Consider the following 144,179-nt stretch of genomic DNA (forward strand, 5'->3'; position numbering starts at 1 on the left):
CCTGATGTCCAATGACAAGAGACAATTGTTGTTTCATTTTTTTCCCCACTCGTTCAGTTGTTTTAAGAAAGAGGATGAAATCTAGTAACTATAATTCCATTTCAGCTGAAGGTAGCAGTAAAATGCATTTGTTTATTCAATGATGGAACTATGTTGACTATGCCAGTTTGTATCCTTTTTATCTTTATAAAATTTCTTTAAAGCTAAATCATATTTGTTGATTTTTTTGTGATTTTAAAAATAAACTCTTTCTAGTACTTTAGAAAATAGACTAAAAATTGCACAAAGTAAGTCTTTCAGTATGCATAGTATCTAGGAATAAACAAAAACAAATGTTAAAAACAAACCTAGGAAAAGGTCAGTGGATGAACTTTTTGCTTTAGTTGACTGAGACACTTCTGAGAGCCACTATGATCAGTAAGTTAACACCTTTTTAGTTTTCACATTCTTTCTATGATCAGAAATTTGGCATTAAAAGCATAGTATTCCTTTAATAATAGGACAAAAGCAGTTTGGCACACCTATGATTAGGATGTAAGTATTTGGAATTCCATAGACTAGAGATTGAAAAAACATCATAGTCTGCTAACATACACTTTGAGTTCATATCAACGAAGGAAATGCTTCAGTTTATTAGCACTTCTTCCACTGCATTAATAACTATTCAGCATGTCAGAGCAGTAAAGATTGTTGATCATGAAACCTCCATTCCAAATGCCAGTAGTATAAGAATTGTTACATTACAGAGGAGCTCCCTCCACAGCTGTGTGCCAAAACACATTCTAGGGAGCTGCCAGTGGGGCTTATTTAGAGATTTTGCCTGGAATAGGTAAGACCTTGGGTTTGAGCCCCACTACAATTAAATAAAAACAAATAAATACAAAAAGACACATTATGTATCTATAGCACATATTAATGATAGTTTCAAAGGCATAAAAAGTCAGTCATTTTATATGGTAAAATATTTACAAGTCATCCATTGATCCATCTATCATCTATTTTCTAACTATTTTCTGTGTTTTATGTCTCACTTTCTGACTTTGTAGCTCATTTATATTACTTATTATTTTTATGTTATACCTTAAGGGCAGTGACTTAACTTCTTTGTGCTTCTATTTCCTCATTTTAGAACATGAGGAAAACAATCATTCCTCTCTGTAGAGTATTTGGGAAAAAAAACCCATAACTACTTTTTTCCCCTCTTTTTCAGTGAATGTTAGCTACCAATTTCTGTTTCTGCTGAAATCTTCATCTTAAGCATTTTTATTTATCTTTTTTTTTTTACTACTCTATCAATCCGGAGTTGAATCACATGTGTCTTCTTTGTTTTATTTTCACTTACCCCACTTAACATGAAATTTAACGTAAGCATATTCTACAGACCTAAGGAAACCAGAAAGCATTACATTACAGGAATGCCCAGCAAACATTTTTAAAAATTGAAATATGACTGATTGTAAAAGTCCATAACTCATTCTATCTTCTGAGAATTTTTCCAAGGTAGATATTTCAGAGCAGTATTCAGATCCTCTTTCCTACCTCAGGACTTACTGTACCTACATACAAATTATGCTAATTTCTTCACACAAAACAGTCTAGCCCCCCCCACCCCCCCCACCCCCGCCTATTCAGTAAACAGTGAAAAGAGAACAAAGTCTTAAGTCAGTCCACTTAAATGTCAACTAGGACATTTTAAGGAAACATGTTCATTTAATACAACATAAATAATATTCCCTCTTGCAAAAGGCACCTAGCTCCAAATGATCCTTTCCACTGATTGAATAATTTTGTCAGGAACTTGCTACATGGATTGATCAAAGTGCTCACATGCCCAACTTCTGGCCAAAATACCAATTGCATGTGAGTTCGCAACAAACTGATCTTTATAATGGTGCTTTGCCCAATAGCTCATTAGGGCATAGCTGGATTATCTGACCTCTAATGTTCTTTCCAATCCTGAGATTTTAAAAGGCTGCGATTTCCTCATGTATATACAAACCTTGCAAAAAAAAAAAAAAATGTGTAAGGATTTTATTAGATCCTATTCAAATTCATGGCAATGGTTAAATGCTGAGGTCTGAACATTTCATTCCAATGGATTTATATGCAAATATTAGCAGAGATGTAGCCAGTCTGTATTTATTGGCTTGATGACTATTATCTACGTAGATTTCTCTAAAATATTCATTACCATATTATCTAAACAGCTCAAAGTGTGAAGGCCATTTAGGTACAGAATTATATCTGGATGTGTTTGTCCCCTGAGTTTAGAAAATGATCATTTGAAGGCTTAACATCCTTCTTAGAACACAGTGTCTCTCCTTGAATTCACCTCTGGAACATTCAAAAAAAGATACAGTGACCTGGTTGATCTTGCCCTGGTTAGGCTCCACCAGCACTGCAGTATTCGGGTCTACTACATTTATTTATGTCTTTTCCTGGGGCTTCTTTCACTAACTGTTCATATTTTTCTTCCTTTGTTATTTTGGGCCCTGTGGCATAGCTCAATCAATTATTGCAGTCAGAGCTGATGTTGCAAGACTCAAACAAAAGCCCAGTAGCAACAAAGAAAAACAATGGCAAGAGCAAGCTGTAGTCCCTGTCACTGGATCAGCTGATCAATCCAAGATAGAATTGTTTTTAAATGCATGTCAATTGAAGAACAGAGCTCAGAGATATATATTTGAGGCAGGACAGAAAGGAGAGGTGTGATTTCAAAACAGTTTCCTTCATAACAGAGCAGAGCTGACCTTGCATTTAAAGAAAGAGGATGGGGGTAAAGCTATATGAAAGTGTGAGCAGTGTGAATAAGTACTGTTTATAGGAAGCTGTTTTAATACCTTTGCTAAAGCTGAACAATAGGAAGAGACAAAGCTCTGAAAAATGCATGCCTTTGCCTGTGATTGATCCTTTTATCTCTCCGTTCCTGCCAGATGATAAAAAGCATTTACAGGGCAAACAAGCATCCTGCCTTTATTTTCCCCTAATATGAGAAATCTTCCTTTTTTTTTTTTTTTTTTTTTTTTTTAGAATTTTGCTATTAAAGCATTCACCACAGTATGGTTGTTTTATTCTCCCTCTCATTTAAAAATGAAAAAAGGATTTAGGGTGGTGAAGCGAAAAGCTGGAAGTCTTTATAGAAACCTTTTGTTTTGTTTTTGCAATTAATGAACTCATTCTTGGCACAAAGGTAACTGAAGCGGTGCTAAAAATAAAACAGACTTTGAAGTGATGCAGGCTTCTTTAAAATTTTGATGACACTAGATGACAATACTCAGGACCACAGCCAAGTGAAAATAAAGGCTCAGTCTATGAAGATTCCCATCACCCACGTTTTTTACTCAGCTGTTTCTAGGCTTCTCCATGAGACCATAATTCCATAAGAGTAACACATTGTGAGCGAAGTAGGAATTTAGCCTTTGTTTAATAGTGACATTAATTCAGGAAGTGAGTTAAATGCTTTTACCTACTGTATCACTCTGTTCTCATACTAATTCCTCCGGGTCATCCCCTCTCCCTTGCCTCAGGAAGCTGCATTCTGGAGTTACTAGTAACATACTGACTGCCTTTGACTTATACTTGACCAAAGCAAAGTGTGAAAAAATATATGGTTAAATTCCAGGGTCTTCTTATTTCTTTGTCAGTGTTTCTCAAATGTTGGACAAATCAGAATTCCTTCTAGGGCTTACAAATACACAGGCTACTGAGCCCCAGGTCCAAAGTTGGCCTTCAGTGGGCCTGGGTGAGGCCAAAGGATATGCATTTCAGCAATGTCCCCCCAGGATGTGGATGCTGCTGATTTGGGGACCACACTGAGCACCTCTGCTCTGTGCTTTGTACTATGCTGCCTCTCAACAGAGAGATAAACTGGGGAGATTTTACGTTTTATTGCTGACAAGATTCAATGTTCAGGACAAAATGTTTGAGAATCACTTGAAAGATGAAATGCTACATAGTGAGGAATAAAATTTTATTAAAGTGCTTTATTTATGCATCTAGAAATGACATGCAATGGAAATAAAATAATGAATAAAATGGAATCCTTGACTTCCAGTAGCTCTTCATTTCATTGAGGTTACAGTCATAGCTAAGTACTTGTATTTACCATTAATATAGCAAAAGCAGTAAATGCCTCAGCAGTGACTTTCTAGAAATGTGGTTTAGGAATATGAGGCAGGAAATTCTGTCCTATAAAAGAACAACAAGAGTCCTTGCATTCAACTTCTTTTGTCTTCAATGTCACTTTCCTCTGTGTCTTACTTTCAGATTAAAGTTCATTCATTCTATTTACTGTGGCCATTATTCCAGTCCTACTGCTATCCTAATCACAAAATGAAACGTATACATCAAATACCTTAATGAAACTAAAGTTGGAAAGTTCACCATAAACTCCTATTGCTTTTTGGTTTATTCTGAGACACTGGGTGCTAGTGGGCACCTTCTGTCCTTTTCTCCCCAACCTTGGCCCCATGGACCCCTCTTTGTCTTGTTGTACACCTCGACCTTTGCAACAGCCTCTTGCTTTCTGTCACAAAACCACTTCTGCATCCATCGAAGTCTTTACATTTTGTATTTCTTTGGCTATTAAGTAGTTCTTTAGCAAGACCTTTTCCACCCCAAGGAGTGATTTTTATTAAAATAAAAGTCTGTTCATCTTAGTCCTCAGCAAAAACCACCCACTAAATTCTAGACAATTCTCTTCACCTGGCCTGACCAATGTTCTCTGTTATCTTTCTGTTCTCTCTACTTTCTCTTACAAAATCAGCACCTGAGCTCAAATCACACTCATTGAGAGAAAATACCCACAGGTCCTGCCATGGGGCACACCAATCTCACATTCTTTACCTTTTATCATACTTGTCCTCCCTTGTGTGTCTCATCCAAAAAAAAAAAAAAAAATGCTCAACTCCAACATCTCCTTCCATAGAAAGCTTTTTCTAAGAAATTGCCATTTACTAGCTGAATGATCTTGAAGAATTATTTAACCTTTCTATTTGGTCATGAACAAAATGAGGATAATTGTACTTCCTTTAAGAAATTCCTATGCCCTGGTTCGTAAAGGTGTCTGGTAAAGCTTGTGATCCACAGATGGTAGCTCGTCTAATGGAACTCCAGGTCACTAGCCTCCTTACCTGTAGAGAGGGCATCTCTGGATATCCCATCTCCTCCCCCACAGAGTTTGCAGGATTTCCTTCTCCTCCATCTAACATATGTCTGGGAGGACATTATGGACCATCTGGGATACAAACCTTATAGGATTCAATTCAAAATAAAAGTTCAAGACCCCACCAGGGGCAGAGAAATCAATCTACCTTCCCACTGGTGGCCCCCAGTAGATTGCAACCTTGCTGTGGGGATATAGTATCCTGGGAATTTGCAGAGTAAGAGCCATATCTCCTGTGATGCTGCCAGGCTGGTTTGGAGGGTCGCCTTCTTGCCCTATCTCCAAAAGTGCAAAGGCAGAGCTTCATTACCTTTTTTTACTCTTGACACCCCTGTCCCTGGGCTTCCCCCAGGAGTGGAGGGCTCTGATGGCAGGTGAGCATACCCCTAATTCTTGTCTGGGAAAGAGAGAAGCTGGGAAAGGTAGATTAGATCAGGTGGACACAAAAGCAAGACAGTGCATCACAGAAAGTCTTTCCCAGGGAGGTGCAAGGAGGTGAAAAATCAGGAGAGATGAGTCTCCAAGGTCCTTGCTCAGGCTTCACTGTCTTAGTGAACCTCACTTTCAAAAAACAAATTCAAGGATGAGATTATAAAGAATATGGTAATAGCACTGCAAGCCCGGTGCCCTTGTGAGTGCAGACCTATGGAGGATACACTGTTCCTGTGGTGCCAAGTAGCCCTGAAGAACTGCCTCCTGGATTGATGACATGTGTCTGTCCTCACACTGGACTGAACCATGGGGAATGGATGACTGCTACTTCTGTTCCTTCTATTCGGTGATGAATGTTCAAAATATTGCCATCTGTGAATTGCAAACTTCTCCCCGCAAAACCCTGATGACTTATAACCTCACTGCAGAGAGGAATACCACAGGGGATAGCGGGCCTCAAGGTCAAACAGCACCTCCAGTGGGTGAACTGTGGATCTCATTTGAATGAAAGCGTTTTTTTTTTTTTTTTTTTCCTTCTGTGTGTCTCCTGCTTGGGGAATGAAGATGACCACTAAATCAAGAGTCTGGAAGCCTCAGGACGATTATGCGGTATCTTTATATATCCATACAATTTTTTTTTTAATTTTAGTAAAGTATAATTAACAAATGACAATTGTATATATTTATGGTGTACATTGTACTGTCTTGATAAACATATATGTTGTGAAATGATTGCCACAACCAAGCCAATTAACATATCCACGTTACATATTTATCTTTTTTGTGGCATAAACACACAATCTGTGCTCCTAGCAAATCTCAAATATACAATCCATTATTAACTACAGTAGCCATGTTAGTACATTAGGCCTTCAGAATTTATTCATTTCTCAGCTACAAATTTTTACCCTTTGACCAACATTGCTTTATCTCCCCCTAGCACACATATACCCTGGTAACCACTCTTCTATTTTTTGTGTCAGTCTGACATTTTTAGATACCACAAATAAATGATATTATGCAGTGTATTTCTTCTTGTGTCTGGCTAATTTAACTTATCATGATATCCTCCAGTTTTATTATTTTGTTATAAAAGGCAGGGTATATATATATATATATATATATATATATATATATATATATATATAAATATTTATATATAAACACACACATATATACATGTACACATTTACTTTATCCATTTGTCTTTTAGCAGACACTAAAATTATTTCTATATCTTGGCTATTACAAATAATGCTGCAATGAATATGGGAGTGCAAATATCTTTTCAATATAGTGGTTTTATTTCCTTTGGATGTCTACCTAAATATAGAATTGCTAGATAATACAATAAAATGTTTTTTAAATTTAAATTTTTGTTGTTGTTGTAGGTGGACACAGTAGCTTTATTTGTTTATTTGTTGCTGAGGATGGAACCCAGTGCCTCGCATGTGCAAGGCAAGCGCTCTACCACTGAGCCACAACAGCAGCTCCTAGTTTTTCTGAATTTTTTGAGGAACCTCCTACTGCTCTCCACAACGGTGGTGCCAATTCATTACATTCCCACTGTAAGGTTTGCCTTTCCTGTGTATCCTTGCCCACACCTGTTGTCTACTGACATTTTGTCAGTAGCCATTCTAATAGGTGTTACATGATATAATTGTGTTGATTTGCATTTTCTTGATGATTAGTGATGCTGAACACCCTCCCATAGACCTGTTGGTATTTTGTAAGTTCTCTTTGGAAAAATGCCTGCTCAGATCCTTCGCTCATTTTTTAGGTGCTTTTCTAAATTTTCCACTCTTGAGTTACATGAGTTCCTTACATACATTTCTATCATCCCCTAAAAAATATGTAACACTTAATTGGCAAGATACTATGGTAGGCAAAGAGATGATAGACAATCAAAAATATCCAAACAACATCAATAATAACCAACTTTAAAATTTCAAAGTTGGCATGATATTTGTTATAGTTTTATTTTTTGATAACTATTATCAATTTATTTAAAAAATGTTTTCTTCAAACCTTATTTTTCTTAAGAGATGTTACTATGGTTGGAATGTATAGGGCAGTCCTGTGTGGCCAGTGCTATAGCATCCTACATCATGGTGGTACAATATCAAATCCTAGAAATTAACAATGGTACAATCTATATGCACTCAGGTATTCTGTTATGACAATGGAAAAATCATCCAATATACACTGTTCATTCCTGCACCTCAGCCTTCCCTGTGTTGGTCATGTCTTCCTGCTAAAATAGTTTAATATTGCTAATTTCAAAAACAAAACATTTATGACAAAATTTCTAAAGCCTTTTCATTCAAAGAATATTTATTTCACTCATATTTACTTGAAGTTTTGTGTAGGTAATAAGAGCAACATATATTTAATTTTTCTTGAAAAGTTGAAAGTATTACTCTACTTTCTTCATTTTAATTATTCCTGAAATATATTAAATCTAGGTTTCAACGTTTTATATTATATAATATATATGTGTATATATATAATATATCTGTGTGTCTATATATATATACACACACTCAGTATACATTATATACTCAAGGAGATTTGTAAGGAATGTTTAGAATGAAAGGAATACAAGTGGAGTAAACATTAATATATTCCACAGCCAAAAAAAAAATGAAATTTGTATGTGATTAAACTCCTTCCCTTCCCACTCAAGGAAAATACCATACTGACTTTTATGATTTTCATTCCTCTTATTTTTACTTTGTGGAATTTGCATGTCCTTTTATTCAGTAATGTATTTCATTTTCTACTTCTTTGAGATTTATGTAAATGGTACTAGCTAAATGTGCTAAGGATTTTGCTATGCATTATATTCCTGGGAGTCACCCATCTTGACATCTATATATACCTGTCACTTATTTTCATTACAGTGTAACATTTATTATAGATTTACTGTAAAATGTATTTATCTATCCCCTGTTGATGACATATTTTTCAAGTTTGCTCTTTTGTTCTATTTTCTTTTGACAGTCAAAGCTGCCATGAATCTTCTCACGCAGGTCCTCTGGTGCACATGTAGAAGGTTTTTCCAGAGCAAAGGTCTGGGATCAGTTGCTGGACCGTAGCACAGATACAGCTTCACCTTTGCTAGATGGTGTTAGCATATTTTTCAAAGTGATTGTATTAATTTATTTTCCTACCAACAGGGTTTTTGTTGCTTCCCATCCTCAGCATTATTTTATATTTCTCATCAGTATATTTTATTCTTGCCAATCTGATGATGAAATTCTATTTTGCAGTGTTTAGTTTTTACCTTTCCAGTTAAACATATTTTACTTTTTTTGTGTGTGTGGGGAGAGCATTCATACATCCTTTTCTTACATCCTCTGAAAACTGAGATTTTTTTCCCTTTATTTTCCATGTAAATTTTTCTAGTTTTACTGTGCGGATTAGATATCTATTTTTCATGTATTTTTCAATAATATGATTTTTTAAATTTCACCATTATACATAATTTATATTATAGACTTTTGCGAATTTCCTTGATCAAATTAGGTGAGATTCTTTCTAATCATATTTGCTGATCTTTTAAAATCATAAAGGAATATTAATTTCTATTGAATGACAGTTTTTGCATCTCTTGAGATGATTTAGGATCTATAAATAGAGCCCCACATAAATGGTCCAATGATTTTTGATAAAGAAGCAAAGGTATTCTAATAAGACAAGGTAGTTTTTCTTCCTTCCTTCCTTCCTTCCTTCCTTCCTTCCTTGTACTGAGGATTGAACCCAGGGGTACCTAACCATTGAGCACATTTTTTTTTATATTATTTATACCTCCATCCCAATTTCTTATTTTATTTAGAGACAGGGTTTCACTAAGTTGTTTAGGGCCTCGTGAAGTTGCTGAGGCTAGCTTTAAACTTACAGTCTTCCTGCCTCAGCTTCCTGAGCCACTTAGATTATAGGCGTGCACCACTGTGGCCAGCAAGGTAGACTTTTCAACAAATGCTGCTGGAAAAATTGAAAATCCAGATTCCCCAATATTTAGAAAAATTGACTAATGTAAATCTTACTCCCAATAAAACATAATTATATCATTGTTTATTGGAACAAAGATTTTGTTATGGTTTAGGTATGAATTGTCCCTCATGTGTGAGAAAATGCAAGAATTTTCAGAGGTGAAATTATTAGATCACGAGAGATATAACCTAGTCAGTGGATTATTCACTAAGTGGTAACCATATGCAGGTAGGGTGTAGCTGGAGAAGGTGGGTCAGCTGCAATATCACATCTCATGCCTTTGTGGTTTATATTTTGTACTCAGTGAGTAGAGTTCTTTCTGCTTCCTGGCTGCCAAGTCCTGAGCTGTTTTCCTCTGCCACACCTTTCCCCTGTGAGGTCCCCCCTCACCTTAGGCCCAGAGCTATAGAATCTGCCATCCATGGGCTAAACCTTTGAAATCATGAGCCAAAATAAACTCTTCATTTTCTATGTTGTTCTCCTCAGGATTTTTTGGTCACAGCAACAGAAAAGCTGACTAAAAATAGATATCTTTGATATGACACCAAGAAAAACAATATGCAAAGCAACAAGATGAGTTGTAATTCATTAGGAACTTCTGCTCTTCAAAAGTGACTGTTAAAATAGTTAAATATACAAGCCACAAAATGGGGAACATGTTTGCAAATTACACATGTGGTTAAAGACATGGAGGAGCTCAGAAAAAGCAATAGTAGGGAAATTAACATTGTTTTTAAAAATGGGCAAAAGATCTTACAATTTACCAAAGACAACACGTGAGTGAAAATTAGCATATGAAAAGTTTGACAGTACTAGTCATTAAAGAAATATGAATTCATAACCCTATGTACCACTGGTGCACATCTATTAAAACCACTGAGATTTGCAGTGATCTTAGGATGCTGGCAAGATGTGAAGCAAATGGAATTCTTATACATTGCAAATGGGAAATAAAATGTGTAACCACTTTGGAAAAATATTTGGGGACTTTTTAACAAGTTCAATAAATAACTAATTTATGGCTTAACCATTTAACTACCAGACATTTGTTTAAGAGAAATGAAAGCAAAAATACACACAAAACCTACACATGAATATTCATAGCAGTTTTATTATAATCAGAAACCGGAAATCACTCATATAGCCATCAAAATGTAAGTTAATAAATGAAAAAAGTTATAAAACTAAACAATGGAATATCACTCAGCCACAAAACAGTTTGAACTATTAATTCATGCAATGTGTGAAATGTTCTATGAATTATTATGTTGAGTGGCAGAAGCCAGATAATAAAGAACACATGTAGGATTATTCTATTTATGTTAAATTCCAGGAAGGGTGGTAAACAAACTAATCTGCAGTGGTGGTTGGTGCTTGGAAATAAAAGGCAGGAGGGCTAGGAAGAATGGAACACACAGAGAAATGTTTGAGGGAGATAGATGTTTACCAGTTTGATTGGGGTGAGGACTTTACACATGTACACATGTCAAAATTTATCAGTTGTACATTTTATTGTGTGTACTTTAATGTATACCATTAACTAAAGCTATAAAAAGAAAACACTTATTTGTCAAATATGGAAAACATTTACAATAAGATTGGGGTCAGAGAAGCACATCTGGTTCCATGACTGCTTTTCAACATTGCATGGCCTCTTATAGCCAATGATAATAAGGGAAGAAAATGAATTAAAATGACTCAATGCAACTCAGTGGAAAAGGGAAATCTTTTTATTATAGAGTTCTGGGTCAATTAGAAAGCAATGTTGGGGAAAAACTAACTTTGACCATTACTTAGTCTATACACAAACAGTAATTTGAGGTGGATTAATTAATTTAATTATAAGTAATACTAAAATTTAAATATTTAAAAATTGGAAATCATTAATATCAAAAAAAGGTTAGTTCCTCAAAAGAAAGTAAAGAAACTGAAAAATTAGACACAGAATAGGAAAGAACACTTGCAATACATTTACCTGACAGTGGATCTATATAAGGATAGATTCCTGTAAACTGATAATTTAAGATAACCATTTTTTTTTAAATTGGGTGACAGGTTTGAGAAGGCACTTCACAAACTGCATCATATCAATAATCAATAAACACGTAAAAAGATGTTTTAATATTATTGGTTTCAGTCAACTGCAAATCAAAGCCACCACAACTACTATAAACAGTAAGCATGACTACATTTTTAAAAACTGTAGTATCTAATGCTTGAGATGATATGGGGTGTCTAGAAAATGCCTATTATTTTTGTGAGAGTGTTAAATGATACAACCAGTTGGGAAACTGCTTGGCAATTTCTAACAAAATTATACTTGCACTGGCCATAAAATCCAGCAATCCAACTCTGTTACCAGCTCTGGTTCAATCAGAGCTGAGAAACAGTGAGCAAATTTGGACAGGTGAAGTTTAATATAAACATGATTAAGTACAGCAAGGATTTAGAGATTTAAAAGTCAAGTGAACTCTAACGGATAAATGAACAGCACATACAAGATGCCACAACTACCCCTTTAGGTGGAGATAGGGAATCAGAATGTTGGAGAAAGTGATTCTTGGAAAGATGCCTTATCAAAGACACTGTCTCACAAAACTTCCCAGGTAACTGGGCTACCAAGGAAAGATGGTGGTGACTGGGTGCTGCTGTTTGCCATACCAGGCAGAACTCATGGGTTGAAGAAGTTTCAAGTGTTGCTGAAGCCAGAGAGGCTAACGAGGTCCATCATGTACAAGCCTGTGGAGAGGCATGCAGCAACCTGCAAGCGACCCCCAGTCTCCTGCAATATGTCTCTGGCGCCCTCTATTGACAAAGTTTAAAATGGTGTCAATTGATAAAGAAAACATCTAAATGACCCAGATCTATTTTGACAGAGCAGGTCACATTTGTGATTTGGAACTAGAGATGTTATAAATCAGTAGGGAGCTCACGTCCCCAGTTATTTAATTTCCAAACCAGACTTATATTTACTGTAAAAACATTTCACAAGGATGTAGTATTTGTAGTGGGAGGAACAAGGGGGAAGAGAGAGAGAGAAAGAGAGAGACAGAGGGAGAGAAACAATACAAATTTGTATTAACATAGGATTGAGTAACATAATGTGATATACTTACTCAAAGTTATGCTATACAACATGGGAGATACTATACGATATATGTGAAAATCTCAAAAACATATTGAGCTAATGAAAGAGGACACAAAACAATGCATGTTACATAATTCCATTTATTGGAATTATAGAACAGGCAAAACTAATCTTTGAAGCAAGAAAACAGAATAATGGCTGAGTCCATGGAATGAATGTGGATGAGAACTGGAAAGGGGAAGAAAGGAATTTTAAGTGTGTAACAAAATTCAATATTATGATTGCATTTTGGTTAAATACTTTTGTCTAAATTTATACTATACACTTAATATGTGTGTATTTTATTATATGTAATTGTATGACAATTTTAAAAATCTATACAGAAGAAAATATAACCTGAGCAGTTTGTAGAAAAGTAGGTGAATAAGATTATAAGAAATAAACAAAAAATATAAACAAATTCTATTTTTTTTTATGGAAAAACTCAGGCACACGAAAAAATTAAGTATAATTTAGTTCAATTTTAGTTTTAGGTCACACAGTTTCTTAAGTCAAACTGAAGGATAAACAATTTTTTTCAGTATAATCAAAAGAAATAATGATATGTTATAAACCTACTGTTTTGTGGCTTCTTATTTGCTAATTTGTAATAGTTGATATATCACTAGAATCAAAGCAAATGAAAGTATTCATGTAAAACAATTTTATTTCTGTTGAAAGACTTCTGCCTTAGCCTTCAAACAATAGACAGTAACAAGACTTGCTGATGAATACAAACTTCTTTAAAATACTAGGCAAAGCAGAACACGGACCTCGTTTTTCTTTTTTTCTTTTTTTTTTTCCTTTTTGCTTATGTGAGATACATTAAAATGAATCAGAAAAGGTTATCCAGTTATTGTGACCTACATAACATACCATTGCCAGGGGGAATAAAAATGAGTTTAATCTATTTGAAGGTATTTTCAATGAAGAGTTCTTTTTAGAAAAAAAAATAACTGCTAGGCTGATAGCTTTGAATAATTATTCAGTTAATATATCAGAGACAGAGTCAGCATAATTTTTACAATATAATGATATGGCCATTAGAATTACAAAAATATGGCCAGCATACATATTTAAAAGAAAATTCAACACATTTGTTAAACTCCTTTGCTCTGCTCAGTGCCATTTATTGTGCACAAATTGCCAAGACACCCATTTTATGGAGCAAAACAAGAATCAAGATGTACTACCTGAGATGTGATGCAAATAAGGCAGTCAAAACAAGTGAAGGTCGGACTTTGTGTCCAAACAAAACAAGAATTAAATAGTGGAGCTGAAAGTCTTAATGTCTTTGTATTTCGTATTTTTACAGAAACATATGACCATGATCTGGGTTTCTGTGGCAACAAGCAGGAATGTTATCAGAGTCATGCTATAGATAAATGGCCCCTCATCTATCTTATTTTTTATAACCATAGAAAGATACATATGAGAAATGATATTGTAGTCATAATTAAAGATCAAAGCAGGAACCGTATCACCAGTAGACCTGCAGTCTCATCAGGACAGAAAATACTCATTAGAGCACTCGTGTTCTGTAAAAATAACCTGGATATTTATGGCTATTATTTCCATATTCTATTTTGGTTGTTTTCATTGATTTCTGTACCAGTGTCTTTCAGAAACACTAGCAAAATTTGATGATGCCCATATTGAACCCCTATAATGGAATTAGAATTTATTTAAATATGTTGTAGATAGAGTAAGATTGAACCCCTATAATGGAATTAGAATTTATTTAAATATGTTGTAGATAGAGTAAGATTCTCACTTTGCTTTTCATTTTCAAATTTAAGAATAACTAAGCAAAAGCTATTATATAAAAAAAGACATAACTTTAGGTTGTTATCATTATAATATTTGCTGGGATTTTTGCATTTTTTTAAAGTATTGTGTTCAACTACAATTTTTTAAAATATTTATTTATTTATTTTTTTAGGTGTAGATGGAAACAACACAATGTCTTTATTTTTATGTGGTGCTGAGGATCCAACCTGGGTCCTGCCCATGCTAGGCATGCGCTCTACCGCTGAGCCACAATCTCAGCCCTGGATTTTTGCATTTTTATTCTTAATGACATGTACTCTAAGTTTTGTATTTTTATTCTTAGTAAAGTATGCTATAAAATTTATATTTTCAATAATATCAAATTATTTCCTCTTTTTAATTTAAGTTTTTCAAGCACAATTTAATTTGAAAAATTAATAATAATTATTATAGTAAAATATGAATTTACTATACAATGATTCTTTATTATAAAAAGTAATCATAGTAAACTCTGTATATAATAGTGTATATTGCTATTTTAATATTCTTCTTATCATCTTATTACATCAGGGAAGCCCAAAGATGATACTGTGAATTTTGAAACAGAATAATTCCAAATGGTATCAAAATGTTAGTATAATAATTAAGAAATTAAATATTTCAGGATTCACATTAACCTATTATAAAAGAATCTATATAAAAATTATTCACCTATTACAAATTCTAATATCATTATCTTTAGAAATTAGGAAGGTGGTATAAAATTAAATGGAAATTATTTTCAGCAAGGTGCTTGTAAATAGAGTATAAAACCTCAAAAACTGTGACTATTCACCAAATAGCCATTATATCATAGGGATCTTTTTCAATGTTATTTTTAATCTTACCTTGAGAACAACTAAACAATATAACATAAAATGGGAAGCTGAATTGTCTTTCTTGACCTAAAGTACTAATGTCATTAATATTTCTAATATAACACTATTTATTATATCCATATCAATTTTCTGTATTCAAGAACTGGGACATTATTGAAATGTATAACCTCAGATACCGAATTATTTGTGTGTGAACAAATATATTTAATAATATGTTAAATTATATCTAATAATAACTAACTATTATTAAAAATTGAAGTTAGTATTAAACAACTTGTTCTGGGTGGAAGCATACTGACAAAGATCCTTGTACCTGTTTTTCTAAAACCATTTACAAATAATCACTTCAATGTACTTTATTCTCAAATTGGTCAGCCTTTTGCAAAGATCACCTTCCCCCCAGTTCCAGAATCTTAGTTACTTCTTTTAGCTAACAGCTTCACGTTGTCAATTTTTAAAAATTGTTTTTTTTTTTATCTTCTTCTACTTCCTTTCCCCAAAATAGTCTCCAGGATTAAGAATGTGAGATTTCCAGTTGTATTTTTAAATTATTTCAAGTCTATTTTGATCTATTGTATCTGAGACTGAAAATGAAATTATTTTAAACTTTTAAATATTATCTTATTATTTCATATACTTAAATATTCTATTTTCTCCTAAAGTTGCTTATTTTATCCTTCAGAGGATTGTCTTTGGGACAAAAATGAAATAAAAAAGGAAGGAACTCAGCATTTCTACATTTTGGTGTGTGTGTGATAATTCTTCAACCTTCCTTTATACCAACACCTGAATAAATGAATTCTACCTTCTTCATGCTTCTTCCTGTGATAGCATGCATTCAGTCATTTTCTTTATTAATCTCACTTAGGAATAATTTGAATGAAACTAATGGGAGATGAGTAGAGGAAGGAGACAGAGGAAGGGAGGAGGGCAGAAAAAGAGGTTCTGGGGAATTAAATGGACTGAATTCTGTTATGTGCATGTATGAATGTGTAACAATGAATCCCATGATAGTGAATAATTATAATATGCCAAGAAAAAGTTAATAAAAATTTTTAAACTAATGACACAACTTCATCAGGCTTGTAAACTGTATACAGTTGTAAAATCATCACCATAAACAAGATATAGAACATTTCCACACTCCAGAAGAATTCTTCATACCCCTTTAAAATGCAAAGCTCCTTACACATCATTGGTGTGCAACATGTATCAACAAAATCAAATAACATGTACTTATTTTATAGATAGATACACCATTTTTTTGTTAATCAACTATATCTATTATTTGTTGATAGGCATTTTAAGTATATTAAGTTTTGTACTATACTGAATAAAATTCTATGAAAGTCCTTGTGACTTTTATATATTCTCATTTCTTTTTGATAGTATTAAGGAATGGCAAGTTGAATCATACCATAAGCAAATGCATTTTAAAAAAACAGTCAAATAGTATCCCAAAGTGGTTATACATCATTTTACATTGCTACCAGCAGCATATGCAATCCAGTCATTTCAAATCTTAGCCTTACGTGCTAATGTAAGCTATTTTAACTTGATTCATTCTAATAGGTAGATATCAGCATTTAATTTGGTTTTAATTTGCATTTTCCTGAAGATTAATAACACTGAATATCTTTGCATGTGCCTACTGGCCATTTTCATATATTCTTTTGTGAAAAACATGTTAAACTCATTTGCCCACATTTTTTGAAGAGGAACTTTTTCTTTTTATCTTTGAATTGTCAGAATTCCTTAAATATACTACATACAAGTCGTTTTTCATATATGAAATATTTTCTCTACAAAACTCCTGTTTTCATTTTGAGAATCTCTGATGAAAGGGATTTTATTTTTTAATCTTGAAAAGTCAAATTTCTGTTTTATCATGAATCATGCTTTTATTATTGGATCTAATATTTTTTGTGTATTCCAAGATAATCTAAATTTTTCTTTCTATTCTTTTCTCAAAGAGTTTTATATTTTAGGTGTTCTGCTTAGAATTAAGGCTAATGTAGAGTCAGTTCTTCTGTATGATAAGAAACAAGATATGAAATTCCTGTTTCCCCTTATGAATAGCCAGCTTTTCTGATTTTCTATTCCTTCATGTATAACCTTAGCATTTTTTGAAAAGCAATTTATAATATGTATGTGGATCTAGTTCTAAACTATGATCTCTTTCACTTATATGGCTCTTCCTTTTCTACTATATTATACATGATTCTATTTCTGTTCTTCATTTCAAAAATCACTTCAGTGATTCTAAATTCTACGGAAGTTTATAATTAGGTTGTTGATTTCTACCAAAAATACTGTTCAATTTTTTATTGGTTTTGCAACAGTCAATTGAGGGAGAATTGACATCTAAAAAATATTGAGTCCTTCCACTCATGTCTGCAGTATGTATCTCTATGTATTGTTTCATTTCTCACATCAATATTTTATATATGTCATCAAAAGAAACTTTTACACTTATTTTGTTAGACTTACCTCTAAGTATCTCATAATTTTTGGTTCTAATGTAAATAACACTAAGGAGGAAGAGATCTCCAAGGTCATCCCCAGGTTCAATGATTGGTAAGGAAGATTCACAGGACAGAACATATAGCTGTACTCATGACTAAGATTTATTACAACAAAAAGATATAAAGAAAATCAACATGTAATGGTTTGAATATGAGGTGTCTCCTAAAAGCTCATATTAGACATTGTAGGAATATTCAGGAATAAAATCATTAGATTTTGAGAGCAGTAACCTAATCAGTGGATCTATCCATTTGATGGATTGCTATTTTGAAAACACTACTGTACTGAGTAGTCACCATAGGTAGGTAGGATGTGGCTGAAGGAAGTAGGTCACTGAGGATATGTCTTTGTGGATTTTGAATCTTTTATCTGGCTCCTTTCTTTTCTCTTCTCTTCTCTTCTCTTCTCTTCTCTTCTCTTCTCTTCTCTTCTCTTCTCTCTCTTTTTCCTTTCATCCCTCCTTCCCTTCCTCCCTCCTTCCTGGATTCCATGATTTAAGTAGTTTTCTTCCTCTATGTCCTCTACCATGAGGTACTGTCTCACCTTGGGCCCAGAGCAATGGGGTCAGTTGACCTGGCACTGAACCTCAGAAACAGTGATCCCAAGATAAACTTTTACTCTTGTAAGTTGTTCTTGTCAGGTATTTTGTTCATAATGACAGAAAGCTTACTAAGATGTAGGCTTCCTTTAGGGTAAATCTAAAGAAAACCAGGTATACGTTTTTGAAAAGTCTTCTCCTGATGGACTCACACAGAATATGCTTAATCCTTCCACCAAGAAGTTGTGAGACCAGGTATGAAATGTTCTTTCAGGAAAGCTTAGTAGAGATCAATACCTAAGGCTCTTATTGGGAATGGGTCTTGTAGGCACTCTGCCTAGTGTGTACCAAAGTCATGCAGGTATTCACCACAAATCATATTGTTTTCATGAAGAGTTTTGGCTCTTTGACCCATTTTTATCAAAGCCTGAGGGGAATCTTCCTGAAATTCAGCTCTCCAAAATCTAAATAAAGGCCAGACTTGCAAGCGGACTTTTCCAAGGATAAGTATCAAAATTGTTTGCTTTATTCTTTTGTGCACATGTACTTAATTTTTGTATTTTAATTGTTCACAACTAGTATGTAGAAATATAATGAATTTTTATTTACTATTGATATCTTGCAACTGTGTTTGACTCACCTGTGAGTTCTGATAGATTGTTTTATAGATTTCCTTCGGATTTTCCCTGTGAACATGCATGTCATGTGTGGATAATGACAACCATATTTCTTCCATTCAGATCTATTTACCACTTTAATTCTTTGTCTTACAACATCATATTGACTAGGACTCAGGGTGAAATTCAATAGGAATAGTAAAAACAAATAATCTTGCCTCGTTGCTCATCTTAGAGTAACAGATTCTCTTGTCACTATTAAATGTAATGCCAGATATAGAGTTTTTGTAGATGTAATTTTTCAGTTGAGGAAGTTTACCTCTATCTCCAGTTTACTGAGAATTTTATTCAGTAATATGCATTGGATTTTATCAATAATTTGTCTTTATCTATCACGATAATATCTGTAGTTTTTTTTTCTTCTTCTTTCATCAGTTGATAGGTTGAATTTACATTTGAATGTTGAGCCAGTCCTACTTTCTCATGTTAATTCTATTTGATTACTGTTGACCAGTTTTCAGGTGCTATGACAAAATACCTAAAAAAAAAAAAAAAAAAAAAAAAAAAACCTTAAAGGAAGAAAGATTTATTTGCTTATGGCTTCGGAGGTTTCAGTCCATAATCAGTTGGCTCTATTGTTTTAAGGCCTATGGTGAGGCAGAAAAACATGGCAGAGACTGAGCCGCAGAATGATCCCAATATCTGCTTAGAGCATACCTCCAATGACCCAATGTCCATTCAGTAGACCCCACCTCCTCAAAGTTCCACCACCTTCCAGTAAGGCAACCAAATCTTTAACTCATGAGCTTTTTTTTTTTTTGGGGGGGGGGAGGGTCTGTTGAGACCCAATGTATAGTAGTCAAAATATATTACCTTTTCAAATATTGCTGGATTAGATTGGCTAATATTTTGTTAAATGTTCTGCATCTGTATGTATGAAATTTAATGGCATATAGTTAATTAAGACCAGAAGTAACATTTGTTCTGTTGCTGTTTATGTCCCACTATTGAAGCCAAACACTTCTGAGGACCATACCCAGTGACCAATAAGTTATGAGGTTTTTCAATCTGGCTGGTGGCAATACTCATTTTCCCCAGCTCTCTCAGAAACAGATGCTATTATCTCTAAGCATTTTAAGTGATTCTTTCCCTAGTGTCTGGTAGTTTTCTTACACATATACACTGATCAGTACATAGCTATGTACTTAAGGCAGATCCTCCACAGATCTCTGGAGTTTTCTCCCTGCAACTTTCTCTTCTCAGTGCTCTCTCTTGCAAACTCTAGTCTCTTTGATCTTCTGACTCACAGCTTTATCTCCTTAACTCAGGGAGCCCACTAGACTCTGCTTGGCTAAACTCTCCTTGCATATTTCCCAGAAATTTAGGACAATCAGCTGTGGCAATCAGAGAACTCCAATTAGAGGGCTCAACTTGGCTGGATCCAATCTCTCAAGGATCACCATTTAGTGCCTCATGTTGAGTGTCTAAATAAACATTATTTTACATATTGTGTGCCATTTTCTTAGTTGCTCTGGTGTGCAGATATATCCTAACTGTGTTTCTATACCTTGGCCTAAAGCAGAAGTCACAGTGTATTTTTTATGTCTGTTTTCAAATCAACCTAAATCATGCTTTCCTTTTCACAAGATTCAATATTGAGAGTGCATTTCAGAGCTTAAATTCCTACAATTAAGTGAAGTTCTCTTTTTCAAATAAAAAATATCTATGTAGATGCAAAATATATGATTTCACTGCTTCACCTGCTCTCATTTTCTATTTGATAGAAAGTAGTCTTTTATTTTTCTAGCTTCAACATAAATATTGAGTTAATTGTTCTCCCAGGCCAGTTCAGATTAAGTATTTAAGAAACTCTTGAATTATATAAAAGATGTCTAATTCAAGTGGGTTGATATATATCTTTGATGAAAGCACCAATTTTTTTTTTTTACTATAAGTGGGTGTCCTCATTAGGATGTGATGATCTGCATGAAATACTTCAACTAAATTAGTAGAAAGTTATTATCTATAGTTCTATATGTGCTATTCATGCTAGTTAATTATATTTTTGAGGAAAATTATATTTCCACTATTATATAGACATTTCCCCTAGAATTCTTAGTAAGATAAAATCTGGAAACATTGTATAAGGAGAAAGAAACATTAGCCAGATAAAGAAACATTAACCAGATCATAAGTTTCATTTAGAAGAAGATAATATTGGCAGTATATACTTTTCCTAAATTAAACAGCAAAACATAGAAAGGCTCAAAGAGTACTTGTGGGCACCAAAATGGACTTTTTGAATGCTCTGACCAAAAAAAAAAATAGATGAATGTGTAATATAAAATAAAATTTTGTGGAAAGGGTCCTAAATGTCATTTTCAGACCAAATCAGTAGCTCTGCCCTAAACCTTGGTTTACGCCTGTAACTAGTCAATATTACTTAGCCACTTTAAAAATGCATAACTCACTTCTACTTGTGCAATTTACACATCAACTCATTGCCATACTTCTTTGATGAAACACAAATATCAAGATTTTCATCTCCAATAGTATGGCAGACTACTTCAGAAGATATCTTAAAATGTTTCACGAAATATTTTTCTTGCATTGGATATGCACCTCTGGCTCAGAATAATAAATAAGGTGTCTAAATAATTTTTGTGTGCTTTCCTCATAGAGCAGAGATCATTAAATTATGAAAAGAATCCATTTTTATAATCTAGAGAGTTATATGGCTTACCCAACCTTCTACAGGAATCTGTGCTCTACAGTTTCTGAAGCTAATTAATCTTTTAACTAAGAATATACTCCTAACAGCATTCATGGATCAGGTCTCTTCCTTGGAGAATATATCATTCAACCATTTACTTAAGTGTCTGTTGACAAGGGGGTTAACTGGGTCACTTTCTTTCTCTCCTGTCCCTGGCAGTACTGCTCATTCCTCATCAAGAAAGCAAAAAGAATCACAGGGCAGCTGTTTACTTACTAAAATGCAGGTACAGTAGAGGAAATATGCAAAAGAGTTTTCAATCTTTGAAGTAGGTACAGCAGAGCATTTTAAAGTGTGTTTATACTTGTAATTTTAATGAATAAATAGACTGTTCCATGTGCCTATACAACTAATTCTTGGAAAAGGCTGATGTCAGGTAAAGGGTGTCCTCCACTTCTCTGTGGCTCTAAACATGGTGTACTCAACTCTTCCACAAAGGTACAAAAAACTTTCCCAAATTCTCAAACACTTAAAAGTATTTAAATCCTCTTCCAGATATTTTTGTATGAAAGGAGATCAGCATACACCTGACTAATAACAAATGAATATCATATTTTAACCTGAGATCTCAGTTGAGTTCCCCAACACCCTACACCTCAATCTGCACCTGGGATTTGTTTTTCCCAATATCTGATTCTTATCTAATTATGACTGTTGAAATTTATTCTGATAATTTTCAATTCTTTGAAGCTTATTTTCCATGACTAAATTCAGAAAATTTTAGTTAAGAAACTATTAGGTACATGGTAGGAAGAGGTGTGGCATTATATTCTAGAAGTGCAGGCAGAATCTAAATAAAAAATGAAGGTTTTCCCCAAATCCAGGTTTTATAAGGATCTAGGAATTGCAATAACAATCTAGAGATTAAAGAAAACCTTACAGAAAAGGAAAACATAAGGTAAACTTTAACGAGTAAGTGATATTTTGACAGGAAGAGGACAACAGAATTTCAGTCAGATCTAGGCACACCTCTGAATGGATAACCCTGCAAGTGCTGGATGTAATGAGGGGTTTTGGTGTGGGAAACAAAGTTTTAAAAGGTTGAGTTAATGGTGAATCATGAGTGTCAGCCTAAGAGTTTGGGCTTTATTTGATTGGTTTACATATATTCACTAATGTATCCTGGGTAAGATAAGTTTTCATCAGACATTACAATTTTTGTATAAAGAAGGGGAAAAAAATGTTAAAATAGCATTTGTTGAGTGCCAATTGTTTTCATTGGCATTTCCACTTGTTCTGACACATTTACTTCTGGCCCTTATTCTATGTTGGATGTAGGATGTATGATTTACATTTGTGGGAATAATACTCATAAATGTTTTATACTGTGCTCCAAGTCACACAAGCAGTAGGTAGATGGTGGTGAAATTGGAACCTACAGCCATGAAAATTTTGAGGAAACTCTGATGGCAATTTAGGGAAGAAATGAGGAGAGTTACAACCAGGGCAACTGTGGTGGGAAATTTAAGAAGGTGAAAGATATTCAAGAGTTTCATTGATAATATTTGGGAAACAAGGACCAATGATTAGGCACTAAAATATCACTCATGTCTTTATTGTGGTTGTTCCAAGTAATACAGAAACCCAGGCTTGTTCTGGAAAGCCAGCTATGACAAGTCCCCATTGTTGTTAACCACGTTATGTAACTTCTTTGAATCGATCTGGCATAGTCATGAGGACAGGGCAATATTCACAGTCTGGAGCACTGTGTCTTTCTAACAGTTGACACTTGGTATGCTAAATTGTTACAAAAGAATGCAGGATCACTTATTTATTTTCCATCACCCATACAGGGGAAGATGAATTGCAGCAATGCAACCACAAGTCTAGTTAGCCACTCACATCAGTTCCATGACAACACCAAAACCCACAGATAATACATCATGCCTTCGTCTATTTATTGATTGTTTGAACTTACATTGTAGATAATCTGAAAAAAAATACCATGTAGGAATGGGAAAGGAAATTATAAATCTCAAAGTAGAGGAAGGTCTGATAAATGTTGGATCCAAGATTGTGGGTGGGAACTGAAGCTAAAATGAGAGTCTCCTACTTTCTACCTAAATTTATATTTGTCCGTGAGGTACCCACTCACACCTATTAGAATGTCTTTTAACAAGAAGATGAAAGAAAGAAAATGTTGGAAAGCATGTGGAGAAAGGGGAATGCTTACACACAGTGGCAATGTACATTACTGTAATCATTATTGAAAATGCTTTCAACATTTCTCAAAATATTAAAATTAAGAAACTACCTTGTGACTCAGTAAACCCATACTGGATATATATCCAAAGGGTAAAACGTTTCAGTTGAGTCAGGAAAAAAAATTCGAAAATCTATTGTTTGTTATGGTGAGACAAGAATAATAATATTAATGTATACTTAAAAATTACTTGGAAAATAGACTTTAAATATTCTCTCCATGAAAAAGAAATATGTGAGTTGATGGATATATTTATTATCTTGATTTAATCATTTCACTATGTAGTCAAGCATCAAAAATCACATTGTATTCCATAAATACATACATATTAATTTGTCAATTAAAAATAAATTTAAAAAATTTTGCATACATCTGTGTGTAGAGTTGTGTGCACAGAACAGACTTTCATACACCAAGCTCACTGTAAGTCCATTTGTTAAAAAATTATAGAGAGAAGGAGAGAAATGGTAAATATCCTTTCTCACCTAATAGACCTTGCCCATGAAATGTCACCACATAAATGCAGAGACAGAATCAAACCTATTCAGCCTGAGCCAAGAGAGGGTAAGAGAAATACAGCATGATACGCATGAGTAAAAGCTCAATGTGCTCCACAAACTGATGTGTCTCTAGAAATGTCTATTATTAATACTATACATGACATCAACCACCTCCTCTAAGTCCCCTAATAAGAGGCCTATGAAGTCAGTAGTCAGGTGGGCTCTGGAGTTATACCTCCATAAGGTTTTCATGTCACAAGAATGTAACCAATTTCCTTATCTACATTCAGATTTTATGGATTTCTTTTTCTTATAGCTATCTTCTTTTGTAGTAGCAACATAGCCACCAAAACTCTGAGTTAGTTGAGTTCTTATCTATAGTCTGAGAGTATAAAAGGAATAGAGAGATGGCAGAAAAAGATTTGGATACAGATGTAGAGATCACACAACAGGATGTATCTCACAATGCCATATTATTCTCAGAGAATAAATTTCCATACCCATCACTAAATTAATCACTGTGGTTATGAGGAAACTATTGTTTAGATCTGATTATCATCTCCAACCTTTGGCTAAAAACTGGGAAAGTGAGATTTAATAGTGGTCCACCTTTGAAATTAGGTGATTCCCATCTAAACATCAAGATAGGAAAATGCAAGTTTTATTTTTTATTTTTATAAGAGAAAGTGGAATTGAATGCCAAGAATGTCAATAAGCATGCTTTGCAGCTAATAAACTTGAATTAATGATGTCGCACTTAAATAAAGGGACCCAGAATGCTCCTTTGAAAATTTCTCACTTGTGGAGAGAAAAACAGAAACTTCAGAAACATGATAAGGGGTTATGGGGTTTTCTTTCCTAACATACCATACAGCTAATTTTTTTTGGTCTTAAGGTATTCATAAATATAATGTCCTATAATTTTATTTAGGAAAAGGGTATTTGGGGTAATGGTTATATATTAATATTGGACAGCTCTATGCATGTTTCACCTTTTGATTTATAGTTAGAAAGAATAAAAATTAAAAATTTAGAATACAGAGCAAAACGCACTACAATGGCTAAGTACATAAGTATTTTTCATTATTCAAAGTAATATAAGTTTGTTAATCTTTGAAGCACTTCTACATATCTTCATTAAAATTTCATTGCAATCTATGTAACATTTATGTTTTATAAATGTCAAAAAAAGGTCTTGTTTCAATTTGTGCTTGAACTTTCTACAGCCAACAGTTTTCTCTATCAACACCTGCTAGAAATAACTTCACCCCTAAGCTTTTCCCTTTGGTTTGTATTTTTGTTTTATGACCCAATTAACTTTAAATTAAGTAGGCTTTATGATGAAAGAGCACCATCAAGTTGACATATAAATAATGTTATAAATAGACTCCCAAAGGAGGAACAATGAAATCTGTTACTGCAACCCATTTAAAAACCAACTCTTATGAATATGATGTAAAACGGTTTTGTTTCTAACTAAAGACTGCATTCCATTTGTAACTCTCCAGCTTGTGATGAAAAATTAATTTTGCTTTCTCCTGAAAAACAATATTTTTTTCATGATGTGTCATGTATATTTACCAAGTCTAACATACACCTTTGGGGTTTGTGGTACGAGTCTTCAGAATGTTCTACATCATATACTTACATCTGGATTGGCTGGATTTGGAATACTTATTTTGGAAGAAACAGTTTCCTTTGAGAATAAAACTGTTTTGTGACATTTTTTTGTGTGTACAATCATATAAATATATGTACATAGGTATATATATTTACATATACATAATGAGGTTCACATATATTGCAATTTTTTTTTAGAACAATTTTAGATATACAGTAAACCATGTAAAGATAGCACACAGGATTCATATATATTCTGCATCAATCCTTCTATTGATATCTTACTTTACCAGGGTACACTTGTCTCAATTAATGAACCAATATTGATACACTATTACTAATGTAAATCCATAGTTTATCAGGATTTCTTTACTTTTGACATAATTTTATAAAATTTGTTCTGGGGTCCCTTAGACTGGGCTGCATCACTTTTTTCTGATTTTCCTTGTTTTAAATAAGCTAACAATTTGTGGGAATTTTTGTAGAATGCCTCTCCACTGGAATTTGATAATTTCTTCATGATCAAAACAAAGATAAAATTTTTGCAGAGGATACATCTGTTAAAAGACCACAGAAGATACGTCCCATTTTTTATCACATTAAATCAATAGTACATGGAGAACATACTATTTATGAGTATTGATATTGACCTTGATTATCTGGCTGAGGTTGTGCTTGCCAAATTTTTGCATGATAAAGTTAGACTCTATGTTCCTGCTTTCCATACTGTACTATTTGGGAGAAAGTCACCATACACATAAAATAAAATTTCATTTCTATTCATTTAATATATATCTTTCTACCTCTTTATTTATTGGCATTATTTTTTCAGCTATGGCCTTGAGCAAACAGAAGTATTTTGAGTGGTTACAAAAATATCAAGTAGAAAGTTTTCAAAGTTGCATCATTAAATTTCATGAGTTAATTTTTTGAACATACTCCAAGTTTTATTATTATAATTATGTGTAATTTTTTATCTTATGTACATTTTAATTTATTATTTATTATAATGTGTGTATTTGTTATTATTTGTTATTCTTATATGCTTTATAAGTTAAGAGACCACCAGCAAGTGTCAGGTAATTTTAAATTACAAATCATGTTGGATAATTATCAAAATTTTGTTCTGTATCTAGGAATATATGTAAATGAATTTTCTCTTTGTTCCAAATTTGTGGTGAATTAAACTAATTTTTTAATTATTAAAATGCCCTGCCTTCTTAATATAATTTCACCTCAGTCTGATTTCTGATTTTCATATATATTGCTGAATGTTATTTCCTAAGAATTTGATATTAGGATTATCCTTTCTGTTCATGAAAATTCTCATTCAATATTAAAAATAGGTAACCTTGAAATATAAGGTGGGTAATACTTCATCTTTTTTCATTCTCTGGACAAGTTTGTATAATATTGTTTTATATATTCCATAAATGCTTGTAAAACGTTACTTCAGCCATCAGCTAGGCCTAAGATTTTGTTGGGGGATATTTTTCAATTATAGATTCAATGTCTTTAATAGTTAAAACAAAATTTTTTAAGTATTCTGTCTTTGCAGGCAATCTTGGATAACTTTTGTTCTAAGAATTTGTCCATTAATGCCTAAATTGTCAAATCTATGTCATGTTATATATTTTTATGTCTTTCATGTTTTTAATGGTCTCTCTTTTGTCATTTCTTGTTTGGTAATATTTGCTAATATTTTTTTCTTCTTTCTTTGTCATATTTTCAATGTGTTCATCAATTTTTATTAGGCATGTCAATGAATCTTTGTTTGACTCTGTCGATTTCCTGCATTTTATATTATGTTTTGTATTTCAAAGATTTGTGATACATTATAATGATTAAAAATAACTTCTTAATGTGCATATCATAGATTTGCAATCTTCCTGGTTTCTAACATCCGCATCTATTGTTATACAACTCTACCAAAGTCTGCTTTCCCTGCATCTCACACACTTTGACATATAACATTTTTATCACCATTCACTTTAATATATTTAAAAAGTTCATTGTGATTTCTTTCTTGGTTTATAGCTTAGGCATAAATATATTTATTAATCATAAATATTTAGAATATTTATTTTATGTATTGATTAATACTTAATTTCACTCTAGTAAGAACACATATCTGATTCTAATTCTTTGATACTATGACTTGCTTAGTGAAGCATACTAACGATTTTGACAAAAAGTTCTTCTGTACTTATACATAATATGTATTTTGTAAATGTTGCATGTAAAAATTTATACATACAAATTATGTGAAAACTTTTGATTTCATCATTCATCTATTGGTGTTTTATTTAATCCAGAAAATGACAGAACTGTATTAATATCTCCCATATTGTAGATTTGTTAGTTTCTCTTTTATCTCTTCCATTTGTGCTTTATATATTTCACAATGTGTTATTAGTTGCATATAAATTTTTAATGATTATAGTTTCCTGTTTTAATCATCATTTTATTATTATAGATATTACTATTTATTTATTTTAAATATTTTGCCTTTATGTATATTTTACAATTAGTCTAGTGTTTGTTTAAATATGCCAGCTTTCTTTAACAAGTGTTTTCATGGCATAACTTTCATTCTGATTCCTTTTCTGATAATCTCTTTGCTTTTTAAATTATGTCATAATATATTTCTAGTTTATTTTTATTCTTGTTAGATAGTCTTCAACTTTTAACTATAGTTTTTAGTCCTTGTGTGTTTTGTTATTATTGTTTATTTGTATTTAGTTTTCATATCTTATTACTTTTTAAAATTTTTTCTCCTCTTGTCATTTAGTAGATTATTCAAGTACTTTATTATTCTATTTCATATTCAATTTTACATATAAAACATTAAAACATATGTCATATTTTTCAGATAAGAAATTTTTTTTCCTCCAGTTTTATAATGAAATTCCCTTTCTTGATGTAGTGACAGTGAAAGAGAATTAAGGTGACTGAACCCTTGATTTCAGACTTCATAAGTCTCATTCTATGTAGTGAATATCTACATTCCAGGACTCCAAGTGAGTTTGGGAAATTTACTTCATCCACTTTCCCTTGGTAGGTCTTGAACTCTAATGTTAATACCTCCCATATGGTATACAACAGCTAAACACAGATTTCCAATCTCTTTTCATTTGGCCCTTTTTGATATAAGAATTTGCAAGTGCCTTGAAAGACCAACTCAGAATACTTATTGCTATGAATAGGCATTTATTTTGTTTGATATGATGTACTGAGAAGGATTCAATACCACTTCTGCATGCTAAAATTAATTATATAAATCTAATCTTGCCGAAGCATTGTACAACTCAATATGAGTGTATTTTATAAATAAATGGAAGTGCCCTTTCAAAATAACAGTTACTTAAGATAAAGAAAAGTTGAAGATCTCATACAGTTTAAGAGGAAACTAAAACTAAATGATGAATAAAGACAATGCTTGGTCTTTAATTGAATGCTAAACCAGGAAAGAGGAAATCTATCAAGGACTGTAGAGAGAACTTGACAAAATCTGAATATGAGCTACAGAATAGATAATAGTATTAAATGAAATTTAAAACAATTTGAATCATCAATTTAAAGTTTTAAATTCCCTCATTTTGATAATTCTGCCAGAACTGTGCAATTAAAAACCCCTTTTTATTATGTAGTGGTATAGTTAAGGATTGAATAGGATAAAATGGATAAATATTTATAACACACAGACACACACACGTACACACACAGAGGGAGAGAGATACAGTAAAGCCTAAGGCAATGTACAATTAATTGATTCATTTTTTTTAAATGGGTATATGTGTTCTTTTTATAGTATTATTTCAACTTTTCAGTAAATTTGAAATTTAAAAAAGTTCAGAAAACATAAAATGCATCCCCCTCAAAAATAAGCAATAATTGTTTTATTTGAGTATATTTTCTAAATTGCAACTATGATTTAGATCCTTTACTGAGCATGTAGATATGAAAGTTAAAAACCAGATTTATTCTCTTCCTTAATGTGGCTATCCATCATCTTATGGATGAGCCAGAAAAAGTGATTGATAGATAAACAAATACATAAAGTAAAATATACATTCATAGAAAGTGGAGGTGGTAAAACCAGCAGAGATGAGATGGTTGCTACTTTATAAGAACAGTGAGGTCCCTGGTGTTGCAGACTTGGGCTAAGGAATAGCAGCTCCTATGAAAAAAGGAACAAACCTTTCTTCTTTCTCCTCAGAGAATAAAAGCCTTGGAGCTTCTGGTAAAAGAGCAGCAAATACCATTTCTCCTAGCGCCCAGGGGAAGATGCACAGCTGGAGATGAGAAAGAGAAAAATAAAACAGCATGTCTGAGAAGAGAAGGAAAACAAACCGGCCCATACCCTAAGAAAGCCTCATCTGCAAGACCTGGGATTGTAGGCTGCAACTTCAACAGAACAACAAAACAACCCAGTCCTCCCTACACCTCTGCACATGTCCCTGAGTGGAGAAGACAGTGTGGGTAGGTCAATTCTGAGGCCCAGGTGCAATGGGAAGACTTCAAGCTAAGGGAGAAACCAAAATGGTGAAAAAGAAAAATACACCTGACAACAGCCCTGTCACCAACACAGACAGAACTGGATTTATTTGAAGACAGTGATTAAACTGAGGGTAACAGAAGCAATAAGAAAACCTGAACTCAGCTCAGCTTTTGCTTACATTCACTCAATACTCACACTAAAGGCCAGTAGAAAATGAGGAATATTCAAATACCTTCACTAAAATGGAGGAAATTTATTATACATAAATTTTTCCATTATTAAAAATATGTAAACTGAAAAAAAAGTCCCCATTAGCCCTATGGCACAAGTTGAAAATTTTAAGATTAAAGGCATGTGACAATAGATAGAACCCCAATTCCAGAGGACGGGTCAAAGAACATGAATATGCTGTTTTATATAGGGGGGCTACAAAAAGTTATTTTACAGGTGTGTGTGTGTGTGTGTGTGTGTGTGTGTATTTAAACATTTTTTTAAAAAATTGACTAAGAAAAAAATAATAATGTTCTGTGGGTTGATAATATTGAAAAGTACTATACAACAATTAAGAACATAGAGGATACAACGGTAATATTAAAAATACAATAGCATAAATTTCCCATCTTTTTCACAAAATGGTGAAATCATTTTAAAAGTACATAGTTAAAATACATAGCTAAAATTGGATGTAGAGCAACAAATCAGTTACACAAAGGAACATAACTAAAATGTCAATAAAGAATATCAAGAGAAATATGAAAATATTCTTGATTATTCAAAGAAGGGAGAAATACTTGTGACACAAATAAACAACAGACACAGAATTTGTGGTCACAATATGTTGTCAATAATAAAATGACAAAATGCCCAGTAAAATGGGTCAAAATTCTTGAACGGCCAGTTCATGAAAGAAACTATAAATGGCCAGGGAGCATGTGAAAAAGTACTAGATATCTTAATCACCGGTGATTAGGGTCTGAGGGTTGCTTCTTGCTTTTGTTTGCAATGTGTTCAATGTGTGAGTTCTTCAATAACAGGGGTGGTGGTTTCCACATCTTTTGACATCAGTGACTAGCACCCAGTTGGGGTACAATCAATAATCTACTGAATAGAGTCTATGAGCCTCAAAGATGGCTAACTTAAAGAAAAGAGAAAACTGAAAAGGAGAAAGCAAATGCTATCATGAGAAGAAAGTTCCAGTTTCCTAGGACCTCTGAAAAGTAGAGGGGTTAGCCCTGAGAACAAGGTCTTAAACTCTATGCTGCATAATACTGGAAGCCACATTCTTTGTGTTTGATGAGTCACATGGCACATTTCTTACACTCTCAACATGGGTCCTGTTTTAAATTATCATTAAAAAAGACATATTAAATAATTAAAAATCCCTTCAAAACTTGCACATGGGGGCTGAACTCCTTAAAACTCTGCTCAGTTCTCTTTATTCTCTATTCTTGCTGAGAACCTCATCATCTTGAAGTTCTCGCGCCAACTACTTTCTTTTTGCTTTCAAAATAAATCTTACTTAAATGATTCAAAAACATCCTCTTCATGAGATCTATTCCACAGTTATTCTTTTAGCCCTTGGTAGAAATTTTATTAAGTGATCTCTACATCTATGATTAGCAGACTTAAATTCTTCTTCTTATAATTATATTGTTTCAATTGATTCAATTGGTTTTAGCTTTGACTTTCCTCACTGATTGATTTTGTGTTTTCTTTTTTTTTTAAATGTCAAAAGACTCCACAAGCAGTTATATGGAAATTGTATATGAATCCAGATTAGTTTCAAAACTAGAGACTTTTTTGTCATAAAAAACTGAGAGTAATTGAAAATCTTATCTATTTAATAATTACTAGCCATGAGCCAATATATATGAATTCTTTCAGAGCACATATGAGCCCTGTTTTGTCAAGTGCAACAATAGCTATTGGTTTTAATTAAATTATTATTAAAAAATTATTTTTCCTAATTTTTTATTTTGGTCTTTAAAATCTAAAATTCAGTTAGTTTGAATCTTTTATCTCTTCAGTTCTTTCCTCTTCATATTCACAGACAATTTGTTTACTTTAAAATTTAGCTTACTTACTAGGAATCACTTCTAGAACAAATACACAAGGGTGCTTCAGAAGACCATCTAATCCTATGTTTTGGTAACAATTGACAAGCATGGATGAATTAGAAAAAATTATTTTCTATTTGCTAAATACTAACTTACAGGACACATACTGGGTTAGTCAGGTACCCACAACTGTGAAAAGATACCTGACATAATTTACTTAAAAGAATGAAAAGATTATTTTGGTTCATGGCTTCTGAGGTTTCAGTGGATGGGTGCTTAACCCTGTTGCCTTTGGACCTGTGGTAGATACCACTCCAAAGTGAGGGACCATGGCAGAGAAAGCTGCTCACATCATAGTGACAAGAAAGCCCAGTGAAAAAGGGTTTCCATTTTCCCACTTACAATGACCTAAATTCCTTCTACTAGACTCCACTTCCTGAAGGTTTCATCACCTATCAAAATGGCACATGCTGACAACAAAATCTCTAGCACAAGGATCTTTGAGGGACATTTAAGATCCAAAATATAACAGATAGTTGTAGGATAAGATTATATCATTTTACTCTACCCCTTTTCAAGAATAGATTTTTAAAATGCAATTCTTGCAGATTAAAGAGTGAGATGGTCAGCCTGGTACAGTGCTACACACATACAATTGCAGATACATGGGAAACTGAGGCAGGAGAACCATCAGTTCCAGGCCAGCCTTAGCAATTTAGCAAGACTGTGTCTCAAAATTAAAAGGACTGGGGATATAGCTCAGTACTAAAGCACTCCTGGGTTCAATCCCCAGTAAACAAAACAGAATATCGTATTAAAAAAGTAAATAAACAAATGAGATGGTAGAATCTAGAAATGTGGCATGTGTCCATAATCCTAGCACAAATTTTTAAGTGTGAAAGTAATCTGGAGTGATATAACAAGGCTCCATCTCAAAAAACAACAATAGAAAAAGCATTAGGAAAGCATTAGCTTTTTTTTTTTTTCTAGAAAGTTTGTGCTAAAGATAGCTTAACCTCAAAAACTCTATTTTCCACCTAATTTGGGAAACAAGGTCAAGCACAAAATACATTTCTCCAGTGTATGCTGAATGCACAGCTGAAGTTGCTATGATTTGTTAACAAAATATTCCATAGATTTCAAGTAGAAAGAGCTCTTATCTGACACCAGGATTTTTACATTTTCCCATTACTCAGATTGACTGTTTTGATAGACCCAGGTGACTGATAATGGGTAACTGGGTCTCGAAAGGTGGGAACAAATGTTATTATCTGTGAATTGGAAGAGTAATGAAACCTCAGAGAAATTGTCAGTTGCATTTTTTAAATCACATGAGCTCTAAATCTAGGAACATTTTGAAGTCTTTCATAATTTTCTAATAGTCATTGAATGACAATTTTAGCAACATTGAAATGGTAAGGAAAAATGGAAATAATTAGAAAATAAAAAGAAGTTCTGTAAACTCCTTTCAATCCATATCCCTTTTATTGTCTAGCCTGACAATAAAATAGAATGTAACATTTCCCATATAGAGAAAGAATTTTCTCACAAATTCACTGGAGAAGTTTTCATGTCCTCTGAAGGACTTAAGCATAGCAAAACTGATATAAATAATATTTCCTGAAATATACCTATATATATGTATGCATATTCATGACTTTTCAAATATTCATGAGATTTATAAAAGTATAGATTACTTAGTTAAAAAATAAAAATCTTTTCATCCACAAGTTTGTGACCCCTCAATCAGTAAATATTACAAGGTGAAGAAGAAAGATAACAAGGAAAATTATTCATTATAACTGAATTCTCCCTTTTCAGCAATAAGCCCTGAGGTAGTCAAAGTAGTTTGATAACATAATTACATCGGCTTGGGGATGTGTTCCAAATCTCCTGACTCTTTTTTCGATCTTCAGTTTGTCTTCAAACATAAATTGGTAAACAGGGAAAGACTGCACTGAGCACTAAATATGAGAGATTCAGTCCATCTGTTTAACTAAAATTCTTATTGTAAGTTAGTTTGTTAGCTTCTTAATTCATACAGTAGTTCCTGGTATGTTTTAGAATCTGCAGAAATCAAGTTTCTGGTCATGAAAAATAATAATCACAAGATGGTTCTGCCTGATTAAATGTTTAGCATCCCTTGATTTCATCTGGATATTATTCTAGCAAAGTTCTTGCTTCAACATTCTCTTTGAAAGTCTACGTATAAATTAAGATCTCTTTGTTCTCTTAAACACATCTTTCAAAATTATTTTCCCATATTCTCACATCAACTAATAAAATATATATCTAAATCACTACAATATTCGAGTGATAGAGAAGATACAATTTGAGAAACCGTGAATGTCCATTCCTCCCACCTGTCATATATCCCCACCACCAGAATACCTAATAGGACAGACAGAAAAACAAAACCAACTGGCTCAAAAGACTCTCTTTAAATAAACAGTGAGCAAAAAAATATTCCAATAAGTCCCCCCTGTTAATACAAAACCAGGAACAGAGTGAGACATCAGGAGACGTAGCTCCAGTACCAGATGGAAAGGTAGAGGCTGCCAAGGAGGCTGAGAACAGAAGCTTCAGACTCAGACCTGAAGTGGGATCTGGTTTGGATCCCAGCTCCCACCTCAGAACATTTAGCAAAGTTCTTTTTGCTGCAGTTTCTCATCTAGGTAATACGAATAACAATAGTGCTTCCAGGATAATGTGAAGTTGAAATGAGTTTATGTAGGGGAAGTCCTTGCTATAGATTAATGTTAACTCTTATTATTGAACATCCTAGGAGTTTTCAATTCTTAAAAGCACCAGGTTACAAATGACAAATTTTAGTTACAATGAAAGCTAATGCTTTCCTGAAATAAATGGAAGTCATCTATGTTTAAAAGACACAAAAATCAAAACAAAACAAAATAACCCAATACGCAACACTAATGATGTGGAAAAACAGGGGCAAATATTTCTCTCTTTAGATCTCATGACAGCATGGAAACCTACATATAATTCTTTATGTGGTCAGCATATTCTTGATGACAGGCTCCATGCCTCAACAAAATGTGATTGTCACCAGTACAAGTTTAGCACTGTACTTACTTAAGTTGCCAAAAACATATAACAATACACATCAACGTATATTTTATGTTTTTGTGTGCTTGTCAATAAGATGAAATATTAATGTTTTAATGTATTTTCTTATAGTAAACTTTAGTTATAGAAGTGTTTTTGCAGCCGATATTATAATGTCCCTTGGATATTTGTGACATTTTGTTGTAGATTACAAGATTCTCTTAGTACATGAAAGAGTAGAGGTATTAATGTGGTCCAGTTTCTTTCCACAAGCCATCTATCACTGGAAGTAAAATAAATGATTTTCCTAAGAGATTTAATCATAAACCAAAGTGAAATGGAAGCTTTAAAGACAAGATTTAAAGACCAGACATGAAACCATAGCTGGAGAGAAGGAAAGATGTGCAGAAGTGGATTCTGAATGATTCTGCAACCCTAGTAAGATATAGTCACCAAGCAATCCATCAGTATTTGCTCCCCACTTTCAAGCCATTTGAAGGACTTACCTGCTACTTTAATTAATGGTTCCCCAGAGGATGGTATATCCATGATGCACAAAAAACACCTTTTCTTAAACATTAGTGTCCATACAACTAAATCCTTGAGTGAAAGAAGGAAAGATCCATGAAACCATAGAAGGAAATAAAAAGATGAGAGATCCCAAGATATTCCATAATCATTTGAGAATTACCAAGATAGAAAGCCAACTAAATACTTACACAAGCACTTCAACATCTCACAGTCTCCTGCTACCTCTGCCCCTAGCAGAGCCATGAAAACTGCAGGGCTCTACAATCTCTTTGAGTAGTTTCCTTTATTTCTCTGAGGATTTATTATGTTTTATAAAAAGTTTTTAAAAAAGAGTTAAACAACTCAATGCCCTTTATAAATAATGCATAGAATTCTAATAATCATGTCTAGATATCTTATATAGTGTGTTGCTGTTCATTTTAATTAGGATTTTTCTGAGCAAACACTTAAATGTTAACATTGAGCACAAAAGGCGGTCTCAATTCATATCACCCCTGCACCTTACTTTCACAGCAAGATATTATGACCCATGCTGCATATAACAGAAAATAAAGTAATTCCACTATGGGATTATTAAGGAATTTACACTCCAAAATTACTGTGGCTACTGACTCCTAACTAGATTCTCTGCTATAAAATGGTTGATTGTAAAATATTTATCACAATAATCCTCCTTTTTTTTTTTTTTGCAATTGCTTTGTGTTGTCCATTAAGCATGGTCAACTACAGTCTGAAAATATTAAGTGGAAAATTTCAGAAATAAACAATTTATAAGTTTTAAATTGTGTGACATTCTGGACAGAATCTTGTTCCATCGCACTCCAACTCACCTAAGACATAAATCATCCCAGTTGTTCCAACTTGTGTACACTTCCCAAACATCAGTGATCAGATCAAATATCCCAGCACCAGGGGGCTTGTGTTCATAAACCTTATGAAGTTGCCTAAGGCCAGGTCACAATTCCCTTGTCATTCATCACACTTCAATTCTTCACATACATAGTCCATTTCACATCAGGACAGCACAAAAGGTTAGGATAGCACAATCAGACATTTTGAGATAATGGTACTACGTTCACATAACTTTTATAATGTTGTTACAGATGTTCCATTTTGCTAATTATTGTTAATATCTTACTATGCCTAATTTATACATTAAACTTTATCATAAGGATGAATCTGTAGGAAAAAGGCAAAGTATATATAAGATTGCAAAAATAAACAAACAAAAAAAGATTTGTTACTAACCATGGTTTCAGGCATTCACTGGAGAACTTTGTAAGGGGAAATTTGGCCTAACTATAAAGACTCCTTTTACACAAATAATCTGCATTTTCTTTCTAAAAGAACTTGGAAATTTTGAAATTCTATGACATTATTTTACTCTTATTAAAAGTCCAAAAGTAAAAGGCCACATAAACTTTTTGCTGTGCCCATTAAGTTAATGAATGCAAAGAAAGAACTCCCCCTTCAAAACATGGTTAAAATCTGGTATAATTAGGTTTTCCTAAACATGCATGAATTTCAACAAGCTACTGACAGTTTTGCATTTGGTCATCTTTTTTTTTTTTAACCATAAAGGTTTTTTTTCTATTTTTTTTTTTTTTTTAGCCAGTCTACTGGTATTAAAACAAATGTATGTATGTATGTGTGTTTCAAGAACTCTGGCTGAATTAACAGGGAAAAGTCCCAGGTTAAACTAGTTATATGTGTTGTTTTAAGAGAAATTCATGTTGTAGAAAATAATTGTTATTAGGAAAAAGAAAAGCATCAAACCAGTTGGCTTCACTTCTGAACAGGGAGCAATGTTTTACAAGAATGTGCTATTTAATGGTAATAATGGTAATAAATCACCATGTGCTAGTGTGCATATTGCATTGTATCTTTTATCTCACATAGTTTTGTGGGTTTCAAATCCCTAAACTTGCATAATACAGGGAAACTAACATTCAAAGCAATCTTTATGAACAGTTTTTCTGTTTCATAGCTAGCAGATAAGAGCTTCCATCTGCTGCAAAAAAAGTCTCTGTCAACAGAATCCACTTGATCAAAGAGTTTTTGTCAGTTATTAAAAGAGGGAGAATCCACAAATTTGTGATTCTATGTTATCTCTTCCATTTTCTGTTTGCAGCTTATACAATTTTCATGCTTTCAAATTGTAACAATGGTTTAACATTTTAAGTACATTTTTTAGCACATTATTGATAGAGCATTAGGGACATTTGAGGTTTTTTTTCTTTCTGTTATTTAGCAGCTTGTTGATAATTTTCACCATCAGCTCCTGTTCCCCTAAAGGAAATTCAGATTTTTATTTGCCCATATAGCTATTAATCAGCTCTCGAAATTTGGTATCTAATTCTGGATGACTTACTCAATATAGTTAAATAACTCTCTGCTCAGTTCCCCCCACCACACTCCCACAAGCAAAGATATGACATTTAGGCAAGGACCTGTTTAAGATCCTAATACACTGACACTCTTGAAATAAAATCCTTTTCTGTAGGTGAACTTAAAATACATCCTGGTATGACATAGGAGAATGATCTGAATGCGTTTCTGTGCCTAGAATAAAATAATATGTTATGTGGGGAAAATAAAAATAATCACCTTTAAAAAATGCATTCCTTTAAGCATTTCTTTTCAAAGAAATAATGTTCTGTTATGATCCACAATGTTTTCATTGTGGTAAAATTCATTGTGCTCATTTTTATATATTTCCCCATATCACTTTAAAATAAATTATATTCCAGTTATTTGCAAATTGTGTCTATGGTACATCTAAATATCTCATTTTTTTAGTCATTGTCATGAATCAAAATTTGATGTAAGGGCTAATATCAAAAAGTGTACCTGTCCTGTAACGTGTTGGTCATCCTAATTAAATCTGCTCAAGGTAAAATCTGATGTGTTTGACCACTCTTCAATATCTCCCCATTGCTTGAGGAATAAAGCCCAAGTTCAAGAATCTTCAAGATATATTATCTACTTTTCCCTATTTATTCTTCAATATTCACCATATCCATCACCTCACATCATTTTCACCCATGACTCTTTTACTAAGGAAGCTCTTCCTTCTTCTGGCTAATGGACATTTTAATGCAATTATTGTAATATAAATACTTTGTTTCTAGCAAAACAACATGTATTTCTCATTCTAAAATTCAAATGGGATTGTGTTAGAAACAAAAATTTACGCTTTTCATACTCCTAGGTTCCATAAAATCTTGATCCTCTGAGCAAAGTGCAAAATGAAAATATGGTACCCATTTTCAAAAAAAAAAATGGGAAAAAAAACGAGCAGGAAAAATGTTGTTATTGGAATTAAAATATGAAAGGATTTTCTTTTCTCCCTGCCTTCTTCTGGTGTTATTTTATTTGTAATTTAATGCTATTTATGTCTACAAAAATTAAAATTTAAATCTTTTTAATATTTTTTTTAGTTGTAGTTGAATATAATACCTTTAGTTCACTTATTTATTTTTATGTGGTGTTGAGGATTGAACCCAGTGCCTCATGCATGCCTGGCGAGCATGCTACCACTTGAGCCATATCCCCAGCCCTAAAATTTATATCTTTAGCATGAAACTTAACATTCATTTTATATCACACAATGACAAGAATGAATGCACATACATAATCACTTACATATTTCCAGTATAATTATATAATAATTTCCATAAATTAATAATTAGTCTCCAGATCATGACTCTAAATCTTATAGCTAAGCAAGGTACTATATTAGGCATATAATAATAACCATGCTTTTATAACTGTTTTCACTGAAGTTACTAACTTTTTTGCTTGATTTTTTCTCTTAACTCTCAAATCTACAATATAATTTTTCTTAACTTAGAAGTTAATCATATATATATATATATATATATATATATATATATATATATATATATATCTCCCCTATTTGGGCTCTCAATTTATAGTTTTCTAGATTTGTTCTACATATCTCTAAACTTCCTACTAACATTGGAATTTTGGAATTCTCTTCTTCCTCCACATTATTGTGGAGGATATTGTGTGGATTGTGTCCACACAATATCCACACTTTATATGACAGATTTTTTCCTTGTTTTCTTCTACTTCTCTTTTTTTCCTATTCCATGGATGTTGATTCTTACTCCAATAAAAGACCCACTCATTCCTCAACCAGTATGCTTACTGTCTGGCTGACAAATTTTGATAATCAGATTGCTTCAATGGTTTATTTGTTTTGTATACAGAATTGTATCTCCTTGAGAACAGAGTGAATATCACACCATATCTTTTTCAGTGACTGATTTGGCAGAAATAGTTTCTAAGCCCAGTGTAAATATTCAATAAGCATCTCTATACATAGTGGGCTTATAACTTCTCTCAAATATATGAGCCCAGAAAAGTCTTCATTAAACTAATCTCTTTCTCATGATTTCTTATATTCTTTTTATATATTCAATAGTCACTAAGTACACACTATGTGCAGACCACTTTTGGGGGAACACAAAAGGGACAAAAGTAAAGGAAAAAGAACCCACTTTTTTCATGGAGCTTGCAATTCTAGAATACAAAGACTAGACTAAAACATGAACTATAGGTAAAAAATAAAAAGAAAGAAAGAAAGAAAAAGGCTGGCAATGTAGCTCAGTGGTAGAGTGCTTGCCTAGAACGTGTGAAGCATTGGGTTCAATCCTCCGCACCCATAAAAGAACAAATAAAATAAAGAATGTTGGGAGCACGATATTCCCTTAAAAACAGAAAGAAATGTAAAAGAATGCCAGGGAACAATAATAATAATATTGTTGGGGGTTAGCAATGATGGAAGAATGTGATGGACATCATTATCCAAAGTACATGTATGAAGACATGAATTGGTGTGAACATACTTTATATACAAACAGAGATACGAAAAATTGTTCTACATGTGTGATAAGAATTGTGAAGCATTCTGCTGTCGTGTATTTTAAAAATAAAAACAATAAAGAATAAAAGTAATAATAATAATAATATTGCTGATGAGAAGGATGACAACTTTTTTTTGGTACTGGGGATTGAACCCAGGAATGCTTTACCACTATGCCACATCCCAAATCCCTTCTATTTTTTATTTTGAGACAGAGTCTCACTAAGATGCCTAGGGTCTTGTTAAGTTACTGAGGCTGGCTTGGACCTTACAACCCTCCTACCTCTGCCTGCTGGGGTTACAAGCATATGCCACCCTAACAATGAATGGAGTTAATAACAATTTCCATAGTTTAATACTTTTAAGTCTTACAATATGAATGGATATCTAATAGACTCAGTAAAATACTGAACATCATCTCGTCATAGAAAGTTGTGGTTTATTTTCCTGCGAATGCTTAACTGCCTTGTCTTTTGTTCTACCTTTAAAAATCATGGTGATAATAGGTGATACATAACTACTCATGAGTAATTCTTGTAAAATACACTCTAAAACTGTTTAAAATGCATCGGCAAATATATGTATGTATATGTATTCACTGTATCTACATATATCCGTTCATCAATGGATTATTTGAAAGCTAAATAATTAAAATGATTAAAGTGACATCAGATGATTTAGTGTTAGATTTAGAAATGGAATTCACATTTTCTTAAAAATTTCAGTAGTACATCAAGAATAACTTGCACAAAATTGAGAAGGTGCTTCCCAAATATTGCACTCCATTTCTTTAATATTATGATATAAATATTCAAGATACAAGTTTCTATAGTGTCTGCTATTCATTTAACCAAGTGAACACATCTAGAAGAATAAATTCAGGGATATTTCTCTTCAATTATTATATTTCTGCATGATTTGGTGATGTGTCTTTTGGGCTATACATTTAAAACTTTGGTGATTCAATGTTTGTTTTCTACCTATTGATTTATGGACTGATCTTACCCAAGTCATATAACTTCCCGCTTGGTTTCCTCACCTGAAAACCAGAGATAAGAAAAGCGTCCTGCTGTTACTGTTAGGATACAAGTGTGATGAGCTCTAAAGCCTTGGTATACAGAAGAATCAAGGCAGGCTAAGACCGTATCACAAGGTGTGGTAACTAAGCTGATCAGGCACATGAAGTACTTGCCCTCTACTACCAAAGCAATTTATCCCACAAGGCACAACTGTTCCTTAATGCCTGACATTTTCTCAAAGTAAAGTCATCCATTACATTCTGCTGGGTTCTCACTCTCATCCATTGTCTCATGGTCTGAAGTTTCACAGTCAGGGATAGAAATAAAGAGAAGACGGCTGCACGGCCAGGAAGGTTGCTGTGATTTCTATCCCCTTCAGGCCTTTCTCTGTCCCAACACCATTCTGCATTCATCACCTATAAGTCTCTGTATTCAAAGAGATAGTAAAATATAAAAGCATATAACAGGTGTCAACAACGTAAAGAGTGATTGGCAAGGTATGTTATTAAAGCCCATGTTTCTTTAGGGAGCTTAGATTCAAATGGGGAAAAAGTTGTAATATAAATTGACAGCAAATTGCTCAGAAATATATGCTAAGGCTCTGATGTAGATGATCACTAATGTGAGCATTATCAGGGATATATGATAGATATGCAACATTAACCATATTTCTAACATCTGGTTTAATCCCATGGTGTTAGAGCCGCTCACATTGTCCATCTGTACCTTTCCCTCTTTTCTATGGCTATCTTTTCCTATCTCTAGAAATATATTTGAGATTGTCTCAACTTTCCAGTTTAAACATTAAATTAAGATTATTTAAAAATTTACCTTTAATTACTATCATGTTCTTTTTCACAAGTTTCTAAAACAGTGATAGTAGAAAGGAGCAGACTTCACACCTTCCTTTTATTACAAGTATTTTAACACTCAAATTTCTCTCTGAAAATGAAATGTGAAATGCATAGACAATAAACTACCTAAAATATATCTTTAAAAATCAACAGAAAGCCCTAAATGTAATATAAATAAGAGATTTAATTAAATAATAGACATTTCAGTTTGAAAATGCTTGGGTGAAACTACATAGAAAACACAAAGAAATGATAAGGTACTTAGGGTTGTATCTAGAAGACTCTTTCATGAACTAGCTATATAAGAGATTTAATTAAATAATAGACATTTCAGTTTGAAAATGCTTGGGTGAAACTACATAGAAAACACAAAGAAATGATAAGGTACTTAGGGTTGTATCTAGAAGACTCTTTCATGAACTAGCTATAAAAGCAAGCTGATACACATGTGCTGCAATGGTGTTTCTAACACCAGCTTTTCTATTGGTGTAGTTTTCTGAAATAGCAAATACCTCTTGGTAAACAAAGTAAATTTTTTGTTGATTTTCATAAAGTTTGCTTTCCCCAAAATAATAGTGATATATATAAAACCATGCAAAGAGATTTTTATTATGCATTGATGGTGTTGGTGTGAGACCAAAACAAACAAACAAACAAACAAAAAAACACTCCTAAACCTACTTTTCAATTTTTTTATAAAAATTATATGATTATCCAGTGGATATTTCAGAAGGTGGCCATGATATAGGAACACATCTTTGTTATGGAGTACTGTCCTCAGATCTAGCTTCCCTTACTCACTTCTCTACTAAATATCAGAAATACTTACAACTATTGTAAAATCACCCATGCAGAAATACTTCCAAAGTGCCCCCTAGGAAACAACAATGTCCCACTGACACTGAATTTTGTGAAAGATAAAGTTTACACAATGTTTGCATGTGCTCCCATTCATTTTTCAACCCAATGAATCTAGCTTTAGCCTTCACCATTCCTATGTAGCATTCTGCTTTATGACATGTCATATTTAATCATTCACTGTTATGTTGCTATACATTAGAGCTGTTTTCAAATGCTGTGAAAATACCATTATAAGTTTTTCTTTTTTAAATTTTTTTATTCATCTCAGGAGTTTCAGTATTGAAAGAAATGGAATTTCTGAAGTATAGGGGAAGATACATGTCTAAGTTTAATATTAGTTCTCAAGTAATTTTCAGAAGTGACTCTACCATTGTAAACCTCTATAGAAAATTATGAGTTGCTTCACATGGCCATCATCATCTAGTGTTTTTCATGTAGTCATGTCTCATTGTAGCTTTAATTTGAATTTGCTTGATGACTAATGATTTAAAGAGTGTTTCAATGTACTTCTTGGTCACTTGTATATTTTCTTATACAGAATTTATTTTCAAGACTACACTCATTTTAAATGGGATTATTTTATTATTTCTCTTTTAGGCCAATGATTTCTTTTTCTATTATTGACACAAGTGTGATAACTGAATTTATAAAAGAACATTTTCCATAATCTGGCTTGACTTTAACTTTCTTTTACAAATTTATTTATTTAAGGCTATACAACTTGCTGTTTTGAAACACATATACTTAGTGAATTAATACTAAGCTAAAGAAATAAACCTATCTATACATTCTATGTTTATCTAATTTTGTGTGTGGTTAAGAGCATAAATTCTACTCTCTCAGCAAATTTTCAGTATACTATAATATGTTATTAGCTCCAGCCCATACAATAGCTCTCTAGACTTCTTCATCCTGCACAACCACAAGTTTGTACCCTTTGACCTACTTCTCCCCCATTTCCTCCCTCTTCTGTAATGATTATTCTACTGTCTATTTCTATATATTCAATTTCTTTTGTTGTTTTTCCACATATAAGTGAGATCATGTAATGTGTTCCCCTCCCTTTGGTTTATTTCACTTACCATAATGTCCTGTAGGTTCATCTATGTTGCCATAAACTGTAGTTTTGCTTTCTTTTTAGGGAGAAATAATATTCCATTTATATATACCACAATTTCTTTAAAAAATTATCCACCAACTTAGAATATTTCCACATCTCAGTTACTGTGAATGTGGCTACAATGGACATGGGAGCTCACATATATCTATGACATACCGTTTTTATTTCTTCTAGGTGTGTATCCAGAAATGGGATTATATAACCTGGATCAATACTTCTATTGTGAATTATTAGAAGAACCAACATACTGTTTTCCATAGCATCTGAGCCAATTTATACTTTCACCAACAGTATACAAGGATTCTCTTTTCTCTATGCCCTCACTAATACTTGTTAGCTTTTGAGTAATGGCATCTAAAGAGATCTGACGTAGATCCGTGGTGCTGATTTGCTTTCCCTTGATGATTTATAATATTGAACATCTTTTTGTATACCTTTTGGCCATTTATATGTCTTCTTTGACAAAGAGCTTATGAAGGTCCTGTGCAAGGTTTTTAACTGGGATATTTGCTTTTCTGCTATTAAAATACTGTATATTTCTCTTGTATTTTGTATATTTAGGCCTTATTGAATACATAGTTTGCACATGTCTTCTACCAATTCATAGACTGCCTTTTCTTTGATTTTTTTTTTCTGTGCAGAAGTTTTTTGGTTTGATGTAGCCCCACTTCTCTGCTTTTGCTTTTGTTGCTTAAACTTTTGGTGTGTTAGGAAAAAAAAAAGTCAATATCAAGGAAGCTTTCCTTTATGCTTTATTATATGATCTCAGGTGTTATGTTTAAGTTATCAATTTCATTTTGAGTTGTTTTCTTGTGGATATCAAAGGACAAGTGTCTGGTTTGATTTTTCTGCATGTAGATATCAATTATTCAACCATTTTTTGAAGAAATTCTTCCTTCCCCATTGTGTTTTCCTGGCGATCTTGTTAAAATTTAGTTGATGTCATTTGTTTGAATTGATTTCTAAGTTCTATATTTTATTCAATTGGTCACTGCATTTGTTTCCATGTCAGTACCATCCTGTTTTAATTACTGCAGTTGGCAGTGTAATCTGCAGGTGGAGAGCATTTTACCTTCAAATTTTTCATTTTCAAGATTGTTTTAGCCATTCAGGATCTTTTGTGGTTCCATATAAATTTTAGAATCTTTTTTTCTATGAAAAATGAATGGAATTTTGATAGAAATTGTGTTGAACTTGCATAGCACTTCAGTGTGAACATTTTAATAGTATTAATCCTATTTATTCATGAATATGGGATGTGTACCCATTTATATGCATTTTCTTGAATTTCTCTCATCAATAGTTCTTCACAATGTTATATTTTATAACATCTCATTTTTTTCAATTAAAGTACAGTTTTATTATTTTTAAGATAAATATAGCACTCTTATTTACTAAGTAATTCCCTAGGTATTTCTATGGAAATATAGTGGATATCATGTTAGCACTCTATTTCCTATGTGAATATGACTTCCCCAATTGTTAAGTAAAGAGACTTTTCTTCCCTTATTGTGTTTGCTTGATGGTCTTGCTACTTATTTATGATATCTTTCCTGATCCAAAAGCACTGAAGAAAATCTGTCATTTTATAAGGTCATATTATTTCAGTTTTCACTTGAGGACCATTTCAATTTGATTTAATATTTGAATATGGTGTAAGTTTAGATTCAGAAGCCTTACTTTTTCATTCAGATATCCAGTTGTTACAGTAATGTTATTGGAAAAGCTCTTACTTTTCTCCAATGAATTAAGCTGTCAGATTTGAGGGAAAACATAATAAACAGAAGTGTGGCTCTATTCTTCTCTGCTCTACTGATCTATTTGTCTATTTCAGTGATGATTTCGAATTCTCTTAATCACTATACATTTATAAGTAGTTTGTAAAAGCTACAATTATCCTTGGAAGAAAATTCTGAAGAAGAAGATTAAATTTGAAAGACTCAAATGTTGTTGAAATTTCAATGGCTTAGGTCATCAATATGCTTCCAGTTACAAAATCCAATGGGTCCTTTTTAGGAGTATCTTATTACTTCTTTTCATTTTTTAACACTGTTTTAGAATTACACAATAGTAGTCAAATAGTAAGATAGTTCCTGAATACCTTACACACAGTTTTCTTCCAAAAATATTATAATTCACCAATGAATTATCTGCAATGGTAATTTCTTTATTGAAAAGTTTTAAAGTACTACTTAAATTTCTCCCACAAAAGTAGAATGATTCAATTCATTAGTTTCTTTCTGAGTGAGTTTTAACTGGTTGTGTCATTAAAGGAATAGGAATAGATGTAAGGTCCATTTAAGTTGTCCTGTTAATGATATTGAGATTTTCATAATATTTTTGTCTCATACTTTTGAGTTCTACTGGGTTATAATGATGTCATTCCTTTCATTTTTGTTGATAGTTTGTCTTCTCTCTTATTTAGTAGTCAGCATGGCTAAAGGATTACCTATTGATTTTTTTCAAGAGAACAACTTTGGTTACATTGATGTACTGAATTGTTTTACTGTTTCCTGTGCCTTTGATTTATGCTTTTATTTTCTTCAATCAGATTGTTTAAGGTTAGAATTCCTATTTGAGACTCTTCTTTTATAATATGAAAATTTATTGCTATAAATACCCCTGTAATCACTTTTTTGTCTACATATCAAAATTTTTGATTGGTTGTATTTTCATTTTCATTTTTTTAATAATCCCCCCTTATCTTTTCTTTGATTTATGCATTATTAAGAAATGTATTGTTTAATTTTAAAACATTTTGGAATTTCCATCTCTTTGTGTTGTTATTATTTTTTATTGTTATTATTCTAGGGCACTCTTTTATGGTTTCTATTGTTTTAAGTTTTTAAACTTGTTTATTTTTTTATTGATACCTACATTTGAAAATATTCAGGAGGTATAATATGATGTTTCAATTCACTAATATAGATTAATAATCACTCAGGGCAATTAGCACATCTAACACCTGAAAATTTTATCATTCCTTTTTAAATTAATCTATTTTTTAAAAATTTAAACTATGTTTAATTTATCCACTTAGGCATTTTATTTTAACTTTCTGAAGAGCATAATTTGACATTTTGCATAGCATGTGTTAGGAATAGATACTCAGTGTTTAAATGTACAACTGTATTTATCCCCTTTATAACCAACACTTCTCTGTGCTTAAACACTGATCTAGTGTCTCTTTTATTTTGAGATATGTAATGCATTACGTTCTACTATATTTACCCTGTTTTTCTATACATAGAACAACAAAGTTTAGATTTTGCTTTATCATGGATTGTATAGTTCATCTTGGAGAATGTTCTATGTGCATTCAAAACTGTGTATTATGTATTTTGTAGAGAGTTCTATACATTTCAATTAGATAAAGTCTGTTCATAGATTTTTTCAAGTCTTTTTATTCCTATTGACTTTGTTACTACTTTGTTTATTAATTGCTGAGAAAAGAGTGTTGAAGTCTCCAATTATAATCTTGTATTTCTCTATCAAGTTTACTGACACTTTGCTTGGTTGTGTTAAGCCTACAGATGAGCTTGCCTCTCAGTTACATAGGGTGAATGTATATGTGCCTGTGTGATTATTTTTAGCTCTTCTTTCAATTCTAATGATTTTTATCACTTGGCTAAAATCACCCATCTGCTTTTACATGGTGTCTACCTTTTTCATGAACACATTTAATATATTAATCAGTCATTTTTTGTTTCTTATCAGATAGTTCCAACCTCTGTAACATATTTAAGACTCACTCTGTCGATTGGTTTGTTTCAATGTTTTTCTTTTTTCTTTACATGCATCACAAATTTTTATTGAAAACTGGATAAGTGGTATTGCTTAATAGCATTGAGATAGACAAATCATATGCTTGGAAATGTCCCCTTTTCCTGGTAGGCATGGATGTGAGAGGAATCAGTTAATCTAGTCAAGAGCTGATCTGAATTTGATGTAAGTTAATGCCTAGATTACCTTTAATGTGACATAGTCTTTAAGTGTTATTCAGATGTCTTCTGTTGAAGGTGGAGGCTGCTTTTCCAGAGTCTTATCTGGTTTTTATGCAGGTCGTCTTAAATTCCCTTAGCAGTATCTGACACATTTCACTCATATTTCATGTTTTATCTCAAAGTTAGCTATTCTATAATTCCTTTTCTAATCCTTCAGGCAAATTTAAGTGGCTGTACTATAGTCTAAATCGAAAATCAGATATTATTGTTTTTCACATGACTTCCCTATACCACATACATCATTTCAATCTAGAAAGTAGCCTGAAACAAAGTTGTAAAATTTAAAAGAAGTGTTTCACTAAAACCTTTGTAAGATATAGAGAAGGAGGCAATACACATTAAGGCTTTATGCTTTTTAGAATGTGACTTAGATGAATCATTGACTTCTGTTAAGTTGTTGCAAACACACAGTGGCCTTAAAACTCTATTTCTATCCATTAATTCAATGGTCAATGTGTTTCACATGTTTCCCAAACTTCAACAATTTTATATCATTTACTTTTTTTCTTTTTTTAAAGAGAGAGAGAGAGAGAGAATTTTTTTTGATATTTATTTTTTAGTTTTTGGCAGCCACAACATCTTTGTTTGTATGTGGTGCTGAGAATCGAACCCGGGCCGCACCCACGCCAGGCGAGCTCGCTACCACTTGAGCCACATCCCCAGCCCATATATCATTTACTTTTGAATCTCTAATTCATTATTTAAAAATCAAGTTGATAAATTTCCTACTCCTGTATCATGATTTTCCTTTGTTTCATTCTTTATAGCTTTGACAAATTTATACCTCAGGATTGTATTAATATTACTGAGATTTTAATTACTGAGAAATAGTATTTTGATAGTTTTTTCTGCTTTTTCTTTATTCATGGTGTTTTAATATAATATTTTCTAAAAATTTTTTATTTTGCATATTTTTGTTCAGAAGGCTTTATTTGTGGATTTTTTTTCTTCTGTTGACACTGGGGATAGAACCCAGGAGTGCTTACCCACTGAGCCATATCCCCAGCCATTTTTTTTAAATTTTGAGACAGGGCCTTGCCAATTTTCTTAAAACCTTACTAAACTGATAAGGCTGGCTCTGAAACTGCAATCTTCCTGCCTCAGCTTCCCAAGTGGCTGGAACTACAGGTGTATGATACTACACCTGGACCTATTTGTGGAATTTTTTTAAGGTAAGAGGCTGCTTCTGTCAAAAACCATGTTCTCTAATGCATTGCTACAGAACCTGGAGGTCTTTGAGGGTCCAGGCATCACAAAGGGTCTTCAGTAACAACATTTTACTTTGACTAGGTACAATGGACATATTTCAGTCTCTTAGAATTAAAAAAAAATGATTTTATAAAATATCCAAAGGAAGTCCCCACCAAATCAGTGCATACTTATGACTCTTTTTCAACCTTTTTTTTTCACATTTGGATCCTGATGATTTACCTATACTTTTGCAAATTTAATTATCCATTTGAAAGGATTTGAATATAGTGTGTCACTTCTTGCTGATTTTCAGGAAGACTATTTTAAGATATTTATTTCAACTTATTTCCAGAAACAGAAGCCCTAATTCAGTTTTCACACACTTCATGCTTTTATTTTCAGTATTCTGCCACAATTTCCATGGTCATTAATGCTTTTCATTTGTTTTATTTAATGCATGGTGTTTTTAATCCTTATCTAACCAAACCAATAAGGACCTTTGGAAAATGTTGTTTGTCCTTCTTCCCTTGAAACATATTCTTTTCTATTTTTTTACCACAATTTACTTCTCAATTTTTTTATAGGCATCTAAAATGAATGTGATAGATTTTAGTATGGCCCAATTCATCACCTATCCATGAGTCCATACTCATTGCTACATTTGTAGCCCTCTTCCATATGGGTAGGCTGAACTGCACCATCTTTCAACCTGGTACTCCATCATGTGATTTGCTTTGGCCAGTGGAATGTTAGTGACATGAAAAAGCAGAGGTTGGAAATTGATTTTCACATTGACTTACTCTCTTGGGTTTCTGTTATTGCCAAAGTAGCATAGCTGGGTTACCAACTAGCCCTAGGAGAATAGTGAAAAACACATAAGAATAACCATACCACAATCACATGAATATGACCAACCCTAGGTATGATTAGCTACCTCAAGACAGCTGTGGATATAGATGGTTCTGGTCAATGCCCTTTTAGAATATGATAGCATACCTTGAGTTCATACAGAAGAATGAAGAATAGGATGATGTGCATTTTAGTTTAAGAGTGTAACCTTCCAGTTGATTTACTACAGGAAGGATTCTTGTTCCCCCTACCTGTCTTCTTACACATTTGAGAGAATATCCAGACCTGTCACCTATAGACTATGAGTCTATGCTTAAGTAGATCAATTTGCAAAGTTGTCTTTAATCGACTTTGTCAGGTTGATTTTTGAGGAAAGCTTTGGGCTTGTAATTTCTAGTAGCAAAGAAATCATCAAGCCAATGGTGGAGGAGCATGAGAGGAATGGAGGAACTTTAAATAGAGCAAAGGGAAGAGAGGGGAAAGGAGGGGGTAAAAGGTAGAAATGATAATGGAATGAACTAGACGTCATCACCCTAAGTTTACATATGAAGACACAAATGGTATAAAAATATTTTGTGTACAATCAGAGACTTGAAAAATTGTGCTCTATAGTAATAATAGGAAATGAATTGCATTCTGCCATCATGTATAACAAATTAGAATAAATAAAAAATATTGAAACATTGGTTTTAATTTTCATATCAAATGTCATAATTGACAGTGAGAAACTTATTTGTATTCTTGCTTACTCAATTTAACCGATTCATGAGTGAATATTTCTCAATAGTTAAAATACATGTCATTTCTTGATTTTATACTTCTTACAATCTCCATGCCTAAAATGTTGCTCAGACTGTCACTACAACAGAAGAAATGAGTGGTAGTAGTGGCCTTCTTAATGTCTAATTTCTAATTAACTCAACAAAAGGATTTTGTTTTTAACCATATATTGTTGTATTAATCCATAGTTATATTGTCAATAAGTTGAGCTACAGTATTTTTAGAGATACATAACTGCTGGTTGCTACACTTATTTTGTGTTATATTCAGTAGACCTAATTTATATTGTTAAAGGAAGGAAATAATTTGTCTTTTAATTTTTTTCCTTTTAATTGTCAATGGACCTTTACTTTATTTATTTATATGTGGTGCTGAGAATCGAATCCAGTACCTCACACATGCTAGGCAAGCACTCTATCACTGAGCCAAACCCCAGCTCTGAAGCAAAATATTTTGACAGTATTTTTATAATAAATAATTTAACTTATAACAATATTAGCCTTACAAAGTGGTTTAAAAAAATCAACAAAGCAGGACTGGAGATGTAGCTCAGTGGTAGAGCAATTGCCTGGCATGTGTGAAGCCATGGATTCAATTTCCAGTACCAGAAAGAAAAAATAAAAATCAATAAAATGCAAAAACAAACCCTGATGAAATTTGGCTTTTTATTAGTTCACTGAAATTTTCATTAGTGAATCACCTTGCATTTTAGTTGCTTGTTTTGGTTGTTGCTATTCCCTTGGATTCTACCCAAGCCCCTGCACATGCTAGGCAAGTGCTCCACCACTGAGCTATGTCCCTGGACCTCTTTGTTACTTTTTCTTGAAGAGGGCAACTCTTTCGGCTTATCCTAATCATCCCACTTTTAACATATATCATACAAATATATTAATCTCCGTGTACTTCTGTTAAAAAAGAAACAATAGCACAAACCATAATGGCACACTGCACCTAACATTTGAAAAGACATGGCAAAATACCACTTTAGTAAAACATGTGCTATTCAGCACCCCCTGAGTACTGCCAAGTATAAAACTAGTATTGACACATTTTAAAAAATTTTCTACAAAAACTCAGAAGTTGGGATTTTGGTATTTAACTTCTGAATTTTAAAATAATTCAAATTTTTGAAAATGAAAACAAAACACTGTAGGATAAATGATACATCTCTATGGCTTGAGAACTCCAAGTGAGCAGTCTTGACTTCTGGTACAGATACTTTTTTTTTTTTTTTAATTATGATACATTGGGCTTTTAACTGGTAATTGTGAGAAAATAAGTTTTCTTCTGTTGTTTTCTTCCTGAGCAGATAAATTTCAAAAGCTAAAGTAAGTATAAAGCTTTATGGATATACAGCAACTTAAAAAAATAAGGTGTCTTTTCTCTAAAATAGACTGTTGATCCATAACTTAAAATCATTTGCAAGCATAAAGAACATCTTTATTTATTTTTAAATCAGACCCTTAACAATGATATTGAATAATGGGAGAATCATTGCCTTCTTCATTTACAAGTGAATTAGCATAACAAAGCCTCTTAATGTGAGCATTCAGAAGGCTCTGATTAATACATTAATCCTTATATTTTACAGTGAAACTTATTTTTATCAATAATTTAGGAAAATTCACTTTTTTCCCCTTCGAAATATTAACTCTTCAGGTACTATCATTTTACCCAGTAAATTTCAGGCCTGAAGAAGGGTGGAGCCCTTGCTAGAAAGAGTTCCAGTGCAGGGAGAGGGATCAGGTCCTAAACCGCACTTGAAGGCTTGTATTTTCCATGGCCATTGCTTCAATAAGATATTCATTCTATAACCAAACTTTTACTATCTTCCTCTCACCCAGTTATTTGCTGAGTCGGTTCTAAAAGTCTCTTTAATTAGATTCCTATAGCCAGATGTGGTGGTGCATGCCTATAATCCCAGCTGCTCAAGAGGCTGAGGCAGGAGGATTACAAGTTCAAAGCCAGTTTCAGCAATTTAGAGAAGCCCTAATCAACTTAGAAAGACCCTGTCACAAAAATAAATAAATAAATAAATAAATAAAATCAAATAAAAAGGACTGTAGATGTGGCTCAGTGGTTAAGTGCCCCTGGGTTCAATCTCTGGTAGTAGTAATAATAAAAATAATAATGATGTCTATAGTTTTCCTTTCATAGTGCTGAAAGAATTTAGTAAGGATTCATTAACTGTGTAGGCATACAAAAATACTCAAAAAAAGTGCTCTGTTTATCTACATACCAGCTTGTAAATTCTTTTGTGTGTAAATTCTTTCAGTTCCGGTGGGATAAAGGTATAGTTCAGAATTTGGGCTTTTCCTTTTTTTTGCAAATTTCATTGGGAAATGATACATTTTTGATGGAATCCAGTATTTAAACAGTGTTGATGTATTCAATTCCTTATTGTCACTAACAAATACTTTTGCTAATTTAGTCTATTTTGGCACTTTATATCATCTTTAAATGTATGAATTTGAAATGGCAAAACTGGAAAAGCAAATATTGTCAATTTTTATAAAATCCTAGCCAATTGACCCAACAAGAAATTCAATCTACTTTCCTTTGGCTATTGCTTTCCTGTCCTCAGGGTCACAAAATCATTGAGGAAACTTGTACAGATATGGAAGAACTATTCGAATCACTGCAAGGCACACCACCATCAATGATGGTGCTTTGGTTCTAGAAGCCAGTCCTCCAGCAGACCTTGAAGACAACAGAATTCACCCAGAAGCAAAGGCCTTCCAAGTCCTATCTCCTCCTATTCCCATTTACCATACTCTAAATCTGAGTTCCTTGAGCATTTATCTCATTCAGGAGTCAGGCAGTCAAAAACTAAAGCCTAGAAAACAGATTTTCTGAAAACAGCTTGTATTTTAGCCTAACAACAGAAATTCTTTCAGTGAATGATGCACAATTCTTGGTGAATTGGCTAAAACAAACACAAATTATTATTTCCAAAATTTTCCCATTGCATTAATTCCATTCTTTCAATTGTAGATTTCATAGCAGTAATGATAATGCCATGTAGTGGTTAATATCACATAAACCAGCTTAGATAAAAGTAGGCTGCTGAACCAAAATATCCCAAACAGAAAACTTTTTCACAAAAGCCACATACCAATATTTAATTTGGTCACAAACTCACATTTAAGCAAGAAAGTTTTAGGATTTGAGTCTGATTTAGAATTGGAAGAATCTCATTCTTGCCAGGCTATTGATTTTGTATGTTTGGATGAAACATCTAATTCCATGGTTGTCCATCTATAAATTGTAACCATGAAAGTGCTCTGTTTATCTACATACCAGCTTGTAAATTCTTTTGTGATTTGTAAAATTCAAATTTGCTTCATAGCATTAATAAATGCATGATAAGTCTTTTCAATACACGTTTTTTTTTAAATCAGTAAATAGTGAGAGTGAAATTATTATTCTGGAAGTAATATTTGTCTGGAAATTTTTGGATATTTAAATTTGGTATTCAAAGGGGTCAGGAAGGTCAAATGCTTCTACTGCAACACTTTTTAAAAATCCATAAAGCTACTGAATGAAATCAGATTGTTAAAGGCATAAAAGAACTGTGAAAGCAAGGATGACTAGGTGACTTACAATTACTGAGAAGATAGAATTACTCCAAGTGAGCTGAGGATTAAAGAGTGGGTTAGCTCTGTGGTCATTTGCTGATACTGAATTTGGCCTTAGGTTCAGCCTTAGCCTGGGGACAATGGGGCTTTCTTCGCCAAGAGGAAATAGAAAAACCAGAAAACGGTCTTTCTCAGGAAAGTATGGGAACCTGAAGAGCTCCACTGAACTCTTCTGAAAGTTAGAGTGAATCTCCTTCAATTATTCAATGACCAAGGAACAATAAAAGGAGGGAGTGTGTCTTTCTATATGCAATCAGAAATACCCATAAAACATTTCTCAAATTTTCAAGCTGTTTAGGACAAGAAGCTAGAGGGTGGAGCTTATAACCTTTGATGCTGCAAATAATCTCCTAGTATCATTTTAGGGTTTAGGAGACAAATATCCTGGAAGGGCTTCATGCTACAAACAAGACAGAGATAGACTGAGTTTTACTAAAACTACCATCGAGAGCCTAGCCAGTACAATCCCTGACTGGACCCAAGCCTCAGCCATGCTATTGCCTAACCACAAAAGGGAGTTATCCTCTGGATTAGAAGACAATACCATCTGAACCCTCTAAGATTCTTCTAGGCACAAGGTCTCATATAGTATAAAAAGTGAATACAATTCATAATAGGAAACCAAAGACAACATATGATCCAGGCACATTTTGCAAAGCCACAGGGAAACACTCTAAGATATTGATAATTAGCAATTTCCTCATTGGATTAACATTACAGAGTGTATTTACTCAAACTAAGATGACTGTGATGTCACTGGGTGATATAATCTAATAGACCATCATCAGGTATGCAGTCCATCAAACATTGTTATGACTCATGACTATAAATAGCAGAGATTTTAAATAATTTATAATTCATGTGTTCCAAAATTTGAGGAAGAGTTTAATAATATGGGAGAAGGGATTGATAAATTCACTCTTGAAATTATTTGCTGGGTTTTACTGGTTCAAAGAAAAAAAGAGAGATAGGGACAAGGGGAACAGAAGGAGACCCTATCCTTCATCTTGTCCAGTTGTATAAGAACATTTGCTGAGTAATGTCTATCTCTATCTGCACATACTGCTCAACTTTCTCCATCTGATTTTTGCCCTAAAGGAACCTCTATGGAAGCCTGGAGTTGAGGTGCAACTTATAGTGAGTACCACCTGGTCTCCACTGAATTCTGGCTTTCCCTCAGGTTTAACCAATAAGAGGTTCCTGTAGGATAGTGTACTTCATGGTATTTTTTTCATGATTGCCACACACCACTTGCAACAAAATTTAGTTTTAATGTAATTTAAAATTTAATTCAACTTCATCTAATGCCTTAGTTGCAATAGTGCAAAACTAGATTTCATTAACCATTCAATTCCAGTTGTCATGGTGGGTTCTCCCTATTGCAGCTCCACGTTGCTTCGCCATTCTTTTAACACTGCCCACAACATTGGGCACCTGACTGACAGATCTGAATCATTAAGAAAAAGATGACTCTATATGCCATTGGGTAGTTATCTAGAACCCTGTGAGATTACATTTTTGACCTTCAAATGAAGGATAGAAGTATAGTAGCCTGTATTCAAAGTAATCTGTGTAAAGAATAAATCTGATTTTAAAAATTCTCCTATTTTAACTCCTTCAGAGTGCTCAGCGTAATTCTGGCAAGACTAAATTTAAACACATTTCCAGACGAAATTTAAACCTATTTCCTTTATACTTTGAAATAGTCATAACCAACCACTACCTAGCTCTCTAGAGTTATTTTCCCATCTTTTCCATATTAATTATTCTAAACTATATCTGACTTACTACCTCAATGTCTTGGAATAAGTTTTTATCTCTAGACAAAATGTTTTCTTTTTTTTCTTTTTTTCTTTTTTTATTTTTTTATTGGTTATTCAAAACATTACAAAGATTTCAGAATCACATCGGTTACACATCCACATTTTTACATAATACCATAATAGTAACTCTGGATGATTTCTATTTGTCCTTCAAAGGTCAACTCAAACTCCACTTGCTCCAGGAAGTCTTCCACTGCTCTCTGCCCCAAAACATCTATTTATTTTTCCATCCATTAATATAGGATCCTGTGTACATGGCTATTATAGCATCCATTACTCTGTCAGATTTAGTTTATTGTCTATATTTTTACTAGCTTGTAAGTTCCTTGCGTTGGGGAACGGCATCTTATTTGAATTATCAGTGCTTAGCACAGTTAACTGTCATACAAGAACAGTTTCATAGATGTTGAGTAATTGAACAAATAAAAAAAGGGACTGGTATATTGCTTTAATCTCTGACTGTATGAAAATGGATCAATCCTCCTTCACAAGTTTCATGAGTAAAGTTCAACCTGAAGGCATCCGAACCTTTCTTGGTCTAAGTTTGTCCAGATTTCTCAAAAGTTAAGTACAAGCTTACTACATTCAGACTTATTTATGAAAAGAGTCTATCCTGAACTCTCATCTCTTTCCCTTACTATTGAATTAGACTGGCAACTTAAATGTAAACTAAAGATAATTTTCCTCTATATTTAGCTTTTTAAAGGAAAAAACCCTGTCATAGCTAAGCCTTCTAAAGAACAGGGTCTAAGGCTGCGATTGGGCTGATGGAGGTATGCTCTCAATAACAATAATTTTGAGGAAGCAAGGGAAGAAAAACTGGGCACAAGGTGAGGTTAAATGAGTCACAGTGGAAATAATGGCTTCAGTTTTCACACAGGGAGCTCTTCACCTCCAGAAGCCTTTGAGAAACTCAAATCCTGGAAGGGCCTCAGGTGTTACTACAGTATTGTCCAGTCACTGGCTGCCAACTTCACTGGGGGCAGAGTCTAACCTTAGGTGGGGAAGCTTCTTCTGCTTAGAACAACTTCCACAATGACATGCACCCCTGAGCTGCAAGAACCAATCTCCCCAGCAGTCAGGGGATTTGTATGATAAGCCACAGCATCAAGGGCCAGCCAACTGTCAAGATGCTTCAATCCACAAGTTTCCTAGTATGTCCACTCCATCTGGGAGCATCTCTTCCAGGATTTTGATTGGTTGTTTGACTTGGAAAAATTTAAAAGAAGGAAGCATGATAAACTATGGGTCCCGTTAGTGATTCTAGTTTCAAGTTTGGAGACATGCTATTTCAGATTCTTCACACCCTTGATTAGAACCTATGCCAATCTGGTGTGCCACAAAAGCCTTTAATGTTAAGGGTTCTGAACCTTGAAAACAGATTTCATTCTCAGGTGGTTTTAAAGAAGTCTTATCACTTTGCCATACTTACTTAAGTGTTTTTTTTTTTTTTTTTTTTTTGCACCCAGGATTGAACTCAGGAGGCAGGAGGCACTCTATATCCCCAGCCCTGTTTTGTATTTTATTTAGAGACAGGGTCTCACTGAGTTTCTTAGCACCTCGATTTTGCTGAGGATGGCTTTCAACTTGCCATGCTCTTGTCTCAGCCTCCCAAGACGCTGGGATTGCAGGTGTGCACCACCGAAAAATTTTTAATAAATAAAATATTAAATGCTTGCTATTTTATATCCTCTCTCAATCCATTCCCTTTTTCCTTTTCAAGACTAATTTTCATCCTAAATGGAGGCCTTATATATGTTTATCAGGGTGCTCATACAAGACGTAAGAAATTAGCATCCAAAATAAATTTTACATCAACAAGCAAAAGAGACAAACTACTCAAGAGAAATAGGAAAGGTGAAAAGGAGAGTCATGGAAAAATAAACCAAATTGCCAATAAACCTATTAAACATGCTCAAAGTACTAGTCAGGGAATTATATATTAAATGTATAATGCAATTTCATTTTATATCTATCAGGTTGTCAAAAATTAATGAGTCCCTCACACTTGTTTTTTTATCTCTTTTTCCCATTGATGCATTTGGACTGTGAATTAAACCTATTTGGACTTTTTATGACACTCTTTTGTATTAAAGAAACCCCATTTCTCTGAAGTCATGCTAGTCTAAATAAAACACACATAGTCGTTGATTTTTGTTTCTTTAAAAAATATATACATATATAAATATATATAGAGAGAGAGATTAACAAGACTGCAAGGCTTTTATTTGTAAAAAGTTGTCATTTTACTTCAAAGGGTTTTCTTTTTCTACATCTCTCTTTTTAAGTCATAAAATATTTCAAATAATTGTGACATATTGGCAAATATATATGTTGTTAGTCCATGTCTTTTAAATTAGTAGGTGAATGCTTTTCTCATTATGTTTTGCTGCTGGATGATACTGATATGAGCCCTTGGTTGATTTTTCCTCTTTTGCTTTAAATTGAAGATTAATTCATAGTTCCTTATTTAACATGATGTTATTTCCCCAAAATATACCTCTCGTCTTTGTTATTTAAAATGGGACACCAGGTACTTTGGTTAGATAGAAATATTTTTATAGTGAGGCACAAGAAGAATCGAAATGGAATTCAGAGTTCAGAGGTAGCTACTGAATCCACTTTTGGTCTTACTTCAAAGTCATTACATCCAAAATAGCCTGGAGAAAGTTAGTTAATGACAAAGCATTCCCCATAGGTTGAGTTTGAATTGTGTCTATATCACTGCCACTATAAATATTAAACCACAGTCACAGAGGATTACATTTGTCTACAGTCAGTACACTTACAAGATACAGACATTGACCTTAAATATCCAACAATCACCTTTGCAAGGAAGCCAATACGACCACTGGGATTCTATGATTTGTTTTGAGAAACATATGTAGAGCTTGGTTTTCTGGTCTGCTGCATCCATATCAACATCAGGACACCTACTTTTGTTTTAATAATCCAACCTCTCAGCCTCATCTCTTCTAATATTGACCTTTGCTCAACTAACCATAACTACTGAAAAAATCCTCCTTGGCTGTCCCATCGCTGTCTTATAATATAAATTAAAAGGACAGCATTCTAGAACCCTATTAAATCAATAGCTGTTAAAAGTCAAAATGTCAAATGCATGAGAAATAGGGTTATATAATGTTGGGGATGGAGGAGAGAGATTACCAAGCTACAAAATTAAAGAGAAAGCCAAAGTTTTAAAATTAGTTGACTAATGCACTATCCTGATATACAACAAAATAAAACAGAGTAGCATCAGTATTTAAAGTATTTTTTATTCACATTAAGAATGCAAAATTCTTAAATCTGTAGTGATTTGAGTATATTAAATCCTTTATTATAATAAAATATTTCCCTGGAATATCAGTTTTACTGTTTTATTTTAAAGGAAATATTCTTTCTTCCCATAATTCTACTCATTTTAAGTTTGTATTTTGAGCAATTTGTTTTAAATTGTGTAGTATAAGTTACTGACTTCATGATGCAAGAAAGTTTTATAAATCTCCTTGGTTTATAAAAAGATATTCTGCTTTTTTGTTTGTACCAGTATTTACAGACATAAGCAGTATTAGTTCATTTTTGTTTAAGCTTCATACTTTATTGATAATAAAGTTATTGTTCAAAGAAATTACATAATTTTTGCTGATGTTCATTAAACTAAGTAGTGTTTCAGAATTCTAAACTGAGGTTTAACTCTATCCTGTACCATATCTCCAGATCAAATGTACTCTAATATGGAGAGTAGGGTGTGGGCAATGGCACTACTGTGGCACCTATTTCCCTTGTCATTTGAGACATTTCACATTGAATCTCATAGAGACTAAGAGAGAAATTGAATAGTTTCTGCCTTGACCCTAAATGGCACCAGAAATGGTCTCTATTCATTAATCACCAGCATAATTCTTCCCCTTCTCCTTATCTAGTAGTGTTTTTCAGTTGCCTAGAAATTATAAGATCTTAATCCTCAGTTCTCAGGAAATCATAATGGGGAAAAAGAAATAAAAGCCAAAATGAAGATGCACATGGCTGAATGTAGCTATTTCTAGTTGCTTTATCTCTTACTCTCTATTCTTACTTTGTTTCATTTTGGTTGGTTTTATTTGGCCATTTCCATGTCATTGGTAGTGATTTACAGTTTCTCTTTCTTTTCTGTGGACTGTGGAATATCTGCATGTTACCTTAAGTTACCCTCACATTAACAACAGTTTTCAAACCCCTCTGCCAAGTTTTTTCCATTAGATTACCAGCTATTTAACATGAGAGAGTCATCAATGGCCAGATTGTTCAGGGATGGGATTCATAAAACAAAATATGGAAACTAATAGAAGGACATTGGTTCCCTGTCTCATCCAAAGATAGGTCACAAATTAAGTAATAAAGCACACGTTGCAGATCATGACATTTCATTTCTGTGGACCTGTAGTTAGTAATGCATAAACCATAGGCAGATGCATAAATCTTATACTCTATCTCAATAGGAAACCATATCAAACCAAACAACTTGATCTTTATTGCTATTCTACCATATCTGTTATAAAAATTTGTATTGCCAATAAATTAAGCTAAAAAAGCAACAAGGAAGATCAATTGGACCTTGTGATTTTGTTCAAAACAAGTCTTTATTTTGTTCTTTTGGTTTATTACATCTCAGTACCTGCTTTGTCTCTCTAAATTCTGGCCCTAATACTTTCAACTGTTTATATAGCAACAATTAACAGTGGTTCTTCCAATTTTCCTCTAACCTACATTTCTTTGTATACTTTGATATTGAGGACTTTGAGGTCTTCAAAGAAATATTAATGGTTGAGCATTCTCACACAATGCCTTTTCTTCTCCCAGGCAGATAAATTCAGGGATTAAAGTGGGTATGCTTCCAAGCGGAAAGAAAAGAGTATACACACACACACACACACACACACACACACACACACACACACAGGCTTGATAAAACATTGCATATTAGCAGCTTTTAGGAGCTGTAAGATACATATCTGAAAATATGTAGGAGACATAAAATGAATGGAATTGTTGTTGTTGTTGTTGTTGAGTGTAATTAATCTTGAAAAAGATGGGAAAAAGTTTTTTAAGTTGGGAAGTGAATTGGTGAAGATTGCGTATCTGAGGTCTAGGGAACAACCTCTCTGAACTCAAATACTGAATCTGTCTCAATATCAGCCTGATCTTAAGGAATTATTTAGCATCTTTACAAATCAGCTTTTTCATCTGTAAAATAAGAAAAATATATATGGCTGTTGTGGGGATTACATTTATTGTGTTAAAATATCTAAAGTACTTTTGAGCAGTTCCTGCCATATAGTTAAGGCCTATATAATATTTTGTTATTACAATAATCATTATTTATTGTTGTTAGTCACTTAACAAACATGCAATGCATCAATCCCATTCCACATGCAAGGCATTGTAAAACTCAAACCAGGAGAATAGAAAAACATAAGACAAATAAGTGCCTTCTATGTGTTTAGGACACATGAGCCTTATAGTAACAGTGGCGAGAAGGCAGGCAGATACTAGGGACTTTAGGGGAAAGAGAACAGTTATTCTTCTCAGATAGGGAAGAAAGTTTCCCCTTTAACCGAGTCCTAAAAATCAATAGAAGTTTCCCAGACAGAAAAGTGACTAAGAGAGACTATCAATGTAAAAACTGGCTTGTTCTCCTAGAAGAAATTGTTTTGTTTATGACTTGAAGATTGAGTAGAGATTCCCCTCTCTGTATGCAGGTTCCAAATTCAAGGATTCAACCAACCTTAGGCTGAAACTATTTTTCTAAAAATTGCATCTGTGTTGTACATGCATTATTTTCATTATTCACTAAACAATACAGTGTACATGCAATTTATATAGCACCTATGTTGGTTTTATAAATAATCCTGAGGTGATTTAAACTATACAAGAGGTTTTTCATAGGTTACATGGAAGTACTCCAGGATTTTATTTAAGGCACTTGAGCATCCACAGATTTGGGTATCCACAAAAGGTCCTGGAATCAATCCTTCGTGGATACCAAGGGACAACACCAGTTTGATTCTAAACCAGGGTGTATGAGGTGTAAATGCCATCAAAAGATAGCAGGCACCAAATAATCAAGGGCTTCTTAATGACCAGACATTAATGTAGTATTTATGCTCAGATGCTGAGAAATTTTTCAAGACTTTTAGTAAGGCCTGGACAAAGTAATGGATCATCATCTCTCTCTCTCTCTCTCTCTCTCTCTCTCTCTCTCTCTCACACACACACACACACACACACACACACACACCAACGCAGTCCATGATTTTTATTCTTCTAATAATAGATATGTCTACAATTCAAAGAACACTGCAGTATAGCATTTTAGTTTTGTGTTTATATAATTAGAAATACCTAAGAAGAATTATTCAAATAACCAAATTATTTCAGTTCTATAGTCACAGATACCAGACTAATAAAGTAACAAAAAAGAATCCCTGTCATCCTTTGATTTTAATTTTATAAACAGAAAGAAAGACAAGGGACAAAAAAGGGCATAAGAAATAAAGATAAGAGAGTGGAAGGAAAAGAAAGAGATATGGGGGGGGGGAATAAGAAGCAAAACAAAGAAAGAAAATCAATATAGGTTTACGAAGCTAATACAATTCAACTGAAAAGGGAAACAGAACTTATGGAATGAAATCTTCTTGAGAATAGCTAGAGAAAAAAATGAAGATTTCCTTATAATATTATTACAGTGCAGACTTTCCATGTAATGATCAGGATACCAAAGGATGATTTCAAACCTATGATTCTTCCATACAATTAATCTTCTAATTTCATTTTATCTTCAAAGAAAAACCTCTTGGCCTACAAATATAATACAAGAATACTATGTGAATTTTACTTGTATCTCCCAACTTCTAGTAGACACACATAAGCAACATCTACCACTCTGCCATTTAAATAGCCAAAATCGATTATCTTAGTACATTAAAAGAAATAACTGCCGAGTCTGGCTGGGCACAAGATCACGAGCCACTCAAACAGGAACAAACTTTATTTGAAAAAACCGCCAATACCACGTTTGTGCCCGGGAAGATTCCCGATCCACCCATGCGGCGTCCCGCGGGTTCCTTCCCGGAACCCCAGCGCAAGATCCTCCCCCGGAATTCCCTCCTACTGCACTTTCCCAACCAATGGAAACTCTCCAGGGCAGCAGGCCAAGGTAAACAGCAGGAGTCCGGTATCCATATGAATGTAATTTTTAATATAATCATATCATCTCAATGGCTAGCTGGCATCACCTTTCAATCAAAAATGCCATGCATCATAATAATTGGCTGTGGCTCCCAGCAAATAACCAAACTGATGAAAATGCTGTCTCATTTCATGATCCTTGCCCCTATTCAGAAAGATCAAATCAGCCTGATTAAACTCCCATTTCTTTCTTATAATCTCCAACTTCTTGCAAAACCTTTTCCTTTCCTTTCCTTTATCCTCCTTCATTACTAACCTCTTCAGATGACTTTGTGTAACCCTTAGCAGGATGTGTCCAAATGGTAGCATTGAAGTGCAACTGTGCAGTGTTTCTAAGAGAACTCATCTGACACAGCTAATCAGGAGTCGATGGTCCACAGGATGAGTGGCATTTTAAACCAGTCATTGAGCACAAAGGAAACGCTCTGCTAAAACATCATTTAAAAATTATAGTGCATGGTCGGTGGTTGATAAGAGAGAGTTGAGGTTTACTTTTTCCTAAATGAGAGGTCTTTTACTTAGATGGCAAGCATTTTTTTTTTTGTAACAGTTGTTGAAGCATATGAAATGTCCTCCTATCTAGTAAAAACTTTCTGTAGAAACTAAATCGATTGACTGGATGTAGCCATATTAGTCTGGCTACATGACTAGATAATCTATAAAATGTAAACAGTAACCAAGACCAGAGCAAGTTGATAAGATAGAGTCCATCAGAACAATTTATCTGGAAAAACACAAAAATGTATCTGGGAGTTCCCTCTCTCATATGTATACCAAACACAGGATATGGAATATAAACACAGAATCAAAAATGATGGAGAAAATAGAAGATCTTATCACTGTATAACTCCCCAAACTTTTCTACACACACAGCTTAGCAGACATACCCTGGGGCCCAATGACACTGGGTCATTTATCTATGTAATTGAAGACCATGCTGATAATATTCTTATCAAGTTCTTATAAACATTTGTACTGCTATTAAGAATCATTATCACATTCTGTAATAGTAATAATAGTTGACATATTTTGAATGACAAAACAAGAGGGGAATTTAGATATTTGGGGTATGTTTTTGTTTGTTTAATACTTTGTGACATTTGCTTACTATTTCATCCTTGAATTTACAAGGTCAGCCCTCCATGGGAAACTTCCTAATTCCTCCTAGGAAGAGTGAATGTAATGTGCACATTGTCACTAGAAAGGAAGAGGGAGACCTGATTTTGTCAGCCTGGATCATCCTGCTGGATTTCCTTCAAGTGAGATAATTAAAAGAGAGAAGTAATATTAATCACACTGGCATGGCAAGAATGCATTTACCCTAAGCAGAATGCAATTTTAAATATCAAGATTCATCCACAAATGCTCTCCGGTCTTTATAAATGTATTATCTAAACAAAGCATTTTACTGTCAAATAAGCATTGATCAAGACCATAATTGAATGGATTCATGAACCTTTATCGGGGGAGAAAGATTTTTCAAAAGTGGACACTTAAGAAAAAAAAATTGATGCTGGGTCATTCCAATAAATTGTAAAGGTTTTTTTTAATCATTACACTTTTTAGGTTCGAAGTAGAAAATTCTTCTTCAAATTTAGCAAAGAACATAAACTTTCAGGTAAACCTGGGCAGTTAGGTGATTTAAAATATCTTTTGAAACATAGTCCTTAAGTTGAAACTTCAAAGGGTCTCTAAACTCAGGAAACTTATTCTAGTCTTGCCATATTACTGATATTTCTTCTAAAATAAGGTACTGTTTAGTGCTCTCCTTTGCTTATCTGATACATCCTTCAGACCAGGAGAAATCATTTAAGGTTGTTTACTCCATAAGATTCTATCTTATTTACAGGACAGGATGAGACAGCTTCTGAATAGACTCACACTCCTCATTGTTTCTTGTATCCAACCAGTTGGGAAACATGTATTTTCGATTGGTTGGTTGGTTGGCTGGTTGGTTGGCAGCTGAGACCGAGCCACAACCACAGCCTGTTTTTATTTTTTTTTTATTTTTAAACTGGGTCTCACAAAGTTGCATAGGTCCTCTCTAAATTGCTGTGGCTGGCTTTGATTTTGCAATCTTCCTGCCTCAGCCTCCCTAGCTGCTGGGATTACACTCGTATACTATCTGGCTAAAACACATTTATATTTTAATTATTTTCAGAAATAATCTTGAAATAACTTATTTGGCTTTCAGAGATTTAAAAACAGCCTTCCTTTTCTACCTTTTAACTGAAATGTATTTAAATAAAGTCAATTTTAGAAAATGTTAGGAAAAATAGGAATTCTGGTATATCTCAGATTGCCAACTGAAGTTAAAAGAGTAGTTTATAAAAGCATTTAAATATTCTTGAAGTTATTTTGAATTGTCTTATTTTTTTAGAAAGTGGTTCTATTAGTTTTTCTTTGACCTTTCTTTGTAAATAATAGAAGTAAAGCAAGATTTTGAGATATCCTGTCCCTTGTACAATTAGACTCTATAAACAATTCTCCATCTCAAAGTCCATGTTAATGTACAATTTTTAAAATATTTTGTCTTAGTTGTAGTTGGACACAATACCTTTATTTTATTTTTATGTGGTGCGGAGGATTGAATCCAGTGCCCCGCACATGCTAGGTGAGTGCTCTACCACTGAGCCACAACCCCAGCCCCAATATGCAATTATTATTGCAAAGGGTATGCAATATATACATCCATACACAAAGGAGATTTTATGCCATAATCCAGAGAGAGACGGTAGGTCTCTAACTCTGAACTATTACAAGGTTACACTAGATCTCAGACTGTTTCATAAGTAGCAAAATAGGCTCTCCATCTCAAAAATTCCCAGAAAAGTATAGGGTAAGGAAGAGTAGGCTCTAGTACACATTCAGATTTTATTTAATTTTTTAAATATTTTTTGTAGTTGTAGATGGACATAAAATATCTTTATTTTTATTTATTTATTTTTATGTGGTGCTGAGGATTGAGCCCAGGGCCTCACCCATGCAAGGCAAGCGCTCTACCACTGAGCTACCCCAGCTCCCACATTCAGATTTTAAAACAGCACATAATAACAGGCAAGAATATTTTAATGACATATTGTGTTTCAATCCATTCATTTGCTTTTTCAGTCTTTCACTTACCAGGCAATATGCAAATGATGGGATACAAATGAGAATAAAATATTGCCTCATCCTCAAAACCATTATCTAGTAATCTAAGAAACAAATTATGTGGAGTTAAGCGAACTATTAAAATTCAATATAATCACAATAAATTTTACAACAGTGATCTTTTTATCCTCTGCCCATAGCTTAAAACTGAACTCCATATGCCAAAGAGAATATTTACTTAAAGAATCTTAAAGTAAGTCAGTGAGTGACTTATCCACAAATCAAGACAAAATAACAAAATGGAAATAAAACAAAATCTATTAAAGATCAAGCTAAATTATCTCATTTGTTCATCCTATTTATTTACCTGTTGATAATCCAGACTATTTGCCTCTGAGAGAGTAATACCAGCTTCAGCTTCATACTGTTAAGTAACAAGTTCATTTTCAAAGGATTATAAAATGTCCACAGGATACTAATGGAGAACAAGGACTTCAGGGTCATTTCCCTCAACTTCGCCCTCTCTCAGCAGGAAGTTCCTTAGAGATGTCATCAAAATGGAAAATAGAAATTGACAGTGAGGAAATTTGACAGTGATCCACTTTATACTTTGAATAAAGCCCTTGCCACTCTGGCATTGCAGCTTATCTTTAAAATGGATGTATTCTTTGTCTTCCTCTCTCTTCCTTCCTCCTTCCTAATCTGGGGATGGGAAAGACAGGATTACCTTTCTTCTCCATCCTAGGCAGAGTTTTCTGTCCTTGAGCACACACCCACCACAGGAAGGAGGTAATTCAGACTTGGGGATGGCACTTGCCAATGTGAATGTAGCCCTTATGATTAAAAAAAGGAACAAGTATGGCAGACAGCATCTAGCTTCCTGCCACATTCATGATTCAATGGATGTGTGCATCATATTGTATTCTTCCAAGTACATAAAATGTTAAAGTAATAAAGGGTTATAGACCCTGTTCTGTTTGACAAGAATTCCAGTTTTAATATTAACAAATCAATGCTATGTTTTACCCCCATTTTAATCTAATATTAAAAAGTCATGAAGTGAAAAACTCAGACATATCCTATGAATAATTTTAAACTAATGTTGATTCTTCTGCCCAAGGAACTGAAGATCCTAATGGGTGGTGAAAGCTTATTGGAATATTGAAGTCATCTGGGATGGATGAATGCAGATACAGATAGATATATAATATATGTAAGAGGTCTACACTGATGGAATATTCCTCAAACAATGGACAAGTATGTGCCTTTCAGCAAGGGGTGGGCTGTGCCTCTTTTCCAAGGCACTTGCTCCTGAAGCACTGTCACTGTATGCATGTGTGTCTGAGCAGATGGTTCCTGCTGCTTTTCACTACCTATTTGCTAATCTTATGGGTTAGTTCTCATTTTCATGAGTGCGGTCGCTGCAGGGTGTAGCGCCCTGAAAGACTGTGGAATGTTATAGAATTTATGTCAATTTATAGGTCATTTTATGCTAGTGGGAATTTTAGAATATATTATGATATGTATTCATATTTGAAAGAAGAATTCAAAGTGCTATTTTCACGGCTCCATGCAAAATAGTATCTTCTGGCCTCATTATGTCTCATACCAAAATTTGAATGCCATGATCCCAGCGTTTGGCTTCTGTTAAAAGTCTAAGTTAAAAAGGCCACATTGGTCAAAATTTATTTTGCCTCTTCTTTAAAATGTCATCTTTATCTTGTCTCTCAAGGTCTTTCTAATACTAGAAACTTGACCAAAATTTTCATTATTAGCCTGTTGGTTTGATCACTGATACACTGTGATAGCATCACATTTAGTTTTAGTAATTCTTTGGGGGTATGGAATATACAGTGTCCTCATCCATATCACCAAATAAATTAGACATTTATCTGGTAAAGTGAGACCAGTAGGGAAAAATACTAATTGAAAAAAAAATCTTCCTTAACTAATACCCAACACCCTCAACTAACTAGATGTGTGACCTTGAGAATTTGCTTATCCTACTGTTTCATTTCTTCTGTTCAGAAGTTATAGCACCTATCTTGATTATCCCAAAGTATTGTTTTGATAATCAAATGAAAAAAAAATAACATCTAGTGGCCTGAAATTATGAAAACTTTATCGAGTGACTATTGACAAGTGCTCTATTCATCAAGTTTTATATTTTTAATATGCAAATACCTTTGGTATATTTACCTCAGCATGCTCCCAAATGTTTTAACTCCAAGGTTTATTAACAACTATTAAAGAAAGAAGAACACTTTCTCTGCCTAAATAAGTTTGGAGAAATTGAATTAAATCGAGTTAAACAAGTTCCTTTAAGTTACTTCTCAGAGCTTCATTAATATATTAATGTGCATTGAGAGTCTCCAAGATAATATAGTAAGCAGAATTTTCCCTTTGTATTTCAAGAATATCTCTTAGTATTATTGTTCTTTGGATCAACTTTAGGAGAATTTTGTTTTATCACTAACCCAAACTAATTCTAATAAAACATAATCTACCTCAGGAGAATCTTCTAAGAAATGGAAGTGAATGGGGGGTAAGAATTACAAACCCATAAGCTCTCCACTGACTCACATTTAATAATCTACTTTCATTGTTGAGAATTTTATACTTTTTTCTAGTTTTAATTCTGACTTAAAAAAATAATGATCTTCTATAATTCCTGTATGATTTTCTTATCTTTCCTTTCTCTTATTCATTTTTTCTCCTATAAGGAATATAGAAGTAAAAGTGCTTTGAGAAATTAACATTCTTTCTTATCACAAACTCTTCAACTTCTTTTCCATAAAATAAGCATGAGAAAGAGAGAGAGAGAGAAAGAGGGGGGGACTATGTATTCATATCAGGAAGCTCTCCAATCATAAAAATTGTGGAATAACCTAGCCAATAAAAATTTGAATCACGGTGAACTAAAGATTAACCACATAACGGTACTTTATTTTGCCATGAATTTAATTCTTTTAGGCAAACATGAAAGCAAGAAGAGAGAAAAACCACATGTACTGCTGTACAAAGGCTTCTGTCCTCCAGGATTTTGCCAAGGACACAGAGTGCACCTGGAGAATGCACTGGAACTGAAGCCAGCCCATACCTGTGAGCCACCCACTCCTGAATTGAGCTAACAAAGACAATTCCTATAGGCTTAGAAAAGAGAAATCACAGCAAGGAAATAAAAGCTTATCTAAAGGTAACTATTATGTGTGTTCTGAAATGAGACAACCATAATCTCTCAGAGACTAGACTGAAAGTGATCTGACAATTTCTGTTGAATGCCACAGGGACTCTCCACAATGCCTTAAGCATTGGCCAACCCGTCTAAAGGTGCAGTCACCGCAAAAGCAGTGAAAAGAGTGTTTTGTGTTTTTTTTTTTTTTTCAGCTAAGACACATAAGTAATGCTGTCAAATACTCTTCTCTCCTGCAAAAGGTTAGGAGGGAGGGATAGATGCAATTACACAGTTCCCTGACCAACTGCTTCCAAATTTCCCTTCTAAATCAGCCCCATGCCTTCATAATACCTACAATTAGAGAAACTCAGGATTGCATGAGGGACTTTGTAATGGCAAAACAAATAATCACTTGTCAATTCTTATCTTCTTTGCCCTTTCATGGCATTTTGATTCTGCTAAATTTCTGCCTACTCAGTGAAACATCCTCCTCTATAACTGTCCATAAAATTTTCTTTCTTTCTTCTCATTCTTTCTCTCTCTTGTATTTTTCTTTTTTTCTTTTTGATCATCAGATGAAGAAGACCAAAAATATACTCCCAATCATGTTCCACATGCTTAATATTTTTCTTCTTTTAATATTATGCCTATTATATCACACGCACATCCTCACATGGAGGTTAACTCATTTATTAATTTGTATTGTTTTGTATATTTTTATCCCTAATTCCCATTCTCATTCTTGGCAACTTCTATAGGCAAATGTTCTAATGTATTTCATGTTTCTTTGAATTGGTGTAATATATGTAGCTATTCTCATTTTTGCTTTTCATTTACTTAACTATACTGCATTAGAGAGCTTGTGTTTTATTTCCTGTTTTCACTCTTTACTAGGTATTTAAGATCCAAACATGTTGCTTTGAATACACTTACTTAGTTTCTTCTAACTACTATATGTTATTCCTCAGAGAATCTATCCATTTTTGTGACATTGTGCAATGAATAATAATATCCCCTGAATCACAGTGACTTAAAAACGCAAATGTGTTATTTGAATTATACACTGTGTCTCTGTTCTATCACCAATTCACATTGGGATCTAAGTTTAAGGAAGAACCTCTTGTCAACATTACAATAAAACCATTCTTGTGATGAAAGAAAGAGAAGCACAGGAACCTTGCTATGTTCAAAGCCGCTCCTTTTTTGAAAGGGTACATGTCATTTTCACTCATACGTCAATAGTCAAGTTAGGTTCCATTTCCAAGTGTAACGTGAATTGTGTGGCAATTACAATGCTTTCACAGAATGGACCCAGTGAAGAATATTTTATAAGAAATACAATGAATTTTTTTTTCTGTACTAGGGATTGAACTCAGGGATGTTTTACCTCTGAGCTACATCCCCAGCCCTTTTTATTTCTTTCAATTTTCAAACAAAGTCTCACTGAATAGCCAAGGTTGGCTTTGAACTTGCAATCTTGCCTCATCCTCCTGAATAGCTGGAATTACAGGCAAGCACCACCATGCCTGGCCAAAGTGACTATTTTGACAATAACACATCTATCACATATGCTATATACTTACCATACTCTACATTTCCTTGTTTGTGAGTGTTTAGTTCATCTCGAGCTTCCCACTTTGATAAGCGACAGTTTGATCAATCTCCCATATTTGTCCCATAACTATTATGTAAGGATTCCTTTTGAGTAAAATCAGAGTGGAACTGCTGAGTTATATGGTAGACAGACACATAGTAGAACTGAGTAAAAATTGTGAGATGCTCCACCAAATGATTATAAAAGCCCAGAACTTGACCATCAGTACCCCCAAGGAACCTGGTTTCCTGTATGACAAACTTCACTAGTATTTACTTTATACTTCTTGAAAATCTAAATAGAAAAAGAATAATAGTTCATTTGAATGTCTATTTTTCTTAGACACCATTGATTTTGTTAATCTATCCATATAGCATTTTCTTGCATATTAAACTGCTGATGTGCTTTTGTTCCACTTCAAATCTCTGTTCTCTCTAAATAATTTTATCTTTGTGGTCCATCTGCTGAATGTTATCTGGTGAGGCTCATTCTATTCCTATATCTTTTCCAGGTATTACCTAGCATATATTCCAGAATTCTGTGAAATGGATTACTTGACATAACCTAAATCAGAGGACATCAACAAATGTTCCACAGGACAAATCCAGGCACACCAATAAATAAAATTTTGTTGCAAAAAAAACTAATCCCTGTGATTTTTGTATTGTCTACAGCCACTTTCATGTTATAGCAACAGAGTTGAGTAATTACAACAGACATCACATGATCAACAACATTTAAATTAGTTATTCTCAGGACCTTTAAAAAATTGTCTAGAAATTGATGTTCTAAATACTACATGTTCTCCTATCTCTATGGCTACATCCCAGTCCCCCCCCATCTTTTAATATATATATTTTATTTTGAGACAGGGTCTCACTGAGTTGTTAAAGGGCCTTGCTAAGTGGCTGAGGCTGGCTTAGAACTCAAAATCCTTCTGCCTCAGCCTCCTGAGCCTCTGGGATTACAGGCATGTGCCACTGTACCTGTTTTAGGTAATTCTTACATAGCATCTACTCTCTCTTTAAAACATTGTTACTTCTTCCTGTATTCTAAATGTCAAGTTCTCAAACTTTTCTGAGTCAAAGTCTTGCTCTTTCATAAAATTTAGTACTTTATTATTGAAAACGATCCTTCTAATGTCTGTACATATTCTTACTTCTAGATTCTGAGTTTTATTCATTCTCATATATCAGCTTATATGAGGACACATTTTAATATATTTTATATGAATAAAAAAAAAAAGCTCCAAGAAATAATTTGTTCTTTTGGTGGGGGGATAAAGAATTTATTCTCTTCTTTCTTATGTATCCATGTTCTCTGTTTCTACATGTGTGATGCAAATTAGTAAGGGTTTATTAACAATTTGCTATTTTAAATGTACTTTTGTGTGGTGGTCTTATTAAGGATGATGAAGAAATTAGTGATCAGGACTGCTGAAGTGTCTAAAATTTCTAGGCCAGGGTGTAAAAAAAAGAGAATGATGAAAAAAAGATGAAGCCCAAATTGCTGAAAAATATTACTGTAGTCATGGGTGATTGTACATGGAATTAATATGTGGAAAAAAATTTTAAACCTGCATTAGAAAAGTCTTAGAAAGCTGTGTGTGTGTGTGTGTGTGTGTGTGTGTGTGTGTGTGTGTAGAAACAGACTGTGGGAAACAGAAGAGAGATTTATTTTAAGGAACTGGCTTACATGGTTATGGAAATCAGCAAGCTCAAACTCTCTAGAGTGAGCAATCAAACTGGAGAAGGGGGAGACATGGTCCCAGTTTGGGTGCAAAGTTTCAGAACACAAAAAGGACTGGGGAGCTATCTCCTGTTTTTATTCAAATTCCAGCAATTAAAATGTCAGTGTCATCCAAAACACCCTCACAGAAACACCCAAAATGATTTGACCAAATAGATGGTGTTTACTCAGCTTTTCTGTTGCTGTGACTAAAAGACCCAATCAGACAATTTTAAAGGAGGAAAGGTTTATTTGAGGGCTCACAGTTTTAGTCCACAGAAGGCCAGATCCATTCCTTGGGGCTTAAAGTGAGACTGAACATCATGGCAGAAGAGTGTGGCAGAAGAATGTGGCAGAGGTAGATCATGTGATGATCAGAAGCAGTGGGGAGAGAGGGATAGAGAGAGGGATAGAGAAAGAGAGAAGGATAGAGAGAGGGAGAGGGAGAGAGAGAGAGACTGACTCCACTCTTCAGATACAAAATATATATACCCCATAGTCACCCAACTAATGAATCACTTCCACCAGCCATACCCCACCTGCTGGCAGTTACCATCAGGTAATTAATTCACTGAATGGGTTAAGGCTTTTGTAACCCAATCATTTCTTCTCTAAAACCTTCTTGCATTATCTCACACATGAGCTTTTGGGGGCCACCTCACATAACAGAGGGACACTCCATGTCCCAGCCAATTTTACACATAAAATTAACCATTACACTAGCATATTTATGCTAATATGAGACAAGGGAGACTTGTGAAAAGAAATATAACCCGAAATACAGAGAATCAATTTGTAACAATAAAAGAATCTATTCAGGAAAATGATATCACAATTCAAAATACGTATGTTCCTAATGATAGAGCTTTAAAATTTATTTTAAAAAGAACTGATAAAAGTATAATAAAGAATATCACAATTCACCATCAGTATTGGATATTTTAACAACCATCTCTTATTATTCACATTGGCCTATTTGATAGTTTTGGAATAATACAATCTACTATAGAATATATGTAATCTATGTAAAGGAATAAAGAACACAAGAATGGGTAAATATAGATAAATACAGTATACTTATTTATGTTTTAGAAAAGATAATTATTTAAACAAAAACAATGTTCCATGGAATTATAATATATGTACAAAATGTATAATAGATGTATCTAAAAAGAGCACAAAAATAGGAGAAGGAAAAAGAAGAAGAGACCAATGAAGTTCGTATACAGTGCATGATATTTGAAGCTATGATATAATTTAAAGATGTTAGTCTCATAAATATTAGTATAAAAGGATATTGTTATGAAACAAATGGTATAAATAAAATTAAATACTGTAAATACTCAGTAAATCCAGAAAAAGAAGAAAATTGAACATGGATGTAAAAAATGTTTTTAAAATATCAAGATGATAGATTTAAAATTAAACCATTCATAATAACTTTAAATATGGGCAAAAAATTTAATAAGAAAGCAGTGGTTGTCTTCTGGATTGAAGAAAAAATAATGCTTTCTAAAATTTGTATTTTCATAATACACAGATAAGTCAAAAGTAAATGATACAAAATAGTTACCTGCAAACAGTAAGAGAGAGAAATTATAAGTTAGCTTGTTAATATCATACAAAGTAATCTTCAAAAAGGAATTTTATAGACAAAGAGGAATATTATATTGCCTATTGATAAACATCCCAATTAATAACAAAGACTTGATCCTAATTATATGTACATCGATAACAGAGCTTCAAAATACATGAAGCAAAAAAAAATACAAAAATAAAATTAGAAATAAGTAAATTTAAACTTGTTAATAGGGATTTTAGTATCTTTTTAGTGAATAAAAGATATAGACAAAGATGCATGTAATTGTAGCTACTTGGGAGGCTGAAGCAGCAGGATTATAAATTTAAGGATAGCCTTAGCAATCTTAAAAAAAAAAAAAAAAAAAAAAACTGGACATGTAGGTTAATGCTAGAGCACCCCTGGGATCAAACCACAATATTGAAAAACTTTTTTTTAAAAAAGGGCTAGAGGTATGACTGAGTAGTATAGCACTTGCCTAACACATACAAGGCCCTAGGCTTGTTCACCACCACCACCACCACCACACACACACACACACACACACACACACACAAGAAACAAATAAAACCACAATGAAGCAAGAATGCAATTATATTAGAAGTCAATAGCAAAAATATTTGGCAAATCACAAGTAATCATATGTCCAGAAATTTACTTATCAACCAAAAGTGAAGTTAAAAAAAAAAAACAATTGTACTTACATCAAGAGTTAATATATGAATAAATTTAACAAAATAAATGCAAAATTTATAATCTGAAGACCACAAAATATTGTTGAAAGAGATAAAGGAAGAATTAAATAAATGAAAAGAAAAACTTTGTGTGAATTGAAAGACATATTTTTGTTAAAATAGCAATACCTCCTAAAGTAATCAATAAGTTCAGTGCAATCCTTGTCAAAATCTTTGCTTAATTCTTTGCAGAAATTAACAAATTCTAAGATTCACAAAGAAAATCAAGGGACCTAGAAGAGGTAAAACAATCTTTAAAATAAACATATTTGAACACTACCTAATGTCAGAACTTACTACAAATCTACAGTAATCAAAATACTATGGGCCTGGCATAAAGACAGACACATAAACCAATGGAATAAAGCAAATTGCCTGGAAATAAACCCTCATGTCTGTGGTCCAGTGATTTTAGACTAATGCCAGGACCATTCGACGAGAAAGGACAGCCATTTCAACATGTGGTGCTGGGAAAACTATATATCCACATGGGAAAGGATGAATTTGGACCCTTACCTACTATGCTGTACAACAATTAATTCAAAGCAAATTAAAAAAGAATATGGGTATACATTTTCATGATTTTAGATTTGTCAACAGATTTTTTAAAAAATGACATGAAAATCATAAGCAACAAAAGAAAACAGGTAATTGAACACCAACAAATAATAAAATATGTAATAAAAACTACAAAGGGAGAAAATTTTGTAAACCGTATATCTAAGAAGACTAATTTGGAGAATATAAATTAAAAGATTTAATTCACTAATAAAAAGAAAACCAAATTCAAAATGAATAATAATTCTTAACCAAAATTTCTCAAAAAATGGTATATAAAAAGCCAATAAGCATATAAAAATGATCAATATCATTATTCACTGAGAAATGCATATTCAAACCACAATGATAGTACTTCATACCCACTAGAATGGCTAGATTCAAAAAGACAAAAAACAACGAGTTTTGACATGGCAATGGAAAAACTCGAAACTTTATACATTGCTGATGGAAATATAAAATGATACATTTCTTTTGGGAAACAGTCAGTTGCTTAAACATAATATTACCATATGATCTGACAATTCCAGCTTTAACTGTTAACCCAAGAGAAATTAATACATACACAGACAAAAACGTGTACAGAAATGTACATCTTTGCATTATTCATAATAGCCAAAAAGTAAAAACAAAGCAATGTCCATCAATAGACAAAAAGTAAAACAAAATGTACTATATCCATACAAATAAATATCATTTGAAACAGAAAGAAAGTAATCACACCTATCCATGCTTCCACCTGGATGAGCCTTGAAAACATTGCATCTAGAGGAAGAAGTCAGTGGTAAGGGCCTCATGTTTATTATATAATTCCATTTCTATTAATGTTCAGAATAGGAAAATCTATAGAAACAAAATATCTATCAGTGGTTGCCTAGGAATGAGTGTGGACATGGGAATTGAGGGATAACAGCTAAGGAAGGTGAAGTTTTACTTTGGAATAAAGAAAATATTCTAAAATTGATCTTGGTGATGGATATACAACTCTACGAATATAGTAAAAATGATTGACTTGTAAATTTTAAATGGGGGGACAATATCGTATGTGACTTATAGAGTAATAACCCTATCAAAAATACTGATAAGTCATCTAAGTTTTAAGAAAAAAAAATCATAAGAATACTGATATATTTTTAACTTCATGTAAATAGTATGTCTACCAGCACTGCCTCAGAGTACCAGAGTTACTCCGCCTGTCCATGTTTTATGCCCCCAAGTCACCTATGCTTCACTACTCCTGTGTTTCAGCAAGAGTTACTTGAACACAAGCATTGCAATACAGTGGTGATAGTTCATTTTTGTTGTTGTTGTTTTGTTAAGAAAATATTCTTTTTAATTTTTTTTATTCTAATTGGTCATATATACAGCAGAATGCATTACAAGTCTTATTACACATATGGAGCATAATTTTTCATATCTCTGGTTGTATACAAAGTAGAATCACACCATTTGTGTCTTCATACGTGTACTTAGGGTAATGATGTCCATCTCATTCCATCATCGTTTTTACTCCCCTTGTCCCCTCCCTTCCCTTCCATCCCCTTTGCCCTATCTAGAGTTCGTGTAATCTTCTCATGTTCCCCCTCCCAACCCAACTACGAATCATCCTTCTTATATCAGAGAAAACATTTGGCATTTGGTTTTTTGAGATTGGCTAACTTCACTTAGCCTTATATTCTCCAACTCCATTCATTTACCTACAAATGCCATGATTTTATTCTCTTTTATTACTGAGTAATATTCCGTTATGTATATATACCACATTTTTTTTTATCCATTCATCTACTGATGGGCATCTAGGTTGGTTCTGCAGTTTAGCGATTAGCCTTTTCCCCATATCCTTGCCAATACTTATTGTTGTTTGTATTCTTAATAGTTGCCATTCTGACTGGAGTGAGATGAAATCTTAGAGTAGTTTTGATTTGCATTTCTCTAATAGCTACAGATGTTGAACATTTTTTTCATATATTTGTTGATTGATTGTATATCACCTTCTGAGAAGTGTCTGTTCAGTTCCTTGGCCCATTTATTGATTGGGTTATTTGTTTTTGTTGTTGTTGTTGTTTGTTTGTTTTGGTGTTTAGCTTTTTGAGTTCTTTATATACCCTAGAGATTAGTGCTCTATCTGATGTGCAAGTGGTAAAATTTGCTCCCAAGCTGTAGGCTCTCTGTTGATCAATTGTTTCTTTTGCTGAGAAGAAGCTTTTTAGTTTGAATCCATCTCCTTTATTAATTCTTGATTTTAATTCTTGTGCTATAGGATTATTATTAAGGATAATCATATGGTGGAGATTTGGGCCTACTTTTTCTTCTATTAGACACAGGGTCTCTGGTTTAATTCCTAGGTCCTTGATCCACTTTGAGTTGAGTTCTGTGCATGGTGAGAAATATGGGTTTAATTTCATTTTGCTGCATATGGATTTCCAGTTTTATCAGCACCAAATACCTAGAAGACCCAAAAAAATTCCACCAGAAAACTTCAAGAAGTAGTAAATGAATTCAGCCAAGTAGCTGGATACCCATAAATCAAACACATTTCTGTATATCTGTGACAAATCCTCTGAAAGGGAAATGGGGAAAACTACCCCATTTAAAATAGCTCAAAAGATAAAAATAAAATATTTGGGAACCAATCTAACAGAAGAAGTGAAAGTCCTCTTTAATGAAAACTACAGAACACTAAAAAAAGAAATTAAAGAAGACCTTAGAGGATGGAAAGATATCCCTTTTTCTTGGATAGGCAGAATTAATATTGTCAAAATGACCATACTACCAAAAGCATTATACAGATTTAATGCAATTCCAATCAAAATCCCAATGACATTCTTCATAGAAACAGAAAACCTGTCATGAAATTCATCTGGAAAAATAACAGACCCAGAATAGCCAAAGCAATCCTTAGCAAGAAGAGTGAAGCAGGTGTCATAACTATACCAGACCTTAATCTATACTATAGAGCAATAGTAACAAAGACTGCATGGTATTGGCACCAAAATAGACCAGTAGACCAATGGTACAGAATAGAGGACACAGAGACTAAACCACATAATTACATTTATCTTATTTTAGACAAAGGTGCCAAAGACAGGACAGTTCTTTTGATAACGTAGAGGGCTACTAAGTGAGTGATGCGTGGGTAGCATATACAGCATGGATGTGGTGGATATGCTAGACAAAAGGAGGATTCATGTCCTGTGTGAGACAAAGCTGGATGGTTCAGGATTTTATCTTGCCACTCAGAACAGCATGCATTTTAAAACATGGATTGTTTATTTTCTGAAATTTTCCATTTAATAATTTTGGTAATTGAAACCACTCAAAGTGAAACACTTGATAAAGGGGGATTAATAAATATACAACTGGAAATTATAGTTAAAATAGATTTTATACAGAAAATTTTAACAAATTTTATATTAGAAATGAAAAAAATTCAAACACAACCCTTTAAATTTCCAGTTGGAAAGCTAAAATACAAGTGAAATTTACTTCAAAATTTGAATACAAGGAAATAATATTGAAAAGAGTATCAATCAAACTAGACATGTCTGTGATCTAGCTACTCAGGAAGTAGAGGCAGGAGGATCATGAACTTGAGGCCAGCCTGGGCAACATAGCAAGTGGTCTCAAAACAAAACAAAACAACTCAGGAAATTAAGAGTGTAAATCAGTGAAATAGAAGATGTAGAACCACGAGGAAAACCAAATATGGCTCTTTCAAAGAAAACATTATGAAGGAAGGATTACCCTTCACCTAGATTGATTAATACCATGGCGGGTAAAACATATCAAACAAAAGACAAACATAGCTTCAACTCTTATTCAGACACCATGAAATGAAAACATGAAATACAATGAACAACTTTTTGCCAACAAAGTCACCAACTTTGTTTCAATGTTAAAGTTCTAAAAAATCAAAAGCTATCAAAGCTAACCTAATTGTAACCAAAAAGTTTGAATTGTCTTACATAAATTTTAAAAAGTGGTAATTATAAAGTTTTCCTATGAATGAAGCTCCAAACCAAGATGATGGCAATCATGATTTCTAGAAAACATTTAAGGGGGAAATAATATCAGTTATACACAATCTCTTCAATAACTAAAAGAGGAAGGAACACTTCCTAGCTGATTTCATGAAGCAGGAATTATGATGAAACTAAATCAAGAAAGACAGAATAAGAAAATTACAGTCCTCTTATGAATCTTCATCCTAAAATTTTAAAAAATATAGTAAGTGAAATCCAACAATATAGTAAAAAGAGAATGCCGTGTTATATATTTGAGCTTATCTCAAAATGTAAAGTTGGTTTAATAGAAATCTGACTAAAGATGTTAACAGAATAAAGGAGGAAAGCCATGTGATCATTTCAATAGATTCAGAAAAAGCATTTGACAAAATTCAAAATACAGTCTTAATGAAAGTACCTGTAATACCAAAACTGAAAGAAACTTCCTCAAACCAGTAAATCTTATATATGATTTTTACAAAATTACAACGAAGACATACAAAAGAATTCGTTCTGCATGGTTTCATTTTCATAAATTGTTGACCAGGAAAAATTATCTGTGGTAATAAAAATCAGAATAGTAATAATTCAGGGTATTATGAGGAGTCATTGGATTCAAACTTTTTAGATTGATAAATGTTGCATACTGGGTTTGCAGGCGTTGTTTCAGAATGTACACATCTGTCAAAACCCATCAAGGTATTTTTAGGCTGTCCATCTTTTACTGTATGTAAATTTCACACTAATAATCCAAAAAATCATAATTTTATTATTCAGCCAAAAATAATGACTTTATGGCATTTCCCAGTGAGAGGAGGGAACGAAAGACCACCATGCTGAGTGGAATAAGCCATTTACCAAAAGTCCAATGTTGAATGTTTTCTCCCACATGCAGAAACTAATCCAAAACAAGGAGGGGTGGGATAAAAAAGTAAGAAAGATCAGTGGAGCATACACATGGGAATGAGAAAAACGGTAGGAGCTCTGGGACTGGGAAAGACAGTGGAATGAATCTGAACTAAATTTCCTGTGTACATACATGAACACATCACAGTGAATTTCACCAAAAGACACTAATAGAAAAAACCAACCAACCAACCAAAACAACACTGTGAGCAAATAGCAGAAAGATCAGTAGAGTAGAGGGAAGGGACCAGGGGGTAAGAAGGCAGGAGAGGGAAAGTAAAGTCCTGAGGACGGAAACAGACCAAATTATATTCCATGCTTTTATAATTATATCCAAATGAGTTTATTATTATATATAACTAAAAAGAAACAATAAGTAGAATGAATCGGACATTATTGCCCTCTGTTCATATGTGACTACACGACCCATGTGATTCTACTTCATGTACAACCAGAAGAATGAGAAGTTATACTCCATTTATGTAAGATGTGTCAAAGTGCATTTTACTGCCATGTATAATGAATTAGAAGAAATTTTAAGAATATAAAGAATATGAAGAAAAATAATCTCTGAAATCTATCAGAGAATAGGTTGCTTAAATTAATGTTTCTACCAAGTCACTGTGTCTTCTTTCCATGAAAATGGAAGCAACTGATATTAGAGATCATTGTTTTTCTGTATTCTTTAAGGGCAGGACACAATTGTGTTCTTCAGGTTATTCATGTGCATAGTTGTTACATAGCTTAATATTTTATTGTAATTTGGGGTGAAACCCTTTGATTATATAATATACCATACTATACTGTAGCAATCAGTAAAATCCTATAAAGTTAGATTCTCTTTTTAATGTGAATGAATAAACCAATATCTATATTTATTTTCTACCTATCTATGACTGGCTTGGATCTGGTCTGTACATCAAGATGTGAGCAACTATTGATATTGAAATTCAAAAGGTATTCTGTGCTATAAATTATTTTACCTTATATTTAATTAATGGTATTTATCATACATACGTTAACACACACATACAGGTCACACAGACACGTGCTTCAGCACTTAATTTAGTTTACCTTTAAAGTTGCTTTCCATAAATAATCCAAGATGAGATGAAAGTAAGAGTTAGAAATTTAGGTTTTGTGAAACCGTAGAGAAATTAGGAAATATTTTTTAAAAAGATATATATCTCAGAAAAATAAACACCACCAAGTTTTTGTTTGGGATCACCATATTTTACTGCATGTGAATTATGCATTAATAATTCAAACATTTATAATTTTTTTTAAAAAAATATATATAAGCAGGATGTGTTAGCTTTTCATTTGTGTGACCAGAAATATCTAACAAGAACGACTTAGAGGAGGAAAGGGTTATCATGGCTTACAGTTTCAGGGGATTCTGTGCCTGATCGGCCAGCTCCACTTCTTTGAGGGCTGAGATTAGGCAGCGGAAGGGCATAGCAGAGGGAAATCTGAACAGCTCATGGCATCCAGGAAGCAAAGGGAGAAAGAGACAGGGGCAGAAAGCATAAGATTAAACCCTTCTGGGGTACAACCCCAGTGATCAGATCAGCTATGCATGGATTAATCTCATCTAGATGAGATCAGAGACCTCATGATTCAGTCATTGCCTGAAAATCCCACCTCTCAACCTTGCTTTTATTGGAGACTCTTTTCAACACATGAGTTTTGGGGGGTACAGGATAGATCCAAAGCATAACAAGGACTTTGTAAGAGATTAGGATTATTATCATAGGTAATAATGAGAAATGTTATTTCTCATATAAATAGGGTAAACTTTAGTTTAGGGGTGGTATTTTTAAGTGATTCAAGTGATGTAAAGAAATTTCATGAAAAAGAAGTATTATTAATAGAAATATTAATAATCAGCCTGGGTAAAACTGGAAAATCAGGCACTGCTGATGGAAATTTTGGAAATCCTGAACTGAAGTGTGAGAATTATATTGAACAGATGTTGGGGCCCTCCTAGGCATGGACTAATAAATGAAGATTAATTTATCTTGTTAAGAAATTCTAGTGGCAAGTCAGAATAGTTGTACCAGAACCCTTGAATGACATGTTAAAACTTCTCTTGGACATGGCAGTAGAAAGCAGTGAGGAAAAGTAGGCACAGCATACAAATGTGTCTTCTTGGGCACTAACGGAGAATTAAGAGGAACAGAAGAAGAGCAAATGTATACAGTGGCCAGTGGCAGGAGAGCCACAAAATTGTACAGAATTGTTTCAGTCATGCAGCATTATTTTTTATTCCAAGAGCCCTGATTTCTCCTCCTGTGAAATCTTGATCTCTGTCCATGCATTTACTGGAACTGTGTGAGAAACTAATTCCCATTGCCTGCTGATTTGAGAATAAGTGCAAGTTTAGGAAAGGTTTTCATCTTACCAATTTCCCCCTGCTATGCTCTATGGAGGGCTTCTGGCCTGGGCATCATAACCTCACTTAGAGATCTGCATGAGGTGCTCAGTTTCTCTGGGGGATGGTGTAGGAAGGTGCAAAGAGTCAATTTATGACACTTTTATGCTCCTAAAAGATCACAGTCAGCCCTGTTTGACTTTTATGTACCCAGTGGGAGAGTAAAGGGGATAATGTTCAGGAATACTTTGCATTTAAATGATTCCTTTATTCACAGAGATTTACAAATGCTATATCATTAAACAAGATTCCCTTTGAGAAACATTAGAAGTAAGTACAAAATTCTAATGCCTGTTTCACAGTGGGACAGTATTATGTGGTTCTGGAAGATAGGCCTAGAGAATGTCATCCAAAGTAATACACACTAATCAATATGTAACAATAACAACAACTTACATAGCTTTAGTTCTGCCTCTCTCATTAATTCTGTAATTTTCCAAAAATTCTAGAGCTTTTTGAAACTACTTGTTTTTATTTTCTGAATGGGGCTAATAATAGCTTATGCTTCTATCTCATAAATTGTTATGAACATCAAACTATAAAACATATCTGGAAATAGATAGTGGAATATGATACAAATGTAAGGACGAATGAAGCACTTGAAAAATCACTTTTTCTATAGTGGGCCTCCAGTACAATATGGTGCATTATTGTTTGGGGCTAGTGATATTTCAAGGACTTGCAAATAGTAACAAGCTTTAAATTTAAAATATGTGATTTTTTAATATAAAGACATATTTTGATCATTCATTTTGTTTTAAAAATAAGGATGCCAAATACCAAGGCATTCATCTAGATTGCTAAATAATAACATGGATAGTTAATGACAAGTTTTGAATTAGATTATAAATGTGTTTAGAATTTAGTACTTAGCACTTTTTAAACTCTAGTTTAGGGGTGATATTTTTAAATGATTCAAGTGATATAAAGAAATTTCATAGAAAAGAAGTATTATTAGCCTAAAATATCAGCTCAAAAGAAAAAGTGGCAGAACAAAAAAAGTAAATAAACGTTCTTGCTCTAAAGGAAGAAAATATAAAAAGAAATAAGTATGTGTGTATGTGTACAAATATATTAAGGCAGTTATAATCTTTTAAAATAGAAACATGAATTTCAAAATAGAAGTTCAGGAAAAATCTATGAAAAACTTAAAGATTCTACATAGTATAGTTGTAGAAAAAGGGACTATTTTCAGTAAAATTGTTTTGTTTAGACTCAGCTAATTACAATTTTTGAAAATCTAATTGAGATTGAGCCTAAATATATATATTTATATATATATAAATATATATAGAAGAACTCATATATATATATATATATATATATATATATATATACATATTAAAGAAGAACTCATATATATATAAATGAATTTATATATTTATATATGTTTATACATATAAATATATATATTAAAGAAGAACTCAGGCTGTCAAGACAGTGGCAACATATTTACATGTAATCTATTTATTGATGCCATTATTGATAAGAGTCTTCATAGCACTAGCTTGCATGCTCAATTTAGGCACCTTTGCTTAGGGAAGCAGAATTTTGGTGGTGCACTTAAAGTTAAGCACTTAGGACTGAAATTCATAAAAATTCATTCACTCTTAAAAGTCTGTAATTCAAATTTTTAACATTTTAAAACTGGCCACATCTGCTTTCAAATTACACAGAATGGGCCACTTAGGTAGCTGAGCAAAGGCCAAAGAGGATGGAGGACTCCAGGCTTTCAGATTTGGAAAACAGAATGATTGTCCTTCATCAAATTCAGTTAGAATTCTTAAGTGTGAGTTAGGTAGGAGGAAAGCAGGAAGACTTGCCAGCAATCAGAATTAAAAATGTCCACAGCATAATTGAGGAATTGTAAATTTGACTTTGAAATCCTTGATGAAAAGGCACTATAGGAAACATAATTATTAGCATACTGTTTAATGTTTTAATTGGATGCAGTTTGCTCTGCTGTGCCAAAGTGATTTTTGAAGTTGATTGCGTTTTTGCTTCCCTTCCTATTCTTTAAAGCTCAGCCAACCTTAGTAAGAGAAAAAGGAGGTAGAATACATAAAAGAAGGAGAAAGCTAATGATTTAAGAATGTGTGGTTTTCCCTCACAAGAAACATCACTCTTTAACTTTCCCATTTGGGGGCAACATTCATTCTTTCATAGAGAGAATATTGTATTAGGCAGCAAATCATTATGGTCTTGGGTATTTAGGGGAATTCTGTTTGTTGTATTAAATTATCCTGACATCTGTACAATACTCTACTAGCTTTGATTATAAAGGCCTTTAATCATTGATCGCAGTTATTTGTTAAGTGTGGCTTTCACTGTGTTAACATAAGCCAAATTGTGGGTTATATCTTAAAGAGCAGAAAAGTCAAAATATCAATGAGATATAATTTTATTTCATTCAATTGGATATTTATCATTATGGAAAATCTAAAATATTTCCCCCAAAACTTTTTTACAAGCATATTATTTTCACCGGCCGAGTATTTTTTTTTATTAAAAAAAAGCAAAATAAAGTCAGTAAAGTCTTACCACTTTTCTCTTTCAGCCATGTGGATTATTCTTTGCAAATCACTCAGGAAAAAAAAATAGTCTCAATTCATGTGAGGTTTCTTTGATCTTCATGTAAATAAATAGGCTGCCTTCCTCTCCTAGTGATCTTTTTTGAATATGATTTCTTTCATCAAGTAATTTGTCTCATCCCTCTGAACATAAAGGTAGTTTGCTTCAGATCTTCAAGCAGACATTTCCTACACATTTACAGGAAATATATTAAACACTATCAATGGCAAAACTTCCTCTCTACTTTCCAGGAAGACAGGGAAGGAGATGACTGACATGTTCTGTCGCACACCAACTGGTAGGAGGCACGTCCTACATTGTAGTCATAATATTCTAGGCAAACATCAAGCATTCTCTTCCCTGGAGGGAAACAAGGAAACCTGTAATGCTGAGAAAGTCGAGCTAGCTTGTCAGAACCTGGGAAGAAAATCAGGAGCAGATGACAAAAGAGAATATGGACCATAAGGGCTCATGACAATTTCAAGACTCCATGTTTATTACAATGAGAGTTTAGACAAGAAATGTTGATGAAATCATTCCAAATGTTAGACATAGCATTGGTTTAGTTTGAGAGGGTCAAGGAAAGTTTGATCTGTTTCTTATGTTTTCCAACCTACCCCTAATTTGCCTAGGGACTTTAACTCCCAGTTGTATCAGCAACTTATGATCTTGGCACTGTGTGAAATCCATTTTTTCTGGTCTTTGAAAGGTGGCTGATTTCATACTGAATGAACCAATCAGCCAGCTGTGAAGACAATTTTCCTAGCTTCAGCAGACGGGATACCTTTGTTATATATATATTTTTTTCCAGGAGTTGCAGATTTTGTTAATTGATTCTAAACAAGGATATGGAGCAATGGAATTTATATGTCTTGATCCTTCAATTATAAGTTGGTAGTCTTATTATTTGACTCATCAATAATCACATGACAATCATGATCTTTCATGTGCTCAGCACTTGTCTCTTTCAAAGGGATTCATTGTTGCAGGCATTTCTTGGGTACTTACCGCTGAAAGCAAGGCTCCATAGGATAAAAAAGATTCTGGGGACTTTGTTCCTGATCTAAAGGCATCCTCATTGTAAATGATAGTTATATGTCACAAAAACTGTTAGCCAAGGGAGGTGCCATCTTCATTAGAGAGTTTTATTTTTTAAAGCTCTGTCAAAGATCAATCATTCAAAGACATAACATTATTTTCAGTTTTTATGAGTACAGACAGATTCATAGAGGCTTTATTTGATGTAAGTTTGATAAATAAAATGTGTCTACATAGGTAGATATCAGAGATATAGGAAATGGAAATGGTTTCAGTATAAAAATTGGATGTTTGTATCACAAATAAATATCTCTAGCAAATGGAATATTGCTTTCATGGGCATATATGTTAAAAAGAAGTATTTTAGCTGAATGTGGTGAAGCATGCCTGTAATCCCAGTGGCTGGGGAGTCTGAGGCAGGAGGATTGCAAGTTCAAAGCCAGCTTCAGCAACTTAGTGAGGCCCTATGCAACTCAGTGAGATCCTGCCTCTAAATAAAATATTTATAAAAGGGATGGAGATGTGGGTTGAGTGCCCCTAGTTTTAATCCCTGGTACCAAAAAGAAGAAAAGAAAGAAGCATTTTTACATATATGTTTTGTAGTGTTAGAAAATCAGTGCAGCATACTAGCTAGGACCTCATGTCCGGTGTCAGAGACCTGAGTTTAGATCTTTTCAGCATTGCTAGTTGCATAGCCCTGGACTCCTTGACTTTGGGCAAGCTTTAGTTTGCATAGTTACAAAATAGTGATTATAATAAGGTTTGGTTATTATTAGAAAGTAGATTAAATAATGCTGTAAAGTATTTCATAGCTATTGAACATAATGCAAAATCAGTAATTGTTATCCAGTTAACTACCTAAAATTACCATGATAAAATCTTTGCTGTGAAGGTTTGATATGATTTAGAACTTGTGTCCTCAAACTTTTAATCTCTAGATGATTCTAGTATAATAACTAAGTACTATTTAACTTTATATTCTCCATATTCTTAGTTATAAAGAGTCATGATGTCCCCAAGACTTTATATAAATCATTTTATCTAGAATCCCCATCCTCTGAAAAGGGTTAAAGTTTCCCTTCTTAAGCAGAAAGACTGTATCTAGAAAAAGCATTCATACATTTGCTAGGGAGAAGAGTTCTTGTTCTTTTGTCTAAAATTTTGAAAGTCAGAAAGGGAAAAGACCAAGATTAAAATCTGAAGAATGGGTTTATGAGTTGTCTTTATATCAGTCTGTGATTAATATTTCTCATACAATCTATTTTGCCTATGTTCTGGGAAGCACTCATCTATTCATGCATCCCCCCCACTCATTTATTAGTACATTTAAAAATACTGAGTATCTTTTATACGCATGGAAGGACATCATAGTGCAACATGAGAGACACAGGCAAAACCTTTAATCGCTTATTTTAAGTGGCTTAATTACTAATTAATCAAACAGCAGGTATCATTTGTTAAAGATCAAATTGCACCGGGAACCTAATCAAATGATCAAAGCAAAAATCATTGTGATGATACCTTCATATTATTGTATTTATTAAAGTTATGGGATGAGACCAGGTGTGGTGGCACCCATCTATAATCCCAACAACTCTGGAGACTAAGGTAGGAGGATTGCAAGTTCAAAACCATCCTTGGCAATTTAACCAGGCCCTAAGGAACTCAGTGAGATAATATCTCTAAATAAAACACACAGACACTCACAAAAGGAATAGGGATGTGGTTCAGTGATTAAGTTCCCCTGTGTTCATTGCCCAGTTACCCCACCCTCCCAGAAAATTATGGGATGCAACAAAAAATATTTTATTTCATAAAATTCTTTTGATTTTGACTCTTCGTAACTGAGGAAAAAGAGAAGACCTTCAGTACTTCTGGTTCTATAGACAACTTTCCATTCATTTACTTGTTTCTCTCTGTTCAAAATCCAGGCTATTGGAGTCTAGATTTCTGTTCCAGTCATTACTTTCACAGACCTCTGCCATTCCAGATCATCAGTTTCAATCTTTGAAATTACTTCAACATAAAAATTTTCCCCTCTACTCAAAATTGCAACAATTCTATTGAAGAAGGTTCACTTCACTCCTGAATAATTTCACCCTTTGAGGTCACCAAGCCTTAATGAATTATCACTTTCTTCTAAAACAGTGAATGATATGGTACTATTATTTTAAAAACTGCAAATTAGAGCTGTGTCTTTCAATCATAATATATTTTCATACTCCTCTACTAACCCCTCCTGTGCACTAATGTGATTTAATCCTTCACCAGGACTTTCAACCCACCACACTTACTTAATTCATCTATTAGATGTATGTTTTCTTATGTTTACATTCCAAATAAACTTTCATTCAAAAATAAACTTTCTATGTATCCTGTTGTTACTAAAAGCTTCTTTAATTATTTGACTCCACCTGTGTCACTCAACATTGGTTCATTTGGGGGAAATTAAGTATTCCTTACTGGCCACTTGAATCACACAATTCTAAAACAAGAATGCTGTAGTTGTAACCATTTGTAAATTTATGATACCAAAGTTGATTTCTAACTAAATTCTTTTGGAAACTTACACTTAATGTCATGCCACAATAATCAATTCTTCAAAAAAATTAAAATGTAAATCCAGGCATGGTGGTGAATGCATGTAATCCCAGCAACTTGGGAGGCTAAGCCATGAGGATCAAGAGGTTGAGACCAGCCTTGGGAACTTAACACCAAGACTCTGTCTCAAAATAAAAATAAATAAATAAATAAATAGGACCGGTGATATATATCAATGGTGAAATTCCCCTTGGTTTAATATCAGTACAGAAAAAAAAAAACAAAAACAAAACAAAATTGGAATGAAATTCCCAAGATATCTGGGGGAACCTCCAATATTAAATGATAATACATTGGTTTAAAAGCTGTAAATAAATGGTTGGAAAATTTCCTGTCTTCTGGTTTTTAGTACATTTTTATAGCATCAAGAAAACATGCATTTATCCAATCACCTTTCATTCTTCGACTGTTTCCTGAGTGGCTTACCATATATTACTTGCTCTAATAAGCTTGAGATATATTGGGAATAAGAACATACACATATAACTACCTTCACAAGTCTATATTCTAGAAAATAGAAATTAACAGTATATTTAAGCATAATAAATAATAAAATTATTTGTAATACTAAAATGTATTAAAATCCTCAGAAAAAGGGTGCAGTGATGCAGGGTAATGTGACTCAGGAGTGCAGAGGGTGCAGTGGAAGCTAATTATAATTTAAAAACTAGTTATCATTAAAGGCCTCATGGAGAAAGTAACATTTAAGCAAAACTAGAAGGAGACAGGGGTTCAGTCAGGCAGATATCTGACTAAGGACAGTTCTAGGCAGAGAGAACATCTCAAAGGGGCCTTAATGTCAGAGTTTGCCTCATGGGCTCAAAGAACAGTGAGAGTTCAGTGTTTAGCACACAAATGAACAAAAATGAAACAAAGAAAGAATAACAAAAGGGGAAAAAAGATCAGCAGCTGATGGTTCAGAGAAGAAAAATTGATCAGATTTTATAAAATTATATTGGCAGCCTTTGTTATATTACATGGCATAGATTGTCATTTTGAAAATAATGACAGTCCTAATACTCTAGCAGCCATGCAGGTGGATGGACGTGAGGACTTTTGCTCAAAAGTGAGTGACTTCAGTGGTGCCCAGAGGCTCAGGAGGCTGAGGCAGAAGGATCACATGCTCAAACCAAGCCTCAGGCAACTTAGAAGCCCTAAGCAATTTAAATAAAATATAAAATATATTTTTAAAAAAGTTTGTTGAAGTGGTTTTGTGGTTATATGCCCCTGAGTTCAATCCCTGGTACCAAAAAAAAAAAAAAGAAAGAAAAATGAAAAAAGAAAAAAATTGCCCCAAATGGGTGACTTGTTATTCTAGTGACTGCTGTTTTATGGTTCCGTCTATCATTGGATTTCTCTTTTTTTCTCTTATAATTCTTTTTCTTCTCTGAATGGCTATACACTTTGTTTCTACAACTACATATCATTATTCTTCTTTATGTTTTAATGTCATATTGTGTAAAATTATTTGAGAAAAGTTGATTCAATCAGTCATCATTTGATGTGGCATATGCCCTATTGGACAGATCTCATAAGTCAGTGGATTTCTGCAAGTTCAGCTGATCAATTTTTTTTGTAGTCAAAGTCCTGATCTTTAAGATGTCCAGTGTCCCAGAGCTTCAAATTGAATAGAAAAGACCACTTTTGAACAGTCTTCTGAGAACAAATCTGAGAATGTGGCCATTACTTGGAGTTCCACAAACTCTTCTTTGTCATAAACAATTAAATCACTTTTGATATATTATCCTCTGAAATAATTTGCTAGTCGTGCCTGCTGCCACTGACAATATACACCTTTTATTTGCTCCAGTTACCTTAGAAATGTGTCTATGAAACCTGCCTCAGTTTGAATGTAACCTTTGGGGTTTTAGAGCACTGTCTTATTGATCACAGAGATCCTCTTCCACAATTTTAACACAGGATGCCCTGCTTTTTCAGTTGAGTGACATTCTTCTTGTGACGAATGAGGACAGAATTTATGATTTCCTCTGTCAACTTTTCCAACTCAGTATTCTAAATTCACTCCAAGGATTTCTTTGTTCATGGACACATGGGGAAAATGGACTCTTCTCCAAGACAAAATCTTCACCATGAACTTTTTACTCAATCCTCCATTCTTCACAAGGGACCATCTTATTTATATTGTCAATACCCTTTCTTTGCCCCAGTTTTCTTTCTTCCTTCCTCCCTTCTTTCTTTGTTTCTGTTTTCCTTTCTTTCTTTTCTTAAATCACCTACCAGTTCCTATCTACTCACAAACCCAGACCACTGGATTCAGATGTCTCTATAACTAGTGTCTTTGTATTGTTGCTGGATTTTTTTCCCTTCAAGGATTGGATGTTGATTGATGTTGGGGAAAAAAAAGTAGCTTTAGCTATGATATGGTATATTTTGTGGAAATTTCTGTTTTTTTTTTTTTTCATAATGCACTGTATGAACATTAATTGACACTCATTTTACAGGTTGTTAAATATCTTGCTCAGGTCATATTGCAAATAGTAGCTATTTTTATAGTGTTTCTCCCCCACTGAAAGTAGATGGTAAAAATGATCATTTTAAGAAAATGCCTTTGGTTTACTCCTCAGTATGTTGTAGATGATTATCATGATAGGAGACCAATGTCAGTGGTCTTGTTCCTATCTTTCATCTTAGTTACTTTTGAACAATAAGGAAGGAACAATATAATAATAAAATTATTCTGCTGAACACTTTTGATTATGGCAAAGGGTTAATGTTGATACATTGTTATTACTTATCATTGTTCTCATTATTATTATCACTACAAGTGATAATAAATGCTATCGAAAAATCTATATTGTTAATAATATTCTTTTCTTTATTAGTGTTTTTTTAATGTATTCAAAACTCCTTATAAACTCTAAGGGAATCAACTTCATAGTGTCTTACAAAGTCAACTTTCTACTAAGTAAAATGGTTTCACCACTGAGTCTTAATATTTAATAACTCATTCTTTGACAACACACTTACAATCCCTAGTTCTTTTAGTCTTTCAGTTTCATTGCAGTGACCACAATTTTCCCTTCAGAGATAATGAGTTTTCTCGAAGTCTTGGCCTTATGCCCTTTGTTTTAATATAAGACTAAGGGAATATTTAAACATTTTCTATTAGTTACCCCAATCTTCCCAGTATAGTTCTAATACTATAAATACAGGATTACATTCATAGCAAATGATTGTATACATCATTAGTTTCTGCTGATAAATCCAGGTTAAATCTTAACAATTTGGCTGGATGTTCTGGTTATCTACTGTTACTTAATACTGGAAAAACAACTTACCTAAAACTTATAGAATAAAATAAGCATCTGTTATGCTCATGAACTCTGAGTGTCAGAAATTTGGACACAGTCAATTTGGGAAGATTTGTCTTTATTCCACTGTGTCTGGGGTCTCATTTGGAAGATTCCATGTTTGGCTCCACTAGTCATCTGGAGACTCATTCACTCACATGTTCAGTGGAAGAGGAAAGGAATTAAAAAATCATTTAGTTAGTACTTTGTGCTAAATTTAGGCTGGGAGCTTTGTGTTAATCATGTTGTTTGTTGCTAAAATATGAGATTCAACTTCAATTTACAGATGAGAAATTTCAAAGGATGGCCTCTTATTTCCAAGTTCACTTCTATGAAATGGCAGACGCAGTTTTAGCTCTTTCTAGTTCAACTGCTCTTCCAGTCTCTAGGGGCAACTTACCTTATGAATTGTATGTTTAGCTTTTCTCAATACAGTTTTCTTCCTTCATGTTCTCTCTCACACCCATCTTCAGTCCATTCTCCTTAGTGCTCCTACTTGTAGAGCCCATAAAATTTCCAATATAAAACTTATATTATTTTCAATTGCTTCTTTAAAGATTTTTATCCATCAGGTTAAGGACACATTGAAGGTAGAGATCATATCTTGTTAATCTGTCAAAAAGTCTGGTAAGGGGTTATTGCTTAATCATATCTGTTGAATAATTTTTAGAAGGAATATAATATTGTTGATTCTTTTTAATATATAACATCTAAAAATTCTTGGCCATTCTGCTTTCAAATGCCTGTCTTCATACAGTTTTTGTATTAATTTGGTAATGTAAACATATTTTGTGGAAATGTTAGCAATGATATGCATAATGTCTTTTGAATTTGAAGTGTTAATCAAAACTGAACATCAGCGTTTTTGATAGCGTCAAAATGTAAGCAAAATACTTTGAATTTAAGTTTGTTTAAAATATTGGGAGCAAACTTGTAAATATTATGACTATATTGGGAATGCCTTTTGAAAAAAAATACTATATTTATTTTAACTCACATTTAAAGTAAACAATGATATCCTTCTGTGGGAAAACTAGTTTTTGTCATTAATGCCATTTATACTTTGGCTCAACAATAGTATGCAATATTCTGTATTTCACTACCAAGTTTATTTTATTCTCTTTAATTTGAATGTATCTGCTATTTCATAGATTAAAAAAATATTTCTACTTTGAGCACTGAAAGAAAACCACTAAGCTTATAAGTCATATAAAGAAACTGTAAAGAGTATGATAATATAGAACCAGAAATTCAGATGGGTCCAATTTTGCACTAAAGAAATTTCCCTAATGTTTTAAAAGATGTAGTACATGCCACAAAAATTTAGCCTACTAAATTATTTTATGAAATTATCTAATGATCATAATACAATCTTGTATCCTCTTAAAACCTCAAAATTATCAAATGTGTGGCATAAAAATCTCAGAGGAACATAGTCAGACATTCTCTCACGATTGTACAATGTTCTTATGTCATGAGGCACAATCAAGATCAAAGCCCCTTCCACTGACATGGGCATATGTTTCCACAAATTTAGACATAGAAACCACTGACAGGCTAGTTCTGAACACTATTATTTTCTGATTTCCACTGACCCATGTCTTGTTTGGCTGTACAGGTTTCTGAAGATTGTACAAGTTTAAACTTTTGCCAAAACACCACCAAAAATTAAAAAAAAAAATTAATAAGAATAGGCTCTGATAGTAACTACCCAACATTGGCTTTTGTGACTAGATTCTGGGAATCATACAAAATTAAAAAAAAAAAAGAAAGAAAGAAAAAGAAAACCAAATGGGGTCAGTTCCCAGCTGGAATTAAAATTGCATCCAGTTCAAGGTAGAATGTGGTGTTTCCCCAGACTCCAAGTCTGACCAGGTTGAATTATTATGCAATCCATTCATTGGTCCTTGGATCAAAAGGATATTGCCAAATCTTATTGCTGCTGTAAAGAAATCATGTGCAAATGATTCCTTACGGGTTTTCATCTGCTGATACACAGAAAGCTTGAAATATAAAGTACTCAGATAAATTGAGTGGAACTAGTCAAAGCATGGTTTAAGTGACACTTATAGTAAAGAGGGGGGAGTGGAGTGGAAAACAAATTTTTTGAGGATAACATGATATGTTTTAATCTATGAGATTTAATTTCTATCACTGTCAAGAAAGCAAAAAGGAACCAATAAGAAATTCACCACAATACAACAGGTGATAACTATACAATCTATTATTGGGTGATAATTACATACATTACACAGAAAAAGTATGTGTTTTTCTTTAAGTGATTGAGAATTACATACATTCCATAAATTAACCAATTAATATTGATATTAAGAGAAATGATAAAATGACAAAGCTATTTCATTTTTTTTGAAATAGCTTTGTGATTTTATAAGTAACTAGAGACTTACTTTATTCAATTTATATTTTATCTGATGCTAATTCCAATTCTTGGAAAGGCCTTTATTTGCAACTAGTAGAAATTGGAATGCTTGTAAATATATACCCAAATAATCTGCTATTATTCCTTCTCTCCTATATAATAACTTCTTTTACCCTACTCACATCTAATGCCTGTTAATTTTATTTTTTGAAACACTGATTCCCTCCGACAATTCATGAGACCCTACTCTTCATCATTTTTAATTTTGCAGCCTTCCATCAGTCTGCTACTTGTGAAGACTATTAGACTAATAACGACTTTGGTATCAGCTTCATAGAAAAAGTTATTTTATTTGTGTGCACTGTATGTATGTGTATGTTGGTGGCCATAAAATTGTTTTAGCCTTTCATCAAAGGATCGGTGAATGGAGGAATATCCTTCAGATTAAGAGCAGATATTTGTTTCTTTTTAAAACTGCCTCATTGTCACAACAGCAATAACTCATTATTAATAAAAATACCTTGTCCAAAACTGCCAGCCATTAGTCCTATAGATCTCCGAAGACAAATTCATAAACCTCTTGATCAGATATTTTTATAAACATTTAGCTTTTTTGTTTTAAGGAAATTATATGCAAGCTATTTTGTGCCCTTTGAAAATTTAGTCTTGGAAGAATCCATTAGCTTCATCACACACAGAAGTTTGTGTCTAGAAAAGCAATAGGATTTCTTTGAAGTAGAAAAGTAAAGTTCTAATAAGTCCAATCTAATAGCTATGTACTATTTTCTTCTAGTCTTGCCCAAGAGAAGGAAATAACATTCATATAGTGAATTACTGGTTTTAGGCTGTCACTGCTCCTTGGGTTGCTGATCCACATACTGACACCATGAAAAGAACATTGGAATTATAATAAGGACACACAACGTGTTTTCTAGTCCTTACCTAGCTACTAAAAATAGTCAGCTAAACCCAATTTATAAAATCATTACTATGTAATAGGCATAGTTCTAAGCAATTTACATATGTTATAGGAGGACATTTAAAAGCATTCATTTGTAACAATACCATTCCAATCATTAAAGCATTCAGTTATACTTTGGAATGTCCAAGAATATTCCCTTTTTCCACCTACCCCCAAATGAGATGATTAAGTATTGATCTCATCATGGGAAGAGAAATCTTGAACTATGCAGTCTCAGGATATTATTCAAAATATTGCTCACAAAATACAAAGATCAAGAGTCATTTTAACTTTCTTTTGTACCACCCTTGTATTGTCCATCTTTATGGTCAGACAATGGACACCTAACACATAAGCTTATATTAGCACACAAATTAGGAAGAGGAGAAGACACCATAGGGATGCCAAGTTGGCCTTTTTTAAAAAAATCAGGAAAATAATAGGTTACATTCAAATGTCATTGATCTGATTTCCACTTATATCTTATTGGTCATATTTGAAACATAAGCCCGTTCTAGGCACAAGAGAATCCTTACAAATAATAGATTTTAATTAAGAAAATGGATACCCTGAATTTCACTGAACTTTTATTATAATAAAGAAGTATACAATGAATGTTATATAAGAAATTAATACAGCATGGTATATTATAGAAATGAAAAATGCAAATAGAAAACTTGAATTTTAGCTTTTAAACCAAATTATGAGATAGGAAAAAAATAATTTGGGTTCCAGCAGTGCATATAAGTGTGTAAGAGAGAGAGAGAGAGAGAGAGAGAGAGAGAGAGTGTGTGTGTGTGTGTGTGTGTGTGTGTGCACGCATGTGCAAACTTTTGGAATAGATACAAAGATTTCCTGAAATGAGGAATAGAAAAGAGGAGAATCACATGATTGAAAAACTTTAAGCATCAGAGAATTATTATCTTTCACCAGCACAAAGGAGCTTTTTATAAGTCACTAGCAAACCCACATAGTAAGAAGCTATCAATATCCCTGCTACCTACTGAGAGACAATGTGTTGTCAAAGACCAACCAATTGTCTGCATTATCAAATAGGATTGTCATATTGGGGGATCTGACAATTTTTCAGATCTCTATTATGCCAATTCCATAGGAGTTACTCTCCATTAATATTTTAGGGCATACAGATCCAGATGGGTGAGTCTATGAAGAGAAGACCCCAACATATGGTGAGTGTGGAATTAGATTAAATCAGCTTGGTGATCCCCTTGAGCACGCAGCCCTTTCATGCAGGCTTTTTCTTATTTAATTCTCACAACCTATAAAAGCAACACTATTTGGGGGATTATTACATCAGTAAAGGAATTAAAGCCTGAGAATTATAAAACTAACCTTGTCAAAGTCAAAGACCTGAGCATTCAGAGTGGAGATTAGCAACCACAATTTACTCTTATGTCTAAACATGAGGCTACACATGCAAATTCTTCTATAAATGTGGTTGAAACAGAGGATTTCAAAAAAACTTCTTCTAATTCCACCAAAGTGTTATGTTCACAATATCTTAGGTTGAATGGTACAGTTCTGCATGGAAAAGAGACCATGGACACTGATAATAAGGAACAAAGATATTTGACTAACCCCTAAATAGAGATTTTCACCAATGTCCTTCTACATGCAATAAGTATAATTGCAATGACAAGATCGACAATCACTTGAGAAATTTCTGCAAAATTATAATTACTCTGTCATTTTTAAACACAGTAATATGGAACTGAACTGTTATGTAGAATTTGTGGTCAAAAATAACATTCTCTTCCATATTGTATATTCTTGAATTCTTTCACAAATGGAAACAGCAGGAGAAATAATTTACTATCATTTTCTGGGTCTGGGTTGAGTATTAGGATAAAGACTATTGGCATTTTCTTTGATACTGACGTGGAAACTGCTCCTTCCTCAAATTTAATGCCACTATAAGAGCAGGGGTATACCTCAATGGAAGAGAATTTACCCCTCCAAGTCCAAGTTCTTGCATTCAATCCCAATAAAAAAAAAATTGAAGTTGCTCATAAATATGGGAGTACACAACTTTTTTGATCCCCTTTTATCATTTTTCACATATCTTTAAATCCTTAGTAAGTAACTAATTATTCAAAATACTTGAAAAGACAGCCTCCAAACCAAGTATTTTTTTTTAGATATAACAATCAGAAGAGTTTATTGACATTGAAAATTTTAAAACATTTAGTGATATTCTAAGTCACAGATATTACAGTTGTTCAGTTTAGTACAATAAAAAAAGTCAATAAGTGAGTATTTTGCCCTTGACTTCTTTATTAAGCTAACAAACCAACAAGCATAAATGCTGATCTATTCATGGAACATTGTCTGCACTCAGGCAGCTAAGGATAAAAACTGAGTTTGTAAGGCTTTTTTTCTTCTTCTTTATTTTCATAGAGGTCATTCAAAATCTACAAAGATTGTTTACAACAGAGAACCTTGTTGGAATTGAAATAAATGATCTTAGTATGATAAGGTAAAAACTGTTCATTTACGTTATATATTTCAATCAGTTTAAGTTCAGCACTGGAGTTTTTCTTGAAAAATATTTGACATTCCTTCTTATATAAAATATGTGACATTAAAAGCAAGGTTTTTTTTTCAGGAATCTATTTTTCAAGCAAAGACAGCTTAGTACCTAAAAAGATGACATAAAATTCAGTGACAAAAGACTTTTCCATGTTCTCTTCCTAACTAAAATGGAGTGAGATTTTGGTACAGCCATGAGCAATCTTTTGACTACATTGATCCATCAAAAATTCTGGAACCAGTTAACTTCATTTCCCAAATCTGTAGATTAACACAAAATTATTGAAAATATGAACTAACAAAAAGAGAAATACAGTGTTATACCATTTGATCTACTAAACAAAATCAAGTTCCTGCTTCTCTCAAATGGTTTGGTACCAAGTAGGATACTTGCCTCATTGAAAACATAACATAATGTTGAAATCAATAAATAATGAATCAATGAATTAACTCATAGAACCTTCACAATGACTAGAACAAGTAGGATATTATCACTATCTTCCTGTTATAAATGAGGAGATTGAGACTCACAGATCAAACAGCCTGAGCAGCAGGCTTTGAATTTGAATTGAGATAGTTTTCCTAATCATTACATTTTCTTCATGGTGCACTGGTTTGGGCAACCATGTTTAATTATATTTGATTATACTTTGAGCCCTTGAGTTTTCTTATTGAGACATAATAATTTAGAGTTTCAAGTGAAATAATACTTGAACATGAAAAATTTCATACACACTCTTAGGCAAACTATAAATTCATTCAAGTAGACTGTGTTCCCTTTCATTCATCCCCATAGTAACTTCTCTAAGTGGCTAGTGCCCTTATGCTTCCTTTTCACTTCTCAAAGGCACTTTTCTAAAGCACCCCACACCCAAATTCTCACACATCAAAAACCATAGCCTCCTGATAAATCCTAGCTCTCAGGGATGCCACCTTCACAAGAGAACAAGAGCTACAGCCAAATACCTGAGGGGCTGTGTAATGGAGTTTAAGTCAGGTGATATTTTAGTTATATTTTGCTATAACAAAGCAACTGAGGCTAAATAATATATAAATAAAAAGTTTCATTTTTTCCTTCATAGTTTTGAAAGTTGACAATTCAAGATTCAGTGGCCCCCCAATTGGCCTCTGTTGATACCTCCATTGACTGTATTACATCATGGAAGATGCCATCATGATGGAAATGCTTTCCAGAGGGAAAGATCACAAGGTGAACCAGAAACACAGAGAGTGGGAAGAAGCCAGTCTTGCTTTTTTGTAACAATTCTCTTAAAAGATCCAGGAAAAGATCCAAGGGATCCAGGAAAACTACATTCAAATTCTTTGGAAGACACTATCCTTAAGATCGGTTACCTTGTACCAGGCTCTGTCTCTTAAAGCCCTGCCAACTTCCAACACTGCCACTTTGGGAACCAAGTGTGCAACACATGAATATTTGGGGACATTCTCAATAGCACAGAGTCAGATATATTCGACATGGTCCTGAATTAAGGGGTATAACAGTAAAAGTGGTAGAAATGACTAAAACTATATTTGAGCTCAAAACAAAAATAAATGTCTAAGCCAGGGCTGACAGCAGGTGATGGGCTGATATACTCTGTTACTGAGGGCATTCAAACTGGCTTGATGTCCACTTGGCAGGTATATAGAAATAACTCAGGAATTCAAAGGGAGCCTAGATTAGATGACCTTTGTAACCCCTCCAAACATTTAATATCCTTACTTAGTAGCAAAATAATTATTTTTTTCCATTGTACATTTTTTTCACTTATGCTTGATGCTTACAAACAACACAAGAATTGTGAGCTTTCTAAGTTGGAAGAAAAATAAAATTAAATCTCTAGGAAAAAGAAAAGAAACTAAAATCTCAACACTTCACAATGTTCAACGTGGGAACAGTCTGTTGGGAGCAGTTCAGTGCTGGTCTTGGCCACTTGTGTTGGTTTATTTATGTCCTGGTACTGTTATGAAATCATTATGGTAAGTTTTCAAACTATGGTGCCTTAAATACTAGTTGGTATCTTACCACATTTTATTGTTAAAATTGTGGTCCTCTTCTTGCTAAGAATGTGATATGAGAAAAATAAGCTACAGTAGACTGTCCCAATGCAACATGGGTTTGTCCTATACCAATGAAGTTAAAGAGGAAGAAATGGGAGGAGAAACAATCAATATCATTTCTGTTATATCACTTATGAAATATTGTTTAAAAAAATTTTTAGTTGCACGTGAACACAATATGTTTATTTTGTTTATTTTTACACAGTGCTGAGAATTGAACCCAGTGCCTCACATGTGCTAGGCAAACACTCTACAACTGAACTAAAACCCCAGTCCCTGGTATGAATTTCTTTACAAGAGTATTTAGTCCCAAATATCAAAGAAACAGGAGTGAAAAGTACAATAAATTTGACTTACTTTGTGCCCACCCAATTATTACCATTATATTTTTAACTTGCTTTTATTGAGAACTTATATTTGGAAAACTTTTTCTTTAGTGGGTAAGGTGACTTTTATACGGCTTTGCTGAATCATACACAAAATGACTCAGTTTTTCATTTCTTAGTAATATTAAATGGTTTTCACTGATTGGATTTGTACTGGCTGTCTTCATCTCTTTAGGCTGCCATAACAGAATACCATAGGCTGGATAACTTATAAACAGAAATTATTTCTTGGTGTTAGAGACTAGAAAGTCCTAGATCAAAGACTAGGTTTACTGCCAGATGAGAATTCACTTCCTGGCCCATAGATGGCTGCCTTCACTGTGTTCTTAGTTGGTAGAATGGGAAAGGGGTTTTCTGGGGCTAGTTTTATGTGGGCACTAACCCTATTCATGAGAACTCTGCCCTCATGTCATAATCACCTCCCAGAGGTCCTTTCTCTTCCTAACTCCATTTTAGGATTTGGGTTTTAACACATGAATTTCAAGGGGATACATTCAGTCTACAGCACAACCAAATTAGAGGCAAGAAAGACAAATTATCTAGCTATTTTAAAAAGCCTTCCTTACTAGTAAATATTTCACAAAATATAAATTTTACATAAACTGGGTGTGGTGGTGAACACCTGTAATCCCAGTAACTCGGGAGGCTAAGTCAGGGGGATTGTAAATTCAAGGCTAGTCTCAGCAACTTAGTGAAGCCCTGTCTCAAAATAAAAAATAAATTTAAAAGGGAGCTGAAGATAGAGCTGGGTAGTGGAACACTCCTGGGTTCAATCCCTAATGCAAAAAAAAGTAAACTACCTAAAGGTAGCTAAAGTTTTAGAGAAAGATTTTATTGTCCAGAAATACATTGTCAATATAAATGTATAGATTCTCTTTGAGATGATGGGGCAGAGATTGGGTCTGTTATCACTTGGATATGAAGTGTCCCCTAGAAGTTCATGTATAAGACAATGAATGAAGGTTTAGAGGTAAAATGATTGGGTTATGAAAGCCTTAGTAGCTTAATCCCCTATTGGGGTTAACTACTTAGTAACTGAAGGCCAGTAGAATGTGGCTAGAAGAGGTTGGTCTGGGGAAATATCTTTGGGATATATATTTTGTTCCTGGCAAGTGATATCTCTCTCTCTCTCTCTCTCTCTCTCTCTCTCTCCTGGCCATGTCTTGAGTTGCTTCCCTCCACCCCACTCTTCTGCCATGATGTTCAGCTTCACCTCAAGCCCTAAAGAATACAACCATCTGTCTATGGACTGATACTTCTGAAACCATGAGCCTTCAAATAAACTTTTCTTCCTTTAATTGCTCCGCTCAGGTTTTTTTAGTCACAGCAATGAAAAAGCTGATTAAAACAGGCTCTCTTGACCACCTCTTCTAATTTTGTGAGTCTCAGTTCCCACATATTTTCATAAAGAAGACTTCTCAAACCTTTCAGAATTCCAGATGAGATTATGTCTCCACATTATGCTTCGGCAGCACCTTATATTTCTCATTTCCTGTCATCAATTGTGTTTGGAATCCTTTCTTCCCTGCCAGCCATAAAAGCTGAGAACACAGTTTTCTTGCTCATTGTTCATCTCCTGCTTTACAGTCTTCCCTTAGTATCTGGGTATCTGAGTGAGCCTAGGACTTCAGGGATACCAAATCCATGGACACTCAAATCTGTAAGATGGAGTAGTTTTTGCATCTAACCTACATACATCCTCTCATAAACTTTAAATCGTCTCTTGATTACTTTTAATTCCTAGTACGATGTGATTCTATTAATTAATATAATTGCAGTTATAACATTGTGTTCTTATACTGTATTGTTTGTAGAATAATGTCAAGGAAAAGTCAATCCATGCTCAGTAGAGATTTTTTTTTTCCTTTTTCTTGTTACAATATTTGAAGTCCACAGTTGGTTAAATTTGAGGACGTGGAACCCACAGATGCAAAGGGCCTGCTGCCAGGCCTCGTTAAGAGTACACACTTGAAGTGACCTGGTGAATGGATGCCTGGTCGAGACACGTTTCTGTATCATGGGGATGCAGAGAAAGGTACTCTGTATTTAAACTGAAGATTGTGTAAGTCTTGGAATTTTGTTCATAATGAAGGAAGCTAAAAGCTATGTCTCTAAGCACAGGTCACTTTGGACACTCTTCCACTGTTAGGAAAAAAAGAAAACTATGTTCCAGAAAAAAAAATTAATGCCCTGTGTCATAAATATTATCATGCTACTTAAAGAATGTGTTAATAAAACTTTCTATAATCAGAATGCATGCCTCATGACATCAAATCTCAGAAAATGCTTTTTGCTTTTTTTTTCTACTTACCATCTTTTATGTCACCCTTTACAGTGACAGAAGGATATTTCTTTCTAAGTTCATGGGAGAGCTTCCAGCAATCTGAGTCTAGTGTTTGCATATTTTCAGAGGAAACATGTTGTTCTCCATGAACTTGGCAAAAACTTCAATAACTTTCAAATAGTACTTTGGAGAAAGAAATATGTAGAAGCTTTCTCTTCCAATGAGCATTTCAAAGAAACTAACGAGCTTTTCTTCTTAGGTTCAAAACATTAATGAACTTTGGAGCAAACACAAAAACATTCATGAGCACCTTTCCCTGAATCCTGTCAATATAAAGTCATTTCTGGCATTCCCTCTCTTACATTTCATCAGGGTTTCATGATGCCAAATGTTCTAAAGGACAATGGCAGTTTCTGGGCTTCATTTTCATAGCATTCAAACAACATCATCTCTAAAAGTGACCTTTCCTCTTGCACAATTGCCACATCTTTTAATCTGCAAACAGAGAATTCAATGATTCAGCAAAAGCACATTGAATACTTTTTATGAGCCAGTTACTCTGCTAAATCTTGAATTTAAAAAAAAGGAAGAAGACAAGGTCATTCCTATCTCACAGAAAAAGATGTATAAATCTATAATTGCAGTGCAATAAGATAAATGTCATGATCAAGGCATGGGTGGCATTTAAGGACTGGCAGCAGTACGAAGGAAAAAGAGATGTCATTACAAAAAGTCTTGTCAGTTTCCCACATCCAGAATTACCTCTGAAATGATATGGCTTTTTTATGAGGGAAGAGTTGTCTTATTAATAAAGATTTCAGGTGCATCCAAAAAATCCATCTCTCTCCTCTCCGGCACTCAGCATTCTGGAGAGTTTTGCTTGCTTGCCTTTGTGGTCCTGGGGATTGAACCCAGGGTTTCACAGATGCTTGGTAAGTGCTCCAGTACTGAGCTGTATTCCTAGTCCTGGGATTTTGAAGCTTTAATCCCACCGAGGCAACTTTAGCCACAGCACTATATTGATTGAGCTCTTGTTCCTTGATTTTGCCTGCCCACCAAGCAGAAATGCTTAGATCCAGAGGTAGGATGACTCCGCTCCCTTCTTTGGATTAAATTTGGTGGTCTGGTCCATTCTAAGCTACTGTTAGCTTTGCTCTATTTTAGTTCTTCTTTTTAGGTCAAATGCAACCTAAAAAAATCCAGAACTGTTACTTTGAACAGATTCCTTTGAAATTGTTCCTTTATGTGCTTTCCCTAGCCTCTAAGCATTGGCTTTGTACCAAGACCTATCTTCTCTTTCCATGTATAATGATTTACTTGGTTGAACATCTGCCATGATTTCTGATTTGCAAACTCTGCAAGACATTGAGCCTCTCTGATTAGTGCACACACTCCTCAGAACACACCAGATTTGGAGGTTTTGGAGGAAGTATTTCCAGTTTCAGGAAGCACCATGTTCACACTCAAGCATCAAAACATAATTATGAGCAAAAAACTGTAATTATGGCTGCCTTAAAATCAGACATGGTAACCAGAAGTGTGTATGGACAAATTATTTTATAATAATAATAACAACAATAATGATTCCAATCGAATGAATGTAGTCATGAGGCTAAAATGAAATATACCATGCCATATTATTCTTTTTATTTCATTTGAACACATAAAAGACCATATACTGCTAAGACAGCATCATGATGTTTTAACTATATTTTTTTATTTTCCCTTTATTTGTGATCCAGAATTCCCCTATTTAGTGGTTTCATGCTTACATATTAATTTCACTACATTTTACATTATAATTAAAATTTTACTTATTTTAGATAAAAAGTAATCTAACCCCAAAGCAAAAACCTTTGCTTCTCTATTTTCATGAGCATTTAACTTGAGGATGTGATAAAAATGGGAAATCTGGCCATTATTTTTCTTTGTATATTTCTGACCTATTTGTCCTGAGTTTCATATCTTGACCCACTTCTCGCTACACTCCCATGCAATCAACTCCCAACCTCTTTTTGGTTTCCAAAATTGCCCAGAATAAATTTTATCATAACAAGCAGTAAGTAGCAATCCACTCTGTGTTTTCATTCTTTCTATTGTGTCTGATTTATTTATTAAATCAACCACCATGAATTAGGTAGCTGCTACATGTCAGGTACTATTCAGATGCTAAGAACTAACAGCTCCAGCCCTCTTGGAACACATAATTTAATGGAAGGAGGAGACAGCAAACAAATGAACAAAATCACTGAACAACAGCAGGTCTGATAAGTGCTAGAAGCAACAACCACCAGCAATTGGTTAGTGGGGTAGATTATGTGACAGAGTGTGAGAGCTTATCATAATGTATTCCTCTTTAGTAGATAAATTTTTAACTTCACATGTAATCATAAACTGACTTATCACTCAGTTAACTCAATACTCTTGAACCTGAGCTACATTCCCTTCTTAGTACAAGACTAGCTTAAATCTAAAATAGTGTAGGCTGTAGTAAAAATAAGTCTACATTTTATACTCAAATGTTTCATTATGAAAAAGATATCTATGAGCAAGTTATTAATTTAAAATAGTACAATTCAATTACTTCATGCTATAGGAAGAAATTTGGAATTAAAAAAATGGTATTCTATAAAATTTAACAAAAACTTAAATTCATCCAGCTTTCTGTTAATTTAGTTAAGATGTGGGGGAATGCAATGTCAAAGTCTTAAAATCCTAATTAAGCATTTTGAAGTTTATTGATTGATTGATTGATTGATTGATGCCAGGGATTGAATCCAGGACATCTAACCACTAAGCCACATCCCTAGTCCTTTTTTAAAATATCTGTTTTAGAGACAGAGTCTAAGTTGTTTAGGGACTTGCTAAACTGCCGAGGCTGGCTTTGAACTAGCGATCCTCCTGCCTCTACTTCCTGACCCTCTGAGATTACAGGCCTGCGTCAGTACCCCTGGCTGCATTGAATTCTTACAAGAATTAAACCAAGCCTGATAATTTGTTTTGTTGTTGTTGTTGTTTTGTTTGTTTGTTTGGGGACTGTTATTGAACCTGGAGGCACTTTACCTTTGACCCACATTCTCCAGTCCTTTTCATTTTTTATTTTGAGACAGAATCTCACTAAGTTGCTGAGGGTTTCTCTAAGTTGCTGAGGCGTGTCTCAAACTGGTCAACCTCCTGCCTCAGCTTCTCTGTTTGCAGAGATTACACATTTGTGCCCCTACTCCTAAATCAAAGCCTGATAAATTTTTGATGTACTTAACTATGATAATAAAAGTCCTATAACATTTGCAAACAATGTTACAAAGATTCACCTATACTCTATTACCTGATGTAAGTTCAATTTAACAATTGTCATTTATGTTTCCTGATTGGTTGATTGATCTATTTTCCAGAGGTTAAAGCAAAGAATGTCATTCTGATTTTATTATAAAAATTTGCCCTACTGAACATACCTAGCACCTACATTTTGGTATCTAATTTCCATTCCTAACTGAAAGGAATCAGAAATTATTAAATAAATTGAAACAAGAGAAAACCCAAATAAACTCTCTAGCTTCATTTGTTTTTAGTTACTTGCTTAAAGTGGACTTTAAAAATCATTCATTTTGTAACTTACACAGATGAACGATTTATTGTTGGTCTCCCACTGTCTTTGCTGTAGATAACAACTATAATGTTTGGGTCATAATCATATTTGTTTCCTGGGTTACTTGCAGGGATTTGAAGGCCACTTTTGTTGAAGCCTTTGACTTTCAACTTGGGCCTGCACAAGTGTCCAACAGGAGATCTTTTATGTCAGGAGACTGAAAACTCCACCCTAGAATCATGCTAATTCTGTTCTTTTCTGAACATGCATCCCATGAAGAGCCATAAAGTTGATCATGCATGCAGGGACCACTAGCTAATTCACCTCCAATATCCTGCCCCACCTCCAACACACATCTTAAATCACTCTACTTTTTTTATCACATAAATACCACTAAACCTGCCCTCAGAGATGTGTATTTGAGAATTGGGTCTCTGCCTCCAAGTGTGGCACTTTTTCTTTTTTGCAAAACTTGTCTTTGAGATTGGCATATTCCACAGTGATCAAAATGGGCCTGGTTTGGTAATAAATTGATTGATTTTATGACAAAGATACAGGTAAGGTACATAGGTCAGAAAATAATAAATTATGCTAAAATTTATATACAAAGGAAAGGCAAAAGGACACAGGAACTAGCTTAAGGAGGCTAAATCTGGGTAAATGTAAGTGTATTTCAAAAGAAGTAAAGATAATATTGGGTTTCAACTACTTTCTCAGAACAGAATGCCAACTAAGAGATATAGAAATAAAATGTATCAAGAAAAATCCCATTTTGCAGCTATATTATACTAAATATTAATTGATACAAAATTATTAATAGTTACCAAATTAAGGGTGATGGATGGATTTGAAATTGAGCAGCCTATCTAGATAATATCAAAGTATCACCCCATGAGTTTCTGCTAGCAAATTTAGTCCATTCATTGGTAAGAAATGCATTTCTCTGTCACATTCACACCCAAGACTATAAGATTTAAGTTAGTCATGAAATGCAGGTTTAAACATTTTACATAGATCAACAGCTATGCCTGACACACTAAAGGATAAGCAAATAGCATGCATAAAAGGAAACACATTTTACAGTGCTTCAGGAAAACACAAAGATAGTAATAAGCAATGAATTGATTAAAGTAAATCTGGCTTAGCTAATGAAATCTTGCCTTCATTTTCAAGGTTTCTAGTTGTATAAAAAAGACTCATATGGATCTCATTATTCTGAGTCAAGTTTGAGATATAGTAGTACTGTAAATGAAAAGCCAAGGTAAAGAATAAATTGTTTCTGTATATAAACTTTCTGCAGTCAACCTGCCATTTTCACCTTAGTTGGTTTTATATTAATTATCACAAACTTGATCATTAATGCTGTCAGATGATTATTTGAAATGGAAGTTCATCAAATTGTCCTGGTTTACCTCCTACTTCTTTTCCCATTCCCTGTGTCCATGTCTGCCTCTCTCCCCTCTCTCCCTTGCCTCTAAACGTGAGAGAGTCTCATGACTGTCTTAGCCATTCTCCTTGTTTTACTCTAGTCACCTCTTCACTCATCCTCAGTCATGCAAGTGACTTGGTTCACCAGTTAATGCAGATATCTCACATCTTTTTATTCTGATTACCAGTACCAGTCCTTTTTGTGTGAGGTCTGACTTTGTATGTTCAGTTGTTTATGTAAAAGCTATTTTTGCATCTCCCCAAGGAGACTGATCTCTGTTTTTACTCTGAAGCCAGCTTTTCAGGAGGTATCCTCATTCCTATGACTAGTACCACTTCCATCTCCATCTCACCTCCACCTGTCCATCAACTCAGTCTCTGCTCTAACATAGCCTTCTGATTAGCCTGCTCTCATCCACCTGGGCATCTCTTCATTCCATTAAGCACATAGAAGCCAGATAACATAATCCTGCACTCCTAATTTTAATGCAGGGTCAGCTTTCTAATGTTGTCAGAATGAAATGGTTCTTATTCCTACCTCGACTTCTCTCCTTCTCTTTCAAACTCTGTTACTCTAACTTTCAAATTATCAGTGGATGCTTGGTAACCCACTGCCCTTTTTTCAACACGGGATCCTGTCTCCAGTCTGAAGAAATTCCTCCCGGACCTTCTGAGGGTGATAGGTGATTCTGGATTCTCCAGGTACCCGATGTACCGTTTTTTGACAAAACTTCCAAAAAAAAAAACAAAAAACAATTTAACATATGGGACAATTTGATTATCTTTCTTCACCTTTAGATTCTAAGCTCCATGAGAGCAGAGAAAATGTCTGTTTTTAATCACCATTGTGTCTTCACACACAACAGGACGCCCAGCACATGTTAGTCACTCAATAACTACCTACTGAGTAAATGAATGATTGAGTGATCCACCTCTCTTTCTCAAGCAGTCAGCCTCATTTACATATGTATTAGAATGAGGCCCAAACTGAGAAGTGAGATGAAAACAGGTGGGATATCTGGCAGAAAGACTATTGCTAGGGGCATTCAGCTACACTGAATTGAAAACCATCAAATTTTATTTCCACAAAGGATAATGTCCCCCAAGACATTTCCTTTAGCAAGTGAAAAAAACCGCAAGGCACTGGCCTGCTCTGAGTGCCATCATAAGATTTATTTTCAGAAACTTTTGTAATAAGATAAAATATGACAGGCACTATGCTGTTTATGTATATAATTAAATTCTCCTAATGAATTATTAATTACCCAATTTCACAGATAAGAGAACTGGATAGTAACTGTCCCGTGTTCTCTTGCCATTAAACAGCATCTTGCTTATGTTTGCCTAGGTCCCAAAGCATGCTCTCAACAATACACGAAAATAGTCAATTCTTTTCATGTCCTACAGCACTACCACGTCCTCAGGTGTCTCCTAAAATATAAACCTATTTGATCACCAATTGTCTTATTCAGCACACATTTTTTTTTTCTTCACCAGTCCTCTATCTAGATCCACTTTGCATTTGTGCTGTCTCTCAACTCTTGAAGGTGTGCCCTTGGAACTAAAGTCCATTGCAAAATACAGTCTGCTACAATAGTGGCCTCTCCTCAAACCCTGGCCGAAACCCCAGGTTCCTGATGGATGCTTTTCTTTTCCCCAATTAAGTGTGTGTGTGTGTGTGTGTGTGTGTGTGTGTGTGTGTGTGTAAGAGAGAGACGACAGACAGACACAGAGAGAAAGATGGAAAGCAGCCAATCTCTTTTGTTATTCAAGAAGGGTAGCTAAAGTGGAAATTGAAAATGAGATTCAGCTCCAGTCCTTTCAATTAAGTTTAAATATTGTGTTTAAAAAAAAAGAGAGGGAAGCCATGGAAAGGAGCTTAAGATTCATTTTGTTGGCTCCTTCATTTTTCACAAAAGTACAAAAAAACTGTGATACTTGATAATTTAAGTAAATCCTCAACGGCAGAATTGGGACTAAAATCCACATGTGCTAACTAATAAAGGGTTAAGATAATATGGAAACTTCAAAAAAATCATGTTATATTAAAGGTTTAATGACTTCTATCTTGTGTATTTTCTTTCTTGTAACCAAACTGCCTTCCGCATACACTGATTCTCAAAAAATAAATAGATCAGTTTAGCTTGTGACACCATCAGTTTGAGATCCAAAGCCTATCATTATATAAATTTTCATATGCTCCTAGAGACCAGACTGATTTTTTTTTTCTGCTGTTGTTGATTTTTACTCTGATCATCTCTGTATTTAATCAGAGACATAGAATAAGGAAGCAGATTTAACTGACTTTTTTCTTTTCTCTATGTTTCCTAACCCATAAAAAAGATATCTTTCTGGATACAGAAACACAAATGTGTTCTTATTTTTATCTTAAAACAAAACAAAACAGAATCCTAGACTATTTCAAGTTTTCATATATTCCCATATTCTTCCATTTCAAGGATGAATGAAATATTCTGACCTTTATATTTGATAATAGCACTGATTAACATATGATTAACATTAAAATATAATTAGTAATATTTTTTTGGCTGGTTATTGGTTGTGGTAAGTTTTTATGTTTTTCATTCCCCCACAGGACAATTTTTGACATAAACACCATGATATATTGAGGACATTTGAGGAAGCCAACTTGCCACACAGGTGTTGAATACATAAGTTCCCTTCTCATTTGTATCAACTCAAATGAAATCATTTCACCATGACCTGAAAGAATTTAAAACTACAAGCCTCAGATCGTGAAGAGTGATGTTCAGTTTGGAAGGTTGATTTCTTGAAGCCTGGTCTACTGAAAGGGTTCAAACTGATAATCAATGGTGTTGCCATCCTTGACATTATTTATTCAATGTACACATTTGGGGGCCTTTTCTGTAATTTAGTCAGTGTTTCAAATGCTGAGGACACCAAGAGTCATGGATACTGTCTAAAATCCACAGTCTAGTAGGTGAGCCAAATAGGCAAGTTGGGAGAAAACAGAAAGGAAATAAGCACTTTCTTCTGCTCCTAAAGGAAGAAGGGAAATAAAGGAAGAGCATGAGAAGGAAAGACAGGGAAAAACAGACTCAAAACTCACTGATGTTACAGCACAATGAGAAAAAAAACTGCACTATTGCCGCAGTCTGGCTGGGCACAAAATCACGAGCCACTCACAGCTTTGTAGATTCAAACAGCAATTCTTTATTCCCGAACTCACACCGGCACTCTAAAAACACGTTCTGGGGCAAAATCCCATTCTCTATCCCAAATACTCTCTGAATCCCGTGAGAACTCTACGGGAACTCCAGGAGCGGGCACGCCTGAGGCAGCAGGATATGCCCTATTCGCAGCAGGGTACACCTTAAACCTGGAACCGCCCTAAACCCAAGGAGAGCCCTAAACCCTGATCTGCCCTAAACCCGGATCCGCCCTGGTCCTTGAGCAAGGTCACCTTATATGCAATGTCACTGCAAATGTCCAAGGCTAGTCCATTTCCACGAGTCCTTCCTCTAAGCAACATGGGGTATGCAGGCAAGGAAATTGTCATACCTAGTTGGCTAATGGCTCTCAGCACACTATGGTATCTGTGAGTTTCATGATGGAGACTTAGATTGTGTGGGGGGGTTTTTTTGTTGTTGTTGTTGTTTTTCAATTCTTATATAACCTAGCAAGAAAACTCAAAAGAAACAAGATGTTCTGTAACTTTGTTAAGTTAAAATATCATTGCTGGGAAGAATATTTTTTTACCTTTGGCCAAACAGACAGTTTGCTGAGTGATTGAGCACAGGTGTCTCTCTGTTCCTTAACTGACAGTTTGGGGGCACACAAGTGAGCTCACTCCAAGAAAGGGGTCATATTGTAACTGGGGTGACTGACTCCCTAGCCTATTTTCTGATATATTTGTCAATGCCTAAAATCATGCCTAAATCAGAGAATTTGAAGTCAAGTGTCCATAGCATTATATCAGTTGAAAAGCTTTCTATATAATTTTTATTTTCCGAAAAGAAAAATGTATATATTTCACCTCCAGCTAGTATTTAGATCCTGTCATCCTCCCTTACCCTAAGGACTTATAATTTTTTCCATTCACATTCCTGGGGTCGAGAATATATTAATTCAAAACACATTCAAAGATATATTTTTTCTCTGATTTCATAAATATAAAAATGTCATTTCATTGGATAACAAACTTATAGCTTTTCAGCAGATATATTCATGCACAAATGTGAAAAGTCCTTCCTTATTCAACTCTTCTTAATAAGCTATACATTTATTAAGAATTTAGATTCATTATGGACTTATTTTCCATCTGCAAGGGTCATATGAGAGTATTTGGTCAAAGCCCTTATTTTATAAGGAAATTAGGAACTACAGAAAATGTGATAATAAACCAAGATTTCTATAGTCAATAGGTCAGAGGTAAGATATATTTCTGCACCCACTGTATGTTTGAATCTGCCACCATACAAGCATTAGTAATGCCAACCTTAAAACTTTAATTCCCTTCATAAAAATATGCCATCATTTTGTTAGAGTGATTGTTTTGAAAACGCAAATTTGAAAAAGATAAACATAAAAAAAATAAAGAAAACACAAATGTGTTAGAACAAAACTGACATTTTAGGAATAATTTGGTCAAAACACAAAGTTCACATTTGCTTATGCATGATTTCACCCTTGAGAAGTACTAGCTGGCATAGAAATCAGCACAGAGCTGAGCCCAGCCAAATAGGAATACACAAAATGCACACAGCTTATATATAACCAGCTACCTCAGCCTATTATGTGTCTGATGAACCACACTCATTGTGTTAATCAGTAGAAAACTCCTCAAGATATTTTTTTCCAATTACTAAAACATAGTGATACATGGTGAAAGGATTTGGTAAATGTAATTGAGATGATTAAATACTGACCTAAGTAAGGAAGATTTATCCTGAATCATGCAAATGCACCTAATCGAATCACATGAGCCCTTAAAATCAGAGAACTTTGTCTACCTAGAGTCAGAGACACAGAACAGAGCAGAGGTTGGAGAGATTCCAGGTTTTGGAAGGTTTGATGCAAGTTACTGGTTCTGAGAGGCAGAGACCAGGTACAAGGACTTGAAAGGCCTATAGGAGCTAAGCGTGTCTTCCTCTAACAGCCAGTAAGGAAACAGGTACCTCAACCTGGATGCCCCAAGAACTGAATTCAGCAACAAATGGAAGAGTTTCCAAATGGATTGATTGTTTCTCAGTGTCTCCATAAAAGAAACACCCCAGTTGACTAAGATACTTCAAAAGCTCAGAGGAGAGAACCAGCTGAACCACACTGTGCCCAGACCTCTGACTCAAGGAAACTGCCAAATCTGTGATAATTTGTTCCAGTAAAAAGGTAAAACTAATCCAGATCAAATAATTCTTGTAATTCTTATCGAAAATAATTAAGACCAGAACTGTTACAGATTATTTTTTATTTTGAAAATATTTGCATATACATACATTTTTAGAATGTGACCAAAGCTAAGCATGAAATTCATTTATGTTTCATATATATCTTATATAGATTGAAGAAAATTTTATGAAATATTTTTAATATGTCTTTATTTTTATAGCAACCTCGCATAAGAGGTCAGGTGTAGAATTTTCAATTAGTGGTGTCAGGTCTGCATTTAAAAAGTTTTGGATTTTGAAGTACTGCACATTTTAAATTGGGGGGTTAGGGGTGTCTTCCTATACACCCTTCCACATTTGGTGGGACTATTTACCATCTGATTTCAGAGAACTTCTCCATATAGCATTTTATAACAACTCACTGTCTGTCACCACTCCAATATCCTCCTTCACAAACAAACTTGAGATCTTTTTCAAGGTAAAGTGCCATATTCATTGAGTGTTTATGTATTTCTTAACCTTTTAACACATGCAAAACTGCACCAAACTTTTTATTAAATTCCTATCTTTTTGTGTGTATTACTGGTGAAGTTTTTGAATTTATGTCCAAATCAAATTTTTCATAAATTTTTAGGGTATTATTGCAGAATTTTGCAAAATATGGTTTAAGAAATGTATGTTTTTCTGTTTCTATAACCAGAAGATCAGATTAGATATAAAGATATGCATATGGATATGAATATAACTTCCAGGTTGTATCTCCTGTATCTGGGAAATGGGTCCATTGGATAAAGTTATGCATGACTAATTTTAAAATAAAAGTTATCTATGCAATGTATCTTGACCCTAAAGCTTCATGGATCCTAATCCTATGAAGCAACATACTTTTGCTAATTCTCCTGGAAAGTGCTATTTATAATTCATATGTCTGTAAGATATGATATCTTAGAAGAGCTGTAATATATAGATGTCTTCCATGACACCTGTATTATCCATGTGCAGACTCAGCTCACCATATTATATTTTAATTGCCCACTTTTATTCTTAGCTCCCTGAAGGATTTTTAGATTTAAGAAAAAAGGCACCATATCTGTTCTATTTTCTGCCTATCACTATATCAACCCATAACAGATATCCCAATCAACATGCATTGAATGAAAATTGAATAAATAATTGAAAAAATAAACAACAGATCAACCATTTTTTGTTCTTATATTCTCACAATGTGTATAGCTGAGTGAATATAGTCATTTCACTTACATTGCTAAAGTATTTAAATAAAATTACCTTCTATGCAGATTTTAGCATTCCTACACACAAAAAAAAATATGCACCTAATTTTAGTAATTTCAATATGTGATTTCAGGCTACACAAGGAGTGAAATAATCATTGAGATAGAATATCGAATTAGAAATGTTCCTTATCTCCTTAGGTCAGAACCTAAGTATATTATTTTCTAAAGCTTTATAATTGGTAAACATTGTTTAAAGATAAAATTAGCTTCCTAATTTGGCTTAGTAGCTCTTCTAAGGTGGCTGTGATGATAATGAGGCATACCTCAATTTATGAGCAATCTAGGCAGGATAGGTTACTCAACCTGCAAATTACTTGCAAAATGTATGAAATGTTTATACCTCTAGTTGAAAATACTGTATTGAAATGTTTTTTGGGGTCACATTAAAAATGATTGAGTGGTTTTAAAAATCTGTTGTCCTTATCATTTGCTGCAGGAGAAAATAAGTGAGATAAACAGTGTTTGCAAGTGGTTTTTGGTGTCAACACGATTACAGGCCAAAGGCTAGAGGAAAATGGGGCATGGCATAAAAGAGAGAACAGTCTAATTTTCATATCCCTAAAGTAGTTTTAACTATAATTTCAAAAGTACCTTTATGCAAGTAGACCATACTTTTAACTGTGTTTGTTTTAATTGCATCTTCAGAGAGTCACAAATCGAGAATTTGGTGAGCCAAGAGTCAGGATGAGCCTCTGTTTCTGGAGAATTTATAATCTAGGTAGTAATGGACAGAACCAGTCTAGGACAAACAATTCCCAAGAAAAGACAGGTTATGATGGGGAGCTAACAGAGTGGCCCAGAAGCTGATCAAGAATAATGGATTTGAAAGCAGAGACAGAATATTGTGGACTGGAATATCTGAAAGAACACTCTGCTAGGAGATCTCTTTGCTCAGATAAAAACCATGAAGTCAATGACTTGTGACTTGGGCAACTGTTCACTGGGAACCCAAGTGAGTCAGTTAGCTTACTTTGCATACACCAAACAACCAGCAGCTCATAAAAACAAAACAAAACCAAAAAACCAAACAACAACAACAACAAAACTTTTAGCCATTACTGACCTTGATTAGAATCAAGGCTGGATCCAAGGAAAGAAAAAAAGGGTTTGTGGGTTTCAATTGCCTCTTTCTCCAAGTCCTGGTTGAGGGCAAAGCTGTGATCTTCCTGGAGTGCAGGAAATACATGTGGCCTTCTTAGGTATAAGAGAGCAATAACCATAAATAAGTGAAAACATATATATACCTGCAAGCAAATTGAGGTGCACAGATGGCACAAGAGAACCTTTCTATAGGTCTTGAGCCAGACCCCATTACTCTCTGTTTCATATAATGGCCTTGTGCAGTAACTGTGGACCATCACGCTGCACAGATGGAAGAGAGAGTTAGAGGGCTATTGAACATGTGAATTTTCCCAGTGTGTCACAATTACAGAAACATCTGTGCTAAATATTTTCAAGCTGATCCACTATAAAAATTGGCAATGTTCAATAGCACTCAATGTCTTCCCTTTCCCTAGTGGGAAGGCAGTCTAATGATTGCATTTAGGAATACAGCATAAGGCATGTACCTATGCTGATTGCTTGCTGTTTAATGCAGCCTCATTTGCATTATGCTGTTTTTAATGTTCTTTCTTTATCCCTCCTCCTTTCTTTTTCGCTTGCAAATGTAAACTGAAAGGGAAATCAAACCATTTACTGCACTTGCCATTGAAATGTTTCCCAGGGCTCCGTTAATGGAATCACTTGGGCAGGGGCAAGGAAAAGGAGAGCAATAAGGTCTCTTGACAGTAATTGTAGACTGTGCTGCCTGTTAATTCTGATTATATTGAAAAGGGTGATTGGCTGCTTCTGCATTTGCTCACAAACTGCTACTTCATCATAGGAATTGACTAAGCAAAGCCAAGTTCATAGCATTTTTGTTTTATACAGCTTGAACCTTCAGAAAGCTTTCAATCTTAAGTAATGCTTTGTAAACTGTAATGTACATATGAATTGCCTGGGGTTCTTACAAAATGATGATTCTGATTCTGCATGTCTTGGATGGGACCCAAGAGTCTGCATTTCTAAAAAGCTCCCAGGTGGTGCCTGTGCTGTTGGTTTAAAGACAACACTTTACATGGCAAAGTTTTAGGCTCGCCCAACACAAGACAAAAATAGTAAATGGAACATTTGTTATTTTCACTGACCAGAAATTTCAAATGTTCTGTTAAAATTATTAATTGGAAGGACACATGGAGCCATGGGTTCCTGTATATGGGAAATGAAATTCCACCCAGTGGAAAAAGTAAAATCAAACTTAAGTTTAACTTATCAAAAACTGCCAACTAACTTCTAATGAGCGACTTTCTACTGGAGTCATCCAAAGGCGGCTACTGCTCCACTTTAACCAATCATATTTTCTTCACCTTACTCCTGCATTCACTGTATGTAAGTCTTCACCCATGCCCTAAGAAGGCCACAAAACTGCCTGCAGTCTTGAAATCAGCCAAGGCCTGGGCACATTGGGACATATATCATTTAAATTACAAAGTACTTATGCTGTTTTTTTTAGGAAAAGCCTCCAGAATACACTCAATGATGACTTGAAACCAGCTTTTCAAGAATGGGCTCAAAAGAGCCCAGTGTGGTGGTGCATAGAAGAAGGGCATGTCCAGTCAATGACCTTTGGATGTTATGAACTCAAAATCCCCCACTGTCAACCACCCACATAACATATAAGTGCACCAGAAAAGAAGCATGAAGCATGAAGAGGCATGGTGACTGTCTACCCTGAGCAAAAAATCCTTAAAACTACCCACTTCTTGCCACCTGATCAAGAAGCAATATTTTATAAAATCCTTTGATATAAGCCTTTCAGTGAGACAGACTAGAGCTCATTTTTCAGCTCCTTTCACCCTTGCAGGTTCACTGGCAATAAAGGTTTTTGTTTGTTTTGCAAAAAATGCTACCATTGCTTCTATGTGAGTTGGGTAGCAAGCCCTTGCTGAATATCAGTCTTAGTTGCCTGATTTATGAATCTTTACCAGCACAAATAAACTCTAATATCCTTTGGGCCTCAGTTTATCTCTTAACACTAAATGTTACAGTTATGTAGCAGTATAGGCCTTTAACAAAAGCAGAAACAAAAAACTACTGAGAGATCCCTGTAACACATGAATGTCCATTTTCAGTGTGGTGCAGATTTCACTTATCACTTGCCATTTCCCAAGCATGTATTATGTACCTACTAGATGTTAGCATTCTGTTCTGAAACTCAACATCAATTAAAGAAGACAGGCATATAATTAAATCATTGTAGTCAATCTGGAAAGGATCAAAAAAGTGGTAGCATGGAATAGAGGAACTGAGTATGAGTTTAGGAATCATACAGATGGGCTGTTCCACTGAGAGTATGCAACTCTGTGCTAGTTACTTAACTGTTATGAGACTAGGTTCTCATCAATAAAGAGAATAAAATAAACTTATTCTCAGAGTCATTATGTTGAAAATACATAGCATAGTACTTATTATATACTAGTTATTTTCTAAAAGTTAATTTACTCCCCCCCACATTTTGTTATAAAAAAACAAGGACTCATAGTAGAATGGTGATATTTGCTATGAAATTGAATGATTCCATCCCTAAGGTACTGACAATAGAAGAGATTAAAAAAAAGCACAGGTGAATATTAAAATGTTGTGTAAAATAGAATCTGTTAAATTTCACAAGATAAATTTTAAGAAAGCATTATAGAAATAAAGGGAACTGACTCTTCATAGCATTTGAGTTGAAGTTTAATTGATAGGCAGGCTTTAGATTGCGAGAAGGAAAGGAGCATTTCTTTCAGGCAGATGCAAAAACAGGAACACTGTCACGCAATAGTGGAAATGGTAGGGAGGAGGAAAAGCTACACTGAATGGAAGTAGTAGGACATCAAGACGCAGAGGGAATGAGAGAGAGAGCTTGAGAGTTGGAAATGTATTCCACAGGCTTGGGATTAGTAACACTCATTTAGAATGAGAGTAGGTTCAATACATATGTTGAGTTTGGCAGCAGTATGTGTAAGAGTCTAAAGCAGAGACTCAGGAAAGAGAGCTAAGAAGCAAGGATTCTTGTCTGAGTTGGGAGATGTTGAAAGGGCAATGTCAGTAGGAGAATTGAAAAGGAAGAAAATGGGTATGAGACAGACAGCGATCAATTGGACAGGGTTTGGTGATTGTTTTGAAAGGGAAAAGTTAGCTAAGACTTCAGTTTTCCAAATACAGTGTTACCATTTTTAAAACACAGTAAATTTAGGGGTTTGGATCATAGATAATGGCAAAGAAATGCCCATTATAGCTATGGAGCCAGAGCTTGGAGAAGCTCACTTGGATAAATATGTTGAAGCTCAAACTATATTGAAAGAAGACCTAGAACATTTTCTTAGGGAATATACCCATGTGTAGGTAAGTATAAGACAAAGCAGAAAGGCAAAAAGAGAGATTCTACCAATGAGACAGGAGACAAGGAAAACCCTCACAGGTAAGAGAATATTTAAAAAAGCACAAGGTAAGTGAGTGGGTTAGCAGAGGACTTACGGGTTAATGATGGGTAGAGACGGGCAGATCTGGAGGTAGGCCAACTCTTTAATTGGTAGAACATACCAAGGGCATATCTTAAAGTTCTATGTGCATAGCATGCAATTATCACTTAGAAAATGTATTGAATCCAAAGTGGACTCAATAGCTGAAGGTTCCAATAAGCCTACCCTCATTTCCCAACCATTCTTCATATTGTACTGTCACTAGTTATACTGAGAAGATATTTGTCTTAAGATAGTGTGCAGAACTCTTCCTCTTTCTTCATTAAGTAACATAATTTACCTGTACCCTCTTAGATACTTATATTCCAAATAGAGAAAATATACTATGTTTAGTTATCTCTTATTTCCATAGTCAATTCATTTTTTCTTCCCTCCCTCGCCCCCCTCTATTTACTTCCTCCTTTCCCATTGTCATTGAGTATAAGATACAATTTTTAAAAATAAGAAAGTTGTACAACAGAAAACTGTATAAAATTCTGCCCTAGCACCATTATTTAACTGAATCTTAATTTTATCATAAAAGCAAATGCTTAAAATGTTATACTGCATTAACAATCTCATAAGAATTACCAAAGAAAGATCCACATAATATGAAGAAGAGTGGCCTGTTAAAAGAATTTCCTATGCATGCCTTACATAATGCTAGCTATTAACAAATATGACCTCAGCTACTTTTGCAGCAACATAGAGAAGTAGATGCTTTCATCCCCATTTGACAGTTGAAACAGCAAAAGTTCATGAGGCTTGAGTAGCAAAGCTATTACACTGAAGGACCAAGACTAAAACAAAATCTTTCTCACATGGCAGTCCCAAAGTTTTTCACTACGTTGTAACATAGACCTTTCACTTTACAGCAACCGGTATGCTAGATTTTTGTCCTCTATCAAGGACTCTGAAAGATAAAGTGATGTTCCTTTTAACAACAGCAGGGTACAAACAGGGCAAGTTGCATTACTGCCAGTAGCAGAGAACATAAGTCTGTATTACAGGTAGACCAGAATGCAAATTTGATGCAAATTTTAAGACCATTGTTAGAAAATAAAGAAGACAAGGAGAAGTACCTCATGCAGAGCAATGTTATGATGGATTTTCAGATAAATCCTTGAGGTCATAAATACTACAAAGTTATCCAACTCCCCCCCCCAAAAAAAATCCCTGTTCTATAACACTTATAACCATTGAAATGAAATAATAAACCCATAATTAGAGGAACCTCAGAAAATGTTACCACACTTTTCAGTTAAAGGTTTTCCAAGGAAGAAAGAATGCTTTTATCCAACAGGTCATATTGGAGAATTCTAATTTTATTTATTTTTCTTTGGGTTTTTTATTTATTTTTCTTTATTTATTTTTTATTTATATATATATTTATATATATATATATATATATATATATATATAATATATAAATATATATTTATATATTTCTTTCTTTATTTATTTTTTATTTATTTTTCTTTGGGTTTCCAATAGCCAGACCGTGTGTGTGTGTGTGTGTGTGTGTGTGTGTGTGTGTGTGTCTATCAAGAGAAAGGAAGAGAAAGAAAAGATAATGTGTTAAAATACAGAGTTCTAGTATTTGATGTCTAATCTTTTTATATATCTTTTTAGTTGTAGATAGACACAATACCTTTATTTAATTTATGTATTTTTATGTGGTGCTGAGGATTAAACCCAGTGTCTCACCCATGCAAGGCAAGTGCTCTACCACTGAGCTATAACCTCAGCCCCCTTGAAGTCTAATCTTGAGAAAATATATGTAAAATATTTTTTTATAATGCAAACTTTTGTACAGATGAAGGAATCAGTATGACTATTTGGTTTTCTACATGGCACATCTCCAGAATTCTTACCCCTATACGCTTTGGAAATTAAAAATGAATGTAAAGAACTGGTTCCATCATAATTAGGATTTGTTGAAAGTGAAAAGGCAAGTACTCAACATCAGACAGAGACAGAAAATTAAGAATTAAAGATTCTGAGGGCAAATTTTGAGTCTTTAGGATTTTTAGAAGAAATGTTGAAGAAAACAAAAGTAAGATGTGAGTTATAGCAGTAAATACAGATTTTATTCAGGAAACATTTCAATGAGAGGAAGGAGACCTCAGTGGACAACTAAGTTTCATTCCTAATGCAGTAAGGACAAGTCAGGATTTATAGCCAAAGAGTAGGAAGTTTGGCTGATGGACAGAAGTTTACTAACAGGCACCATCATTAGTAGAGGGATTTCTAGCTAAATCTACCTAACAGGATTCCTGCTGAAGAAAGACTAGGAAGGTCAGATATCATCTGGGCATGGTGTGGGTTGAGGAATTTGATCATATTTCAAGAGAGATCAGGTATATAAGGTGGAGGATTTTCTATAACTTGACTTATAAACTTTGCTGACAGGGTGATACAAGGGCTAACATGGAAGTCTAAGGTCAAAACCTCATTGAGAAAAGGGATCAAAGGTACCTGACTTAGGTTTAGTCACGAGAAAGTCTTTGTCAGAGGTGAAGCATATTGAAGCTGAACAGCTCAGGGAAATTTGACATCTGCTAGTAGGAAAATCCTCAGTGTGGATAATGCAGAGAGCAGATGGCAAATAGGTAAGAAAAAACAGTAAGCAATGCGATTGGGTGGATAGACAGACTTGAAGAGATGAATAAATGGAAGTGTCAAGAATTAAGTTTGAGAATATAACCACTACAAGAAGAGCAAGAATACAATATTCTTGAAGACTATCTCACTGGAAAGCAATAATGAACAATGTAATATTTAGATTTTTAAAATCTGACAGATCTCTTTTAATCACCAGTGATCATAGTGAATCTGAGAAATATACATAGCATAACACATTTAGGACACTCTGTGCTCTTAAAGGAAAATCAGTTCTCTCCTTGAACCCCCACATTTCTTTTAGATGTGTTATAAGTGTTCTATTATGTAGATTTTTATTTTGCCACCTTATTCTAATTAAATTATCTACCACTTTTGTAAGTACATATTAATATATTTAATATTAAACATTTAATAATAATAGGCCTACCTTTAAATTTTCTAGAACTAATATAAGAAGCAAACTATAATTTTTAGGGCATGCCAAGTGTATTTTTCCATTTACAATGTAATCTATCCAGTAGTTCTTTAGGTCCTAGATAGAATCTGACCATCTAAAATTTCAACAGCTACTTCATCTTCCCTAATTTCTCTTAAATGTCTCCAGTGTACTGTGCCTTCCTTAGAACATATTTGCTTGAATATTATTGGAAGACTTCACTGTGCATGAGAAACTTTGTTTTGATACAAGAATAAAAATGCAATTAGAACAAACCTCTGCCACAAGAAATATTCTCACATTGTTTCACTCTGTAAGGAAAAAAAGGATGGCCGTACGGCCTCCTCTTTCATAAGAATCATTTTAACACAAGTTCGCTCAGCATACATAGACAGAAACCACTTTTTTAAATAAAATAACCCTTCCATTGGGCTATATATGTTGCTTACCACAGTAGCCTGTTTTGAAAATATAATTTGAAAGTCCAAGTACTCCCATTTAAAATTAAAGATAATTTTGTTTACAGGAAAAAACAGAGTTACTTTTTAATACTCTTTAGGAATCAGGCAGTCATGTTACACAGAAGAAAATGGACAAAACCATACATTCTAGCAATTTCAAATGTTAAAATGTTTGGCATAGTTTGAATCCTACCAGATTTAAGGCAAATCTGGACTATTGTAGGGTTTTGTATTAAAGAGAGAGCAGATGTCTTATTCTCCAGAGGACAGTGAGTTCAAAGCCAGCCTCAGCAACTTTGAGATTCAGTGAGATCTTGTCTCTAAATACAATCAAAAAAAGGGCTGAGGATGTGGTTCAGTGGTTCAGTGCCTCTGGATTCAATTTCTCCAGCGGGGGGTGGGGTGGGGTGGTGGGGTGGGGTGGGGGGTGGGGGTGGGGTGGAGACATGGATGTTTTAAAATCTTAGACTCAATAGGAAAAAGTCAGCAATCTCTATGCATATATAAATGTTTACAAAAGGAAGAGAAAAATAATTAAAATATTTCCAAGCAAATTCACCAATTCCTGCTGACCAGCCGTCTTCTAATACCTGTCTTCAAGTTTTTCTTTTTCTACCAACGTAACAACTGCTAACTTGTCAAATGATGCAGCTTTTTCTTTCCCATGGCAACAGATTCCATGCCCTGAGTGACAGGATTTCCATATTGACAACTGGAAAATGTCCCAAATAACTCTGAGAAGCACCTGGAGTTTAATTTCACATCTTAACATCCAGAAGGAGTCTTTTTTTATTATTTCTCACATGTTAAAGTGAAGTTATTTATATACCTCACAACTGATGGTGTGATGACAGCCAAGCTAAGCAGAGAGTATTTGAAAGATTCAATAAACTTAGCATCCCTGGAAATGGTAAACTAATGTCTTTCAGAATATTTGAATGATCTTCCTAAAATAGCTAGGAATTTTAAGACATACTTGCATTTCATAACAGCATCTAGTCTCCTTAACAACAAGAAAGGTAAGAAAGAAATAATGTGCCATAAAAGACCTTGAGCTTTCCATGTCAAAGTATAAGTAAATGCTAGAGAACAAGTGAAAAATAATGTATTTTTGCTGCAGAATAGGTATCTTTTAACAAAAGAGAAAGAACCATATTTCTTTCTCCCTAATGGCAACTCTTTATCACTAAAAATAGCACACTGAAAACTGACAAAGTGGAGTGTTTTTGAATAAGTCTGAATTATAGATAGTGACCTGAATAGGAGCCATGAACATTATTTAAAATCATGCACATTGGCAGTCCCTGTCAGGAATATCGTAATTCCCTCAGTTGTCTAATTGTGTGTGTGTATGTGTGTGCGTGCGTGCGTGTGCGCACGCATGCACACACACACACACACACACACACACGCAATTTTATTTGAGAGGTATGATTTTTCTGGTTTTAGCATACAATTTAAAATTCTGTTTTCTATCTAGTGAAGTAGATTTCTCTTCAGATTCTGCATTAGATTTTTCCAAAACTAGAAATTAATAATACTATGACAGATTTTCATAAAACTGGAAATTAATATCCTTTCTTTATATAATTCCCATGTAGAGCACAAGTCTTCTTTCTCTTCCATCTTGATTTAAAAAAAAGAAAAAGAAAAACTAAACAATATGCATTTGTCATATAACAACTTTTACCCATTTCTTATTTACAGCATCAAAGACTTTCTGACCAAGACTGTGTATTGTTCTCAGATCAAAGGTTAACCTGCAAGTGTTTTCTGATTACTTGATACTGGCTGAAGACCTCACTTGAAAGGTTCAACAAAATATACTGACCTCTCACCTCTTGCCAAAATTAATGCTCATGCCCTCCCTCTTTTCCTCTGACTGAACTGGGAATGCCCCTCACAGAAATCTGCTGGCTACTAGAGCTGGATGTACAACTGGGTTGCTTCTCTTTCATCTCTCAGAGATCAGGAGCAGGAGAGATGCTGGAGAGGCTAAGTCCATGAAATTGCACCAGTGGCACAGACCATAGCTAATCTTGTACAAAAAAGAAACCAAATTTTCAATATTTCTCCCCCAGTGGTTATAAAACATTGGTGAGTTATGATTTTTCTTTTAACAATCTTAAGAATTTAGTAGAGTTTTCTCTTGGTAGCAGAAGATCAGTTTCACCTTACTTTAAAATTAATAATAGTAGGAATAATGGTATTGCCATGCTCTCTATTTGGTTCCCCATTTCCATGTAGGTAACTTCTGGCATCTGGTTGGTAGAGCCCAGGGATGCTGCTAAACTGAAGGCAGGGCACAGGAGATTCTCTCACTACAAGGGATTAGCAAGCCTCAAATGTCAGTAGTGCCAACTTTTTAAGAAATCTTGCTTTAAACTAACTGATATGTGGTGCCTCTGGAAAATTTTACACATTCTTTCCTTTTTGCCGTTTTTCATGACTTCATCCTGCAGTGCCCTTTCCTCCCCTCCCTGTCACCTCTACTCCTTGGAATCCTATTCATCTCTCCAGGCACAACTCAAGATGCACTCAAAAGCAAGTATTGGGTTTTTATATAGCCTGGAATGTTCCAACAAACTCCATCTCTAATTAGATATTAAGTTCCAAGAAAAGCCATATGTTTTCTTTTTCTTTGGGGTGGAATAATTTATAAATAGCAACTTTAATGATTGAAATGGATTGATTTAAAACTGGACTTCTATACTGTAATAAATAGACCTTTATTTTCCAAATAGCCTAATAATTCTGTACTTGGTGTTCTTTTTCAGCAGGGAGTTGGGAGGTAAGTGGAGTAAGTATTAAAGGAGAAACAACTCTATTCTTCCAAAATTGGAAAAGAGAATATGCATTCTGTCTCTCATCCCATGCTTCTTGGATGACATTGTAGCATATTCCTTACAATTTTATATAATTGAATTTTATGTATAATTCAATATGATTTTATATAGTTTCTTCATGCACCTAACGGCATACATGCCTCAATTTCTTTGTTGGTGACCTAATTGGCAAAATTCTGTATATATGTAGCAAAATACTTTAAAGATAATTAGCCCAATTCTATTTCTTGAAGATACTTAAGCTCATAATTAATTATGAATTCATAATTATAGCAGACCTAAATACTGCTTATTTTGTACTAGTCATTTTTATACAATGTTAGTACTATTATCATATTCTTTTAACAAAAAAAATTAGAAGCAAAGGTTTTAAATAACTTATCAAAGGACTTACAGATAGATTTTTGTATACAACTCAAGCCATAGATCTCCAATATTTGTGCTTTACACTTGTCTACTATGCTGCTGCTCCATCAAAATTTTGCGAATGTTCACAAGACAGGAGAAAAACTACAATAAAATAAAATCATATCTTCTCTCTCCAAAGAGTATTCATACTACTCTGTAGCACTATCTCTGTTTATCAGAAAAAAAAATCTCTGAAAAAGGAGAATTAATTTTTTTTCTCAAAAAACTAAAGCTATACAGAATCAAACACATTGGCATAATAAACCATATTTTTATTTATCAATTTTACCCCTAAAATTGTTGATCTCTAAAATTGTAAAGGATAGTCAGTTACCATAAAATAGTAAGAGAATTATTTTCCAAATTTGTATGTCCCATATGGTAAACATTATTTACTTGGCATATGCAAAGTTCAAGAAGACAAACATATCTGAAATGTCAATTTCTGGATTAAATTTATAAAAAATTATTCATCCTTTAAGACTATGAGGCAGATCACTCTCCAGCAGTTTAGTCAGAATACTCATGAGAAGCACTTTTATCTGTTGAATAATACAATTAAAGAGCTTTTTTTCATTTGTAAAAATTTGCTATTGGAAGACCCTTTTAAATCCATTTTGTAGCCATTTCTTAAAGTTATTTCCTTAAAGCACCTAGTTCTATAGCAATATTTGTGATAAAATATATTCCCAAATAAAAAAAATTAGTCAATTCTACAAGTGTCATCTTTGGAAGAATTAATTTGTACATGGGAAAGAGTCTATTAGAAGATGACTGGATAAAGAAAATTTTATACAAATATTCAGTGGAATATTATTAAGCCATAAAAGTAGAACTCCTGGTCTTTGAAACACAGGGATGAACCTAGAAGACATTATATTAAGTGAAATACCCCAGACACAGAAGCAAAACACTGTCTGATCTCATTTATATGTGAAATCTAAGTCAAATTAATTCATCCTTCTACCAGATAAAGGAAGCCCCATTGCAGGATTAAGAGATACCAAAAATTAAAAGATTTCTGGTTGTGTCAATGAGAGTGTGTCTAGGAATGATTGGCATGTGGATAGCACTGAAGTGGAGACCCTCCCTAAATATGGGCAGCACCATCCAATAAGATGGAAGCTTGGATGGAATACAGGTTGGAAGAACAGGGAAGCATCAACAGATGCGAGCTCCATTCTTTTTGAATGTGTTCTTGATTGCTGCTGTGATCACCTGAGGATATCAGACTCACTCCTTCACTGTTTTTCAGAGCGGACTCTGCCAGTAATTCTCCAGGGAGTTTCCAGAAGCCTTCACTCTCAGTCTCTGACTGAGGTAGCATTGTTGATTCCTCTTGTTCTGAGGGTTCAGCATCTTGGACTGAGCAGCTACTCAGTCCAAGCTCTCCAGCTCTCCAGCCTGCAGACAGCCATTGTAAACTATCCAGGTTCTGCAATCTAATAAGTCTGTTTTTATAATCATACCTGCATTGGTTCTTTTCCTGTAGGGAAATATGATTAATACACATATGATTCCCTAAACATTTGTAAAAATCATCGGACCACGATTAAAGAAATATATTTCTATTTATCACTGTAACCCAATGCTAGGTACAAAATAGAGAGCACACATTGTACAGGCTAACCAGGGAATATCCTAAGAAGATAGACAGTGTCATTTTAATAATGTTGATTCCAGGTATTTTACTTTTCAATAGTATCATAAGATTTTCTTAATTCCTTATTTTAAAAGTATCTTTAAAATAGGAAGGTAAAAAATAGTAGCTATCACAGAAAATTAACTAGAAAAAGCTATAGTGATGATTTCAAATGGTAAATATGGATCTACAATCATATTGAAAATACCCAAATAACAAGAAAATAGATATTTTTATACTAATTCTTGCTTGCTTGCTAATACAGCACAAAATTATTTTAATATAATATCATTTCTCTCTTTCACTACCTAGTTCCACATCAATGTATATAACCCTCTCTAGTTATTCTTATTTGGTTTTAGTATTTAGAAAGATTTTGGTCAAGATTTTTATAGTCAATTGCATGTCACCTTTTTGATTCTCACCTTTTATTTAAGTGAAAAAGGAAGCCAAGATTGTTGAGCAATCGACCTAGTTTTCAAAAGATTAGAAAAACTCTAGTTCTCTTTGACTAGAATCTACAGGTTGAGAGAGAGAGAGAGAGAGAGAGAGAGAGAGAGAGAGAGAGGGAGCGCTTTAGAAAATGAACACTTACTTGCAATAAATATTTCTAGGAGAGAATGTACACAAAACCATGATCTGCTATTTTTCCCTCAGAGACACAGTTAGTGCAATGGATAAGAATAAGAATAGGACCCAAAACTGTCTGGGTTTAAATTCTCCCCTACCTCTGTGATGTGGGCAAATTATTTAACTTCTCTGAGCCTACAGTTCTGGGAGTTATCAAAATAAGATCTTTCTCTCCCATGTAGGTAGTCCCTCAAGTAGCAGGGTACTGAAAAAAATGGGGCAAGAAACAAAATTCTGTATTAGTTTTTAAATAAGTATTGTGTAACTACATGCCAGCCATAGTCTAGCAACTTCACAAAGGATGGTGCACATAATCCTTAATTGGGGACCCATGTACTACTATGACCAACATTGTATTAGTGAAGAAGTCTGGGCACAGAGAGTCCATTGATAGGAACTGGGATAGAACATAGGCAGAGGCTACACACTAAACCACTAGGAACTACTGACCCAGAGTAGTCAAAGAAACTTGAAAAACACATTTAAATATGTTTCTTTGCAATAGGGAATGGAGAATTTTTAACACACTGAATTGCCTTATTGAATCTCAAGAAATGTGCATGATAATTAGTGTTTCCCAGACAGTTTGATTGCAGAATTGAAATAATATATATATAATTTTTTCAAGACTTCTCTTTTAGGGATTGTGCTCCTTGGGATAAGCCTCAGGAGTAACTACTTTAAAAATACAATAAGAGCTTAAATTATATAGATTTGGTTTCCATAAAAGGGTTTCATTAACAGATTAGAAAACAGGTATAAATGACTTAAATTCAAAAATGCTAAATGTCAGTTCTACCCAAATTACCCTGAAAGAAGTAGAAAGTCTATTTAGATTTGTTAATTTTAAATTTTTTTAATTTAGATTATTTTTAATTAAACAATAGAAAAACCATTTCTTTTAGCCTTGGTATATGCAATTAAAAAGCTATCTGCTTAAACTTGTTTAAGATTCCAGGGCACTTTTTGCAATTCTGAGTACTGTTATCCACTTTGAATAATTGTTTCCCTCCCACCTAACTCCCTTTATAATGTCAGTTGAAAGAGATATTTCTGTTGTAAACCATTATCGTTATTGTTCTTATTAGGCAATTGATCCATTAACTTTCAAAGGTGATGCATTTCAATACTGGATAAAATATTTGCTTTTATATAATCTCATTAAGAGATCTCTGGAGTCTTCTGAATGATATGATCTACATGAACACTGAATTAATAACTGCAAGTGCTACTAGGTTTAACTGAGAAAATAACAGACAACACACCATTGTAATTACAAATATGTTCCTAATCCTTTAGAGTCTACAAAGTGCCTTCTCAAATTTTATCCACAATCTTCATGAAATAGGAGAAGCAAATTGTCCTTATTTTCTAACACAACAAATTTGGGATCCAGAAAATAAGAAATGCATAGAAATTCATTCAAATAGTAATTGGCAAAAATAAGATGTGGTTTATTCTAAATTTTTTAAATGTAATGCTTTTGATTAAATAATAAGTTTTAATTGAATTTTATGTTTGAAAAGGTGTAAATAATACAAATATTTTTAAAAAATGATGGGTGAAAATTATTCACATATCTTTTTTTTTTTTAATTTTGTTTTGTTTTGTTTGGGAGGGGATATCAGGGATTGAATTCAGGGACACTCAATCACCGAGCCACATCCCCAGCCCTTTTTGTATTTTATTTAGAGACAGGGTCTCCCTGAGTTGCTTAGCACCTCATGATTGCTGATGCTGGCTTTGAACGCATGATCCTCCTGCCTCAGCCTTCTGAGCTGCTGGGATTATAGGGATGCACCAATACACCCCGTGAATTCACCTATCCTATTTCCTTTTCTTATTGTTTTTAAATAAACAGATTATGGTAAGAGGGTATTTTCTAACTTTGTAGTGTGCATTGGGTTGAAGCCATTCTGGAAAGGGGTTTTATCTTTTCTTTAGTTAAAAAAAATGTATTCCCCTAGATTCATAGGCTAGAATTCCTTTTTTTTAATTGGTTGTTCAAAACATTACAAAGCTCATGACATATCATCTTCCATACATTTGATTCAAGTGGGTTATGAACTCCCATTTTTACCCCAAATACAAGTTGCAGAATCACATCGGTTACACATCCACATTTTTACATAATACCATATTAATGACTGTTGTATTCTGCTACCTTTCCTATCCCCTATTATCCCCCCTCCCCTTCCCTCTCATCTTCCCTCTCTACCCCATCTGCTGTTGTTTAATTCTCTCCCTTGTTTTTTTTTTCCCTTTCCCCTCACAAACTCTTATATGTAATTTTGTGTAACATTGAGGGTCTCCTTCCATTTCCATACAGTTTCCCTTCTCTCTCCCTCTCTCCCACCCCCTCGACTCTGTTAGATGTTAATCTTTTCCTCATGCTCTTCTTCCCTGTTCTGATCTTAGTTGCTCTCTTTATATCAAAGAAGACATTTGGCATTTGTTTTTTAAGGATTGGCTAGCTTCACTTAGCATTATCTGCTCTAATGCCATCCATTTCCCTGCAAAATCCATGATTTTGTCGTTTTTTAGTGCTGCGTAATACTCCATTGTGTATAGATGCCACAGTTTTTTAATCATAGGCTAGAATTCCTAACACACAGCTTAAAAGAATGTATACCTGAATGAATGAATGAATGAATGAATGAAATACAGGAAAGAGCAATAAAATAAAGTGTACAAATACACCTGCTTTGTCCTAAAATGGGAAATGCATTCAGTCCCCACTATTCTTCTCTTCCTCCTAGTGCTTCACCCCATCCCACACAGCCCAGTTACACTCAATGTCAACCTCCCCCACAAGAGTTTGTTTCCCAGCTTTGTGAGAGCCTAGCTTAATAACACAGATGTAGAGAATCAATATCATCACGCCAGGCTATTGTGTGTGCTCCGTTGTCATGTGTGACGTTTTAGTGCAAAAGAAGCCATTTCTGTGCCAGCTGTATTTGTAGCTATTAGTGAAATGGAATCTCCTTCAGGGAATTCACAGGAAAGGGCACTTAATGAAGATTTGAGCCTATCCAATCCACAGTTCTTAAACAAGCTCTTGGCAGTACGCTTCATTGTGTTGCCATGGCAAGCTGTATGATATTTCCTCATTAAACAAATGTATTTTTCTCAAGAGCTTGGGTTACTTTTTAGTAGATGAAAAGAGTGGCAAACAGTGCTTTCCATTTTCATCCCCATGATCAATCATCATAAATCTCTTTACCATGAATGTCAATGCAAATTAAAAATATATAACGATGCTCAGTACCACAGGTAGCATGAGCTAGTCAGGTGATTATAAATAAGTAGAATTTCAAAAAGAAACTAGCCAGAGAGATAGTAAATAGGATCTTATTTACACATCAAGTGCTGGCATTTTGAAAGCACACTGTTTCACAAATGAAACTCTACTCTTCATATCTTATATAGGGGTTAATCTGTTGCTAGAATATGAGGCTGGTTCTGAGGGCCTGTCTGGCACCTAATCGCCTGAATGCAGAGCATGGCTTCACCCAGTGGAGACATCATAAACCTTCAGCAAGCCATCTCAGCTCTACTAGCCTCAATTTTCCCATAACCTAGCTGTAATAATAAGTAGGACATTGAACTTTTCTGTAATCCTGCCTCTGTGATACCAGAATCAGATATCTTCAAGAAATAAGATTAAGGTGAGGCCATGGGAGGAAAATCTTGATTTATTTGAATGGGAAAAAATGATCATTATAAATGAGACTGTCAAGGAATTACAGACATTGTATTGCAAGGAATTGTATACATAGAAGTCACCCAGACGAAAGGAAGAGTCTAAGGAGAAGATTGCCAGATAGATGTTTTGTTTGTTTTAATGTAATTTTTTTATTTATCTATGACAGCATTACAATTCTTATTACATATATAGCACAATTTTTCTTATCTCTGGTTGTATACATAGTATCATTACTGTCCAAAGTACATTTATGAAGATATGAATTGTTTTGCTTTTTGATGAATATAGAAAGAGTGATTAAAATGTCAGGGAGTAAGAACAAAGGAAAGGGAAAGCTGTCTGTAGTTGAATCTCAGAGGAATGTGAATCATGTATGACTAAAAGAGTATGAACCACAGAGAAAATGGAATGTTTTTAAAGACAAAGAACCGTGAGCGTTCCCTACATTGGTAAGATCAGTTAGCTCTTATAAGCTCATGGTTTGCTCTCTAGCTCCTAGCCCTTCAGGCTGCCCCAACCAATATGGTCAGACTCTTCTACAGCTTCTCTCACCCTCATTATGCAAGATTGAAGTTGGATGGAGTGAAGGAACTGAGCAGGAGTGTGTTGCTCAACAAAATGGGGCTCCAGGTGGTCCAGTGAGAGACTGAGGGGGATCAACTCCTCCTTTTCTGCTTGTTAGCTGTCAGTTTTGGTTTTATTCTTAGACATTGCATTTAACATTAACCTCAACAAACCATTAGACAGCTTTGGGCTATTCCTTCCAAGGATCTCAGCACTCCACTCTGGTCACAATTTCCTATTTATTTTGTGTCTCATGGCACTAAGCTGCCAATGTCTCTCTTCTTCTTCTTGTACCTCTAGTAACTGATGTCTTCATTCTTTACATCAGACTTCTAACTGAATTCCTTATATCATTGAGCTCACAGTATTTTTTTTTTTATGTAAGAAAGACTTTTAGTGTTTTGTACTATTTTAATTCAACTCACTGAAGTTAGAAATTCAAAACCCTACTTTGTCAGATACTGAAGGGTACCTTGCAAATTCTATGGAACTTATAAAATTCAGCCTAAAAAGCTAGAAACACAATGGTCTTTAAAATACTATTTAGTCACATATACAAAGATAGCTAAACAATTCAAGCATTTAAAAGAAAACCATGAGTAAAATAAAGTTTAGATTATTTTTTAAGAATTTTGGCGTTCTGATGAAAAGCTTTCTCAAGTATTAAGATTTTTTTTAAATCCAAGAAATTAACTTTTAACATGGTATAATTTGAATTTGGATAAATATCCATAATATGTGTAAATGAACTTAGCAAGACTTTTAACAAATGATCGTTCTAAATCAGTCACTCAACAACATATTTTAAATTGTATTTATAAGGCTGCCATTCAAACATATCAAATACTATTAAATTTCATATTTATAAAAAAGTGATGTCTAGATTCCATCCCAAGATAAGAAATAATCTATTTCTCTTCAAATACATGTGCATTTTATTTTACCTTCCTCCTTCTAGTGTTTAAAGTTGCATACATACTGAAAAGTATGCACATATGCAAAGGCTACATATGGCCAAGAATTTTGGCTGGTCATGGTTTCCACACTTCAGAAAGGTAGCTCATTTCTTATTTCTTAAAATTAAGTCAGATGTTATCCAAAATATTTTGGAGTATTGTCTTTTCATCATTGTTTTGAGTGGATTCTTACTGGCAACCTTGATTAGATAGAACAAGCTCTATTTGTTAAGTTTTACATAAAACCTTGAGTCATATAGTCCTGACTCCTTTTTATAAATGCACATAACACGCTATCCTCTCTCTATCTACTCAAAAAGTCTGTACCTATTACAAAGGATGACAACTAAGTTTAGAGTTCATATTTGTTTGTTCCTTGAATATATATAATGAACATTCACATTATATTTTAAATATATTTTATATTATAGATATATATTTTAAATATATATATATTTAAAAAATAATGTTAAAATATTTGGTTTAATAAAATAAAATATTTGATAAAATAGTAAAACGTGCAGTATCTTTCTGACTGCTTCAAAGAATGTTAAACTCTATGGAATTCTGAATTGGTCCTATCTGTTTACTTTTCAGAACCACACAACTAACATGGACATTAAGATTTAAAGGAACCATTCCTAGAGTGAAAGTTATGGTCAATAAGTTGATGACTCACAATTCTTTTACCTCAGGCCAGAACTACTTTCTATGATTTTGACCCTATGAACTATGTAGTCAATATTTCAATTTGGATGTCTTTTAGTACCTCAAATAAAACTTACCTAAAAACTGAATTTGTTACCCTAGCTTTATATGGCCACATTAAGGGTTCTCAATTCAACTTCACTAGTATTCATCCACATACTTAAGAAAGATAGCTAGTAGCTGCACACATTTTTCCAAATAGCTGTCCTGCCTTCCCTATTCATGCATGAACAATCACGTGTTCATGCTAACCCGCAAGTATATTTTAAATATACAATTATCTTTCTCATTTTGTTGAAACTGGTCTTTCAGTTTCAACTCTTGCTTCCTGAAATTAATATCCCTTATAGTATCAAATAATTTTTTAAAAGGGTAAATCTATTCATAAAAGTGCCAGGGTAGATTGCAAAGGTCCTTTATTGCAATTAAAAAAAAAAGTGGAATCTATTTTTTCAACACTTGAATTTGGGCTGCTCATGTGACTTATTTTAGCTAAGGAACATTGATAAGCCTGACAACAGAATCTTTAAAGGTTCTTTATGGCTTCTTACAGCTCTTATAAAACTTTCACCACCATATGAAAAAGTTCAGTTTAGTCTGCTGAAAGGTAGAGGAATATATGTAATATAAACAATTCATCTCTGTGCAGATCTCTTAGTCCAATCAGTCTGCACCCACTCTTATCAGTTAACCAAAGATACAGAGTAAGACCCGTGGAGACCAAGAAAAATACTTCCTTATTGAGGATAGACAAAATTGTCAATCTACCAAGTTGTGAGATAAACAATTGCTCTAAAAAAAAAAAAAAGCATTAAGTTAAGTGAGATGGTTAGTTTCTCGTTAAAATATTAATGATAAAATTTCCTCTAATAAAACTTATCAATCCTATCTCATTACCCTAAAAATACATTGCAGAGTTACGGAAAAAGTAAGGAAAGAAAGTATAGCTGAAAAGTATGCAAAGAGGGGCTGGGTTTGTTGCTGAACAGTAGAGCACTTGCCTTGTACATGTGAGGCATTGGGTTTGATCCTCAGCACCACATAAAAATAAACAAAATAAAGGTATTGTGTCCATCTACAACCAAAAGAATTTTTTAAAAAAATATGCAAAGAAATAATAACTGAAAAATTCCTCAAATAGGAACACATATAAGACGACAGATTTAATAAGCCTCAAACATAATGAAGTCTATGGAAATTTATACAAAGAAACAGCCAAAATTCTGAAATATAAAGACAAAGAAATAACTTTTGAAAGTAGTAAAAACAAATGAAATCACCTAGAGAAGGGGAGTTTTCTCAATGAAAGAGGATTTCTTATCAGGAAAAAAATAAAGATCCAAAGGAATATAACATTTTCAAGTATACAAAGGGAATTTTAAACTAAGAATCCTTATGTTCCATGAAAATACTCTTCAGAGATAAGGGAAATATACAGACTTTCTCAGATTAAGGTAATTTAAAACAATCCTTCACCAGCAGATCAATCCTGAAATAATGGGTTAGACAAAAGTTTTCAATAAAAAATTAATAAATAAAGACACTTTTTAACAAAAAAACGTAGTAGGTAAAAATGTGAATGAACAGAATACATCCATCTTCTCTTGAGTTTGTTGTTGTTGTTGTTGCTGTTGTTGAGGAGGAGTGAACTAAAAAGTAGAATGCTTTTGGTATGGTTCTAAATGTATGTGGAAGGAATAAATAAGATAATAATAAGTGTGAAAGGGCAGGGAGACATAGAAAGAGGTTTCTACACTTCATTTAAACTGGTAAAATTGTGCCACAAGGGTATCATTATTATTGATGTATATATAATTCAATACTGAAAGCAACCACTTAGACAGTTTTATAAAGCAATGCACTAAAAAGAATCCTTTAGAAAAATCAAAATGTGCTTCTGGTATGTGTTTATATAAATCCTGTGAGGCAGGAAATTTAAATAAACAAAAATATAAGAAAAATTTAAGCCATAATAAATAAAATATTACATTAAATATGAATGTCTAAGCATATTAATTAAAAGCAGAGATTAGGAGAATAGATTAATAATTAAGATCCAACTAAATATAATAAAGAAACTTATTTCAAATATAATAATATAGGTAGCTTTCAAATGAAGGGAAGGAAAATATGTATCTTTCAAATATTAATGAAAAGAGAGCAGGAGAGTTAAACAACTACCAGACAAATGAAATTTCAAACCATACAAAATTTCCAGAACAGAAAAGTACATTATAATGGTAAGTGGAAAAAATCAACTAAGAAAACAAAGCAATCTTAAATATCTATGCACACACAAAAGAAAAGAGCAGCAAAATATATGAAGCCAAATGATAGATCTAAAAAGAGAAATAAAGTATATTTGTATGATTTGTAGTATATATACACAAATATTGTTGATTACTTGCACATACCTTTTAATACATAGACTAATTAGGCAGAAAATTAACAAGGATATAGAAGAAAGTCAATGATATCATCACCAACAAAATTGACATGTATAGACTACTCAACAACATAATGACATTCTTGTTAAGAGCTCAAAAAAACATATGCCAAGGTGAGCCATATTTTATATTTTGCCAGAGCAAATCTCAGCAAATTTATAGAATTTGAACTCATACAAAGTATATTATCTGATTAAAATAAAATCAATCTAAAAATCAATAACAAAAGGGTAATGATAAAATATCCAAACAGTAATACTAATGAAAATTCTTCTAAAATATCACAGATCATATAGAGTATCAAGGGATATAAAAAATACATGTAGCCAAAGAAAAATAAAAGTACACATATCAAATTTGTGGATGCAGCTAAAGCAGTGCTGAGAGAAAAATTTATAGCACTAAAATGCATGGGAAAGGAAGGAAATTCTCAAATCAATAATTCAAGTTCTGTATGAACTTGAAAAAAACAAAGTAAATCAAAACATACAGAGGGCATAAATAATCTTAATAAGAGTAGATGTCAATAAAATCAATAGTGAAAATCAACAAGGAAAAATTTACAGAGATCAACTGAACTAGCAAACTGCTAGAAAGATAAAAAAAATTAAGAAGAGATAAGCTATTGATCTAAGAAATGAAACAAGACATATCAGTACAGACCCTGCAGATATCAAGATGACAAAAAGTCATCTTGATGAAAAACTCTACTCCCTAAATTCAAATACCTTAGATGAAATAGATTCATTCTTCAAACAGTAGCAACAATTATAACTCCAAAAATATAAAATACTTTGTTAGTATGGTCCAATAATTATAAAGGAAATTGAATTCATAGTTTTAAAACTCTCAAATAAGAAAGCTCTAGTTTAGTATAGTTTCCCTGGAGAATTTTACCTACTGTTTACAGAAAAATTGACACCAACTTTATACAATTTCTCCCAAAACATGGAAGAGAAAAGAGTACTTAGAAATTCATTATATATAATGGTAGCCTGAAACCACGACTAATAAAAGGAAGTATGAATAAAAGCTGAGAAGAAAGGGATGACAACTAGTGTCTTTAATGAATATCATATAAAAATCCTTAACAAAATATTAGCATATAGAATTCAGAAATATTGAAAAATATAATATTCATGACCAAGTAAATTTTATGCCAGGGATGCAAGATCCATTCAATATTCAAAAATTAATCATTGTAATGCTCCATATTAACAGGCCTAAGAAGGGACATGCTATTACTATATGAGTTCAGAAAAACCATCTGAGAAATCCCAGTATCCATTATTTAGGTTAAAATCTCTCAAAAATATAATAGTAAAAGGGAAGGTCCTCAATTTGACAAAGAAAATCTATGAAATACCTATAGATAACAATACACGTAACCATGAAAAATTGACTATATTTTCCTCCAGGATTAAAAATAGTGTGGGGATGTTCATATTTACTGCTTTCATTTGACAGAGTGCTGTAAGTTTTATCCATTGCAGTAAAACAAAAAAGGCATTTATTTTTTATCTGTAATGAAACAGTGTCACTAAAATAAAAAGAATACCATATCACTTAAAACCACTGAGGGAAAAATAAATAAAGAAATTATTAAGTATAAATCTAAAACATAGATGGGGATTTGTTTGCTAAACATTACAAAATACTTATAAAAGAAGGGAAACTTGATTTAAACAAATAGTTTAGAAGACTCAACATAGTAATGATGTAAATGCTTTACAAATATGTATTCAGATTTAATGCAATCCTCTCAAAATTCTAGCAAGATATTCCATAGATTCAGATGGATTATTTTAAAATTTTAATGAAAATGCAAATGTACGTGAATAGCGAAAATTTGTTTAAACAGATTAGAGAACGAGTAGACTTACTGCATTTAAGGGCCATTGTGTAACTATAGTTTTCAAAAGAATTATTTTATTAGCTGAGTTGTAAATACATGGTCAATGGAACAAAATTTAGATAGGGAAATCTATACAAGTATTTCAAACTGATTCTTGACAAGAGTATAAGATTAAGTCAATCAAAAAGAGATCTTTTCAACCAATAATATTGGAGTAATTACACATATCTAGGGTAAGTGAACCTCAGTCTAAGTTTTTAATACTATATGAGAATTTACTCAATATTCCCATCTTTTATGTATGCATTTACAAATATCTTAATCTTACTTTACAAAGCCCAACTCTGCCTTTTTTCTTTTTATCACTACCCTCACTAAATTGGCTTATTAATACATCTATTTAAAATTAGTAAAAGATCAACTCAGGCCGATTTCTGTGTTTTTGTCCCAAAGCATGACCTCTATGCACCCAGAGTAACTTCAAGCAACTTTAAAAAAATAAATAGATAACTGCACTTACTGGAACTTACCAATTCTATGTCTGGGATAGTGCAGAAACAGATGAAGAATTCAATAAGCCTGAATGAATGCTCTGAGATGTACATTCAACTACTCCTGTTGCCACACCTGAGGATGAAAATCTCTATGTGCCTCTTATCTTCTTATTTCTACTAGAAAAGTTCTTGCCTGGATTAACTTCTAGGAAAGTCCTGCTTCTGAGTGTCTAGTGAGTCATGTGGAATCAGGGGGCTCTAGACTGAGCTCTGGAATTCATTATCCTGGTTCATTGTTCATGGCTGTATGGATCTTCTTTTCTTTATTATATATTACTACATGCTCTTATTCCTTCTGTCCACTTATGGTAGCTTTTTAAAAAGTTTAATTTCATTTTTAATTGATACACAGGTATGTGTATACATTATGTAACAATCAAATCTGAAAGATTAGCACATCAAACACCACAAATATTTACCATTTCTTTGCGGTAAAACATTCAAAATACTCTATTCTAGCTATTTTGAAATAAAACATATCTCATTATACCTTATAATTAATCTTCTAAGCAATAGAACATGTGAACTTTTCCCTGCTGTCTCAATGTAACTTTGTACCCATTTACTATCTTCTCCCCATCATCCTTCTCCTGTATCCTCCCCAGTCTCTGGTAACTGCTATTCTACTCTATTTCTATGAGATTGACTATTTTAGATTCCACCTATGCTGAGATGATTCAGTATTATCTTTCTGTGTCTGCCTTATTTCACTTAACGTAAGATCCTCCAGGTCCATCAATGTCACAAATGATGAGACTTCATCTTTGTGTGACCGAACCGTATTCCATCTTGTATATACTTAAAACATTTTCTGCAGCCATTCATTGATTGATGGGCACTTAAGTTGATTTTATATATTGACTATTGTGAAATATGATTCAGTAAATAGGAAAGTACAGCTCTTTCTTCAACATACCGATTTCATTTACTTTGAGTGTATACCCGGTAGTGAGCTTGTGGGATCACAAGGTAGATCTATTTTTAATTTTTGAGAAATATTTATACTGTTTTCCATAATGTCTGTACAAATTTACATTCCTACCAAATATAAGAATTCTTCTTTCTTCACATTCTTGCCAACATTTTTTTAAACTTTTGTCTTGTAGATAATTGCCATTACAACTGGAGTGAAATGATATGTCATTGTGATTTTGATTGCAATTCCCTGATAATTAGTAATGTTAAGAATTTTTTCAAGTATTTGCTGGCCATTTTATTTTTTTTTTGCTTGAGAATTAGGTCTTCAAGGTTTTACCTATTTTGGATTGAATTATTATTACTACTCCCTACTGAGTTGTTTTGGGTTCCTCATGTATTCTAGATATTGGCCCATTATCAGATATATAGTTTGCACAGATTTTCTCACATACCACAGGTTATCTCTTTTCTCTGATTGTTTCAATCTGTTGTGCAGAAGCTTTTTCGTTTGATAAAATCTTATTTATCTATTTTTAAAAATTTGTTGACTGTGCTTTGGGGGTCCTTTACAAAAATTCTTGCCTAGTCCAATGTCCTCAAGCATTTCTCTAAGTGTTCTACTAGTGGTTGCATAGTGGCAAGTCTCACATTTAAGTTTTTAATCCAATTTGAGTTCTTTTTTTTTTTTTTAACTAGTGAAAGATTGGGATCTATTTTCATGCTCCTGCATGTAAATATTCAAATTTCCAGCACCATTCTTTCCCTAAAGCACGTTCTTGTCCCCTTTATCAAAAATCAGTTTTCGGTAAATGTTTTGGTTTGTTTCTGAGGTTTTTATTCTGTTCCATTCACAGGTGTGTCTCTTTTTATGCCAAAGCTCTGCTATTTTGATTATGATAGCTTTGTGGTATATTTTGAAATCAGGAGGTATTATATCTCCAGCTTTGCTACTTTTTCTAAAGATTTCTTTGGCTATTGGAGGTCAGTAGCACTTCCATCTGAATTTTATGATTAATTTTCCTAGTTCTGTGAAGAATGTCATTGAAGGGACTTCATTGAACATGTAGATTGCTTTGTGTCGAATTCACATTTTAATTATTCTAATTCTTCCAACATATTAATATTGGATATTTTTTCATTGCTTTATGCCCTCTACAAATTCTTTCCTCAAGACTTTGCAGTATTATTATAAAAATCTTTCACCTCTTGGTTAAATTTATTCCTATGTATTTTGTTGTAGCTATTGTAAATAGGATTGCTCTCTTGATTTATCAGAAAGTTTGCTAGGGGTATGTAGAAATGTCATTTGATTTCTGTATGTTGATTTTGTAACCTACATCTTTACCAAATTTATTTATTAGTTCTAATAGTTTTTGGAGGAATCTTTAGAATTTCTATGTATAATATCATGTCATCAGAATATAGAAAATAGGCATTCCTGTCTTGTTCTGGATCTTGGAGGAATAGCTTTCAACTTTTTTTCCATTCAGTATGATTTTAGCTGTGGGTTTGTCATATATGACCTTTATTAGGTTGAGGTATATTTCTTCTACACCAAATTTGTTGAAAGTTTTAAATTAGTCCAGCTCTCAATGAATATTTCCCTTTTTAATTTTGTTTTCAATGCTCTGTGAATTCACACTTTATGATCCAAAACATTACTTGTAGTTGATTGCACACATCTCTGAACTATAGAAGCTACTTTGCTTTCATTGCCTTTTAATTCCATAAATGTTCTAGTTCAATTTATGTTCCATTGATCTTTTCTTTTTATCCTTAAATAAAAATCAGGTTCATTTCTACTACTGGAACTAACATGACTAAAAATATGTATTCTTACTCTCTCCATGTAGTATTGGCCCTTACATTGGATAAACTTGTAACAAAACATAGCTTATATACTCAATGCCTACTTAGACATCCTGAGATATATGCAGCATGTCTACTAGAATCTGGCCATCGCTATATTACATGAGTAGTTATTATTTATTTGTATCCTAACTTCCTTTAATACCTTGATTTGTATCTTTCTTTAAAAATATATTTAAAAGTTCCATACACCTTTTCTTTAAAGTAATAGAATATAGCTGGAAAATATTGAAAAATATTTCTGGGGAATTCAGAAAACACTTCTTTGGACTGAATAACTCCATATTTCTCAATTTATAGTCAATGATTGAAGATTTTTCTCCTTTTATTTTTACCTGAATCAATTTTTGTTTTTCCTGTTTTTGTCCTCATGAAAACATATTAACACCATAGTATAATGAAATATTTTGATTTCTTGAACAAAGAATTCCAATTCTGTTAGATTCTTGCCTAAAATGAATTAGCTTTCTGACCTTGAATCAAGTTTCTAAAACTGTGTGAGCCTCACTTTACTCAACTATAATTGATTGTAGTAATATTTATATGTATTTGAACATTATAATTTAATACAGTGAATAGCAGGTGTCCAATGAATGATAGCTCTTATACTTCTTGATCTTATAAAATGAATAGAACAATTTGGTTACCAAATAAGAATATGTACTACTTAAGTCATTTTTACACAATTTGAAAATCAGATATATGCAATAAGATTTCAAAATTCATTCATGCTACTGCTCTGTTATGCAGAGAACATGTAACCACTTTATTTTGACTATAACTAATGTAATCCTGCAAAGCTATTTTATGACATGTCTGAATTGATCC

Source organism: Callospermophilus lateralis, chromosome 18 (genome assembly GCF_048772815.1).
Source record: "Callospermophilus lateralis isolate mCalLat2 chromosome 18, mCalLat2.hap1, whole genome shotgun sequence".
In the NCBI taxonomy this organism is placed as follows: Eukaryota; Metazoa; Chordata; class Mammalia; order Rodentia; family Sciuridae; genus Callospermophilus; species Callospermophilus lateralis.